This window comes from Peromyscus maniculatus, chromosome 9 (assembly GCF_049852395.1).
Source record: "Peromyscus maniculatus bairdii isolate BWxNUB_F1_BW_parent chromosome 9, HU_Pman_BW_mat_3.1, whole genome shotgun sequence".
NCBI lineage: Eukaryota > Metazoa > Chordata > Mammalia > Rodentia > Cricetidae > Peromyscus > Peromyscus maniculatus.
Window position 1 is genome coordinate 41,235,666 of NC_134860.1, and position 142,967 is coordinate 41,378,632.

The 142,967-nt window shown below is 43.6% G+C and overlaps 4 protein-coding genes and 4 long non-coding RNA genes across 21 annotated transcripts in view; 4 read left to right on the forward strand and 4 right to left on the reverse strand.

The window, feature by feature from the left end:
• Positions 1-8,487: 8,487 nt before the first annotated feature.
• LOC121826405 (DNA-directed RNA polymerase III subunit RPC1-like) lies at positions 8,488-29,494 on the reverse strand. 8 transcript variants are annotated; one of them, XM_076544798.1, is made up of 12 exons: positions 29,321-29,494; positions 24,715-24,953; positions 24,435-24,597; positions 20,884-21,024; positions 17,581-17,650; positions 17,102-17,211; positions 16,766-16,801; positions 16,089-16,206; positions 13,613-13,801; positions 12,359-12,472; positions 10,724-10,810; positions 8,488-9,555 (listed from the first exon to the last, which is right to left on the reverse strand). In XM_076544798.1, the coding sequence occupies exons 4-7, from the start codon at positions 20,941-20,943 to the stop codon at positions 16,796-16,798; spliced, it is 246 nt and encodes an 81-aa protein (XP_076400913.1). In that variant the 5' UTR covers positions 20,944-21,024; positions 24,435-24,597; positions 24,715-24,953; positions 29,321-29,494; the 3' UTR covers positions 8,488-9,555; positions 10,724-10,810; positions 12,359-12,472; positions 13,613-13,801; positions 16,089-16,206; positions 16,766-16,795. The 8 variants fall into 7 exon arrangements, with proteins under 8 accessions (XP_076400913.1, XP_076400912.1, XP_076400908.1 ...); XM_076544797.1 differs by lacking the exons at positions 16,766-16,801; positions 29,321-29,494 and having other exon boundaries at positions 17,102-17,196; positions 24,715-24,982; XM_076544793.1 differs by lacking the exons at positions 16,766-16,801; positions 29,321-29,494 and having other exon boundaries at positions 8,488-9,001; positions 24,715-24,982.
• Positions 29,495-34,473: 4,979 nt separating this feature from the next.
• On the forward strand, positions 34,474-52,643 carry LOC121826541 (disks large homolog 5-like). Of its 2 annotated transcripts, none has more exons than XM_076544773.1 (6): positions 34,474-34,678; positions 35,726-35,885; positions 37,265-37,396; positions 39,609-39,792; positions 40,765-40,880; positions 41,991-43,291. In XM_076544773.1, exons 1-6 carry the CDS (start codon positions 34,546-34,548, stop codon positions 42,148-42,150), a joined length of 885 nt encoding a protein of 294 aa, XP_076400888.1. In that variant the 5' UTR covers positions 34,474-34,545; the 3' UTR covers positions 42,151-43,291. The 2 variants fall into 2 exon arrangements, with proteins under 2 accessions (XP_076400888.1, XP_076400889.1); XM_076544774.1 differs by lacking the exon at positions 41,991-43,291 and adding an exon at positions 52,164-52,643 and having other exon boundaries at positions 34,492-34,678.
• A 2,816-nt stretch (positions 52,644-55,459) lies between these two features.
• LOC143267334 (disks large homolog 5-like) lies at positions 55,460-75,425 on the forward strand. 3 transcript variants are annotated; one of them, XM_076544779.1, is made up of 9 exons: positions 55,460-55,752; positions 61,117-61,233; positions 62,438-62,525; positions 68,034-68,193; positions 70,029-70,172; positions 71,026-71,206; positions 72,100-72,215; positions 74,128-74,225; positions 74,384-75,425. In XM_076544779.1, the coding sequence occupies exons 4-8, from the start codon at positions 68,126-68,128 to the stop codon at positions 74,210-74,212; spliced, it is 594 nt and encodes a 197-aa protein (XP_076400894.1). In that variant the 5' UTR covers positions 55,460-55,752; positions 61,117-61,233; positions 62,438-62,525; positions 68,034-68,125; the 3' UTR covers positions 74,213-74,225; positions 74,384-75,425. The 3 variants fall into 3 exon arrangements, with proteins under 3 accessions (XP_076400894.1, XP_076400893.1, XP_076400892.1); XM_076544778.1 differs by lacking the exon at positions 61,117-61,233; XM_076544777.1 differs by lacking the exons at positions 55,460-55,752; positions 61,117-61,233; positions 62,438-62,525 and adding an exon at positions 67,003-67,190.
• A 7,467-nt stretch (positions 75,426-82,892) lies between these two features.
• Positions 82,893-91,424, reverse strand: LOC143267341 (uncharacterized). The gene is made up of 2 exons (XR_013042343.1): positions 91,308-91,424; positions 82,893-83,219 (listed from the first exon to the last, which is right to left on the reverse strand). It is a non-coding gene; the product is annotated as an uncharacterized LOC143267341 (long non-coding RNA).
• Positions 91,425-91,607: 183 nt separating this feature from the next.
• On the reverse strand, positions 91,608-107,429 carry LOC121832240 (uncharacterized). The gene is made up of 3 exons (XR_006075827.2): positions 101,394-107,429; positions 100,111-100,242; positions 91,608-99,458 (listed from the first exon to the last, which is right to left on the reverse strand). It is a non-coding gene; the product is annotated as an uncharacterized LOC121832240 (long non-coding RNA).
• Positions 107,430-127,970: 20,541 nt separating this feature from the next.
• Positions 127,971-136,895, forward strand: LOC143267342 (uncharacterized). The gene is made up of 3 exons (XR_013042344.1): positions 127,971-129,197; positions 131,490-131,717; positions 136,496-136,895. It is a non-coding gene; the product is annotated as an uncharacterized LOC143267342 (long non-coding RNA).
• LOC143267331 (disks large homolog 5-like) overlaps positions 135,365-142,967 on the reverse strand; it is a 15,640-nt gene continuing 8,037 nt past the window's right edge. For 2 of the 3 annotated variants that reach the window (XM_076544769.1, XM_076544770.1), the window contains 6 exons: positions 141,737-141,896; positions 139,744-139,887; positions 138,710-138,890; positions 137,754-137,869; positions 135,743-135,840; positions 135,365-135,586 (listed from right to left, as the gene is read on the reverse strand). In XM_076544769.1, coding sequence (XP_076400884.1) covers positions 135,756-135,840; positions 137,754-137,869; positions 138,710-138,890; positions 139,744-139,887; positions 141,737-141,896 — 686 coding nt within the window. In that variant the 3' untranslated portion in view covers positions 135,365-135,586; positions 135,743-135,755. Of the gene's footprint in view, positions 135,587-135,742; positions 135,841-137,753; positions 137,870-138,709; positions 138,891-139,743; positions 139,888-141,736; positions 141,897-142,739 lie in introns of all 3 variants that reach the window. The other variant, XM_076544768.1, reaches the window with a different exon arrangement.
• LOC143267343 (uncharacterized) overlaps positions 142,591-142,967 on the forward strand; it is a 7,752-nt gene continuing 7,375 nt past the window's right edge. Inside the window, exon 1 of one of the 2 annotated variants that reach the window (XR_013042346.1) lies at positions 142,591-142,967. This exon is cut by the window's right edge and continues 227 nt beyond it. This is a non-coding gene — a long non-coding RNA (uncharacterized LOC143267343). The other variant, XR_013042345.1, reaches the window with a different exon arrangement.

The following is a 142,967-nucleotide window of genomic DNA, read 5'->3' on the forward strand; positions in this document are numbered from 1 at the left end:
CTTCAGTGATAACCACATAATAGACAGAGTGAATTCAAAGATAAGTTGGGACATTATTTTTTTTTGCTGCTGTTGGCCTAAATGATGCATTAGTACAACTGTTTTTTTTGACGATTTATTTCTTTTATTCATATGTATGTGTGTTTTATGTGCTAAAGGGCTATAATATATCTGATTGCAATTCCACAAGAGGCCAGAAGAGGGCATCAAATTGAACCTGAACTGGAGTTAAAGAGGCTTTTTAGCTGCCCTCTTGGTTCTTTGGGAGAGGAACCATTACTCAAAAGTAAAGGAGCCATCTCTCCAGGCCCTGCACTTGACTTTTGTCCTTCTAGCCATGTGTGGTGTATTAGTTGGAATGAATCAGCCCAAACCAAAGAGAAATTTCAGGAGTTCAGTAGGGACAAATATATGATATAGTCATGGTAATTGTCTTAGAATGCCATGCATCCATGCAAGGTGTTCATGGGTTCAGGATCCTGCTCCAGCACAACTTATTGTCAGGGATGTAGCAGATCTCTCACATCTCATCCAGATTGACAATGTAGATTAGGGCCATCTGATGAACTGCAGATCTGAGAAGACCCTGCTGGTGGTGTAGGTGTAGTTAGGAGTCCCTCTTGATGCTCCAGCTAAGTGTTGGGAGGAAGCTTCAGACCAACCAGAGTGGATGAAGTCTGCATCAAAAGACATGTGCCTGAATGTGATGGAAAGCATGCCCGTGCAAGGCTATGAAGGGAGAGGGATGGTTGATGCTGCTCTTTCCCCACAACAGATCTCACTGTATACTGAGGGAAGTTTCCATCCAGATGAGTGCTTTATACTTATGAAGCTCCCCTGGACTTGTTCTCACTTCTGAGACTGAATCAGAGAGTTAATGTGTGGAGGAAATAATCCTGTGGGGTTCTAAATTGGTGATGTCAAACAAGGGTAGAAAGAATCTACTCTTCATGAATAAAGAGCATATATACACACAGAACACCAACATATATATATATATATATTTAATTCCATGGATGATGGGATCAGCTGGAGAGATGGTTCAGTGGGCAAAGTTACCTGCTGCCAGGACTATACATCTTATTTCCTTCCCTAGGACTCACATGATTGATGGAGACAAAATACCTCTTACAAATTGTCCTCTGATCTTCTTGTAGGTATGGAAGTCATGGTCCAGTCATGGCCCACAAAAGCTAAGACATGGGGATTTGTTTCCATTCCTCACTTACCTAGAATCTCTCCATCCGAGACACTCATTAATTGTATTACTCTGCATTCCATTGGAGAGATGTGGGACTTCTGCTATTTTATTGTCATTACTGAGATGTTATAGAAGCCAAGAAGGCTGACATCAAAGCATTGCCTGAAGAATAGTTAAGGGAAGTTGGCCATTGAGAATTTGTGACACTGATGAGACACAAACTGCTCTAGAATGTCCTCGCTACATGCCTGGTGTATTAGGGTTCTCTAGATTAACAGAAGTTATAAACTGAATCCCCCCATATCTAGAAAAGGGATTTGTTAGAATGACTTCCAGGCTGTGGTCCAGCCTATACAACAATGGCTGGATATGATGCAAAGTCCAAGAATCCAGTAGTTGCTCAGTCCACAAGACTGGATGTGTTGGCCATATGAAGTCTATACTGTAATCATAAAGAAGTATATTCTAATTCCAGTGAAGAAATGGATGTGCTCACAAGGCAAGAGCAAGCATAGAGAGAGTAAATAATCCTTCTTCCTTTTAATTATACAAGCTTCCAGCAAAAGGACTGGTCCAGGTTACATCTGGGTCAAAGAATGAATTAAAGGTGTGACTTCCTACCTCAAAGATCAGGACTAGAAGTAGATCCTCCTACTTCAAATGAAATCTCCCATAGATGTGCTCTATATATTTTGATTTTAGTTAATATCATATGTATTCATATTGACAACCAAGAATAGCCATCACAGTTGTATTCCCCTCTTCACAAATATTCTTGAGTAAATGGTTCCCTTAGAGAGTGAAAAGAAGGAGTAACAATAATCATGTTATATCTTGGTCAGCTATAGATCTCATGGTCATGATGACTTTATTGGCCTCCTTATGGCCATAGATGGATGAAATAGAAGTAAATACCCATCTCTGGTTTCTTGGGAAGGAGGGAATCTGGCAGAAATCCAGTTTCTGTACAATATGAAATTAGACAATGAAATAATTATGATGTTCCCAGTAGTTACTGTGGTGGAAATGGGCCCAGGAGGGAGATATGGGTGTTCTTTAAAGAAAAAGGAAGAAAGGCCCAACACAGAAAACACACTGCAGCAATCAGAAAGGGGGAGTGGTATCAGCCCATGTGTTTTCCACTATAAATCCCCCAAACCCCTTCTCGCTGACTCCATGCATCCTGAAAAGGAAAAACAAATGAAAAACAACACAGAATGGATAAGAAAGCAGGACCCATCTTTCTAATACAAGAAACACACCTCAGATTCAAAGATAGACAGTACCTAAGAATAAAAGGCTGGGAAAAGACTTTCCAATCAAATGGTCTTAAAAAGCAAGCTGGTGTAGCCATCCTAATATCCAGCAAAATAGACTGCAAACTAAAATCAATCAAAAGAGATCAAGAAGGGCATTACATACTCATCACAGGAAAGATTCCAGGAAGATAAAATTTTAATTTTGATCATTTATGCCTCAAACACAAGGGCAACCACATATGTAAAAGAAACATTACTAAAGCTTAAATCATATATAAAACCCCACACATTAATAGTAGGAGACTTCAATACCCCAATTTCACCACTGGACAGATCTCCCAAATCGAAACTTTACAGAGAAATAAAGGACCTAACTGATGTTATGACTCAAATGGACTTAATCGATACCTACAGAACATTCAATCCTAACAAAAAAGAATATACCTTCTTCTCAGCATACCATGGAACCTTCTCTAAAATCAACCACATACTTGGCCACAAAGTATATCTCAACAGATAAAAAACCTCCTTCATTCTATCAGACCACCATGGTTTAAAGTTAGATTTCAACAACAACAAAAACTACAGAAAACCTACAACCTCATGGAAACTGAATAATGCTCAACTGAATCACCATGGGTTAAGGAAGAAATAGAAAGAAATTAGAGACTTCCTAGAGATCAATGAAAATGAATATACCACATACCCAAAATTATGGGACACTATGAAAGCAGTGCTAAAAGGGAAATTCATACCACTAAATGCCCACATTAAGAAGTTGGAGAAATCTCACACTAGTGACTTAACAACACACCTGAAAGCTCTAGAACAAGAAGAAGCAAAGTCACCCAGGAAGAATAGATGCCAGGAAATAATCAAATTGAGAGCTGAAATCAATAAAATAGAAACAAAGAGAACAATATAAAAAATTAATGAAATAAAGAGTTGGTTTTTGAGAAATTCAACAAGATAGACAAGCCCTTATCCAAACTAACCAAAAGACAAAGAGATAGCATTCAAATTAACAAAATCAAAAATGAAAAGGGAGACATAACAACTAACACTGAAGAAATCCAGAAAATCATCATGTCATACTTCAAAAACCTCTACTCCACAAAACTGAAAAATCTAAAAGAAATGGATAATCTTCTGGATAGGTACCACATACCTAAGTTAAATAGAGGCCAGGTAAACTATTTACATAGTCCAATAACACCTAATGAAACAGAATCAGTTATTAAGACTCCCAAACAAAAAAAGCCCAGGAACATATGGTTTCAGCACAGAATTCTACCAGATCTTCAAAGAATAATTAATACAAATACTCTTTAAATTGTTCCACACAATAGAAACACAAGGAACATTACCAAACTCCTTCTATGAGGCTACAATTACCCTGATTACCAAGCCAAATGAAGATGCAACAAAGAAAGAGAACTACAGACCAATCTCCCTCATGAACACTGATGGAAAAATATTCAATAAAATACTGGTAAACAGTCTCCAAGAACACATGAAAACAATTATCTACCATGATCAAGTATGTTTCATCCCAGGGATGCAAGGGTGCTTAAAAATATGAAAGTCTGTCAATGTAATACACCATATAAACAAACTGAAAGAAAAAAAACCCATGATCATGTCACTAGATGTTGAAAAGGCATTTGACAAAATCCAATACCCCTTCATGATAAAGGTCATGGAGAGATTAGGAATACATGGAACATAACTAAATATAATAAAGGCAATTTCCAGCAAGCCAACAGCCAACATCAAATTAAATGGAGTGAAACAGGAACAAGTTAAGGCTGTCTATGCTCCCCATACTTATTCAATATAGTATTTAAAGTTCTAGCTAGAGCAATAAGACAACATAAGGAGATTAAGGGAATACAAATTGGAAAGGAAGAAATCAAACTTTCATTATTTGCAGATGGTATGATAGTATACATAAGTGACCCAAAAAATTCTACCAGGGAACTCCTACAGCTGATAAACTCCTTCAGTAAGGTGGCAGGATACAAAATTAACTGAAAAAATCAGTAGCCCTCCTATATACAAATGAAAATGGAGCTGAGAAGGAAATCAGAGATACATCACCCTTTACAACAGCCACAAATAATATAAAACACTTTGGGGTAACATTAACTAAGTAAGTGAAGGACCTATATGATAAGAACTTTAAGTCCCTGAAGAAAGAAATTGAAGATGTCAGAAAATGGAAAGATCTCCCATGCTCATGGATAGGCAGAATAAACATAGTAAAAATGGCAATCTTACCAAAAGCATCCTACAGATTCAATGCAATCCCCATTAAAATACCAACACAATTCTTCACAGACCTAGCAAGAACAATACTCAACTTCATATGGAAAAACAAAAAACCCAGGATAGCCAAAAGAATCCTGTACAATAAAACAAACTCTGGAGGAATCATGATCCCTGACCTCAACCTCTACCACAGAGCTACAGTAATAAAAACAGCTTAGTACTGGCATAAAAACTAACATGTGGACCAATGGAATGGAAATGCAGACCCAGGCATTAATCTACACATCTATGAACATATAATTTTTGACAAAGAAGCCAAAACTAAACAATGGAAAAAAGAAAGCATCTTCAACAAATGGTGCTGGCATAACTGGATGTCAACATGAAGAAGGCTGCAAATAGATCCATATCTGTCACTGTGCACAAAACTTAAGTCCAAGTGGATCAAAGACCTCAACATAAATCCAGTTATTCTGAACCTGATAGAAGAGAAAGTGGGAAGCAGTCTTGAATGCAATGGCATAGGAGATCACTTCCTAAATATAACACCAGTAGCACAGACACTGAGAGTATCAATCAATGGGACCTCTTGAAACTGAGAAGCTTTTGTAAAGTAAAGGAAATGGTCAAGAAGACAAAGTCACAGCACACAGAATGGGAAAAGGTCTTCACCAACCCCACATCTGACAGAGGGCTGATATCCAGAATATATAAAGAACTCAAAATTAGACATCAAAATGCCCAATACTCCAATTAAGAAATGGGCTATAGAACTAAACAGAGAATTCTCAACAGAGGAGGTCAAATGGCTGAAAGATTTTTAAGGAAGTGCTCAAAATCCCTAATCATCAGGGAAATGCAAATCAAAATGACTCTGAGATACCACCTTACACCTGTCGGAATGGTAAGATCAAAACCACTTATGCTGGAGAGAATAGGGAGCAAGGGGAACTCTCCTCCTCTGTTGGTGGGCATGCAAGCTTGTACAACCACTTTGGAAATCAATATGGTGCTTTCTTAGAAAATTGGGAATCAATCTCCCCCAAGACCCAGCTATACCACTCTTGGGCATATACTCAAGGAATGCTCAATCATATCACAAGGGCACATGCTGAGCTATGTTCATAGCAACATTGTTTGTAATAGCCAGAACCGGGAAACAACCTAGATGCCCTTCAACTGAAGAATGGATAAATAAAATGTGGTACATATACACAATGGAGTACTACTCAGCAGAGAAAAACAATGACATCATGAGGTTTGCAGACAAATGGATGGATCTAGAAAAAAATCATCCTGAGTGAGATAACCCAGACTCAGAAAACAAACATGGTATGTACTCACTCATAGGTGGATACTAGATGTAAAACAAAGGATGAATCTAGACTGCTACTCACAACTCCAGGGAGGCTACCTAGAAAAGAGGTCCCTAAGAAAGACAGAGGGATCACACAATGACAGAGAAATGGATGAGATCTACATGAGCAAACTGGTCGTGGGGGTAGGGCATAGTGAAGGGCAAGGATTGGGGGAAAGAGAGCTTAGGGGAGTGGGAGATCCCAGCTGGATCAAGAACAGAGAGGGAGAACAAGGAATAAAAGACCATGATAAATGAAGACTCCATGGAATAGGAGGAAGCAAAGTGCTAGAGAGGTCCCCAGAAATCCACAAAGATACCTGCACAACAGACTCTGTCAATGGTTGAGACAAAGCCCGAATTGACCTACTCTGGTGATCAGATGGCCAAACACCCTAACTGTCATGGTAGAACTCTCATCCAATGACTGATGGAAGGGGATGCAGAGATCCATGGCCAGGCCCCAGGTGGAGCTCTGGGAGTTCAATAGGTGACACCGAGGAGGGATTGTATGAGTGAGAATTGTTGAGACCATGATTGCAAAAAGAACAGGGACAAATAGCCAAACTAGTAGAAACATATGAACTATGAACCAATAGCTGAGGAGCCAACTGGATCAGGCCCTCTTGATAAGTGAGACAGTTGATTAACTTGAACTGTTTGGGAGGCCCCCAGGCAGTGGGACTGGGACCTGTCCTTAGTGCATGAGCTGGCTGTTTGGAACCTGGGGCCTATGCTGGGACACTTTGCTCAGCCTGGGTAAGTTAGGAGGGGACTGGACCCGCCTCGACTGAATGTACCAGGAGAGCTAAATCCCCAGGGGAGTCCTTGCCCTGGATGAGATGGGAATGGGAGATGGGCTTAGGGGAATGGGAGGGGAGGAAGGAAAGGGGAATCCGGGGCTGATATGTAAAATTAAATTAAATTATTAAAAAAAGAATTGCCTCTTATACTATTGACTTAAAAGACTGTTTCTTCACTATATCTCTACAAGAAAAGAATAGGGAAAAGTGTGCCTCTAAGGTATGAACTTATAATAACTCTCAGCCTGATAAGAGATATCAATAGAAGGTTCTCCCACCGAGAATGTTGAATAGTCCCACCCTGTTCCAACAATTTCTTCAAAAACTGTTGGAAATCATTCATGTACAGTTTCCACAATCTATAATGTGCCATTATATGGACTGCTCTGGGATGTTCTGTATGGCAAATGTGTTGCTCTGGTTGGTTAGTAAAACACTGATTGGCCAGTAGTCAGGCAGGAGGAAGTATAGGTGGGACAAGGAGAAGAATTCTGGGAAGTGGAAGGCTGAGTCAGAGACACTGCCAGCCGCCACTATGACAAACCACATGTGAAGATGCCGGTAAGCAATGAGCCATGTGGCAAGGTATAGATTTATAGAAATGGGTTAATTTAAGATATAAGAACAGTTAGCAAGAAGTCTGCAATGGCCATACAGTTTCTAAGCAATATAACTCTCTATGTTTACTTGGTTGGGTCTGAGAGGCTGTATGACTGGCAGGTGAGAGAGATTTGTCCTGATTTTGGGCCAGGCAGGAAAACTCTAGCTACAATGGACAATAACTTTTCCTTTGAAGAAATGAAAATAAATTTACTGGTTGTATTTTTCCTTCAGTCAGTAAGTCTCATCATCCACAGCAAAAGAGCCAACTTATTTGATATGAAATAACAACAAACAATCATTGCAATAAATTATCTGGATTGATAGATTAACAAACATTTGAAAGTATAAAGCTTTCCTCTGCCTTGCTCATTTCCATATATCATGTTATTCTACAACAACTGCCGATGGACTAAAATTAACTTCATATTATTAACTTTAATTTAATGCTAATGTTTAAATTTAAATAAATGGATTTACTTCTGAAGTTTACCCTTGATAATGGATTAAGACAGTCAATGAAGCTAACCACCTCTTTGAGTTACACTAATTTTGCTTTAAAGAACACTATTTTACATAATAACATGAAATAAGGTTCAACAATAATTTTAAACTTAATCTTATTTCCTTGGTAGTTTCTTTTATATATGACAGCGAAGTGGCACCCACATTTTTCAAAAATCTAGGTGAGAAAATTAACTTTTCCTAGGAACAAATCCCTTGATAGGTTATCCAACCCTAAGTGGTCAGGGCATAAAAGTTATTATCATATACAAATTATACGTGCTGTAAATTCAATTGTAATACAGAAAATGTTTTTCCAGTATAATAATGTAAAACCATGAGAGAAAATTTCTCTGTGATTAATGTGCCTTCTGATCCATGCAGGTTATATATTGAGATTCTCATTTGTATTGTTGCTATGCTGTTTCAAGTAGACAGATAAAGTTAACTAGGACTTCTATTCCTTGTCAGCATGACACACAGACACATCACCTGAATGCCATAACCATTTATTTCTTGTTTCCCAAATTCTTATGTTAATATCATAATATAAAACACAGTGTAAGTTTTTAAAATCCCATAATCTTTAAAAATTATAACACTTCAAAAGTCTAAGATCTCTAAAAAACAAACAAAACAAAAGTCTATTAGTTGGATGTGGTAAATCAAAATTTAAAAAATTAGATATTTTCTTATTCCACAAGAGAAGAGCTGAAGCACAGAAATTTTCAGATGGGAGGAATACCAAAATCCATCCTATTAATTCAAATCCTACAGCTCAATGTCCAACATCTGGTAGTCATATGATCTTCTGGGCTCCAAATGAATGGGACATTCCTCCCTCTCCAGCTATATCCTGTGCAAAACATGCAGTGCAGCTTTTCTCAGGATTAGTCTGGCTCCACTCCACATCTGTGCTTCACCTCAGTAGATGGACCATGATCCTGCCATCTGCAGTATTCTGTGACATTCTTTTCACCTCCTTTTCCACGGGGTTCCCTAAGTCCTGAGGGAAGGAACTTAAGTGTATATGTCCTGTTTAGAGTTGAGTGTTCGCAATCTCTTTCTCTCTGCCTATAATTTACTGAGGGTCTCTGTATTTGTTCCCATTTGCTGCAGGAGGAAGCTGATCTGATGAAGGCTAAGAAAGGCATTATCTATGAGTACAGCAGAATGTTGTTAGGAGTCATTTTATTGCTATGCCCTTTTTGCAGAATAGAAGTATTTGGTTTTCCCTGTGGACCCTGGCCTATCCGTTCTCAGGTCTTGTCCACCCATGCAGTTGTGGTTATGAGTTCCATCTCATGGAGTGGGCCTTAATCAAGTCAGATATTGGTTGGTTTCTCCCACAAGCTTTGTTCCACTACAGCAACAGCATATCTTGGATGCAGTCACCATTGTAGCTGGGTTGGTGCTTACTTTTCTCTTTGATAGTGAGCAGAGTACCTTCCAATGCCAGGAAATCTAGTCCATATATGGTGAGGGATCAAGGGAGACATCAGCTTGACTGATTCATGTTCAATCAGTTATGTTGGTGTCATCTTCAAGAATAGCACCATCCTGTCAGTTTATGGAGAGCAACCATAATACCTTGGGTTGTCTGGGGTCCCACTGGACCCATTTGGCCAACAAATTGACTAAATGTAACCCATTGCCAGTACTGAAAGCTTCATTTGGTGACCTGTGATATCAAGTTCACCTCACTCTGGCCCTCTTCAGCAATACCCTTGCTCCTCTGACCACCACTACCATCTTTTTTTCTGCACAGGAGACAGTATCCCATCAACACAGGGTCTTGGAATAAATCTCAGTATACTACAGAGGCAGGAAGACCTCCAACCACCCTGGATATCCAAAGTGGCTGGTCTACAACCAGAAACAGCTATTTCTCATTTGATGTTATTCTTCTGCAAAACTTTGAGAATAGGCAAATTTTTATCCCGAAAAACAAGATATATCTCTAGTTCTTATAGTCTATAGTCTCTTGAAAATATGATTGCATCACTTGGGGTTTACAGAGAATGGCTACAAACCAAATAAGAGAAAAATCAATCAGGGCTATTCATGTCTAAGTAATGACATCAAAGGGATGAAATGTCTACTCATCTAGTGCGCAAGAATGCTAGCTAGTTTAATATATTCCCTTTCAAGCAACCAGTAGGCTTAAAAAAAATCAGGTGGCTAAGACGTGGTTCAGAGGATGACAGCACAGGCTGCTCAGGAGGTCCTGAGTTCAATTACCAGAACCACAAGGTGACTTGCAACCATCTGCAGTGGTGTCTGTATGTTTCTGTTGCTACTCTGTGCATTTGGTCCTGGGTTTCCACACCAAAATGTGAGTTTTGCAACTCTGGGAAGGGTATCCTGACTACTTGGGAAGTCAGGCTACACCTTGAGCTGCTAAGACAGCTCTCACAGCTGGAGCCGTGATGAGACAGCTCAGCCCTGGAGGGCGAGGTATCCTGGATACCTAGAGCTGCAATGAGACAGTTCAGTATGGAAGGGAAGGTATTCTGACTGCTCTGGAGATTCAGGCCTGGAACTGCTAGGACAGCTCAGCAGGGAAGGGTATCCTGACTGTACATGTCTCCAGAAACTTCTCTATTTGGGTAGGGGGGATATGGTGCAACTGGTACAGCACACGAGAATAGAAGGACAAAGCCAAGTGCACAGTCAAGACTAGCTGCATCTGTGAAACACTGTGTCCCGCCAGTCTGGGAAGGCCTACCTCTGTTGTGCCATTATCGTTGATGCCATATTTATCTCTGGTTTTCTTGATCTTCTCAGACACGCTTTTAATCAATGTTTTCATTTCCTGAAAAGATTATAGAACACACATCAACTGTATGATTCTCAATGATTTGGACAGCATCATTCCACAACCTCCAACAACAATGGACACAGTGTGCCATATCTTAGCAACTGCGAAATACACAGCATCAAGGCAGAAAGGTAGACATTGGTTCTCTTACGCAGTGCTTGTAAGGAGCCTGCCACTCTGGAAAAACTGACACTCTGCTTAAGATGTAGCTAGCTCTCGTTACACAACCTTTACCCATGAGTGATCTTCAACCTTATCTCAGCCACAGGGCTGTGGGAAGGAGGTCAGCATAGCTCTAGGGACTTTATGAGGCTTATGTAGGGGTGGTTGTCTGTGCTTTACCCTGAAGCACCACCCCTAGTGAGGCAGTAGGAAACTGCAAGGTACCTGCCCCTGCCAGGGTGTGGCCCAGATGGGGACCCCTTAAGACCTGGGAGGAGTAAATGCTTGCTCTCTCTTTGATACCTCATGGTCTTGGATGCTGTTGCTGTGGATCAATGCTCTCAGAGCTCTCCTGAGAACCAAACTGGACCATGCCCCACCTCTCCTGGATTCGCAAAATTAGTTATACTCAATTATTCTTGTTGTCAGTTAAACCCTGAATAAATTCCTATGACTTTCAAATAGACTCTGTGGAATTATCCCATTATCTTCCCCGCCTATTCCCATTAGGCACACATTTCCACACTCGAGAGTATGCATGCCTGTGTTGGGAAGGCTTCTTTGGAAGCATTATCAATCACTGTGAACATCACTGTCTCTGTCCTATAGTTACAGGTTCTCAAAGTGCCTTAGCCTAGTCAACTCTTTCCTTTTTTTGTTTTTTTGAGACAGGGTTTCTCTATGTAATAGCTCTGGTTGTCCTGGAACTCACTTTATAAAGCAGGCTGGCCTCAAACTCGCAGAGATCCACCTACCTCTACCACCCACTGCTGGGACTTAAGATGTGCATAACCATGCCTAGCTCAACTCTTTCTTTATAATGAGAAGGTATGAGACATGGAGGGTAACGCTGCAGTTCAGACATCTTTCTAGATAGAAATGATTTCATTTAAGAAAGAGTTTTATTAAAGTAAGAATTAAAGTCTCAGAAAGGGCTGGAGAGATGGCTCAGCAGTTAAGAGCACTGATTACACTTCCAGAGGATCCAGGTTTAATTCCCAGCACCAAAGATTCAAAAACAAAATGTAAACCAAGGTAACCCTCAAGGCACACAATGTTGAAGGCCCTCAAGAGGAATGGGAAGACAACACAAGAGGTTTCTGATTCGTGATGGAAAGATGCTGCAATCTGAGACACATGCAGTCACTAGTGACAGATGTTCAGAATGGCTGCAGAAGGAATATGAGAGTGGACGTGGGCTGGTGACAGGGCTCACACAGTCCAGCTCTCTAGGTTCTTCCTCCTAATAGGAAGACAAGACATTAATTCTTCATGCTGGCTAGTGAAATACTGTCCAGGACACAACAAAAAACACATTTACAAAATGCAGTGGGAGGCACTTGACAGACCACATTCTTACCACCACAGGGCAGAGCCTACCTGCAGGAAGCTGTCTTGGCAGGAGAGAAACTCGTTCTTCTTCATGATGGCCTCAGTGGTCAAGGTGAGCTCGTTCTTACTGAGAGCAGGTTCGCTCTGACATGGAAACACTGCCTGAGTACAGAAAGGACATGGGTTACATATGCCTGGTGAGGGGGAGGGAGAGCACTAGGCAGAGGAATTTACCAGACATAAAACTACTCAGTGAGCTCTTAGCAACCTCTGGTTCTCTTTGCTAACAAACTCTAGACTCCACTTTTCATCTGAATGTGAAAAATGAGATAAGCTGATACTCTGCCTTTTGTTTGTCTGAGACAGTCTTGGGTAGCTCAGGCTAGCCTCAAGCTCACTATGGAGTGAAGCTGGCCTTTAACTCCTGATCCTCTTTCCCTCAAGCCACAGGACTACAGGCATGCACTATCATCCCAGTCAGCAATCCCGACCTTATTTAAAGAGTTCCACTCTAATTCATGAGTATGGGTCTTTTACTTCCCAATTCAACTCCAGCCCAGATTTGTATTAAAAATGAACAATGCTGTAGCCGGGTCTCATGGCCCACTCTGTAATCTCAGCTACTTGAAAGCTTGCCTAGCTGCAGAACATATTCAAAGCCAGTTTGGGCAGCTGAGCAAGACCTTGCATGAAAATAAAAAGTAAAAGAATAACAAAGGATCAAGGTGTTGCTCATAACAGAGCCCTTGTCCAGCATTCCCTAGGTCCAGGCCTCAACTTCTGCATTACAAAAACCATCCAGCCAACTAAACATCTCCAGAGGGGAAGTGTGTCAACACTCCTCAAGCTCATGGGGTTTCCTCAAAGTTTAGTGGTTTCTGACCCATTCTCAACTTCTGGCTTCCAACTACTAGAAACAACTGAAAAACCAACTCAGTGGAACCACCTTCTGCTGCTAGTTCTGGGTCATAAAGCACTAGACTGAAATCCAGAAGAATCTTGTCCAGTTACTATTCAAAAAGATTGGTTCCAAATCACATTCCTGGCTATATGAAATGAGCCTTCTGTCCAATACCCTTTCTTTATAAAGCTTGTCTCTAGTCCACTCCAGCAGAAGAAAGGAGCCAGAGCCTCTTCCATTAGCATCTGATTTGGGCTAACAATAGGCTCAGGAATGAAAACAAACAGAGTAACTAATAGTAGCAAGGTACCAATCTAGTACTGAGGCAGAGATGATTAAGTGGGAAGCATGGTACTACAAACAGTATCTACACCAATGACAGAGCCCCCAGAAGACTGTACCTGTTAACAGAGTGATGTATCTCAGTTTGATGTTGTTCAGAACCCTTTTAAACTCCAGAGGCTCATCTTGACTCCAAGGCAGCAGGATCTCAGACATCTCCGTAGATGATCCGGATGATGTCACAGTGCAGCTCTGCACTGTCAGATCATACTGGAGCAGAGGTCTTCCAGGGATTTGACCAGCCTTCTCTACAGGAAGAGAAGGAGACTCAGCTGCCCAGGGAAGACTGCTTCATAACACACAATTAGACTTGCCATTCAATTTCACAGTTATAGGTCATTTGTTTTCTTGTTTGTTTGTTTTCATGGCGCTAAAGAACCCAGGTCCTTGTGTGTGCTAGGTAAGCACTCTGTCACCAAGCCACATCCCCAGCACGAGGTTACAGGTACTGAAATCACATCAACAGCACTTTATTAGACATCCCTGAAGAGTCCCTCCTTTGCCTGAGAACAGCAGGGCCACCAGTGCCTCAATAGCCTGTGCAGTGAGAGGCAGCTCATGCTCCAACCTCCCGTGTTACCTGTGTCAAGTCTCCCTGCAACAGAAACTGCACCAGCCCCAAGAACTCTGCACTCTGCTTTCCTGGGCTGCTTAGTCTTCCCACCCAGCTCCCTATGGTGCAAACTGGTTTTTATGCAAATGCAAGACAGGGCCCATGCAGACTTCACTGCAGAGAATCAGATGTAAGCCCTCTTTTGGGACAGAGGACAAAGAAGCAGGGCTACAGACTATAGGAATCAAAGGCAGCAACCATTTCTCAACTATGCTTGGGAAAACCTTCCTCCACCAGCCAGCAGTGTGACTCTGGCCTAGAGAATGAGAGAAATCCTAGAAAACAAACTTGCTTTTTCCAGAAGCCACTACTTCTAGGTTATCCTAGTTCTCTTGGAAATTCATACTGTACTTGTGAACATACTAAGTCACAGCTCCTCACACCACGAGTGGAAAAGACAGTCACAGTTCCTTTTGACAAATGTAGCTCATCTCAAAGCCAAAGGGCAATTGCCAGTAGATGTATACAACATCAGGGGATAACAAACAAGTACAGACGGGGCATTGTCTGCACAAGGGACTCCGGCTGCTAACTTACCCACTTCACCTTTATCTGGCTCACTGGCTCATCAAATCCTGGTTTGCAGTCTGCAAGGTCCTCACTTCCACAGAGGGACATACAGGACACAAAGCTGTATCAAGCATGTGACCCAACAATGTGGCCTGTCACTTTTAACTAGTGTCATAAACAGTCAAGAACATGAACAATTTTGTGGGGCTAGCTTATCAGTTAATGCACTGGTCTAGTATTAGGGAGGGCCTGAGTCAATCCCCAGCAACAGAAACACACATGGATTTTCTTTTCTTGCAACACATAGAGCTACTGATGCATCAGGGAATGGAAATGATCATGGGGTCTGGAAAGAAATCCTCTGCTGTGACCTTTAGAGAGACACAGAGGGTCGAGTTTTACAGCCATTTGTAAGTGCAGCAAAGAACCCTCTCACTCAGCCTTGTCACCCTGAAGCTATAATTCCTGGGAGCCATGGAAAGGATGAATGATGAGACCTGACCAGTGGCATGGTAAGAGTCAGAGACCTCTCAGTAACTAGGAGGCAATTATCACCCCACGCACAAGTCATGCTAGGAAACAGCTAAGGGAGGCTGAATGGTAAGTCCAGGCCACAAGATCAGCATCCCCCTCTAGAGGACTTAGCCACTTGGGACTCTGACCTCATCTCTACCTTTCAGAGTACACAGGATAATCTGAGCTCAGTTATTTTTTTTTCTTTAGTTCCAGAACACCAACATGTCTAAATGTTCTCTCAATACCAAAGTGGGAGTAAATCATAGCTCTTGTACAAAACACACACTAGCACAGAGACAAACACACAACCACACAGGCACACACGCATGCAGATAAGCACAGAGCAGCCTAAAAATTCTAAAATCCATCCACAGAAGAAAATGTCCCCTGGAGGCTACACACATACCCAGCCAGTGACCCAAGAACTGGCAGGTACCCTATGCCCTTGCCTACAGGAGAAATAATTTGGACAGGCCATTTTTGCTAGGGTGCCAGAGCAGGTAAGAGTCTCAGAAGAGGAATGTGTGAATCGGAGCTGCTATCCCAGAAGTGTGAAGGACCTCAGATGGCACCCGACCCACTCCCTGGGCACCTACTGTCTTCAAGACATCCATACTGTGGGCCAGCCTGCCCACCTCCAAACCAGATCCACCTGTAGCTAGAGCTACTGAAAATGTAAAACTGACAGTAGTGATGGCGGGCAACTCTGACACCAACAGTCACTGAAGAGGACTTCACATGGTTGAAGACTGACATGAAGTATAATTCAATGCCACAGCCACACATTCTATGTAAACACCCAGTGAAAATAACCAATGGCTTTAGATCCTGATAAGTCTATGTTCCTCAGGGGACATTCTAGACAAACAGACCTTCAAGCTTCCACTGCCATTTACCTTCGAATGCTTCTCAAAGTGAGGCAAAGATCTGTTTTCAAAGCCATAGGAACCCGGGAGCCACTGATGGCTTGCTGTCCCACACAGGCGATCATCTGTGATATGTTAATGAAGGAACCTGGGAAAGGGTCAGAAATGGAAAACTGTACTGGAAACAATAACAGAAGCCAGGCAGACCAGAGGGATAAAATAGAATGTGACACAGCACAACCCTTACTCTCACAGCCTAGGAGTCCAAGGGACTGAAGGGCAGAACTACAGTGACAGTTGGAACCAAGGAAAGGGCTCCGGGGCATGTGCAGGTGTGGGGTGGAGAAAAGGCCACTGGAGTCTTTCTGATGACCGTCAGACTGGACTCTGGACATGGGGTCTGCAGAGAGAGGAGGATGGGAGAAGGAATCTGAATGTGTGTGGAAGAGTGAGGGAGAAGCAAAGGCAGAGCAGGGGAGACCCCAGGTGTGCACAGGAGCAGGAAGTAGAACAATGGGAAAAGGCAGCCAACTTAGAGAGCGGGGATTTTATTTCATAATGAACAAAATGACAGCAACAGAGGCCCCGAGGTTCTGAGTTTGAGCATGGTATTAGGAATCCTAATGCTAGAGGGTCTGAGGAAACAGGAAGTTAAAGAAGTTTGCCACATCTAAGCTAGGGCTATAGCTCAGTGGTAGAGCACTTGCCTGAGATGCATGAGGTCCCGGGTTTGATCCTCAGCACTGCAATAAAAGAAAAAAGATTATTACTTCACTAACTCTATTACTGAAAATTCCCAGCTTACTTCTTTTTAATACCAAAGTTGGTCAAAGCAACTTCAAACTCAGAACTCAGCCAAATTACCCACCAGTTTCTCCAAAAGTCTTAAATGCCCCATCCAAATCAAACCAAAGCTCAGTCTTCCATGATTTAGACTTAATTTAGTTTGAAGACCCTCTATGAAGTTATGACCACCAAAGATCTGTCTAGAGTCAAGCTCCTGGCAGGGCACACAGACAGCCAACCCTGAGGGCTTAGCTTACCTTTGGAGCCACACAGGGCCATGGTGAGGCAGTTGTTGCTCTTGTCCAGCTCTCAGAGGCATGCACTGGGGGTGGTCCTGGATCACTGACAGCACCTTCAGGATCAGGGCCTGGAGGGAAGGGCAGGGAGGGAAAAAAATGTAGTCTGTGAAGAGAAACACCTGCCAAGCCTGTGGAGCTCAGTGAGCACACACAGAATCAAATGAAGAAACAACCAGTAAAAATACCTCCAGCAAGCTCAAGGGTCAATGGCAAACCTAAATACAGGACAGGGCATGGTGGTGCACACCTGTAACCCTGGCACCTGGGAGTGCAGGGCAGGATTCTGAGTGCAAGGCCAGACCAGCTGAGCCACCCAGGGGCACCCTGTGTCAAACTAAGAGTAGGAAGACTCCTAAGTACAGATAAGCAAGCATTCAGGCCATCGTCTGAATCACTGTGCCTGGGAAGCCAAATCCTCCTTTCAAGGTAACACTCACCTGTTAGGAAGTCCTGAATGGCAGCAATAAGTGGCTCCCCGTTTCTCGGGGTCACAAGGTTTGCTTTGGTCTGAAAGAGAAACAAGCACAAGTCAGCCCCTCTGGCTGGACATTGCAGCCTGAAGTTCTGTATCACATGACTGTAGGCATCACATGACTGCTGAGCTGAGAGGTCTCCACCCCAGCATTCTTACTATCTTGCAATTTCTTATTGATCAAGGGAAAAGAAAAGTCCCCAGTAGGGGCTCACTCTGTAGCCCAGGTGGCCTAGAACTCACTATGTAGCCTAGGCTGGCCCAGAACGCAAAGTGATCCTCCTGCCTCAACTTCTTGAGCACTGGTATTAACAAGTGTGTAGACAAGCTAGCTAAAAACATTCCCTTTTCTGAGAGCTGTATCTCTGAAATCAACCAAGTCCATGTTTCTCCACAATGACAGAACTGAGCGACTTCTCTTGTTAAGTTCCAACAACAGTTGAGAGCAAGCAGAAGTTCCTTGTCAGAGCAGAAATCTTCTAATGTTCATGACAGGCTGTGGAGGTGCTTCTGTGGGCCTGTGGGTTTTCTGGGCCTCCTTACCATGTCCAAGGTCCTGTCAGGCAAAGACCTTTTACTTCCCATTTGTGAGCCCTCACAGGGTAATGACCCTACATCTGGAGTGGCCACGACACACTCAGCTAGGTTTAGGGAAGATGGCAGGTGACCTCACATTAGTAGGGACATGGGGTAGGGTTTCATGATTTTGTAAATTTGTGTTCTCTGGGCCCACATCCATGCTGGGCCCTACAGACCTTACTGAGAACTGCTGCGTCAAAATGTCTCCAGTGAAACTCACAAAGATGTGTTCAGATGGAACAAGGGATTCTTCCACCCCAAGTGTTCAAGCCTGTAGTTTATGGTTGTTATTTTAATCAATAAGATCTTATATCAAAATAGCAGTGGTATGGCTCCTGACAGGCAGAGTTTAACTGACTGAATCCAAATGGTGGCTTTTATTCCTGATAACATTTTAATATTATTTCTAATTATAAAGACAGCAAGTGCTTTTGGCTTAAACAAACAAACAAACAAACAAAAAAACAACTACAAATACAGACAATCCAAAAACCCCACAACTAACCCATGGACTAAGGCCTCAGTCAATAAAAGGCTAACATAATACATCCGTGATAGAGGCCGTGGCTAAGCGTGGTGTCTCATGTCTGTTATCCTAGGGCTAGGAGCAAATGCAGGAGGATCATAGTGAGTTCTAGGCTAGCCTAGGCTACAGAGCAAGCCCATCTCAACCAGGAACTGAGAAGGCTGGGAGTATGGTTTAGTTGTCAAGAGTAACTGGATTTTATATACTCATTTACTTTCACTGGGGCTGGGAATGAAGTAAGGGCTTCGGGCATGTCAGGGCGAGTCCACCATAGCGTTACAGCCACACTCTGTCCCTACAAGTGGTTTTTGTGGGTAGCAATAGGGAATACTTACAACCATACATGGGTGAGCTGATAATGTAGTAATGTAGGCCAGAGGGGAAAAATACTCTAGGCAGATATAGTGTAGCGTGTGTATTCTTGACTACTAGGGAGACTGAGGCAGGAGGATCGCTTGAGCTCTTGAGTTCAAGGCCAACATGGGCAACACTCCAAGCTCTCAATTAAAATCCACAAGGCCAAAGCTGTACCTGTCAAAGTCAGGGATTACTAGAAGCTGAGCCCTACACTGTAGAAGTTCTGTATGTCCTGTGGGAGCCCGTTCTTGGGTTCCCCTGGCTTTACCCAGCAGGTCCACATAGAGGATGATTAGGACCACGGGCCTGAGTGCAGGTGTCTGAGATGATCTGCACTTGGCTTGTCCTGGGGGATGGTCTGTTGCTCTGATTGGTCAATAAATAAAACCTGATTGGCCATGGCTAGGCATGAAGTATAGGTGGGACTAACAGAGAGGAGAAATAAAAGAATAGGAAGGCAGAAGGACTCACTGCTGCCAGCTGCCACCTTCACAAGCAGCATGAAAAGATGCCAGTAAGCCACGAGCCTCGTGGCAGGGTATAGATTTGTAGAAATGGATTAATTTAAGCTATAAGAACAGTTAGCAAGAAGCCTGCCACGGCCATACAGTTTCTAAGCAATATAAGTCTCTGTGTTTACTTGGTTGGGTCTGAGCGGCTGTGGGATTGGCAGGTGACAAAGATTTGTCCTGACTGTGGGCAAGGCAGGAAAACTCTAGCTACAGTGTGTATTCTTGACTACTGGAGAGATTGAGGCAGGAGGATCGCTTGAGCTCTTGAATTCAAGGCCAACATGGGCAACACACAAGGTCTCAATTAAAATCCCCAAGTCCAAAGCTGTACTTGTAAACAGTTAGTGATTACTAGAAGCCAAGCCCTACACTGTAGACACCCAACAGTGCCATGTGCAGTAGGATGTAGGGGCAGTGTGGATGGAACAACAGGTAGAGACCAACTCCTAAGAGCAGCAGGAACCCAACTAACACAGACCAACTCCTAAGGGCAGCATGAACTCCCCCAGCATAGAACTTCTGCAGCCACAGCAGTCTCAAAAATAATTAGTCTAGTGCCCTTTAAGAGGCCAAAGTGGCACATAATACACTTTGGGAAAGTTTTCATTTACAATATACTGGGCAATCCACTTAGTAAGGCATCTTCTCCCACAATACCCATACTGGCACTAATGCACAATTTTTTTTTCTTTTTTGAGACAGAATCATGTGGTCCATGATGGCTTTGAAATCATAATGTTCTTGTCTCTGCCTCCAGTGGGCTGGGGCTCACTTTGCAGCTCAGGTTCTTAATTGCTGGGATTACAGGTATGCAATGTACCACCATTCAGGCTATTTAGTTTAGTTTATTATTTTGTTGGGCTGGGTGTTTGTTTGTTTTGAGACAGAGTTTCTCTGTGTAGCCTTGGGTCTCCTGGAATTCATTCTTTAGGCCCGGATGGCCTCAAATACAGCGATCCACCTGCCTCTGCCTCCAGAGTGCTGGGATTAAAGGCATGTGCCATCACCTCCCAGCTAGTTCATAGCTGTTATACATGGATATATTTTCTACCAAGAATCAAAAGTATAGATTAGAAAATGTCATTCCACCCTAAAAAGCACTTGTGACTAACTCACTTTTAGCTACTGTTTTCAAGATTGCTCAAAGGCTCAAAGGGAACCAATGAGAAAATTGGACAGAAGAGCACAAGCCTTGTAGCATGTGTGAGAACAGGAAAGCCCGGCTTCTCTGACATTGGTACCTGCACGGCTCTTCCATTTGGGCCCTTTTCATAGGCAATACCCCAGTACCTACCCCCATGAGAACAAGGGCCTCTGCTTTGGCCTCCTCTGTCTGGGGAAGGTGAAGGTTCATTTCATCCCCATCGAAGTCTGCATTGTAGGGGGTGCAGACACATTCATTAAATCTGAAGGTCCAGAAGGGCTTGACCCTAGCCTGTAGAACACCAAAACAAAATATGAGCATCCAAAAGCTTCCTTGTTTCAAGCCATGAGGAAAAAAACAAACATTGCCTAGAAAACTAGGCACTTTAAGGAAGTAACTTCTATTTCTTCTGTTGTGGTTAACACAAATCACTGGTAGATTTAGTCAAGCAAGCCAAATTTAACACACTATGAGGCCACACTGGGGACAATGTGTACAGTCCACACTCCTCAAGTATTAATAAAGTTTCCTACTGAGTCTATAACAGGGGAAGCCACAAGTCAGGAATCCTAAGCCTATCAAGTAAGGAACTCGGAAGTCAGTGAGTCTCAACTCCCCAGACTGATAATGAAGGGGAAAGAACCAGCCATGTGTACTGTCTTTCCTTTGTAAACTGTTCTTCAAGCTGAGCCACTGCCCTAACAGCAGAGGAAATACTTTCATTAAAAGAAGTATGGATGGGACTGGAGAGATGGTTCAGTGACTAAGAGTACTGATTGCTCTTCCAGAAGACCTGGGTTCAAATCCCAGACCCCACATGGCAGCTCACACCTATCTGTAACTCCAGTTTCAGGGGACCCAACACCCAAGGCAAAACACCAATGCAAGTAAAAAAAATAATTTTTTAACAAAGAAGCCTGGATAATGAGAATAGGAAGAAATTAGAAATTGAGGCTACCTGTCATTAAAATAAAAACACAGTGAGACAATCTTTCCATTCTCTAAGTACTCAGTTGTTCACTGTTTAGATTCTAAGAGGAGAGAGCTACCACAGGGCAGCTGTGGCCTCCAGTCATGACTGAAGTTGCAAGAACAGCAAACTGGCAGACAGGAGCCTGGATCTAAAGAGGCTTGGCTAAGTCTCTTTTGGTCTTTAGTCTCCCCATGTGCACTGTATTATACAGTACTGTGAATGCAATCTGTGGCAACTTCATCTGCCAGTTTTCACCAGGCTCTAAAGCTTGAAAGATATGGCAACAGTACCATGGGCTGTTGTCTGCTCCAACCATGCTCTGTAACTTCATGGTCAATGGTTTAATGGGAAAGAATTAGATCATTCTTCATTCAAATGAGGACACTTGGAACAGATTTATGACAAGCATTGATAATTCAGACTGTCTATAAACCTCAGGCATGCACCTAATCAGCAAGCTTTTATTACCAGGCCCTATGGTGGTCTAAGTCTCCATATGGAGGTAAGGGTGGGGGGCACTGTATCCACCATCTTATATTCAGAGAATGAACTGAATGCAGACTGCTGAAGGCTTTCTCACTGTATCCACCATTTTATACTCAGAGTATAAACTGAACCAGATAGCTGGAAGCTTTCTCATTGTATCCACTAGAGTATGAACTGAATGCAGACATCTGCAGGCTTTCTCACTGTATCTACCATCTTATACTCAGAGTATAAACTGAACCAGATAGCTGGAAGCTTTCTCATTGTATCCACTAGAGTATGCACTGAATGCAGACTTCTGCAGGCTTTCTGGGTGAAGAGAAACAGCTTTCAAATGATCAGACTCTTTGATTCAATCATTTCACAGTTTAAAAACTAACAACCATACCGAGAAAAATAACTAGGAAGAAGAACTGATTATTTTTATTATTTTGACAATTTTGTGATCAGAAGTTTCTGGATGGCTAGACTACTAAATGTACAAACAAATGGAAAGCATTGCCTATTTTTTATACCACTGTTTAAGAAAATGTTTTCACTGAAATACTGTAGAATGTGAGGATTAAACTAACAAAGGTTTTGAAAGTGTTGTCAGTGGGGAAAAAAAGCTGCGGCATAGAAGGTGGAATGGATGCATTCATAAACACCAAGCATGATACAAGAGTCACTCCAAAGACAACACCCCAACTGTCATTCATCTCAAATGCTCCCATCACCAAAATGTGCCAACCAGAATGGCTGGGTGACACTGACTGAACTGATCATGGATTGAGTGGGTCTGGTGTTTGGGGAAAGCCTGAGGTAGACGGACGTGCCCTTTGGTTTTAAAACACTGCTGAATGGGCTTAAGTTGAGGTCAGCTGGCCTCCCAGCTATGATGCCCCAGTTTCTTCTCTAGCACTGGGGAAAAAAGAAAATTAAAATTCATGAAAACAAACAGCTGATTCTTTTGCAGATATAAAAATGCTTTCTTTTTTCATCTGCAGCTGTCTCTAACTGACAGTGAAATGGTAGAGCTGGTGAGATGACTCATTGGTTTGGTAAAAGCACTTGCCAGCAGGTTTGAGGACCTAAGCTCCACCACTGGAACTCACTGTGGGAAGAAGTTACTCCTGAAATCTGTCCTTTGACCTCCATATACACACTTGTGTAAATGTGCACTCACACTGATGCATGTGTGCACTAAAAATAAGAACAGAATACACAGTAACTTAAGTACTTTATCCATCACCCCTTTAAACACTTAAAAAGCTGAGACTGGCACAGTGGCGCACGCCTTTAATCCCAGCATTTGGGAGGCAGAGGCAGGCAGAGCTCTGTCAGTTCAAGGCCACCATGGTCTACATAGTAATTTCCAGGACAGACAGCTACATAGTGAAACCTTCTCTTAAAAAAACAAACTAAAACCAAACCCAAACCCAAACCACTTAAAAATAAACTTGTTATTGAATATAGCTATTTTATAAGAATTGTCAAAAAAATTTGTCTCCTTAGAGTCAGTGAGATCCCATGGTGTGTGGAGCAGGGTGTAGGTCAGTGATCCAGTGTTTACATGCCTGGCACACATGGTCCCAGGCTGGATCTCCACCTCCGGAACAAACAAACAAATGAAAATCCAACAACCACCAGCTATAACTACGACTGCACCAGTGTAGATGTTATAGAGGTTGTGTGTTTAACAAAGTGGAATGAGTTGGAGAGATGGCTCAGCAGTTAAGAGCACTGGCTGATCTTCTGGAGGTCCTGAGTTCAATTCCCAGGAACCACAGTAAGGCTCACAACTGTCTATAATGGGATCCGATGCCCCCGTCTGGCATGCAGATGTATATGCAGACAGAGGACTATTTTTAAAACCATAAAAACAGTGGAATGAGATATTTTCACAAAGCTGTGTGGGTTTCTGGGGACTTGCCTCTATATGTAGCATGAACTATCAAAATGGAAACACTGGATTGGAAACAAAGAACTGGGCAGCTGAATGGTATTTACCTTCTCAGGAAAAGTTAGAAGTTTGGCCACATGAACTGGCACAGCTATTTCATCAATCTGGAGGTTGGGGTTAGGTGAGATGACTGTTTGGTCAGAAAAATCCACCCACTTCCCTGACAGATTACCTCTAAATCAATCTAAATAAATCAAAACCACCAAGGGTTCCATGACATGCCCTGTGCTGTTTCTGGGGATCTGAACAGACATATACTCCCTCAGTAGGTAACAATGGTAGATCTTGTCAGGAACCTACCCTGCTTCCCCTTCAGGCACTGGACAAAGCCTCGAGTCCACTTCTTGGGGGCCATGTTGAGGGGGATGCCAGAGAGCTCACTGTTGATGTAGAGGGCACATTGCAGCTGCAGGAAATCCCAGTCCTCCATGATCATCTGCATCTTGGCTCCTGAGATCCGGTGCTATGAGTTCAGAAAGATCAGAAACAAACCTTCTCTCTGAGTTTTCTTGCATTCTAGTGAGCTAACATCTCTAGATGCATGTGGTACAGAATGTACAAGTTAACGGGAAACACTGACCTTTTTAATAACATCATTTAGGAAAAGGATCTCTGTCAGTTTCATTGTCGGGTCATCTTCATTGGTTCCAGACTTCAAATCACTCATGACAGAGGGTCTGATACACAAGGGAGGCACCAAAAGTCGGGTGAGAATCAAATCAGAGGGCTTTCCAGTTCTGGGTTCATCAGAAGTAAAAGGACATCTTCATCGGGGATGCACTTAAACAAATTCAGAACAACTAAGGGGTTCAAGTTCTCCTATAGGAAGTAGGAAAGAAGGAAGCAGATAGTAGGTTAGTTTCCTCAGGGTTGGTAGTTATCTGTTGTGTCATGTGTTGGCTCCACACTGTCCTTGGAAGAAACAGGTGCACTCTAGGATGAATTTTAGCCTTTGCTGCTGCAGGGGAGTCAGCCTGTGTCGAACTGACTCACCATAGCTTTGCAAAGGGCTTTTTTATGGAGTACAGTTCACATCTCTAACAAGTCAATTTCTGCATAGAAAAACATCTTATCTGAAGCTCCCCAAAGAGACAAATGCCATAGCAATTCCCAGCTACACGACATCTCATATGAGTCCTCCCATAACCAAGCTTCACATAGACTTTGAATCTTTAGGAGACTCTCAGATTAGATTTACATATTTCAAACACAAGTTACTGGACACAAAAGGTAGCAGTCACAAAGGGCAGATCAAAGCCAGGGGCCAACACTTTGGAATCAAACCAGCTGCAGAACTCTGCAGGAACTCTAGATACAGTTATCTATCCTTCCCTATGTTTGCTTTTCTGAAGACAGGATCCCACACAGCCTCAAACTTGCTATGTGCTGGAGACTTTCCTAGGGCGAGCTGACCAGTGAACCCTAGGATTCTTCGAGTCTCCACTTTTCCAGAGTTGGGGTTATAAACATATACCATCATACTGGTTCCTTGACCACATGTGGGTTCCGGATAGTCAACTGAAATCCTTTCACAAGCACCTAACTACTGAGTTTGTTTTCTTTTTATTACAATCAATTTTTCTTAATAAGTTTATGTTACCTTTGAATTAAGTTGATTAGTGTAAGTGTTATGTTGTGGAGGAGGGGAAGGGCTCACAACACTCCACCCTAGCTAAGGAGCCATTGCTAGTTTATGGCTTTTAGGGAGGGGAGAGGCTCCTGGTGGGTTAACTGTGTTCCAGCAGATGACCCCATACCCTGAAGAGAGGGGCAGCATAAATTTGACTTGGTGGGTTATTTAAAGAAAGAGAGAACATGAAGTTGGGAAGGGATAGGCAGTGGATCTGAGGAGATTTAGGGGAAGAGTAAGGTGTGAACATGATGAAAATATATTGTATGTATGTATGAAATTCTTAAAGATTGACAAATATATTATATTATATTTATATATGAATTACTAACTTATTAAGAACTCTGCAAATTACTAGAGATCTAAAAATCCCAAGAATGGAGCTGGGCAAGTGTCACACATCTTTAATTCTGCTTTTCAAGGTGCACGCAGGTCAGCCTGGTCTATATAGTAATCTCCAGGACAGGCAGGACTAAGTAGAGCAATGTTTCTCAACCTTCTTGATGCTGAGACCCTTTAATACAGTTCCTCATGTTGTGGTTGTGAGACCAAAATGAGCCATCTTAGAAATAAGACCAAAATGCTTTCACCCTAAAATTAAGGCCTAAGATTTCTCCTTTTGGGAATAGGCCATTAGTTACTGAAACCAGTCAGTTCAGATTCCAGAAACCAGGAAGTGTAAAAGTACAGAGTCACAAGATAGTCACGAGGTAATGCCTGCCAGACTATGGAATGTCCTCTCCCTGGTTTCCAGGGTAACTGACCACAGAAATGCCCCCACCTGAGGGCAGCCAATGAGAAATGGTGGCGGGCAACCACTCCCTTAGAAGTAATTTCTAGAAGTCCCTAGAAGCGAGCCAATCAGAATTGTATCCATACTAGCACCCCTAAATGATGTAACCTTGTGACTTTTCCCTTTAAAAACTGAGCTTGCAGACAGGTGGGCACTTCCTCCAGCCTCCACTGCGTTAGATGTATTGGACAAAGTCCCTGCCTAGGCTTGTATTGCTTTTGGATATCCAGAATTAAACCTTGCTTTTGCATTCCGGCATGCTTGTCTTTGGTGGTCTCTCTGGATGTCAAGATCTGGGTACAACAGTGGTGACCCCCCAACCATTAAATTATTTTTGTTGTGACTTCATAACTGTAGTTATGCTACTGCTAGGAATTGAAATGTAAATATCTGTGTTTTCTGATGGTCTCAGGTGATGCCTGTGAAAGGTTTGTTCGACCCCTAGAGGTCAAGACTCACAATCTGAGAACCACTGACATAGAAAGACTCGGGCTCAAAAACAAACAAACAAATAAAAAATGGTCATTATGTCTCATAGTTTCTACTTACTAAATTTTCTGGGGATTTTATTCACTGAATCTTAAGTTTCAATAATGAAATGTTATACTTAAGTTGACTTTAACAAACATTTTCTCTGGGGATCTAGGAGAGAAACAAAGTTAGAAAAAAGCATCTGAATAGCTACCGCCCTTAGGACCCTGGAGCATGGAAGGCATCTGTGGTGCAGCAGGGATGACACAAACCAGGGAGAGGGGTAGAGGCCCTCACCAAACACCTTCCTTAGGACCCGCCTTCCTGCCATGAACAGCTCCCTACCATCTGAGAAAATAAGGTAGGAAATCTTAAAGAGCATTGGGAAATGGTAGGAAGAGAACAGAGGCCAGACCGCAGCTGGGGATCTGTCAGAGCTGGACAGGACACTGGCATGCCAGGAAACTGAAAGGCCAAAGGACTGGAAAGTCTAGAAACCACTTACTAGCGAAAGCAGTTCTCCTAGAGTGACACAACAGCCTGCCCAGGGGCACTGGGAACAGGTACAGGCTTTCTCCCTTTCGTTATTTTCTAAAAAAAAAAAACCCAACCAACCAACCAACAGACAAAAACACAATTTACAAGGCCAAATAGATTATCTAGAGATACCATGCCACTTTGCATAAAGGAGTTAACATCCGCACAGTTTAGTGTCTGTGAATGCTGGGGGGTTGGAATCAATGTCCCATGAAGTGATGACTGTTTATAAAAGATGTAGAGAATCAAAATGACATGAAATGGTGTTGTCTGGGGGCACAATGGGGTCTCCTCAGAAAGCTTCTCCACAAAACTGACCTTCCAGCTGAATTCCAAGTAGAAAAGGGGCTCACACATAAGGCAATTAGAAGAATGAACAATGGAAGCAGAAGACAGATCCCTGGGCCCACACACTCTGGGCATTGTCAAGCAACCACATGCAAGCAGCACAATGGGGCACAGACAGCTAGCTAAGGGTACAGGATGGCTCTAGTAAGGCCCGCGGGGTGGGGGGTGGAGGGGCAAGACTTGGGAATCAGGAGAGTATGAAGTGTCAGTGTAATAGAGAGCGACTGGAAGATCCAAGTGACATAGATCTAGTTTTCTTTTGAAATGAAGGGTCTTGCTATGTGGCTCTGGCTAGTCTCAAATTTATGATCCTCCTGCCTTGCTTGGCCTGAGTGCTGGGATAATGGGCCTGTGCCATCACAATTGACCTCATCTGCATTCTAACAGTATCCTGGGGCTGCTGTGAGAGAGTATTTTAAGTGTATAGGGTGGGTGTGAAGTACTGGGAGGAGTGGATACTTAGAACATCTGGAGGTCACCCAGGTCAGACATCTGTTCTAGTAAACGTCAACCACACACATAAAATGTCCATCTCATTTCTCTCTCACCTCCATCTCTACTCTTTTTTGAATTTACACACTAAGCCTCTTTGAATCTTCTTCTCTCCATGTCCCTACACCCATCCTCAGGCCCCCACTCCCAGTTCAGGCCATCATCATTTCCAGTCTGGATTCCTGCCATGGCCTCCCAGAAGGAGGAATCTTACTCAAACTCTGTCATGGTCAAACACTTCAAGAGTCTGACACTCCTTGTAGGTCCCCTGCTTCACTTCTATCAGCCCACCCTGTCCCTCCAATATGCTTTTAGAGAAAGGCCTGGTGTGTGGTGAGCCCGGACTTAATGTGTGCTCCCGTGATCCCCTGTTTGTCGTTGCATTTGCCGCGACCATAGCTGATTTGACTGCTCTCCACTAGACCAAGCAGCAAATGCTGCATTCATGCGGAATCTTTAGTGCTCAACACTGGCCTCAGGACTCTCTCGTGTTCTTTGAAAAATAAACAGATCTACGGGGGAAAAAACCCCTGAAAACTCATGAGGAAGGTCTACCATTTAATAATTAGGCTCTGAAGTAGAAGGCCCAGAACAGCAGCTTGGATCTCAGCCTGCCACCTAGCCGCTGTGAACCCACTTTCTGGCTGGCAACCTCGGGTCAGCACACACTGTCTCCTCGTGCCAGGGAAAAGTTCCCGAGAGGAGTCACCGCAGGGCTTCGGGAGGTGGCATCTTGGCTCAGGACGCCTGTTCTGACACTGCTCGGCCATCCCACTTTCTCTGCCGCAGTTCAGGGACCCGGTAAGATCTGAAATCCCATCCTGGAACTTCTCTCTCCGCTCCCTTCACAACTGTCCCTCACCTGGAACCCTCTGGGACCCGGGACCTCAGCCTCCTCCAATGGCCGCGTCTTACATTTTCTTAGCTACATCTGTCTCCCAGAACCACTCCTTCACCATAGTGCCGGCTTCCGGGTGCCCTCTGGGGCTGCGACTACAGAAACCACTGTCGCTGCAGCTTCCCGGGCGCTTCTGGATTTAGGGCTCAGAGAGCAGCCGCTGTCCCTCGGCCACCATAGAGCGCCGCCCCACGTGCTGCTTCCTCTTCTGCCACGGGTCTGTCCAGAGAGGCGTCTCACATGCGGCTTTGCGCCCTCTCGCTACACCGCCACCTGGCGGCTCCTGTATGAAATGCACCTAGGACCCGCTAATACTAAAAAACAAAATCCTCTTTCTGGTGGGTTTCTCAAAACGAGGGTGGAGTACTGCACTTTCTTTATCTCAAGGCCAAAAATAAAAAATAACAGCAATGAAAAAAATCAATATTTTTTAATAAAGAGCATTGGAAACCAAAATCAACACGCCAAAGAAAAAAGACTGTTACTTCACTAAATCTAGACTGAAAATTCTAAGGTTAAACTTTTAAATGCCAAATTTAATCAAAGCACATTCAAACTCAGGAACTCAGCCAAATTATCCACCAGTTTCTCAAAAAACTTAACTGCCCCCACCCAAATCAAACAAAAGCTCAGTCCTCCACGATTTATAGACAGGCACTTAAAGAAATGAAGAGCTTCTGTGATGTTACAACCAAAGACATGTTCTAGAGCCAAACCCCTGGCAGGGCACACAAACAGCCAACTCTGAGGACTTAGCTCACCTTTGGAGCCACACAGGGCCATGGTGAGGGCGCTGTTGCTCTGGTCCAGCTCTGAGAGGCAGGCACTGCCAGGGAGGATCATGGCCTGGGGGAGGGATAGAGGAGGGGAGAACATGTAGTCCTTGAGGAGCCAGGCTCTGGCTCTGCAGATCACAATCCTTCAATCCTACATTTATAGAAAATTCCAGAACATTTCATCAGGGTGTCTGATTTCCAATCAATGAAGTTTCCTGAGCTAAGACAATCAAAAAGCCCAAGCTGCACAAAGGCCTTTCTTCTCTTATCCTTAGTTCTGAGACTGCAACTCTATCCATTAGTCTCTTTTCTGCTCTCTCTTCAAGGTGACTGTGGGTTGGGGCACAGTCCTCTGAACCACCTTTCCCCTAACCCAAGCAGTACCTAGGTACCCCTGGAGTACACACACTGCTGGTGATAAATGGGCTGAGAATGGCATGAACTAGTTACCAGCCCAGTCTTCAGCCCCATTTATGATGCTTTCAGTAGGGACCTACGGGTTGCAGCATCTTAAGCATTCTGCATTGAATGTAGGTGGTGGCACAGGGCACCCTGGGGGTGTCCAGAGCTGTCATCCATATTGACGAGCAGAGCAGGAAGGAGAATTTCAAGCTTCTGGTAGAAGGTGACAACCTTTGGGCAGTCATGGTCACCAATAGTGTGAAAGGCACTCAGATGACTTCCAATAACACCTATGAGGTACCATTACATCTGGACCCTCAGCCAATACCCAGCAATTTTCTGACCCCGGGATTTGCTTCCCCAAGAATTATAAAACAATCAACTTTGATAATAGAGTAGTGTTTGCTTTGTGCTTGTCAAAAGGGAAGAAGTAGGAGTGAGGTAGCTCCCAGAAGGGATTGCCTCCACTCACTCCGAGCTCTCTAGGTGGAGAATTCTCTGGGCATTGAGGCTGCCCTGACAACCATCATCAACAAGATCCAGTACACGATGGTCAACCATGGCATGAACATCAACAGGAGGCACATGATGCTGCTCTCCGACCTGATGACCTACAATGTGTGAGAAAAGGGAGGCTCCGGGTTGTCAGGGGTCGTGAAATCCTCTGTCTGACAAACAGCTAGAGAGTGTAAACAGCATAGAACGTACACTTCTGTGAGGACTGACCTGGACAGGAAGTAGGTGTCACCAACAAAAGGCCTATGTGTGCTGATGGGATCAGGTGTTTTGTTAAATTCTCAGTGTGAGAATTTCAACACAACCAGTGTTGTGGAGGAGAAAAACTTAAACACGACTTTTGTCCATGTCCTGAGTCTTATCTACAGCCAATCTGGCCATCACCAAAACTAGGATGTCCAAGAGAGAGAGAGAGAGAGAGAGAGAGAGAGAAATGGGAAATCCAGGCCTTGTGATGGATGCCTTTTATCCCAGGACTCAGGAGGCAGAGGTATGCAGAATTCCTGTAAGCTGATGGCCAGCCTCTTCTACATAGCAAGTTCCAGGTCAGACAAGTTTACAACGTGAAACCCTGTCTTCAAAACAACTTCCAGATGAAGTGAGAGAAATGTGAGGAGCATTAGAATGGAGAAGTCCATGCACAAGCCAGAGTGTAGCTGTCACACAAGGACTGAAACCTAGCACCCATCACTGACACCTTTGCAGCCTGGGTACAGCCTCTGTCCACCACCCTACCTGGAAAAGTCTCCTGTCTCTATGTGTGGAGCACTCTAGCCCAGTGGCAGCTCTCACTGTGTGTTGGGGTTAGTTTGGCTCTTTGTCTCTCTGTTCTGAAGTTGTCTTTGTCATTAAACTAGAATGCATCTATCTCCTGCTTCCTTTCTCTCAAAAGAGAGTCCTAGCATAGAGCCCTAGACTCTTGAACTACCTGGGTGGTGGTTGCCCCCACTTTTAATCCCAGAACACTGGAGGCATAGGTGGACACATCTCTGAGTTCCAAAGCAAGTCTGGAAAGAAAGAAAGAAAGAAAGAAAGAAAGAAAGAAAGAAAGAAAGAAAGAAAGAAAGAAAGGAAGGAAGGAAGGAAGGAAGGAAGGAAGGAAGGAAGGAAGGAAGAGAAAGGGAGGGAAGGAGGGAGGAAGGAAGGAAGGAAGGAAGGAAGAAAGAAAGAAAGAAAGAAAGAAAGAAGGAAGGAAGGAAGGAAAGAAGGAAGGAAGAAAAAAGAAAGAAAGAAAGAAAGAAGAAAGGAAGGAAAGAAGGAAGAAAATAAGCAAGGAATTAAAGAATTAAGGAAGGAAATTAAGAAGGAAGGAAATTAGGAAGGAAGGAAAGAAGAAAGGAAGGAATGAAGGGAGGGAGGGAGGGAGGGAGGGAGGGAGGGAGGGAGGGAGGAAGGAAGGAAGGAAGGAAGGAAGGAAGGAAGGAAGGAAGGAAGGAAGGAAGGAAGGAAGGAAAAGAATGACAGACAGATTTGAAGTGGAGGCAGGAGAGGACGAAATCCCCATCCCTTCTGGAAGTGAGTGGCAGCCTGCCTTCCACTGTCTGATAAGGACCATGCTGGCTCTTGTCCTGCACTTCCAGCCCCATTGGCATCTTTTCTTCTGGGCACTAAGCTAAGGAGGCAGGTGGCAAAGTCACCATCTCCTGACCATGTGCAAGGATCCTGCTGCCTAAGCAGCCTCTCAAAGGCTGTCTTTCTCCTGATCTTTATTCCTGTTGCAGAGAACTGGCTTGAGCTGAATTGACTTCTGGTGACCTGCTGGTCTGAGGCAGGCACTGTCATTCCAGAGACAATGCTCCTTGGCCATTCCCCTAGGGTACATACATGGGAAGGAAAATGATGATCCAAGTTCAGCCAGGTGGTACGTGGTGGAGCTGGACCAATTCTGCAAACCTAATTCAGTAATGTTCCCTCCACTCTGTGAATCCAGCTCTGTGACCTCAGTTCAGTTTGGTTCCAGGCATACCAAAGGGCATCATGATGGAAAACCCAATGAATATAGGAACTGGACTCATAAAGCTGTTGCACAATGCTAACACAGACACCAAACCACACAGGAGGCCCCTGATTTTTCACACAGATGAATTATACATAATTTTTTGTCACATAGTTTATGGCAGGAGGTCACCGTTCCTGACCATGGCTCCTTGTCCTGTCAGCTGCTGAATGGAAGAATTTTGTATCCCTTGGACAGATGCCTGCTTGACCTTAAATGGTGCACAGGATCAGACAAAGACCATGGCCTCAGCAGGAGCTCCTTGGAAGATTGACTGGGAGTCTGCTTGTAACCATACCTGCAGGGGCTTAGGATGGTTGTTCAGCCTGGTCAGTGTTCATTCCACCTCACTCTGTCTCTGCTGAGGATGCTAATATGCGCCCAATCCTCCCTCTGTCTAGGCCCACACAGGTCAGAACACAGTCCTGGTTTCCCACTCATCAGGCTTGATTTGCCACTGATGTGCTCATGTAAATACATTACTGTTATTTATTTGTTCTGTCTGAGAGATATTCAGTGTTTGTTGTTATTTTACTTTGAAACCAGAAGCTGTAGAACCAAGAAAACCAGCTTTAATGAATTCCTGGAAAATCACCTAGGATGTGAGGTCCAGGATGACATGGCAGATCCCTGGCTAAGCACTGTCTATTTGAATTTAACTGCCTTAAACACAAAGAAAACAGAAACGTGTAGTGTCCTAGTAATGTGAGTCACTTTTTTTTTTTTTTTGGTTTTTCGAGACAGGGTTTCTCTGTGTAGCTTTGCGCCTTTCCTGGAGCTCACTTGGTAGCCCAGGCTGGCCTCGAACTCACAGAGATCCGCCTGGCTCTGCCTCCCGAGTGCTGGGATTAAAGGCGTGCGCCACCACCGCCCGGCAGTCACTTTTGAAGGGCTCTGTAGCCTGTGGCTCAAGTGAAGACTGTACATCACTAGCAGTCCTGAGGAAGAAGAGGGGTGATTCCTCTAAAGTCTCTTATGGTCAGAGGTCCTGGGCAGGGCCTCTTACTGACAGCAACACATTGCTTGTCTACACCCAGTTCTATAACAAATCTGGGCCTTGGATAGTATACCATGGTACTCATCAGGAATGTAAGTGTCTGAACTCCAGCCTAATTTGAATTCTGAATGAAAGGAGTTGGGGTATCATCTGTGGTGTAATAGTATTTAATTGCTCATATTGATGAACAGAGGGATATTAAAAAGAATGAGATATTCCTGGGCAGTGTTTGGATAGTATGGCTAAGTTCATGACATGGTATGTACTATGGGGCTTCCAATGAAGGGAAGAGAACTCGGGTTTAGAAAGAGGAGGTGCTGAATTGCTTCTATGTTCCTAAAGCGGCTCCACGAAAGTGAACTTGGGCTTCTGTATCAGTTAAGGGAGAACCAGTTAGCAGGGTGGCCAAGGCTGTTCCCCATGACATCAGTAGTCCCTTCTCTGGACATTCTATTGTATCCTGGAGAGCTCATGGCATCCCGTGATGTCACCAGTGTTGTAGCAACATCAACTGCCTCAGGGCATCCTTCAGTGCCTACAGGGTAGAGCATAGACATGCTTCTGGCAAGACTGAGGGGTCTCCTTGGAAGAGAGAATGGAGAACATCCAGAGAACAGAGAGAGACCGAAGGAGGCTGGCCTTGAGTCTCGGAGGAAAACAACCAAAAAGGGTTCCTGGGGAAGGCACAGTGAGTGCTGGGCAGGAGATGGGGACTTCCTGGAGGAGGTGGGCTAGAACTGGGCCCTCCAGTAATGGGGCAGAGAAGCTGGAACCTCTGAGAAGCACATGGACTTCCCTGCTTCTCATATTTCCTGAAAGTCCAGGGTCCAGAACATTAGTGTGTGCCTCCTCTAAGGCAGGATCTGTCAAGGTCAAGGCTATTATGCTGGGTATGCTTATCTTTTACATTTCCTCGGTCTTGGGGGTGTAATGTGGGGACAGAAGGAGACAAGCAGGAGGCAGAGAGAATAATGTGTCCCCAGCTGAGGCCAGGCATCACTGCACTTCAGCTTCGGGAGTTTCCTTTAGATGCAGTGGCTGTCGACACTAGTCACATGGAGAGACAAGTACTTCTGGCCAAGACATCATGACATCAGGCTTTCCAGCAGACTCCTCTGACCACCTTTCCCTGACAGTGGTCCCTTAGGGTCCTGATTCAGCAGCTAAGGATGGCAGGTAGATCTCTAGTGTAGTCAAAAACTGTAGAGATGTGGGACCATGGCAGAGATTGGCTCCTTTGTACAAGCTCTGCATGTCCTGGGCTGGCAGTGGGATGACTTGGTGAGTCTGTTAACTATGTTGTGTCTCTGCATGACATTTCAATCCCAGCCATGGGCCTGGAGTGACCAGGCAGGAGATCTGGACTGTACACAGCACCTGAGTGCTTGTGCAGTTGTATTTTTCTCCTGGCTTCTGAAAGCACAGGCAGACTTCAGGGCTCTGGGTCCATGCATGTTGCATCCTGGGCTGCTGTGAATTGGCCCGAAGAAGCCATCTCTGTGTTCCCTGAAACATGTGTAGGGCGACAGAGGAAACCCCTGGCTGCTTACATAGTCACATCTCTACAGAATGATAGGAAAGCTGAGATCCACAGAGAGTACATCTTCACCTGGCCTCAAATATTTGGGTTGTCACTGAGTTGCAGAGGTTATCTTTCTGTTTGGACCTCAGGGTGGTCTGTCCATCCTCTATGCCTTGTCACTATGCAAGTTCACTTGTGTTCATCTACCCACAGAGGCTGCTATGGAGCCCTCATCCCACCCAACCATCCTCACCAAGAAAGGGGTGAGGAAGGAGATGCAGAGGCTGAAGGTGGAGCTGCAGGTGGTGACAAGGGAGAGAAATGAGCTGCGTGATCAACTATTCTTCATCAGGAAAGGACCTGTGCATAATAGGTATCTCTTGTTTCAACCTTCCTGTTATCAATTTTGCATCTGCAAAGTCACCTTCATCTTCATTTTAATATCTTGGATTCTAGGAGCTTGAACCCTCAGGGTTTCCCTGTGCCCTACTTCATGTCCCTAGATGCCTCTCAATAGAGAGGCAGAATTTGAAACCTGGGCAGAAGGGAGATAAGGATTCTAACTATTCTGCTTCCTTCAATGAAAACCCAAGCCTGGAGTCTGAGTCACACAACTCAGGGACTGGTGCAGTATTGTTTGAATTCCCAGCATGCACTTGAAAACACCATGACATGGCTTGTGTGAGATAACTCGCTGCTGTGAGTTTTTGTGAGTCTTTGAACTTGCCTGGTAGGTAATTGTGTGCTGGAAGATCCTGGTAGCAGCTTGTCAGACCTGATCTGACTTGATTTATTTCAATGAGTGACTTTTCATAATAATAATAAAGAAAGGGGGTTGTCACTGTTTTTCTATTTCTTGTGAGTTATACTCTTGGACAATATTGCTCCACACATTTCTTCAGTATCCCATGTGTGCTCTCTTCTCCTTCACTCTTCCTTGCTCTCTCTCTCTCTCTCTCTCTCTCTCTCTCTCTCTCTCTCTCTCTCTCTCTCTCTCTCTCTCTCTCCCTGTCTGTCTGTCTCCTGTATGCATGGAGTATGTGTGATGGCATGATGGTGTGTGTGTGTGTGTGTCCGTGTGTGTGTCTGTGTCTGTGTGTGTGTGTGTGTGTGTGTGTGTGTGTGTGTGTGTGTGTGTGTGTGTTTACGAGCATTTGCAAGTTTGTGTGTCCCTCCAGACTCTGGGAGCCAGCCGTCTATGTTGGGCCTGATGACATGCCTGTGTCATACAGCTAATTGATGCCAGTGCTGATATGAGATCTGTGATCCTCACTTTAAGTAGCTCTGCTCTTGTCCTATGTGTTCACCTTGATGCCAAATAGGAATCCCTTGGGGAGATTTTTTAGCTGTCCTGATGTGGGTCTCATATGCAGAATTATGTGCTCTGTCCATCTGTATGGTAGTAATGAGCCAGGCTCAAGAATCCTTGTCCTGAAACAAGAGAAACATCATTTCAGGTTTCTTGTGTGCCAAGACCTGTAGCATAGACTCCTGGGAACAGAGAGCTAGACTGTCTCTCCAGGCTTGCTGGGTGGACTCATGCAGCAAGGACACCCTTCATCTGAACACCCAGTCTCTGTTGGCCTGGGCCAGGATTACAAGTTAATTAAGCACCAGGAAGTTTCAGTACATAGTAGCAATACTGAGACCTCCACTGTGTTGTAGTAGATCAGGACAACAGCTTGTGTTCACATGATCCTTGAGGCCTATATTCATAAAGTTCTTTGCTCCTGATGCCATGCCCTCCCACAGGCCAAATACTTGGTATGAAGATCTGAAGATGGAGCATGAGGAGGTCATGACTGACCTACAGAGATTGCAGAATGAGAATAAGGAGGCTTCAGAGAAGGTGGATGAGCTTGCCAACCTGACAGTCTTCTATCGGTAAGTGCCTGTTGGCATGGACCCCAATAGTTGTTGAGTGGCCATCTCTGCCTTTCTTTTATTTATTATTATTTTTAAATTTTATTGTTTAATTTAATTTTACATATCAGCCACAGATTCCCATGTCCTTCCTCCTCCCATCCTCCGCCCCTCCCCTGTCCCCCAATACACCTCCAATTCCCATCTCCTAGAGGGCAAGGATTACCCTGGGGATTCAGCTCAGTGTGGTAGATTCATTCGAGACAGGTCTAGTACCCTCCTCCCTTCACCCAGACTGAGCAAAGTGTCCCAGTATAGGACCCAGGCTGTAAAAAGCCAGCTCATGCACTAGGACAGATCCAGGTCTGACTGCCTGGAGGTCTCCAAAACAGTTCATGCTAATCGACTGTCTCACTTATCCAGAGGGTCTGATCCAGTTGGGGGCTCCTCAGCTGTTGGTTCATAGTTCATGTGTTTCCACTAGTTTGGCTGTTTGTCCCTGTGCTTTTTCCAATCTTGGTCTCAACAGTTCTGGCTCATACAATTCCTCCTCCTTCTCACCTATTGGACTCCCTGAGCTCCACCTGGGGCCTGGTCATGGATCTCTGCATCTGCTTCCATCAGTCATTGGATGAGAATTCTATTAGGACAGTTAGGGTGTTTGGCCATCTGAACACCAGAATACATCAATTCACAATTTCTCTCGACCTCGACCATTGCTAATAGTCTATTGTGGAGATATCTTTGTGGATTTCTGGGGACCTCTCTAGCACTCTGCTTCTTCCTATTCCCATGGGGGTCTTCATTTATCATGGTCTCTTTTTTATTGTTCTCCCTCACTGTTCTTTATCCAGCTGAGATCTTCCGCTCCCCTAAGCTCTCTTTCCCTCAACCATTGCCCTTCATTACTCCTGCCTCACATCCAGTTTGCTCATGTAGATCTCATCCAATTCTCTGTCGTTGTGTGAACCCTGTGTCTTTCTTAGGGTCCTCTTTACTAGGTAGCCTCCCTGGAGTTGTTAGTAGCAGTCTAGTCATCCTCTGTTTTATATCTAGTATCCACCTATGAGTGAGTACATACCATGTTTGTTTTTCTGAGTCTGGGTTACCTCACTCAGGATGATTTTTTCTAGATCCATCCATTTGCCTGCAAACCTCCTGATGTCATTGTTTTTCTCTTCTGAGTAGTACTCCATTGTGTATATGTACCAAATTTTATTTATACATTCTTCAGTTGAAGGGCATCTAGGTTGTTTCCAGGTTCAGGCTATTACAAATAATGCTGCTATGAACATAGCTGAACATGTGCTCTTGTGGTATGATTGAGCATTCCTTGGGAATATACCCAAGAGTGGTATAGCTAGGTCTTGGGGGAGATTGATTCCCAATTTTCTAAGAAAGCACCATATTGATTTCCCAAGTGGCTCACCTCTGCCTTCCTTTGTCTCTAGACTGGAGAGTCCACAGCTCTGGTTCTGTCCTTTTTGCACCTTAGCAAGCATCTCTTTGACTTGTGTCTTTTGCACTTAGTTTTGCTCAGTATGAAAGAGACTATCCACTCCTCCCACCATTGTCTTGGAGCCTCAGGAGCCTCTAGGTAGAAGAGCAAACTGAGCTGTGATGGTGCCATTCCAGTACTCTGGATGCAGAGTAGGCAGATCTCTGTGATCTGAAGGCCAGTCTGGTCTTCAGAGAGTTCCAGGGCAGATAGGACTGTTAAGCAGAGAAACCCTGTGTCAAAAACCAAAGAAACAAAAAGAAAGAAAGAAAGAAAGGAAGAATGAAAAAAGGAAAAGGAAAGTAAAAGAAAGAAAAGAAAAGCAATTTACAACATGAGGGGAATGTCAGGCAGTCCTGGGCATCTGGGAGCTCAGGCCTAGGCTTTACAGATCTGGTTTCTGTGGAAACTGTAGATAGAATAAACTTCCCTTGGGTCTCCTGTCCTCTCTCAGAGGGTATTTGTCCACTACTTGCTGATGTTCAGGACAGTTGAGGGACTCCTCTTTCCTTTGAATGGACATAGATCCCTATTGGTGTTGGGGTTTTCTGAAGTATTTAGATTTTTTAAATTAGCTACTCTCTTATTTGGCCTTTGAGTGTAGCTGTCATGGCTATTTTGGGCTCTTGGCTGCGTCTTCCTGAGAACCTGGGGCTATTTGTTGTGAAGGTTCCTGGAGGCAGGGGTGGCAGAAGGAGACTGGCAGGGCCTTACTATAGAGAGGGTCTTTTCCAGTGGTCTGCACAGCCAGGTCCTCATGGAACATACTCAGCTTAAGGACCAGGTAGCCATGCTGAGGCAGGAGAACAAGAATCGGACAGAGGATTGGGTCCTGCTGAAGATCCACTTGGAGGCATTGAAATTGATGTGTGAGGACCAAGAGAAAGAGACCAGTTACCTCCAAAACCAGCAACAACAGGTAAGGGCAGGTAGGTGTGTCAGGCTAAGGTCTGGCACCATTTGCCCATTGGAGTCTCTGTCTGCCCATCCACTCACCTGTGCTTTCACCCATCACCTTACTCATCCCACCTCATGCCATCTGAGGTGTTCACTTCAGTGTCCATGCACAAGTACTTCTGGGAAGTTTTCCTCTTCTGAGAAACTAAATTATTAGGGCACCATGCCCACTGCTCTACTTGAAACTGCGGTCCAATGAGGGAAATGGGTCAATAACATATCAAACCTTCATGTTATTATGATAGGTAGGATGCTATGCACAGTGCTTTGAATGAGTGAATTGTGGGTCCTGAGGCTCATGTGATTGGCAGGGGTCATGTGAGATCACAGAGGGGAAGCAGCTTACAAGGAGGAGTATCCCATGTAAATGCCAAATGAGTTCTACTCATAGTCATAGATTTGGGTGGCATGTGGCCTTCTTCTTTCTTCATGAATCCCAATGTGTTCTCTTCCCTTTGACTGACTATTGGTTCACACTGACATAAGCCTGAGTCGCAGCTCATGAGCCCTGTTTTCTGTGAGTGCTCCTTGAGAGCTCTATGATTGTGGAGAATACAATCTGGATTTGATTGGCTGAACAGATGGGGGCTTTTGACAAGCTGAGTGCCGGGGTGGGTGCTTTGCTGCTTCTGAAGTAAATTCTCTAGCCATCTCAACAGAGACTGTCCAAACAGAGTACACTCCCCACAGCAGTATTAATCCTCAAGAAATGATGGCAGAGTTGTGAGACTCTTCTGAAAGTGCTGGTGTGCTTCATCTACTCATCTGTTCATCTTGCATGATGTGTTCTGCTCACTTCTTTTTTCCATGAGTGTAGTATAAGCTCTATTGGCTTGCCTCACCTACCAGTAAGCTGTATGTGCTTCATGTGTATGACACTTTGTGCATGCCTGTATACAACACTCCACTAAGAACACAATGTTCTAATGAACAGGAATTTGAAAGATTGGAGGGAAGCTTGCAGGTCCTGCTGAAACAGAAGCAGATGATCACCCAGGAAAAGATCTTGGCAGAAAAGCTGCAGCATCACTTTGAGGTTTCCCAAATGAGGTAGGAACCTAGGCTGGGGCGAACAGGTGGAGCCAAGTGGGTCCCTTGTTGCTGGGATCACTGTCATTTATGGGGTCCTACTGACATGCATGGCTCCCAGCTACAAGCAGGGCAAGAACACTTCAGAGTATTGTTCAGGTTGAAATAACAAACAATTCTGTCCAGGAATCAATATGTTTAATACTCAGAGTGTCTCAGCAATTGTGTCCTTTCTCTCTTCTGAGTGCTCTGGTATGACCTGAGTAGGCTTTCCTTATACTCACAGAGATCTGCCTGCTTCTGCCTCCCCATGATGGAATTCAAAGTTATGCATCACTTAGGAACATCCCCTGTTGAAAAGAGATTCCTAACTTTGAATACTGCTCTGTGCAGCCTTTTCCCATTTCCTGGGACAAGTGTGCTCTGGATTAAATAGGTTAAGGACTTTCCAGAATGAACCCAGGCAAATGCCTTAGCTGCAGGGAAGATCAGAACTTTTTCAGGAGTGTTCTGTAACAGACTGTCAAAGAGTCAGGATGCGGATTCCTAGCTCTAGTTAGGAAATCACAAATTTCTGTTTGATCCCAGAGTCCATCATGGCCAGTGTTCTCAGGCACACATCTCAGGAAATGCTGCTCTAGGATTCCTGACTGATTCTGTCTTGCATGTTGGTCATGTTCAAGGTGCCTCCTGGGCATGAGTTCTCAGCTATCTTCACTACCTTGTTTGAGTGTTCAGAATGCAAGGCTGTAATAAGGCTATCAATAAAATGATGTGGTTGATCATTAACTCATCATGCATAATGAGTGTCACTCCTGTGCTGTTGACTATGTTAGTAATAAGTTGTTGCTTTTACAATATGATGTCCTGAGACTGTGAGAGAAAGACCCTTTCGTTCTAGTAGAACAGAAAAACCATTAATCAGCCAAATTCTGACGGGTGTTTAGGGTTGAGGAAAATTCTAGGCCCAGTTACTCTGTGACTCTTATTCCTTGGGGGTACAAACAATGACTTCAGTCAAAGATCCATGTTGAGCATCCAGCACAGTTGAGGTGGTGGGAGGCAGCAGTTTAACAGCTGACAATGGCAGGTCCCCAGCAGGATTGTGTCCTAACTGCCTTTCCCTCCTAGGTCAGAGAACCTGACACATGATCTGGAACAGGCCACAGCCCAGGATGAGAGCCTGCTTCAGAAGGAGCTGGTAAACCAGGAGCCACCTGCTGAGCCCAATCTCCGGGAAATCCTGGATTATGATGCATTTTCCCCCTATTATTTTATTTCCTATGTGTGACTAGGCCTTGGTTGTGCCTAGCCATTTACCCTGCATGGCTGCTTCTGTGTCTTGACTCCCTTTCCTTATTGACAATACTGATTGAGAAACTGAGGAGGCCAAAGGAAGGCAGACACCTTGAAACATGGCATCATTCACCCTAGGATCAAGGTCTCCTCAGAAATAGAACCCCACCTTTGCTCTGATCTTACCGTGAGGCAAAAACCATCCAACCTCCAGGTCATCCAGACCCAATCTGATCAATGTGTCTGTTGAACAGGAGTTATTATGAAGTAAAATATAGAGAAAAGAATAGACAAAGCATTAAATGCATGAGGATCAGCATACAATTCAGAGCTGAGGAAGTAACCTTATATCCATACATGCATGACTATGTGCAGGATGCCTAAGAAAATAAAAAAGCTGTGGGGTTCAGGAACAAACCACCAGGGAGACTCAGAACCTGTATGGTGCAAAAGTATTGATGTACATTTGGAACATAAACTATCAGAAGATTTATCTCTTTGGGATGGAAAGATTGCAGCTGAGGAAAAGCCTTGGCTCAGGTAGACCTTTAAGGTGTGTTTGCACATGGAGGTGTTTGGGATTCCACTCTTACTAAGGATGAACAGTAGAGGGCTTTGAAGAAGCGCTGAAGCATATCCAGAGCTACTGGGCTCCCAGGAGGAGTCAGGGTATATAAATCAGTGCTCGTCCTGATGGACCATCAAGAATACTTTAGTGAAGATGACTCAAGTGAATTCAACAGTGTTTGAGCCAGAGCCTGTAACGTTTCTATCCTTGAACCCAGTGAAAACTGACTTATAAAGCCCCAAAAGAGGCATGGCTATGCTCTTCTTGAAAAGGCTGTTGCAATCATTGACTCCCTTGCTACCTACCATCTGTCCAAGGCCAGTCACAGGCTCCAGGTCTGTGCTGCTCAATCTGCAGTGAGAGAATTCTGTATTGTTTAATTTTGTGTTTGATTATTGGTTTAAGTTCTTTATCTTAATTGTTTTCGTTATGGATTTGTTATTTTGTTGTTATTTGTTCTTGTTATTGATTTTCAAAATTTGCTAAGGCTACCATTGATTCCCCATTTAAAGCCCCCTTTAAAAAATATATTCTTTATGATTAAAATAAAAAGTAATTTCAAACTCTTCACACGTGGGCCAGTTTGTTTTGTCATGTGTGCTGTCACACTCCTGTAACCCTAGAACTCATAATCAGAGATGGATCTTTGCAAGTTCCAGGAAGCCTGCACTACATAATCACCTCCCACCCAACAGGGTGACACAGAGGATTGGTGTCTTGGGTGTGGACTGCCAGGTTTTCTCCCATAACCACCTCCCACATGACAGAGTGACACAGCAGATTGGTGTCTTCGGTGTGGATTGCCAGGTTTTCTCCCTGGATACACACTTTATGGTGGAATCAGTATCCATTCTGTATCCATGCTGTCATGCACTTAGCTATCCCTAAAATATGTTACTCTATAGACACACTTTCATGAATTGGTCATCAGGACTGACCGATTGAGAAATACACCTTTCCTGCTCTACAGACTCTCAGGAAATAAAACCATTCATTAAGAGAGTCTAAAAGAAATCAGGAAACCAGAGCTATCTGCCTCTGTTTATTTTTGCAATACAGCATCATTGACAACCACACAACAGAGATAAGGACCTTCCAAGTCATATAGGGAAATTGCTTTTTGTAGATTCTGTTGGCCTTGGCCATGCATTTGATGTACTTTTTTTTCTTTTTAGACTTATTTATTTATTTATTTTTACTTTATGTGAATGGTTATTTTTCTTGTTGCACGTCTTTGCTAGAAATGACTGCAGTTCCTGAAGAGGACAGAAGAGGGCAACAGATCCCATTATAGCTGGTTAGACCATGTGAGAGAGCACCAAATGCTCTTAAGCTTTGAGCTCTCTCTCCAGCTCCTGCAGTTGGCTTTTGACCTTCCAGCCTCATGTGCTGTATAGGTTGAACTGGATCACCTCTGATCAAAGAAAGAAGTCTCTGGAGACATGTAGGGATGGGTACATAAGGTAGGCATGCTAATTTTCTCAGGCAGCCTGGACCTATGCAGGCCTCTGGTGTCCCCACTGATCTCTAAGGGTTCAGGATCATGCTCCAGTGTTATTTGTAGTCAGAGTTGGAGAATATCACCTCTCATCTAGGATGACAATGTAGATTTGACACATCTGATGAAATGCAGAGTTGAAATGACCCTCCTTGGGCCTGGGTTCCTGGTAAGGAATTCTTGATAGCAAGAAAAATCTCCAGCTCAGCAGTGTTGGCAGAACACTCCAGAGCAGGCACAGCACATGTAGCCTGCAGCAGAGGACACAGCTTCTGGTGGAGAGCATGTCCATGCAAGCTTGGGACAGGAGAGGGACAGTTGAAGTTGCCCTTGGCCATGGCAGATCTCAGAGTATGTTAAGGAAAGCTTTCTTCATGTGACTGTTTTATAATTATAGCTCCCTGGAGCAGATCTGACTTTTGATTCTGGTTGTGAGTCAGAGAGTTCAAGTGTGGAGGAAATAATCCTGTGGGTCCCCAGACAGGTGCTAACAAACTGGTACTTTTACAATCTCAGCAGTCAGAAAAGCCTGATAGATGATTTGGTGACTATCTGTCCTAGAACACCTTTTTCTGAGCTGAGCCTGAGACAGAAAGTGTCCTCTATAGACACACTTGAAATAAGGTATGACATTGTTTAGGCCAAAATGCCAAGTTACTACTATATTGAATGTGTCTCCTTGTCCATCTTCTAAGTATCTGGAAGCAGCCTGGGACCAGCTATGCCTTACTCAATGTGGGTCCTCAGCAGAATGTTTGGCTGGTTTGATGAATGATACCAGATTTGTAGATTAATGTGGCTTCTTCTATTAGGATTTGTGTAGGCAGATGGTAGTTTCCTGTCAACTCTTTGAAGGCTAAACTGTCCTTAATGCCCAGTGTGGACTATACCCCTCTTTGATCTCCCAGATAGCTAAACATCCCAGATGGATTTTTTTTTAAAAAAAGGTTGATTTATTTATTATGTACACAGAGGAGGGTGCCAGATCTCATTACAGATAGTTGTGAGCTACCATGTGGGTGCTGGGAATTGAACTCAGGACCTCTGGAAGAGCAGTCAGTTCTCTTAACCTCTGAGCCATCTCTCCAGCCCCCTCCCCAGGTGGATTTTTTGTTTGCTTTTGTGTTTTCCATCTTCCTGAGACAGGGTTTTGTGGTGGTATTGTGTTTCCCAAAATATTGTGCATCCTAATAAACTTATCTGGGTTCAGAAATAGAACAGCCACTAGATACAAAGGCTAGAAAATAGTGAAACTCACACCTTTAATCCTAGCATTTCAGAGATAGAAATCCCTCTGGATCTCTGTGAGTTCAAGTCCACATTGGAAACAGCCAGGCATGGTGACACACACCTTTAATTCCAGAAAGCGAGCCTTTAATCCCAGGGAGTGATGGTAGAAAGCAGAAAGATCTACAAGGCATGAGGACCAGAAACTAGAAGCATTTGGCTGGTTAGGCATTTGGCCTGGTTAAGCATTTGGCCTGGTTAAGCTTTTGGATTTTGAGCAGCACAGTTTAGCTGAGAGCCATTCGGATATGAGGACACAGAAGTTTCCAGACTGAAGAAACAAGATCAGCTGAGAAGTTGGCCAGGTGAGGTTAGCTGTGGCTTGTTCTGTCTCTCTGACCATCCAGCATTTCACCCCAATACCTGGCTCCAGGTTTGTTTTATTAAGAAAGACTCAAGATTCATGCTACAGGGTTTCTCTGTCCAACAGTCCTGGCTATCTTGGATGGAACTCCCTTTGTAGACCAGGCTGGCCTCAAATTCAGAGATCCACCTGGCTCTGCCTCCCAAATGCTGAGAGTAAAGCCCTGTGACGCTGTATAGATCTTTCTGCTTTCTGCCATCACTCCCTGGGATTAAAGGCATATGTCACCATGCCTGGCTATTTCCAATGTCCAGCTACATTCCCAGTCTTGAGAGCATTCTGTCAGCCATTCCAGGGACCAGTCTTGGGGTGGACAAATTGAGACTGACTCTCTTCATCCATCCTGCCCTGTAATTGTTGTGAAAGATGAAAGGAGTTCCAGGCCTGTGATGTAACTCAGTGGTCCAGCAGTTATTCAGCATGCACATTGTCCTAGGTTCAATGCTAGTTCTAGTGGCTAAAGGAAAAGAAAAGTTAAGAACACAATGACATCCAGAGTGTAGCTTACAACCAAAGGGAGGCTCCACAGAGGCTTTAAGTCCTCCAGACCCCGTCATCCAACCTCCTACCTCCAACTGAGAAGTCTTTGCAACCTGAAGGCCTCTCTGCCGATGCAGCAAATTAAATCCAAATTAAACCGAATGGGACTGAATTAGAAAAGCCTCGGTTTAATGGGTGATTTTCAAGCCCCTCAGAGAGGAGACTGGGAAGAGACACCAGAAGAACCACATGTCTGTTTTCTGGGATGCAGCTTACATACCCTGTGGGAGTGGTCTTGAGCCTCTGTGGGGAGGAGCTGTGCTTGACAGGCTTTGAAGGGGCAGGTTTGTGGAGACAGACAGGAGAGAGGAGTTGAGGTGGTTCTTCCACCACAACATTCCAGACTCTTTGGGTATATTGATGCCAGGGTGCCAGGGGTTGAGGTGGAGCTTCCACCCAAACACCATCTTCCACAGCTTCCTCCATGGCCATCACTTGTTGAAGAGGGACTTTCACTAAGGCAATCATTCATTTTATGGGCGGTGGATGGAATCTACACTTACTAATAAAGCACAGAGATCTACTCAGAGAACTTAATACTGATGTACACCTTATAAAATTCCTTGATTGAGATGATCGGCTGGTAAGATCGCTCAGCAGGTAAAGGTACTTGCTGCCAAGCCTACACACCTGCGTTTCTAACTGGGACCCACATGATAGAACAAACCTTCCAAATATTGTTGTCTGAGCTTCATGTGTGTGTTCTTATGCATCCTAACACTCACCATAGCTTTTCAAAATCACTCAAAAGACCATGGTGAAAACAATTGTCAGGGAGGATGCAGACCCCTGTCAGTAATGGCTCCATGGGGACATTTTCTGCTCCAATCTCCATGGCCACTCTCCAAGCCATGGTGACACTTAAGTAATTATTTAGAGACCCCTAAATAAATAACCCATAGTGGTCTATGCTAGAAGTATTTTGGTGTTGGGGTTTGGCATGGGGCCTAGGCTTGCAGGCAGGAATAGGGGAGGAAGTGAGGAAGTGTTGTTACTTATTGTCCTGGATCTGGCTCTATGAATCACCCTGTCTGGCCAAATTGTAATGGAGCCTTGTGAAAAAGTTCATGGACAATTGGCTCTGGTTTGTGTAGTCCTTAAAAAGAGGGATTCTTCAGCAAAGTGGCCCCCTGAGCCAGGCTCCAGGTCAGATGAGGGGCAATGTCACACGGAGCAGGAATTCCAGGCAGGTCTTCTGGGCTCTAAGACCCTCACTCCTTCATGCTAAATTCAGAGGAAAATGGAGCTTGAATTCACTTCCTTCCACATATTTAGTGTGTTTTTTTTTAGGTGCTAAGAATGGAAACAGGCCCTTCCCTGTGCTCTATCACAGAGCCCTATCTCCATCATAACTGATGTGACAGTTCTTTGGCTGTCTTTTTTAAAATTTCTTTTCTCTTTTTTATTTTTACAAATTATTATTTTGTATATGAGAACATGTAGAGGTATAAGACTACTTTGTTTGGTCTCATTTTTTATTTTCCTCCACGTTTAAGAAAATTCTGGGGATTGAACTTAGGTCTCCAGGTTTGTACAACTAACCTTTACTTGCTGAGCCTTTTCATAAGCCCCTGACTTGCATATGTATGTTGTTTTAACTTTTTGTTTTTCCCTTTTTAAATAATTATTTTATTTTTTATGTATATGAGTGTTTTCCTGCAGGTATGTTTGAGCACCACATGTGTTCTTGGTCCTGAAAAGGCTGGAAGAGTGTGTTTGAACCTCTTTATGGTTGCTGGGAATTGAACCCTTATTCTCTACAATGAGCAGGTGCTCTTAACTGCTGATCCAACTCTACAACCCAGTTTTTCTTTCTTTCTTTGTTTGTTTTTGGAGATAGTGTCTTACAATGAGGCTCTGGCTGTCTTGGACTCATTCGGTAAACCAAGCCGTCCTCAAACTCATAGACATCTACCTGCCTCTGCCTTCTGAGTGCTGGGATCAAAGGCAAGGGCCACCATGTCCTACTTCTGGCTTGCATGTTTAAAGTGCTTTGTTGCTGGAGTTAACTCCAGTCCTACCCTGGCCCGCAGCCACTCAGATCCAAATACACACACAGATGCTTATATTATTTAACTGTTTGGGCTAATGGCTCAGGCTTCCTTCTATCCAGTTCTCATATCTTAAATTAACCCATTTCTATTGATCTGTAAGTTGCCATGTGGCTTGTGGGTTACCGGTACTTTCACATCATGCTTCCTCTGTCTCTGGCTGTCGACACCTGACTCAGCCTTCCTCTTCCCAGAATTCTCTTTTCTGCTTATCCTGCCTATTCTGTACTTCCTACCTGGCTTCTGGGCAATCAGCATTTTATTTATCAATCAATCAGAGCAACACATTCACAATATCCCCAGAAGTGCTTACTGTCCAACAGGCCCTGTGCTGTCATTGAAAATGAGCACTACATAGCAAATCAAACTTCACATTGCTTACATCTCCCCGGGGAGACATTCAGAGATCAAAATGAAACACACCCAGCTTAGAGGGAGGCTCCAGTGTCAGAAGGGCTAAAGATGGTTAGATCTGCTGCAGCCCACAATGGCACCAGTTCTGTGAGGCCTTGGAATTGTTACAGTCATGGTCAGGGGGCTCAAGACAAATCCTGAAAGAGGGATGAGGTAAGAATTGACCAAGACTTGATAGAGAGTAGTGGCAGCTAGTATGTGTTTTCCTAAAGCTTACATACAGACTTCCAGTTCTGGATGATTCCCAGGGCATGCAGAGTGGTGACTAGAACTTGAGACTTGGTCATTCTGGTCTACATCCATTTCTACTGGGCCACTGGACTGAGTGTCAAACTTGAAAATTCATAAGTCTACCAGGTAGTATTTTAAAGGTGTCTGAATGAGTTGTGAGACAGTGCAGGCTAGATGGGGGATTTTGTTGTTGCAGTTTTTTCAACTGTGGTGTGTGTGTATGTGTGTGTGTGTGTGTGTGTGTGTGTGTGTGTGTGTGCACATGTATGCATATGTGTTTGTGTGAGTGTGAGCATGGGTGTTGTGGTCATTGGGTGGTCTCAGGTGTCTGTGTTTACCTTCTACTTAGTGACAGGGTCTCTTTGGATTGTATTTTTGTCTGTACAGAGAGAGGTGTGTGCATGCCATTGCTTGCATGTGGAGATCAGAGGAAAACTCTGGGGAATCTATCCTCTCCTTCCAACTTTACACGAGTTCCCAGGAACAAACTTGGGTCATCAGGCTTCATGGCAATTTCTTTTTCAGCTGAGCCATACAAGTTGCTCCTCTTTATTGTGTTTGCCACTGTGTGTGCCTGGAAAACCAGCCCTGTGTTACTTTCTTTTTTTCCATTTTTTTTTATTAAGAAAACTTTTTCATTTTACACATCAATCAGAGATTCACCTCTTCCCTCCCCCCACCACCCCAGTCCTCCCCCCAATCCCCCCAAACCCCCTCCCCCATCACTCTCCACAAGAATGCAAGGCCTACCAAAGGGAGGCACATCCAGTAGAGGCAAGTCCAAGCCATGGATCAGCTTTGGACTACAAACTGCATATGGAGTTATCTTTCATAGTGGCAAAAGTTAGCCACTGGGCTACAAAGTACCCTCATATCGACTGCTGAACTTTGCAAGGTGAGATAGTCTTTTAGGTTCCTGCTTCACAGAAGCAACTCCCAGATATTCTACAGGACACAGCGAGAAGCAACTGAGAGACTGTAGGCCTGTTGGCTGAAGAATGGATGCCTTAATGTTACAGAAGAACTTTGGATGACTGCCCAGGCAGCCAGCTGTCTCTGTCATTCTAGATTTTTGGAAGTTGCTTACAATGCACTTCCTGTTTACTTAGATAATATTGTATCCTTCTGAGGTTTTTGATGTAATGGAAGACTAGATACAATTTTCCTTAGTTATGATAAAACATAATTTAGATATGAAACTTTAGACTCATAAATATAGGATAGATAGAATATTTGTTTTATTTTGCCAAATACAAATAGACTAGATAATGTAACTGTAATTCTTGCTAGATAACTGTTTTGTTTTATGTAAAACAACAATCCTTTGCTAGTCTTCTTAGTCATTTCTTTTGTCCATTAGGAAATCAACTGCAGATTTTCCTGTGTCACAGCCTTGACTGAAGTGAACTGTCCTGAGAAAGGATTCTGATGTGATGTCACAATGAGCTTTTATATCTTTGGATAGCAGCAGCTCCTCATGTCCTCTTTTGGTCTTGAATAGGCAAGGAACACAGACACATGTTGCCTTAAAGAATCATCTAGTGGCCAACATAGCATAGGATCAACCTTGGCAAGGGCTTAACATACAAAGCCCCAAAATGTCATTGCTATACTTGTCTTGAAAAGGGTATTACAATCTGTGGCTTCATTCCTACTATATGTCCTAAGCCAGCCACAGAGTGTAGGACAGTGCCACTAAATCATCATGAAGAGAACTCTGCTTTGTGTAAATATTTTTGTTTGTCTTGGGTTTTCTTGCATTGAGATTTTGGTTTTCTTTGTTTTGATTTGATGTTTTGTTTGTCTTTTTATTTTTTTGGTTCTTTCTTTTGTTTTTTCCTTGATTTGATATTTTGCTAAGGCTATATACTATAGATACTGAATGCCCCTTTAAGCCACCATTGAGTCAAATGACTATATTTTCATAATTAAAAAGCAACTTTCAACTGTTTTTTCTTTTTTTATGTTTGTTTGTTTTGTTTATTTGTTGTAGATGTAACCAACAATCTTATTAAATACGAAACACAGAGCCAATGTAAAGATAAAAGCCCAAGAGGTCAGAGCTAAGAGCCTTACCCTTCCTTCTTCAGCAATTCTCTTCAGCCAAGAGAGCAACTGTTCATTCTTAATCCAGCTTTTTAGCTCAGGTGTGGTGTCACACTCCTTTAACTCTAGGACTCAACAGGGAGAGATGGATCTCTGAAAATTCCAGGCAGTTTTGGAAACATTTTGAGTTCCCAGCCTGATAGGGCTACAAAGAGAGATGGTGCCTTTTGTGTGGGCTCAATCAAGTGGAGTCTTAATAAAAACACGGGGTCAAATACTGAGGGTAGAAGCTGAAAGATCATTGAAGCAGACAGAGCAACAGCCACTAGAAACTTCTTACTCCTATGAATCCTCAGACCATATGCAGAGATCCTGTCTCCACATGTCATGTGCTTGTATGGAAGGTGTGAGCCTCCAGTGTGGTGGAATCAAAGGCATGATCTTCCCAAGTGCCAAGATCAAAAGCCTGAGCCTCCCAAATGCTGGGATTCAAGTGTGCCATCACCTCCTGGCCTCTATAATTAACCAGTGGCTAGCTCCACTCTCTGATTTCCAAGCAAGCTTCATTTGTCAAAACACAAACAAAGTATGTTGCAACAGATATCCACTTCATGATTTAAAAAAATGACCCATATTCTACACCTGACATCAAATGTTTAGCTGCTCAAAAAAACCAAACAAAAAAAACACAATCAAACAAAACCCACAGTATAGATACACATATGTTCATGACATGATCATTCACATCATATTTTGAGAATGGCACCTATGTTTTATAATTCATCTCAAGAAGTGAGAACATTCAATACAGGATTATAAAAAAAATAAAAAAAATCCCTTTATCTATTTGCCTCTGTTTTCCTTGAACTACAGCACCAATGATGGCCACAATATAGAGACTGAAACATTCTAAGACATATTGAGACATGGTGTTTTAGGTGCTGTTGCCTTGACTATTGATTTCAAACTAATTTTTTAAAGATTCATTTATTTGTTTTTATGTGTGCAGAAGAGGCCCATCAGATGAAATGAAGAATTGAGAAGATCCTCCTGGAGATGGAGATGGGGTAATAAAACCCTGTTGATGCAGCAGCTAAGCAATGTTAAGAGGAAGCTTCATATTAGCCTGGGTGGATGGTGCCTGCAGCAAAAGCCCCATGCCTCTGAGAGACAGCATGTCTGTGCAAGGCATGAAAGAGAGACGGATGGTTGAAGCTACTCTTTTACCTCAGCAGATGACACTGTGTTTTGAGGAAAGGTTTCTTCCAGATGAGGGCATTATACTTCAGAAGTTCCCCTAGAATGGATCTGACCTGAGACTCACAATGAGTCAGAAATTTAATGTATGAAGAAATTATCCTTGTAAGTTCCAGTCTGGTTCTTTGAAACTATCATTTTAAAGAGCTTTAAGCTTGAGAAGGATTTAAGTGCCTCCCTGGCATTGGTCACCTTTTCATTCTGAACTGACTTTTTACAATAAAGCATACCCGTGCACACACTGGAACTAGCTGAGACTTCATTCATCATACACTACCAATCGCCAGCATGTGGCATGGGTCACACTGCCCATCTATCCATCATGGGGAGGAAGTCTATATGAGGTCATCCCTTATTTCCATGTAAGTCCTCAGCAAAGCACTTGGCTCTTATGATAAATGCTACCAGACAGATTAGCATGGACTTTCCCCCTTGCATTTGTGCAGGTAGATAACACTTTACTATCAGTCTTTCTCAGACTAAACTGTCCAGATTGTGCAATGTGGACTGGGCACTTCTTCTCTCTCATATAAACATCCCTAACTTTGAAAGCTTTCTGTCAGCTACTCACATTGACCAGTCTTGGTTTAGCCAAATAGAAATTCAAGCTTATCTTGATGTATTTCCTGTAGTATTTGTAGCAGATAAAGGGAGTTATAGGTCAGGAATGTAACTCAGAGATAGACTACTTGTCTATAATGTGCAATGTGCTAGGTTCAATCTTAGTACTAGGGTTGAAGGGGATGGAACATTAACCCTGTTATGTCCTGTGAAGTGGCACAGAGAAAACTGGAGGTTTCATAGAAGCTTCTTAAATACTCTAACCTCTGTTTCTTGCCCTCAATTAACTGTGACAAACCTTCATTTAGTGGATGAAAATTTCTAATGAAGGACAGATATACACAGAGATAATGAATATAGATAGTTAGCTTATTAAATTCTGTGGTTGTTGTAGTGGACTGAAAGGTGACTAATCTGGTAAAGTGATGCAGACAAGCTTGTAGACATGCATTTATTTCCATCAGAATTACCTTATTGATGGAAAGGGGAAAAATCACAAATTGTTCTCTGAGCTGCATATAGGTGGTGGGTGTCATGTCCCCACACTATAAAGCTAGGACATATGGTTTCCCATTTTTCACTTACACTAGAATCTCTCCATCTGGTGCCCTCCTATAAATACATTACTATGTGTTCCATTTGCATGATTTGGGACTTTTGTCATCTTACTTTGGCTGCAAGAACTCAAAGAAACATATAAGGCCAACATCAAACCATCACCTGAAAAACATGTTAAGGGAATGTGGGCATCTGGAAATTGTAAATGTGTTAAGACTGTTGTTAGGCACAAACTGAACCAAAATGTCTCCTATAGATGCCTGGGTAACCATTATTTATTGTCTTCCCCTTATTATTTCCAAGAGCACAAAACTTCTGGTGAAAGTCTAGACAGTCTCTATGGCTTATTCCTGCTTCACTGGAGCTAACAGCCTCCTAAATGAGCATGACATGTTCTGGATGATTCAAAATTGGTCCAGGTAACCCACACTGCCTTCTGCTCTCTTGCACATTCCTCTTAGATGTAAGCAGTCTATACCCCAGCCAGAGACAAGGGATTCACAGAATAAGAACTCCTGAATATGACCCTGGGATTAACATGTTGGAAGAAGAGAGTTAATGACTCCATGTTGTCCTTAGATCCACAACCATGCTCTTTCACATTTGTGCCCATACACACAAGTACACAGACAAATAAATGTGATAAAAATTTTGAAAACATAATTCCACACCAGCCAACTCTCAACTCTCTATAGTAAAGTGACAAACACTTTTATAGTCAAATGATGAAAGAAAATCAAATTTCCCTCCAAGTTCTGAACAAAGGGATGAAAGAAGAAGAGACGGCCAAAATGATGCTTGGGAGGGGACATCAAAGACTTTGGAGGTTCAGGAAGGATTATTGCACACAAAGGAAGGAGGGAGACTTGGATCTGTGTATGACAAGAGACCCACCCATCTCTGATGTTTTCTGAATGGACAGAGACCAGAAAGGAGGTAGATTTGACAATGATGGGACAGTAGAGGGGAGACAATGTCTTTCCTCTTCACTTCCTGCCAGCTGTGGCACATTCCACTACCATTTAGCACCTCCTGCATTTTGTTTGGATTACTGTTTGCTGCTAACAGTATGTCTTCACCCGCCCTTAACAGGTCATTTAGCTGCCAATTATGGGAGGTTCCTAAATTGTCACCAGGTATGAAGGGGTGCCACTGAAGGGAACATCCAATGAGATACCATGCTTGGGGTTGTGCTGACATCCCACTGATCCCAGCTCCAGGGAAGTAGTGGCAGAAGGATCACCAGTCTGAAGCAAGCCTGGGCTACCTGAGCCCCTATCTCAGACAATAATATAAATAAAATGAAGAAGAGCCTGTCTTCACAGTGTAGAGAGATTTGACCGAGTAATCTGTGGTAACATGGCCTGACTTAGCGTTGTGTGCTCTCAGGTCTTTGCTCCCAGAGGATGTAGCAGTTGGGGAGCTGAAAGTCTGTTCTGTTTGACAGACAAGCCTGGATTTCCTGCATCAGGCAGAACCCTCCCTTACCACCCATCACAGCCAAGGCCTTTGAGACAATTGCTTGCTGTCTGTATAGGAAAGCCCGAGGTATAAGTAGGGGGATGCTCTCCTAGCTCACATGCAAGCAGTAATAAGCAACTTTGACACTTCATAGAAGGACTTCATTGGGTCCTGGCTCACTGGAGTCTTACTGATAACTTTGACAGTGTGCAAAAGCCGGTTTAATATAGTGGTGAGCATTTGGGTCTAAAGCCAAAGCACAGAAATCTGCATGTAACCAAGACCCTCTAGGGTAGTGTTTGTCAATCTTCCTAATGCTGTGACAGTCTGAGGTAGAAGTCATTCCAGGGAGGGAGAAGCTGCCTGACTGAATTTGAGAAGCTCAGAAGCCAGGTACATACATACAGTTCATCACCCCTGAAGCCTGACAAGCAAGGAGAGTGCTCTTTTCCAAAGCAACTGTTGGCATTTTTGTGTTGGGAAGCACCTGTACACACACATTTCTGTTGTGTGTCTGCTCTGAGCAACCTTACTTCTTACCACAGGACTACACTGACACATGTAGGATTTCCCATAATCCTCACCATCTTGCTCTTCTGGCCAATCAGCAGAGAGGAAAGGCAGGACCAAGTCTGGTTGCTTAGAAACCTCTGGAGAAACCCACCTGTAATAAGAAAAGCTATTTCCTGCCTAGATGCCAGGCTCCATGCTTGAATAACAAAGAAAGGAAGCAGACTCATAGATGCTCAGAGTAAGATTAAGTGAGTTATATGGCTGTTGATCTGAGGTCAGAAGTTTCCAGGGAATTGAGATACCCAACTGTGCCTCGATGCTTATGTTGAGGGTTAGATCTGGCCTGTATTGTGAACAGGGATGTTGTGGGGTTTAAATATGAAAAGGTCACATTACACATGACAGCTGGAGGTTTACCTTAGTGCAGAGTCTAAGAATCAGTCGAGAACACACAAATCTAAAAGTACCCCTGAACACGAGGAGCCCATTTCTAAAGAAAACAGGATGAATGGGAGTTACAACAAGAAGGGGCGCCAGTTCTAAAGGTTCTGGTGATGTTTTCAAGAGCTGCTCTGCCTCATCTGACAAAGTCATTCTAGGCCATTGCTCTCAAAGTTACAATCATAGACCAACAGGTTATTAAAGATAATGAGTGACTAATTCCCATTCAAAATAATGACATACCTATATATTCTTTTGCATTCTTTAAGACAGGGATTACAGAGAAAGTCATTCCCCAAACTATAATCCTATCATGTCATTTCTGGACTTCAGCCAAGCTTTATATTTCAGATTTTAGCCACAATGTCCTCACTGCATTGATTTCCATAGGAGTTCCATTAGGCAGAGTTCGTTATAGGCTGTTCATAACAGATCATTACAGACTGCATTTCTTTGCTTAAGTCTACATATCCCCAACCTCAACCACCATTTTCTCTATTTGGCCTATTTATACTGTAAAGTTTTGATTTTACCACATTCTTTCTAAGGAAACAATAATTTATCTAGTATATTTTCTTGTTTATATCTCTCCAGTTTTCTTAAGGTAAACATAAATTATTCTATGACTACAACTAGAATGAGAAAAAAATTAATCAATTTTTAATTTTTATTATTTCAATTTTATTAGGTTCTTGCCTTCTTGTATGTCTGTGTACCATGTGCATTTGGTATCCACAGAGGTCAAGAGGGTGACAGACTCCCTGCAGCTAGATGTACAGGTATTTTTGAGCTGTTATTTGGAGTCTGGTATTCACACAGGGGTCCTCTGGAAGAACAGCTAGTGCTCTTAACTGCTGAGCCATGTCCAGCAACTTACATGTGCTCACCCACCCAGCTCCAAGTTGAGATAGCTGCTCACCCATGTTCCCATTCACCCCTAATGAGGCAGGAGGACACAGCAGGTACAAGTGGCCAGGACCCCTGCTGCCAGCTCAAGGAGGTTTCAGGGGGCAGTGTCATGGCACTGGTCAACAAGGAGAGAAATTTCTCAACTGCTTGTTCAGCAAGGATACTAATCACATCCAGCACTCCCTCCCCTTCACCTGCAGCAGCAGCAGCTGAGCAATGGCTCCCACATCACCTTCATGCACTACAAGACCAGGCTGTGCCAAGCATTCAAGAAGAGCAGTACATGCAAGTAAGGGGAGAAGTGCCAGTTCGCAGGGGTTCCATGAGCTGTGCAGGCTCACTCGGATTCCATGAATAAGACCCAAGTTGTGGTACACCGTCCACAGATCACCTCCTGCTCTCTGGTCCTGGCTGCCATATCATCCAGACAGCAGAGAAGCTGCAGCCAGAACCATTGTGGGAAGTTGTGGAGTTGGGGCATCTCTACAGACGTGTGAGCTGTGACTGTGTTAGGTAACAAAGTGCATATTTTCTTAAAGCCAGGTGGTCATATCTGCTTTTGAGATTTATGAAACCATGGGTTGTTACTCGAGCAGAAATGAAGCAGAGGTTAAAAAATGTCAGTGGTCTCTAATGATAAAATTGAAATGAATATACAGATATTTGTGGACTAAAATCGAGACAATGGCATTGACAAGTGATAAAGGAATGAAAGTGTAACATTCCCTTTTTATGTAAAATAACACATCTCGAATTTTCCTTAAAGGCTCAAAAAGAGAGTAAGTACTGACTCCAGGAACCGGAGGTCACACTGGAGAACTCTAATCACATAACTGCTTAAACTGTTGGTTCTGCCTCTGCTTCCACTTCCACATCTGTTGCTGTTGCTCCTGCTTCTGCTGTTTCTGCTTCTCATGCTTCTGTTTCCTCTCTAGAGGTTCCAGCTTCTGCTGCAGCTGCTTCTGCTGCATGTGTTAACTGCTCTTGTTACTGCTGCTGTAGCACAAAGAAAACGAACCCACTCTACAAAGACACAGTGGGCATACTCACAGCTAGGATTCTGTTATTAAGGAGACAGGAGAAAAGGATAAGTAAGACCGTGACATATGTTGAAAATAGATAATCATTTTTGACTTACAAAACAAATTCTCTTTTGGGCTGACATTCATGATGAACATATTTTACTGTGATGGGTTTATACTCAAGGCCATAGTCAGGCATTTCTAAGTATCACCAACATTTACATAGTTGGATCCCATTTCCACTTACATGGAAAGCAGTGTTATATAAACACAATCATCACAGCCTACAAATGTGAGGAAAGCCCATTGCCTTGTCCTGTGGTTAGATGAATTCATCCACACAGAAGTCAGACTGCTGTTCCTCACCAAGAACCCACTTGCCTCCAGTTCCACTCACAGTACCTGCCGGTGTCTCCTGACACAGATAGATCTGGCTCCTGTTTCATCTCTGACTTGAACTTGGATTTTTCTGTCCCTGTCCCTGAAGGCAAGTGACACTGAACACTCCAGCATCTACCTGTTCTTGAATATTTTTGTCTGTCTTTTCTTTTCTTTTTTTAAAGTTTTTTTAAAGACTTTTTTTTATTCATTTAACATACCAATCACAGATCCCTGTCTCATCCCTCCTTCTGCTTCTCCCCCAGGTTCTCCCCAGACACACCCTCCCCATTCCCTCCTCCAAAAGTATAAGGGCTCCTCCCATGGGGAGTAAGCAGAGCCTGGTACATTCAGTTGAGGCAGGACAGAGCCCCTCCCCCATGCATCAAGGCTGAACAAGGCTTTTCTTATATTTCCTTCGATTTTGCTGATATCACGTGCTCTCAGCTTCTCCCACTTGGTCCTACTCATTTAAGTTCCTTCCATCTTACCCCTACAGTACAGAAAATTCTCTTTTCATCCTCTAAATACTATATGTCTATATGTGTGCCTGTCTCATTTATTGTTAACTTATGTATACTTCAATTCCAGTAGGTGTTTGTCTGCTTACCGCTGTAAACTCATTGGTTAGGTAGTGTGCTAGCATGCAGTAAGTGGCCACTCACAGTGTATTTATTGAATGGGTCAATGAAGTTTACCATCCCCACCAGGGTCCCTTCTGTCTTTTCTAACTCCTCTTCCTCTTCCAATATTCCTGCCTTTTTAGTCATCTTGGCTATGCCTAGGATCCCAGGGTGTACCTGTTGAGCACCACTGGAATTCTGGAGACCCAGGCCCACAGAATCCAGCCCATGGCTCCTGCTGCCTGGTGGCTATCAGTACCCTCAGAAGTCACCCATTTCAGCCCATAACACTGAGGTCTCTGATAGCCCTGGTGCCATCTCACAGAGCTGGGCAAGGTGAAGCAAGTTGGTCAGACAGTGTAGATCCTCAGCACCAACAACTGCTAGGCATTTGGCCTCAGACCCTGGCCCAGGTCATGACTAGGGTGGAGGCCATGCTTCAAGGTAGTGGGAGCTCTGAACCCAGGCAAGTGGGAGCAGCTTGGTAAGGAGGCTGGGGACACCAAAGAGTAGCTGCTTTTCCAGGTGCACCCTACTAAGAGTCGGGATGAATTGCAGGACCTCCTCACTTCACTGAGGCAGATTCAGGCTCAACTGCTGCCCATTCTTTGCCTGAAGGGCATCTTCAGATTGCCACAGCACACTGAGGGCATGGGTGAGTAGTAGTTTCCTGGGGCACCTCTGAACTTCCAGACACATCTTCTCTCTGCAGCTCACCCAGTGGGTCTAGGATCTGGTAGTGGTCACTACTCTACCGGAATGTCAAGGTTGACAACTTCCTTCGTATCCCACAGGGGAAGGGACCAGTGGCTGGACATGAATTGATACCTACTGCCTCTGTTCTGATTCTCTCAGGGAACAATAACATGATAACAATAGCAAAAGCCTTTCCTTCCCTGTCCTGGTTGTCCTCAGTGGGACACAATGTCCAGTGTCACATGAAGGTGGTAGAACACCTTGGAAAGTTGTGGGTCGTCCTCTTTTCTAAACTCCTCACCATATGTTAGCCCTTGGGACCAGAAGTTGAAATCAGTAAGAAGAGATTCTCTGCTAGAGGTAGAAAGCCTAAGTTTTGATCCTGTCTATCCATTTCAGTATTACAAGTTCCTTTTCTCTCTGTGCTTTTTTCCTTCTTGCTTCCTGAAGTTCAGTATCCTTGCTGGTCCAGATACCTGTGAATTATGCACAATGCCATACATGTTTTGCATTAGGAAGTAATGGCCCAGAAGTTTAGGAAGTTACATGACACCATGTGAAAATCCAGTAATGGTTGGTGAGGCTCAGTTCCCTCCCTGAGGGCTGAGTTCCCACTGGAGGAGAGCTGCTGACTGATTCCTGTGAGTGCTGTCCTTTGGAACCCTGTGTCCTTGATGTGGAAGTCACTGATTTATAAGTGTATATTCAGTGAGGGTTTCTGCTGGGAGTTTTTTCCTGATGATAGGCTTGTCCTCACTGAGCTGAGAGTGGAAGGCATAGAACAGAAGAAAGAAGAGAGCTCCCATTCATGGTGTGTATCCTTGCAGAAACTTTACCTTATCACATTTAAATGCTGTGATTTGCATGTGTTCTGTCTATTATTTATATTCTAACATAATAGAAAACTATGGCTGCTGTGGTTAAAATGCTAAAGAAGGATTTAAGGCCAAGGCTTTCAATTATTGTGTGTTGTTTATTTAATACATGCAACCCTTGAAAGAGCATGCGAGTGACCCTTCTGTGGGTCCTGCCTTTGTTAATTGTGAATTAATCCACATAATAAAATCAATAACCATAAGCTGGTAAAGGAAAGAGAATGAAGGGAGCTGGAAAAAATCCTTTAGCAATTTGTGGGCCATAGTTTAAAAAGACCTGTTTCTGTGGCCATTAAAATTCCCAGTGATGAAGGACATTACTTTACAAGCTGTTCCTGGTTGCAGCACTTATCTCCATGGTCCATTTCCACCCTCCTTTCTCTAGGTGGAAGAAATTCACATACAGAGAGGCTAAACTGCCAACCACATAACAGAGCAATTCCTGAGTGTCCCTGCTGTCTCCTCCTTGGACTTCTGGCTTTTGCCCTCTTTTCTTCAGATTTGCACTCTGTCCCAGTAGCTGTGGTTATTGCAGTTCCTGGGCTGAGACCTTAGTCTTCTTCTATAGCCCTTTGACGTTGTTCAGAAGGGACTGTCACATGTCCTAGGAAAAGAAGGACAAAATCAAAATGACTTTTCCCTTCTAATTGTTCTATTTATCTCTGAAGAAGGAAGTTTGTCAAAGATCCAGAAATCTAGCTGAAGAAGCACAGAATTAGAGGGCAACCAAAAGGTCTTCACAGGGATGTGTGTACATCAACCCTAGGGTTAAACTCTGGCTTAAGGTAACTAGTGGACATTGCCACTCATATCTAACATCCCCCAATACCTGGTAGTTAAGGTGCTTCTCTGGTCTGTCCTTTAAGGAGCTTCTCCTGACCTCCAAAGAAGGACATAGCATAAGGTTGATATTCATCTCTAGGACTGTGATTTCAGATTCATTTTCCCATATCCCCAAATTTTAATACTCAGGAAACCCGTAGAACAGTACATTACATTGAAGTTAATGTTGCTTTATTTTATAGATGAGAAGAATTTAGAACAGCACTTGAGAGGGCAAGACTCTACCCAGAGCCATTTTTTCTGAGACAGGGTTTCTCTGTGTAGCTTTGCACCTTTCTGGAACTCACTTGGTAGCCCAGGCTGGCCTCGAACTCACAGAATTCTGCCTGTCTCTACATCCAAAGTGCTGGGATTAAAGGTGTGCACCACCACCACCTGGCCCCAGAGCCATTTTTAACAAGGTGATGATGTTTGTGTCAATGGGTGTCTTGTGTCTTTTTAAATCTGTGATAGAGAAACACTTGTTGGATTTAGGAAAAAACAGGATCTCCTGCTCTGGGACAGATATGCTGCTGTTGAGCATGTCATGAATTGCTTTCACATCTCACTGACTAATGCAAACTCCTGTGACACATGGTGGTTTATTAGCATCGTCTTTACATTAATTTCCCAAGCACAACAGGGCAAGAATTGATTTTAGCCCACAGGTCCAGGTAATAGTCCATTTTGGGGATATCGAGGCAGGAACTCAGTCACATCATATCCACAGTCAAAAGCAGAGAGATACAAATGCATCCATGCTGCCTGCTTGCCTCTGCATATGTTCTAGCTTCTTCACTGTTACACAGTTCAGGTCCTAGAAATGAAGTGTTTCTGCACACTTTAGGGTGAGATCTCCATCTGATTAACAATCTATAAATCTCTAACTCTAAAGATGTGCTCAAAGACAACTTAATCTAAAGAATTCCTCATTGAGGCTCTCTCTTTCCAGGTGACTCTAGTTTGAGTAAGCATCAGAATAATTAAAAACTAACACTCACACTGCCCCCGCATCATTTTTATGCTTTGTGGCTATAGGTTACATGAAAGAGAAAATTTTAAATGAGCTAGCAACATTGAACAACCTCAGTAGACATTTCAGCCATTTGGTGTCCTTCCTACAAACCCAAATAACTCTGATTTCTGTTTCTCTTGCTTGCTTTGTAGCCATTTTCTGTAAGACCCTAGTGATTCACCCAGCTATTCCAAAGAACTGATACTAGAAGAACTAAAGATACACCACAGTGCTTCACAGGTAAAAATCATTTGAGCTGTTACTAAGTCTTGTGGAAAAAAGACATCCAATGAAAAATCACTGTTCCTGGTTGCAGACCAGCAAGGTAGATATCCAGGGTGTTCAGGATCTTTCTCACTCCTCCAGATTGATCAAATCCTTCCCAAATCCTGTATTGAGGTGATATTGTCCCCTGTGTAGACAAAGATGATAGTGCTGGTCAGAGGAGCAGGGTTATTACTCCAGAGGGTCAAAGCAAGGTAAAATGTGCAAGGAGTCAGTTCCCTGCTGAGCAGAATGTCAGCTAATGTTTTCTCAGGTCCAGACAGGAAGAGGTAGGGCTCCTTATATCAGAAAAAAAAAAATTCTTAAAGTCTTCTCAATGATGGAATGTTCCTCTGGTACCTCCTGAAATGAATTAGCCTCAGTGAGAGCTCTGCAAAATCGTTTGGTATAGGCCTTCCAAAGTGAGGTCTAGTATAGTGTTCATGACCATGAGTAGTAGTCAGATTTAATAAAGTAGTGCACTCTACCAGTCCTGGTCCCTTGCTTGGGTACTAATCATTTCATCCATCTCTTGATTAGTATCTGGTAATTTTTACTGTAATAGTAGTAATTTTACTAATCCTAGATACCATATTTGAGATCTCTCTTTATATTCCAGTAATCATTCCTGGGACTGGGTATAAAAGCTCACAAATGATCCTTAGCATTGCAAAACAACATCATACTGCCTCCAATTATAGGTGTGCCTTTTATCCCACTTATCAAAAACTAGACTTTACATTGAGAAGGTTAGAGTTAACATGTAATACAGTCAGGAAATAAAACAACATCATTCTTGATTCAGTAATATAAGTGACATTGTTTTCACCCCAAAATCTCAGTGATCAGAAAACATCTTGATGTCTCTTGCTCCAAGTTAAAGATAGGGTTACTCTCCATCTCACATTCATGGGTTTGTTGTCTACATTCAGTTGTTTCATTATTAGGTGGTCTCAGGGATGCTATCCTGGTCAGATAGAAAGTCATCTAGGACTTCATGAATTTCATGGAATAATATAAACATATTTCCGCCTCAAGGTTAAATTATCAGGCCCTCTTCATTGTTTAATTTTTATATCTTTTGACTTAATATATTCTTAGGCTGTGTCTACTTTAAGGCAAAATGCTTTAAGAGAAGCAGAAAAGGATTATTCTTTAAATTGGAAAAATTAATGGTTAACTTGGATAAATGTAGTATTTTGTGTAGATTTACCTTGGTTCCTAAATATTGCCCTTTTATTTTTGAAGCTTGCCATTTAATTATTTGATGGTGTTTTACAATAGCTGGATCTTGTGGATGGTAAGGGATTTTATTAACATGATTAATATTCCTCAAAGTATAAAATTCTTGAAGGTGTTGGCTAGTATAAGCAAGACCATTTCCAGTTTTAAGTTGTAATGGGAGTCTGAGAAAGGACACCCATAAAGAGCTATTTGACAAAGTCAAGTTTTAGATAAGACACAACTGTATTTTTGTGGAGGTGCCAGTGGCCCATGCTAAACATGGGTTGTGCTCTGCAGGTGACTGGCTAGAGAGAGGCATCATGCGTGCCTGTAGTGATCCTATTCTGGGCATAGACATCTAGATACTTGATGGCTCAGAAAGAATAAGTTTAGATGAAAACTACCAAACACTCTAACTTCTACTGATTACATTTTTGTTTAACACATTTTGGCCTCCAAGGGAATTATAGCAACATGTGATTATTTTTGTCTTGTTGGACACTATATTTATATTATCTAGTAGAAAACCCTTTTTTAATATTCACTCTTATTTTTAAACCCAGCTAAGCCTGTTTACATTGTTTTAACTTCTTATGATATACAAATATATAAATGTGAAAGAAGTAAGCTTTACTAATCACAAATACAAGGAATGTGAGTGGTGTCCTGGCTTTCAGTTTCTGAAAGACATACAGTTAAAATGTCTCCATTGTTTATGTTAAAGACAAGACCAAATTTCTTTTGCTAGCACTGTACACATTGGATGCATGCATTATTGGGCCAGGCATAAGCAGGGAAAGCTCCTACAGTCTCAGTAACAGACAGCTCATGGCACCAAGCCCTTGATTAAGCCTCCTGCCTGCAGCCTGAGTCAGGACCTCTTCTAGCTTTTCTCCTAGGCAAGATTTTTGTTCTGTGTTCTATGGAGAAAAATGAGTGAACAGTTCACTATTACTGTCATGTTTTAATAGAACTGAATTTATTACTTGTTTATTTACCTAATTACAAAGCAAGTTCCTTGAAATAAAGGAATAGTGAGAAGTTCCACTGAAACACATCATGAGGGTTATTTCTTTCAGTGTAGTCTTTCAGCAAGGTAAACTGTGTAAACAAACTTCATTCATTTTTAATCATTGCTTTTGGTCTAACCTTGAAAATATGAACAGCATTCTAACTGAAGCTTTTCCCTGTAAAATGAAATAGATTTGTAATTAGTATGACTACAAGCATAGTTTTAGAACACTTTAAAGAATTTTATTATTTATATGGTGATCTTCATTAACTTGTATGACCTAATTGTCTTTAACAGTTTACAAAGAGTTGAAAGCTTTTTATAGGATTTTATAATTTTTATCCCTGTTGTGTTTGAGTTTTAAAAATTTGGATTGAAGACTTAACTTACGATCCCTGAGTCTTAAATATAAAACTTAAGTAAATACAGTTCATAGAATTGAATTTTATTTTATATTTTACTCTTTCAGGGTGTACCATTATAGAATATCACAGTTTCTTATATGACTCAGTTTATGCAGAGAGATTAAAGCTGAACAAAGTTGGGAAAGACAAAGATCCTAGGTATAATATCTTCAAGGGCATTTCTGCTAGCCTAAACAGACCTTAGGTATTTAAGAGCTTATTTATCAAATATACCATATTTATCAGTCACATATTTGTTTCTTATTTAAATTTTTCCAGAGTCCTGGTGTTAAAAGTTAGCAATACATAAGTAGTTAGATAACATCTTTTGAGTCAGGTTCATCTATCCTGAGTAGATTTATATTTCCTTAGGGATATCTCATGATATTAAATTCCATCTTTCTCCAAAATATTTTGAGGAACTGTGACTGCCTATTTAGTCTATAAAGGAGATATAATAATAAACAAAGGGAAGAGTAGGAATTATAACTTTCATATTTGCTGCCTATATATAGATTTTTAAAGTGATAACCTTTGATTACAAGTTTAGCTGATTTTTGTTATACATTAAACAAATTGTAACCATGCCTCAGGAATTTACAAATCCAAAGTTAAAGAAATTATATGTCTTGATATACTATTTTTTGAGGTAGGGGGCAAAGAAATTAAGCGATAAAATGTCTTAGAGTACAAAGTAGATAGAGCTTAGAGATTTTCATCTCTTCATTACACTTTTTTTTAAATTTTCACACTTTTGTAACAATTCTTTTCTATCAGGTTAAGCCAGTTTCCATTTTTAGTATAACTCTATCCTTTATGTGCAAATATATACATGAAGTGAGTTAAAAATAACTTATGACTGAGCAATGTCTAATAAAAACTGATGGAATATAGTAAGATTTTACTGTTGAGCTGTACAGTCAGGGGAAAGTACTATCCATTTTGAGGAGTGTGAAGAATTTGTGTATAAAATATATGCTCCTGGTCTTTTGAAGAACTATCTGTAAAATCACTAAGAGCAAACTCTACAGGACTTTTAGATATAATTTTGTGACATACCCATTGAGTATTTTCAAAAACTCTTAAAAGTTGATGTACTGGGTAGTGATTATCTATAGGTCCTGAGTAACATGATAATGCAATCTGCAAGTGGTCATCAAATTATTTGTTTGTTTGTTTGTTTTTCAAGACAGGGTTTCCCTGTGTAGGTTTACATCTTTCTTGGAACTCACTTGGTATCCCAGGCTGGCCTCGAACACACAGAGATCCACCAGCATCTGCCTCCCAAGTGCTGGGATTAAAGGCATGCGCCACCACTGCCTGTTATCAACTTAAAGCAAATAAGCTGCATATTATCTGCTGGCAGTTATTTCTGTAGGTTCCATACCAGGAAGTTGTTTAAAAAGTATCCTTTCGATTATCATTAAGTCTATCATTTCTTGATAATAAGGAGATACAGGTACTTGTGGAGAATCATATCCCACATCAATGTCTATAATACTGTTACCTTCTGGACATATACATTCAGTAGGAGATGAACACTCACTTTCTTTTCCATATGGAAGTACTGAGGCATTTCCAAACAATCAGAAAGCAATCTCTGGCTATGGAATAAAAGGGTGCTGAAAGATTTCTCTTGAGTCCTAGGAGAGATTCCTAGAATGGGAAACCTAACTTCTGGTGAGTTATGAAGACATCTGATTAGCAGGAAGGCAATGTCAGTTCCCCCATGACATCAGGGGGTCTCATGCCTAGACATTCTATTGTATCCTAGAGACCTTAGAATGTTTTCTGATGTCACCTGTGTTGTAGCAACACCAACTGCCTATGGACAGTTGGTCCAGTGCCCTTACAGTTGAGCCATGAACATGTTGGCACGACTCAGGCACCTATTGGGTAGAGAGAATGGAGAGGGAAGAGAGAGCAGAGAGAGGCAGACACAAGCTGGCCTTCAGCCTCCATGTAAAAGATCAAGAAAGAAATGGTCCAGGAGATGGTACAGTAAGTTCTGGACAGGAAATTGGGATCTTCCTACAGGACATGGGCTTGAGCAGAATCTTCCAGTGATGGGACACAGGAGGTAGGAGTCTCTGGGAACCAACTGGACTTCCCTGCTTGTCATGGCTCCTGAAATTCAAAGATTCCAGAAGATTAATTTGTCTGTCCCAGAAGTCAGGAGCAAGTAAGGCCAAAGCTGTTGTGCTGGGAGCTCTTGCCTTTCCATCCTACAGGAGGGCAGGGGTTGAGAGGGTACAAAAGAGCCAGTATTAGGGTAGGAGGTGGTGTGCCCAGAAAAAGGCAGGGTCATCAATGTACTTCAACCTCAGTGGCTTCATTTATTTACTGCCCACCAGCCCTGCATATCCACTGTTAATCCTGTGAAGTCATGTTGAGAATGGTGACCATGTTCTGCCCCTGTGTGGCTTCTCCATTTTTGCCATGTGCCTAGAGTGACCTGTCAGGATAGTTAGGCATCTTTAATGACCTGAGTGCTTGTGGACTGTATCAATTTTATCTTGGCTTTAAAGCCAAGACTAGTGAATGCTGCAGCCAAGTTGAATGCAGAGTTCAGGGCTGTTAATAAGCCTGAGGAAGCTCTCTCCTTAGTTACCTGAAGCATGTACTAAAGGAGCAGAGGAAGTCAGCTGGCTGAGATACCTATCTACTGTCAGAGAGATGGGAGACCTGAGATGCCCAACGGGGGCATCTCAATCCAGGGCAAAATTCTTTGGGGTGTCACTGAATCGCTTGCTTACATCCTTTCTCAAACATCTTCTTAGGTCTCAGGGTGACCTGTTCATGTCTTGTCACAATGCAAGTTCACTTGTGTTCATCTACCCACAGGGGCCTCCAAGGAGCCACCACCCACTTCAACCCACCTCACAAAGAGGCAAGTGAAGCAGAAGGTGGAGAGTCTGACCACTCAGCTCCGGGAGATGACCGCCCAAAGGAATGATCTGAGAGATCGGCTCATCTTAGTAACCGAAGGATCCTTGGACAAGAGGTACTTACTGTTTCAAAGTCCATGGTGACTGTCTTGGTTCTACAATATTACCCTTAGTTTATTTTGTCTAAGAAATGGGCTTCTGGGAGGTTGGGTGCACCTTCACAGTGTCCCTTTGCCCAACACCATTTCTCTAAATGCTTCCCTGAACAAAACCTGACATATGGGCAGGAGTGAGATGGGGATATTAGACTTTTCTGCTTCCTCCAAATGAAAACCAGAGCCTGTGGCCTGAATCACATAACTCAGGGATTGAGGCAGTAATGTGTGAGTTCCCAACATACATTTGGAGAGATCCTGTCAAGTGGTGGCTAGTGTAGGAATGCTGTGATTTTTTTTTACTTGCCTGGCAAGACATTGTGTGCTGGATGCTTCTAGTAGTGTTGTGGCTGCATCGTGACAACCCCCATCAAGACCACCACAGAGCCGATAACTCATGCAAAACACACTGGGGTTTATTGATAACAAAGAAACCCATGCTTAGACTGCGTCCAACTGGTGAAGGAGGACAGACCTGAGATCTCAGGGTGAGGGGTTTGTAAAGAGAAAAACCACAAACAGGGTGGTACAAGCCTTGGTGTCATATGATTAGCTGAAGGTGTGTAACCTTTGAATTTACTGGTTGGGGGTTACAGTTATCATTTGGAGGCATCTTGGACAAGTCCCAGGCTTTGTCCTTGAGCTGCCATGGGGGATGGCTGGCCTTGCTTGTACTGACTGTGGGGCCTGACTCAGTGGCTCAGGCTCTGTCCTTGAGCTGCCATGGAGGCTGGTGGCCCTCACACGTTCACATTGACCCATACACATAGCTCTAAATTGGTGAGAGGTGCCAGACATTAAACAACTGCCTGAACTTTGAGCAGTCTAGTACGTGCAGAAAGGAACTACTGCAAGGACTATGTCTTTTGCTCATGGCCCTACCAGAGACTGCTTGTTCAAGTCTCAGGAAACTGAAACTGAGGCCTGATCTCTGAGAGAAGACTGAGCAGCCTGTTATGGCATCTGCTAGGTCTTTTCAGTAGCAGCTGGAGAGGCCTGGTTCCACATCTTAATATGTGGTAGCAAGGCCTGTTACTGATGTCTGCTGCTCTTGGTCCTCTCTGAGATGACACAATCCTATGTATTAATTTGGCATCTCAATGAGAGCATTCTATCACTTTTCCCTCTCTCAGCTTCTCTCTCTCTCACTTTCTCTCTCTTTATGTCTCCCTGTCTCTCCCTCTCCTCCATCTTTCTGTATCTATGTGTTTGTGTGTTTGTGCATATGTCCCTCTTCACCCTGCAATCAATGGTCTATGGTTGAGCATGAAGTGTTGCTCATCTCAGTATCTAGGTGTTGTCTACATGGTGTACTGGGAGCCCCATTTTGAGCAGCATAGCACTTTGCCAGTGTGTTCACCTTGGTACCAACTAGAATGCCCTGGAGGTATTTAAGAAGCTGTAATAATATTGAGTCCCATCCTAAGAAATATTCATGATATGATTTTAACCTCCATATCAGTATAAGCACCCTGGAATGAGAATCTCTTATTTGGAGACAGCAGAAACATCACAGTTTCTGGTGGACCCAGACCTATGATAGACTCATGGGAACTCCATACCAAGCTGGCTGTGCAGGACTCCTGAGGGAGCTCATTCAGTCCCAGCTGCATCCCTCTTAACATCCTGCCTCTGCTGGCCTGGGACCAGAAGAGCAAGGGTCATAAGCAGCCGGAGGTCCCAGTACATAGGAGCCAGGCTGTAGCATTTCATTAAATTCCGTAATATAGAACACACACTGAATTTATGTGATCCTTGAGGCCTATATTCATGGAATTCTTTGCATCTGGGTCCAGGCCCTACCACAGGCCAAATCCTTTCTATGAAAAGCTCAAGATGCAACATCAGCAGGTCATGTCAGACCTGCAGAATTTCGAGAATGAGAATATGGAGGCCGCACAGAAGCTCAGAGAGCTGACCAAGGAGAAAGTCTTCCTTTGGTAAGTGTTTGTCTTGGTAGGGACCCCAACTGTTGTACAATTGCTAACTCTGAACTCTGAACTTTGTCTCTGGACTGCAGGGTCTGCAGATCTGCTTCTAGTTTTTCTGCTTCTTAGCCAAGATCATTAGTAAACAGCCTTTGGACTTAGGCCTCTTTACTCTGTTTTGCTGAGGGTTAAAGAGACTGTTAGCTCCTCTAGCACCATATTGCCATACTCAGTAGACTCCATATCAGTGGTTATCAACCTTCCTAATGCTGTGACACTTCAATACATTCCTTCATTGTTTTGATGACTCCAAACCATAAAATTATATTGTAGTTATGTCTTTAATTTATTGTGCTACTGTTATGAATTTTAATGTAAATGTCTACATAGGACATCTATTAATGTCCCTTGTGAAAGGCTCCTAGATCCCAAAGGGTTCACACCCCACATTCTGAGAAGCACTGGTTAGGTAGAAGAGCAATTGGCATCATGAGAGGGTTGTCTGGCAGGGGCTGACTGCTATGGGATCCACGCACACTCTGGGTCTCCTACTTCCCCAAGTGTACTTGCACATTACCTGCTGATGTTTTCTCATGACAGTGGACTGATTAGGACAGGTGGGTTATTCCTCTTGTTTATGGAAGTGCATGAATTTCTGTTATTTTGGAGGATTTTGAGAAAGAGTTTGATTCTTGTAGGAAATACCTGTTCTCTACTTTTGGCCTTGAGTGCCACTCTCATTGAGGTTGAAGGTTCTTGTTTACATCTTCCTGTGAACCTGGGGTAGGGCTGGGTTGTTGAGGCATGGAGTCTTGGGTGACCAGAGGCAGCTGGCAAGTTCTTACTATTTGGAGTGTATTTCCAGTGATCTGGAGAGCCGGCTCCTGATGGAGCAGAGTCAGCAGATGAAGAAGTTGGACATGCTGAGGCTAGAGAAGGAGAAATTACTGAAGGAATGGGCCCTGCTCAAGCACCACTTGGGTGAATTGAAAGTGCTCAGTAAGGAGCAAGAAGAGACCAGTGACCTCCAGAACGAGGAACAGCAGGTAGGGACAGGCAGCTGGGTCACAGTTAGGTCCAGAACCATTTACTTATGTAACATTAACCAGTCTACACATCCAGACACCTGTGCTTTTTCTCATCAGTTTCCTCATCCATACACCCATTCATCCACCCACTTCATGACATTAAATTGTTCATTCTGTGTCTGTGCATTAGTATTTCTGGGAAGTGAGCGTCCTCTGAGAATCTAGGTCATTGGCATGCAATTCCTGATGCTCTGCTTGAAGCTGTAGTCAAAAGGGGGAAATATGTCAATCACTCATCACACAGCTACCTGTCATTGTGATGGAAGGATTGCTATACACAGACGTGAGTTCAAGAGTAAAAAATTCTCTAACCACCTCCACACAGACTGACCAAGCAGAGTATGCTCCCCTAGGCCATTTTAGTTCCCAAGGAATGAAAGCTGAGTTTTGGGACTTTTCCTAAAGGCCGCTGTGCTTATTCTAAAGATACCTGCTCCTCTATCACTTGGTTGTTTTTGTCTCACTTCTTTCTCTCTCTGTCTGTCTGTGGTGTGTGTGTGTGTGTGTGTGTGTGTGTGTGTGTGTGTGTGTGTGTGTATGTGTGTGTGTGTGTGTATGTGTGTGTGTGTGTGTGTGTGTGTGTGTGTGTGTGTGTGTAACAGAGGCATGTGGGAGTGCAGTGCATATTTCATGTGGATGACACCTAGAGGAGCCCACTGGGTTTCTCTCTGTCAGTCTCTGTCTTATGAACTTGAAGCAGGCTTTCTTATGTCCCCATGAGCTTGAAATTTGGTGAGACTGACTGACCAGCAAGCTCTTGGGATCCTCTCTGTGTGCTTGCACTTTTGTGAGAATGTATTAACTATACTATACTCAACCCTCCACTAAAGACACAATCTTCTAATGAACAGGAGCAGCAAAGAATGGAGGAGAGACTCCAGAGCTTGCTGAAGCAGAGGGAGCTGGTCTCACAGCAATTGCACTTGGCAATAAAGCTGCAGCATCATTTGACTGTCTCCCAGATGAGGTAGGAACCCAGGCTGAAGTTGGGGTATGGATCCAATTGGGTCCCCTATGCTAGGGCTCTCAATCCGTTGTGGGTTTTTGCTTATCAGCATGACTCCCCACTCCAAGCAAGGGTAGACCAACTCAGAACTCAGAGTATTATGCTGGTCCCGTCAATAAGAACTTTTATCCAGCAAACAGTATGTTTGATACTTCTTGTATCTGTAGACTTGTGCCCCATGCCTCCCTTCTGATATCTCTGGTATGTTCTGAGCAGGCTTTCCTTGAACTCACAGAGCTCTACCTGCTTATGCCTCACAAGTGATGGGATTTAAAGGTGTGTGTCACCATATCTGAAATTACATCTTTATTCAGGAATATCACCTGTAGGAATGAGATTCACACCCTTGTCACTATTTTATGTAACACTTATTGTCTTCATTGTTTGAGGATTTCCCATGTAAAGTGTACTGGGGATATAATAAGTTTAGTCATTGGCAGGATGAACCCAAGCAGATGTCTCTGCTGAGGATTGTTCAGAACCTTCACAGAGTGTTGTGTAACAGCCTCCTCTAGAGTACCAGGATGTAGATTCCCAGGTGTAGGCCTAAGGATAACACAGCTGTTTTTGTTTATTACCAGAGACCATGCAGTGACAATATTCTTAGACACATGACTCAAGAAATGCTGCTCTAGTATGACAGGCTCCATCTTGCATATTATCTGGGTGTAAGGTGCCTTCTAAGCAGGAGGCCTGATCATTTCACATGACCTTATTCAGCTGCCTAGTTTGCAAAGTTGTATTAAGTCTATGTATAAAAATGAGATGGTCTTTTTTAAATTAATTTTTATTCATTTTTCATACTAACCACAGATCCCCCTTTCTTCCCTCCTCCCACTCTCCACCCAACTTCTCCTCCCACCCTTCATCCCCTCATCCAACAAGATAAGTTCTCCCATGGTGGCACAGCTAAGCCTGGTACATTCTGTTGAGGCAGGACCAAGCCCCTCCCCATTTTATCAAGCAAGAGCAAGGTGTTCAACCTTAGGTAATGGGATCCAAAAAGACAGCTCATGCACCAGTATAGATCCTGATCACACTTCCAGGGGCCCCTCAAACAGACCTAGCTATACGACTGTCTCCCATATGTAGAGGGTCTAAACCAGTCCCATGCAGGTTCCACAGCTGTCGATCTAAATTTCCTGAGTTCCTTTGAGCTTCGTTCAGTTGTTTCTGTAGATTTCCCCATCAAGGTCTTTACGATGCTTGCTCATGTAATACCTTTAAAAAGAATAGAAGGAAAACAACTTGAAATTTTAGGTTTTCTATTTCAACCTGTGACAGCATTATACAATATGATGAGAAAAATAAAATATCAATTAAAAATCAGGAATAGTGACAGGTGTGTGTGTGATGGTGAATGTCTTTAATTCAAACTCTTTGGGAGCACGGGCAGGAAATCTGTGGCCTTTCGTAGCTATCCTAGAACATGTATCAAGCAAGCCAGAGATGCATATTATAACTCTGCCTAGAAAGAAATAAACAGAAATTGGAGAAGGAAAAAAATGAGGTGGTTGTTAAGAAACTCATCATGAACAATCTTTGCATCTCCACTGTGCTGTTATGTATGAATTTAATATGGTATTCCTTTTGTTTAAAATGATGTCCTTAGACTGTAGGAAAATGTCCTGTTCTTTCTCTTAGAGCACAGTACATAAAGTACTCAGATCAACATCTGATACTTGTTAAGGGCAATAAATAATTCAAGGCCCAGCTATTGTGTGACACTTATTCCTTAGGGGTACAAACAATGACTGCTGCCAAAGATCATTGTTGACTCTCCAGCACAATTGAGTTCTTCTGATATCACAGACTGACAGGGGACATGGTGGATCCCCACCAGGACTCTGTGCTTACTAACTTCCTCCTCTAGGTCAGAAAAACTACATGATCTGGAACAGTGCACAGCTCAGGATGAGAGCCTCCTGCCCACAGAGCTGCTGCAGCAGGAACACTAAGTGTCATAAGCAAGTGAGCCACCATGACATCCCATCCCCAGCAACATGGCATTTGTGGGGTGGGGTTCTTCCTTGATTCCAGTTTCCTCTGTGTGAATAAGCCCTGAATTTGTCTAACCAGAAAACCAGCAAGGCTGTTGTTGGATCTGATTGCCTTTTCTTCTCTCACAGAACCCTTTATGAGAACTGAGGAGGTTGAAGGAATCCATAGTCAACCGGAACCCCTGACATTCTCCACTCTACGATCAAGGCCTCCTCAGAACAAGACATGTACTACAGTTGTCAAATCACCAGTGAGGCAAATATCATCTGCCCTACATGTGGTCCCTCTATAATCTGATCCATGTGTCTGTTGATTCACTAGTTATGGAGTAAAGAAACCATCAAGAAGATTACTGAGTTTCAAAAAAAAAAAAACACCAAGAATTATGCAGAAAAACTGACATCTACCAGCAAGTGTTCCCTGTGAGAGCCACAACAACATGGAGAGAGAATATGTTTCTGCTCATAGTCACTCTGAAAGTTTATTGCTACAAACTTTTGTGAGCTGACTGAGTCCTCGGCCCTTCATATGTGGAGGGAGATATGTCAATGGAGACTATGTTGATGTCATGCTGCTATCCAGGCAGACCACACAAAGGAAGCATCATATTCTCACTCCAGTCCAGTCCTGAGCTACTCAATGTCGTGCACATATGATGGTGAAGTGAATTGTTCTGAGAAATTATTTAGGAAGGATGCCACCATGACCTTTTATGTCTTGCTCCCATGTTCTTTTTTGTCTTGAATCAGCACACAGACACATGTTAGCTAATAGAATCATATAGTGGCCAACATAGCATAAGATCAACTTTGGGCAATGGCCTAACCTAAGAGCCCAAAAGTGGCATGACTAGACTTGTCTTGAAGAGATTATTTCAATTCAGGTTTGTCTTCCAACTTGTGTCCAAAGCCAGCCAAGGGGTGTAGGACAGTGCACTGCATGATGAGAATGCTTCTTAGTGTAAATAGTTTTGGTTTGTTTTTGGGTTTGCATGAATTTATCTTGTGTTCTTTGTTTTGTTTTGCTGGTTTGTTACTGTTTGCTTCTTTTGTTCTTTCTTGATTTTATATATTGCTAAGGCTATACACTGGATATACTAAGTGCCCTTTTAAGCCCCTATTCAATCAAATCTCTGTAATTTCACAAATAAAAAAGTAACTTCCAACTCTTCATTTTTTTTAAAAAAATTTTTTATTCAATTTACATACCAAGCACAGGTCCACCTCCCATCCCTCCTCCCTCTCCCTCCCACCTTCCCCTCTACCCCTCTATCCCTCCTCCAACAGGGTAAGTTCTTCCATGGGGGACAGCTAACCCTGGTACATTCTCTTCATTCTGAAAGTAGCTTTGTAGTCAGGTGTGGTGTCACACTCCTGTAACCTTAGAACTCAACAGGCAGAGATGGATCTCTGCAAGTTCTAGGAGCCTTAGTCTATATTGTGAGTTCCCAGCCAGTCAGGCTTACAAACCAAGATGGTGTCTTGGGTGTCAATAGCATGGCCCACTTCATGTATATCCACTTCATGATGGAAAAAGATCCATGTTAAACACATGACTTCACATGTCTAGCTACTCCAAAAAGTGGAGAATAGATACACATATGTTCATGACATGATCATTCATATCAGATTTTTCAGAAATACATCTATGTTTTCTAATGCATCTCAGGAAATGAGAACATTTGTTACAGGAGTATAGAAGAAATGAGGATCCCTCGAGACCCGGGAACTGAAAGGCACCCCCACTGAGACAAGGAATTGCTGCAGAGAGAAAACTGGTGCCACATGTTGCCAGCACTTACTTGGAGTGACTGAAACCCTGAGATGTTCAGAGGGATTTGTCTGACAGACCCAAACAGCCTGCATCTTGGCCCAACACTGTGTCCTCTTGAATATGGGCTGATATGCCCAGGGTAGTCCTGAATGGTGTGACAGTGGATTTCCCTTTCCAGCCCTACCAATGTCAACAGGAGTACATGACCAAGGTGCTAGAATGTCTCCAGAAGGAAGTGAATGGCATCCCAGAGAGCCCCACAGGCACTGGGAAGATGCTCTGCCCCCTCTGCACTACATTGGCCTGGACGGAACATCTCCGTGATTCTGTTTTTTCCCTAAAGATTGCTGAGAGAGCTCAAGGTGAACTCTTTGCCAGTCGGTCTTTGTCATCTTGGAATGCTGCTGCTACCAGTGGAGACCTGATAGCTTGCTACACAGACATCCCCAAATCATCTATGCTTCTAGAACACACGCATTGCTAACTCAGGTCATCAGTGAGCTTTGGAATACTTCCTACTGGGCCAAGGTGTGTGTGCTGGGCTCCCAGGAGCAGCTTTGTATTCACCCTGAAGTGAAGCAGGAGAGTAACCACATGCAGATTCATTTATGCCGCAAAAAGGTAGCAAGTCCCTCCTGCCATTTCTACAACAATGAAGAAGAGTAAAGCCTGGAACAGGAGTTGGCTACCCCCATCCTGGACATTGAAGACCTTGTCAAGAATGGAAGCAAACACAAGTGAGACCTCTCCCTATGAGGCCATGGCTGTTCTATCCTTCTTTGATAGGCTCTTATATGGGAAGCACAATATGTTTGCTTTTCTGTTTATGAAACTAATAATGTAAAAAGGATTTAAGCAGTTCTGAGTAATATAAAGTGAAAATTATGAAATCAGTTCCTGTTCCCTGTCTCTTGGCCCACTCCAGGATGACCATTGTGAACAGTGTCTGTGTGTACAAGCACAGTTTTCTTTGTGCTTATTCTCCAAATGCTCTCTGACTTAGTGCACCATGGATGGCCTTCTTTGTGGGTATATGAAGCTTAACTCCCTTCCTTCTGAGGATAGCAAATCTATGGGGTTTTGTTTGTTTTATTTGAGACAGATCTCATATAGTCCATGCTGACTTCCAAGATTTGCTACAGAACTGAGAATGACCCTGAACTGGTCCTCTTGACTCTACCTCTCATGTGTTGGGATAACAGGTGTGCACTGCCAACCCTGCTTATCCATCTATGACTTTTGTAGCTTTGCAGATTGAAGTGGTGATAATAAAAACTTCAATAGCAGAAAGAAAGAAATGAGGAAACCTATAGCTGTCTGCCTTTCTTTTCCTGAAATACACCACTAGTGACAGTGGCAATGCAGGGCCAGTAACCCTCTAAGACTATCGAGATGTGGTCTTTTTCATGTGCTGTTGCCTTGACTATTAATTTTGCATGGAATTCTTGACGTTCATTAACTTGTATTTATGTATATGGATATTTTGCCTGCTTTCTATGCACCACAAGCAATCAGATTGCACTGAAGCCAGAAAGGGCAGTGGATTCCACGTGGAACTGGAGTTACAGAAGACTGTTAGCTACCCTGTGGGTCCTCTGTTGTGAGAGCTACTCTAAAAGGATGAATGATCCCTCCGGCCCCTGCACGTGACTTTTGTCCTTCCGGTCTTCTAGTGTATTAGTTGGACATGATTACACCCAACTAAAGGGAGACATTTCTGTAGAATTGTAGGGACAGGACCATGAGGTAGGTGTGGGATGCCAGGCATTCAAGCAGAGTGCTCCCGGGATAAGCAGTGTTAAGTGGAAACTTCACATTTACCTGGGTGGATGGAACCTGCAGCAAAGCCACATGCCTCTGGTGGAGAGTGTGTCTCTGCAAGGCTTGAAAGGGGAATGGATGGTTGATGCTACTCTTTTACCACAGCAGAAGTCACAGTGCATTGAGGAAAGGTTTCTTTCAGATGAGGCTTTATTCTTCTGAAGTTTTCCTGGAATGGATCTGACCTGTGACTCACAGTTAGTCAGAGAGTTAATGTGTGAAGGAATTATCCTTGTAAGTTTCAGTCTCTTTCTCTCAAACCACAGCTTTTAAGATCTCTAAAGACAGAGAAGCATGTGATTCATTTCAGTTCCTCCCTTTCATGGGTCACTTTCTCATTCTGCACTGACTCCGACACAGAACCTGTAGACACACTGGAACCAGCTGAGACTTCATTCATCCTACTCTACCAATCACCAACTTGTGGCATGTGTCTTCCTGTCCATCTTTCATTATTGGTAAGGAGCCTATGTTCAGCCATGCCTTATTCCATGTGAATCCTCAGCATTGTTCTTGGCTCTTATGATAAATGCTACCAGATAGATTACATGGCTTTTTCTCCTTGCATTTGTTCAGATCAGCCTTTACTATCAGCCTTTCTCAGACTAAACTGCAGAGTGTGTAATGTGGACTGGGGCACTTCTTCTGTCTCAGATAAGCATGTGTACTCTTTTAAAGTTTCTGTCAGCTACTCAAGTGGACCATTCTTATGGGGGCTAAATTGACAGTTAAAGCTCATCTTGATTTCTGCCCTCTAGTAGTTGTAGCAGATGAATGGAGTTATAAGACAGGAATATAACTCAGAGACAGAATACTTGCCTAGCAAATACATGTGCTAAGTTCAATCTTAGTACATTAGGGATGATGGGGATGTAAAATGAACACTGTTACATCCTATGGAGTGTCATACAGCGAACTGGAGGTTTCCTAGAAGCTTCTAAACTCCTCCCACCTCCACTTCCTTCGTTTAGTTAACTGTGGCAAACATCCATTTTGAGGATGAATATTTCCAGTATAGGACATATATACACAGAGACCATAAACATGGATATGTAGCATGTTAAAATCTGTGGTTTGGGTGATGGACTGGAAAATGACCAAGCAGGTAAAGATAATGCAGACAAGCCTAGAGACATGCAATTGCACCCCTGAGACCCACCTTACTGATGGAGAGAATAAAATGTGCACAAATTGTTCTCTGAATGGTATTTAGTTGGGGGTGCCAGGTCTTGGCCTACTGAAGCTGAGACAACTGGCTTCCCATTCCTCATTTGTGCTAGAATCTCTCCAACTGATGCACACATATAAATATATTACTATGTATTTCATTTGAGTGATTTGGGACTTTTTCTTATTTTATCTTGGCTACACAAATCATAGAAATAAAGAAGGTCAATAGCAAAACATCATAAGAGAAACAGATTAAGAGAATGTGGTCATCTCAAGTTTGTAGATTTGCTAAGACCTTTGTTACTCTCCAAATGCCCCAACACATCTTCTATAGATGCTTGGCTAACCATGATTTATTGTGTCCTTATTTTCTCCAAGAGCCCATACATTGTGGCAAATGCAAGACAGTCTCTACACTTGTCCATGCCAAACTGGAGCTGACTGACTCCTCAAATGAGGATAACATGTTCTGAATGATTCAAAATTGGTCCAGGTCCTTCTTTTGTCATCCACATTCCTCTTAGCTGTGAGCAGTCTATACACCACCCAGAGCCAAGGCATCCACAGAATCAGCACTCCTGAGTATGACCCTGGGATGAACATGATGAGAGTAGAGAACCAATGGCTGCAACTTGTCCATTGACCAACATCCATGCTCTGCACATGTGTGCAAACACATATATAAGTATACAGATGAGTAAATGTAATAAAAGTTTTTGAGGACAGAATTCCATACCAGGTAGCTCTCAAACTTGTCTTTTCAAGTGACACAGACATTTATGGCGAAATCATGAAGGAAAACCATGTTTTCCTTGAGATTTTTAAACAAATGTTCGATGAAAGAAGGTGAGGCTGCCAGAATGATGCTAGGGAGGGGACCACAAAGGCTTTGGGGGTTGTAGAAGTTTTGTTTCATACAGAGTAAGAAAGAAGACTTGGATCTGTGCATGACAACAGACACACACACACATCTCTGATGTTCTCTAAATAGACAGAGACTCTCAGTGAGGAAACATTGAGTATGTTCAATGTTGTGACAGTAGAGGGGAGACAATGTCCTTCCTCCTTCATTCCCTGCTGTCTCTGTCGTATTACACGACCATTTAGCACTTATTGCATTCTATTTGTATATTGTTAGCTGTTAACAATCTCTTTTTCTACCCATAATTCGTTCATTGAGCTGACATTTATCAAAGGTTATTAAAATGTCAGCAGGCACAAAGGAGTAACACTGAAGGGAACATCCAATAAATATGAGACACCAGGCATGGTGGTGTGGTGACATGCCACTGACCCCAGCACCAGAGAAGTAGTCACAGAATGATCAGGAGTCTGAGGCAAGCTTGGGCTACAAGAGAGCCTCCCTAAGACAATAATATAAATAAAAATGAAGAACAGCCTGTCTTCACTGTGGAGAGAGAGCTGATGGAGCAGTATGTGGAAACATGGCCTAACTTGGCCCTGTGTGCTCTCTGGTTCTGTCTCCCAGAACAGGTAGCAGTTGGGGAGCTGAAGCCTCTTATTTGATAGACCAGCCTGGATTTCCTGCAGCAGGCAGAACCCTCCCTAGCCACCCAGCAGAGCCAAGGCCTTGGAGACAATTGCTGGGCTTCTGGACATGAAAGCCTTAGGTATAAGTCAGGGATGTTCTCTTAGCTTACATGCAGTCATAAGCATCTTAGATACTTCCTATACGGGATTCATGGGGTCCTGTCTCACTGGAGTCTTACTGATAAATTGAGAAGTGGGCAGAGAGGGCTTATTACACTATTGGCCTGGCCAAAGTGTCTAGGCCAAAGCTCAGGAATCTGCATGTCACGAGGACCATCTTTGGCAGTAGTCAACAACCTTTCTAAGGCTGTGACAGTCTCAGGTACACATCACTCCAGAGACAGAGAAGTTGCCTGCATGAATAAAGGAACCTTAGAGATCAGGTTCAGTTCACAATCCTTGAAACCAGAGAAATCAAATGACATGGGATGATAGCACTCTTTCCCCAAGCAACTGCTATTGGATTGTTGTTGGAAAGTTCTCTCTCTCTCTCTCTCTCTCTCTCTCTCTCTCTCTCTCTCTCTCTCTCTCTCTCTCTCTCTGTGTGTGTGTGTGTGTGTGTGTATGTGTGCCTGCTCTGAGCCCTCTTGCTTCTTCTCATAGGGATAACCCGACACAGTCAGAATTTCTCATAAACAATACAAGCTTGTTTTTCTTTCCAATCAGTAGAGAGGAGTACCAGGACCAAGACTCTTTCCTTGGTGACCTCTGGAGAAGCCCACCTGTAGCATCAAAGGGACAGACAAAGAAATCCACCCTGTCCCTGAAACCAGAGCCTGTGAAAGAAACAGTGGGAGGAGGAAGGGGAGGGGGCTCTGTGATTGGCATGTAAAATGAATAGAAAACTTCTTTAAAAAGCCCACTCATGCATGAGAGATGGATTCTGACCCTACTGTCAGGGGACCCCCCCAAGCAGATCAAGCTACACAACTGTCTCACCATGCAGAGGGCCTAATCCATTCTGATACAGGCTCCACAGCCATTGATCCAACTTTCATGAGTTCCTACTAGTTTGGTTTGATCGTCTCTGCATGTTTCCCCATCATGGTCCTGATGTACTTGCTCCTTTAATTCCTCTTCTCTCTCTTTGACTGGATTTCTGGAGCTCTGCCTGGTGTTTGGCTGTGGATCTCTGCATCTGCTTCCATCAGTCATTGGAGAGAATCTCTGTAATGACAGTTAGGGTATTCACCGGTCTGATCACTGGGGTAAGCCAGTTCAGTTCAGGCACCCTCTCCACTATTTCTAGTAGTCCAAGCTGGGGTCATCCTTGGGGATTCCTGGCAACTTCCCTAGCACCGGGTTTTTCTCTATCCCCATGATATCTCCTCTATCATGGTATCTCTTGTGCATCCTTGAGGCAGGAGTAAGGGCTTGGACTTGCATCTACTGGATGTGCCTCCCCATGGGAGGCCTTGCCTTCTTGTGGGGGCAAGTGAAGGGTGGGTTGGGTGGAGGAAAATGGAGTGGTAGGAGGAGGGAAGAGGGGGGAACTTTGTTGTGTAAAATGAATGAAAAAGTTCCTTATTAGAAAATAAAGAAAATTTCTTTAAAAAAGAAAGTAAAAAGAAACACATCCTGGTCCTGAAACCCAAGCCAGTGAAAGAAACACTTTAACCCTGAAACGAAAACCAAACTAACACTCTCTGACCCTGAAACCAAAGCCAAAGAAGCACATTTTTGCCCTGGAACCAGAGCCAGTAAAAGAAATACACCCTGGCCCTGAAACTAGAGGATAAGGGCAAAAAAAAGGACCAATAAAAAAATACACTTTGGCTCTGAAACCAGAGCCAACTCTGCCCCTGACCAACTAAATCAACCAATCCCTGAGCAGGAAAACCAACCAATCCCTGGGCAGAAAGTCTTCTTCCTAGAAAAACTCAACCCCTAAGAATCCCTACATAAACCTCTCTGCCTGTTCAGTTATCAGTTGTCCTTCTCCACCCTGGCAGAGTCATCCTCTATCCTGATTCCTCCTTCCCAAATAAATGTCTTTCTTTCAAGATTTTGGGTGAAGATCTTCTTTCACAGGTGAGGGGCAGAGTCTCTTCTGGGATGTTCTCTTAGGGGAACTGAGCAGCAGAAGAAATAGATACTTCTGCTAGGAAACCCTTGGGAGAGGAGCTTAAGTAGCAACTTTTTGCCAGGACTTGAGCAGATTGGTACATTTCTGCAGTGGGTTCCCCTTTAGCAGAGTGAAGCAGAAGAATTAACATGTTGGATCTGAGCTGAGAAGAAATGGATATCTCTGCTGGGATTTTCCCTTAGTGGAGGAGAGCAGAAGATGGTAATGGAGTAAATCTCTGAATCTGTAACCAAGCCTACAATTAAATGCTTTCTTTTATTAGAGTTGCCATGTCATGGTGTCTCTTCACAGCAATAGTACAGGGACATAGAGAGGTACTTTTAGCAGAATCTTCTAGCCTAAATTTATTTGCTTGAGTCCTTTGGGAAGAAGAGTGCACCTGCTATCTTGTGCCCCAGGATTTGAAGATCCTAATCCAGCATAATTATTGGTGCTGTGGCAAGCCACCACCTGCCACCACTTTCGGGGATTAGAGAGAGTTTGCAAACCTCCCTCAGTTTGGACCTTCATTGAACAGGACCAGAACTTCATTCTTCAGTGACAGGTTACTTATTCGGAAGTACCTGTGGATTGGGAAAATAAAGGCAATTATAGCTGCAATCATTAGTGCCATTTCTAGTACCTGAATGCTGTGCTGGAGAAGACATAGCCTTGCCTGATGCTCATTCTCTACCTGAAAGGAATCACTGAGCCTCAGTAAACCTCAGAGAGCACAGGTGGGTGGGAGTGCCTAGCAGCTCCTGAAGCCTTCCTGAACCCCATCTCATTTAAGCTCACTGAGGGGGGCGAGGATCTGGTTGAAACCAGTGCTCCATCTGGGTCTAGCTGGTGACACTTTCTCATCCTTCCCCTTGACCATGGAGAAGCTCCTGGAAAGGGCACATTGGCTTCAGGGAGGTGAGAACTGTACCATGTGACATTAGCAGTTCCTCCCTTTGACAATCTCTTGTATCCTGAGAGCTCTGTCATCCTCTGAGATGTCACCAGTGTTATGGGGACACCCATGACCCCTAGGGCATTTGCCCAGTGCCTATATGGCTCAACCAAAGACATATTGTTGAAAAGACTGAGCAGTCTACTAGAGAGAGAGAGAGAATGGAGAGCACAGAGAGACCAGAGACACAAAAAAGGAACCTGGCATTTGGTCTCATGTAAAACTGCAAGAAATAGATGTTCAGGAGAAGGCACAGTGATTACTGGGCAGGAGATGGGGAGCTTCCTGGAGAATTTGGACTTGATCTGGGCCTCCCAGGAGTAAGGCTCAGCAGCTCCTTTGGTAAGCAATGAGCCTATCCTTCTCTGTGTTTTTAAGGGGCAGACCCAGAGTTATGGATTTCTGATGTTTAGTTTGGCAGAGAGTCAGGAGTTGACAGCCTGCTCTGCTGGAGGTATTCTGCTTTCCCTCTGAGTGAGGAAGGAATCAGGGGAACTATTTTAGTGTCACCACTGCTCTTCATCCCCACTCCATTCATTTAGGTTTTGTTGCACTAGAATCAGGGAGAGGAAACTGCCCTGGCAAAGCTTGAGATTCTCATACTTTACATCACAACCACTAGCAAGGTAGGAGTCCCCAGGCATTGCTGTCTGCCAGGGAGTCCTAAGGTTTCTGAGATCCCAGCAGCGTGGGTGGTACAGATCTGTAGTGTAGCCTGAGAGCTTTTAGAGGCAGTGTATTAGAACAGAGACTGTACCCTTCTTGACTTCTCTGGGTGTTCTCAGCTGTAAGTGAGGAAGGGTAGGTGAATCTGATGACCAAGTTTTGTCCTGCATGACTTTTCTATCAATATGAAGGTCTGAAGCAACCAAGAAGTGATTGGGCATCCCAACACTCCCTGATTGCTGTGGATAGTACCAGTTTTCTTCTGGCTCTGACAAAAAGAAGACTGAGCTCTGAAGCCAAGTTCCATCCTGTGCAACTGTGAATAAGCTCAAGGAAGTAGTCTCTTGGGTCACCTTGTGCTGGCAGGCAGAGGAAACCAGTTGACAACTGAGATACCCTCTACCTATAGAGGAATGGGAGAATTGACAGCCACAGAAGGGGAGAATCAAGTCCGGGCTTTCAGTACCTGCTAGGGCAGAGTCTCATTTGGTCGTCTTTTTCTAAGTATCTGTGTGTCACCTTTGACTGAGATGAAGCAGTGTGTAGGGCAGGCACTGATCTTTGGCTTCCAGAATTGGATATTCCTGAGATAGCTGACCTTGGCTAGCATGGACTATCAGTGTGATACAACATATAAAAGGACACAGTTCACCTCATGTCACTCATTTGTTCTGGGTCCACCAAGTATACTTCTGAAGCCACAGTCCAGCATTCTGCAGATTGTGCAATCCAGGCTGAACATGTTACCAGCTCTTCACCTCCTGGGCTGTCGGAATATTTAAAGGGTGAAGAGGGGCTCTGGTACAGCTCTTAGTACCCTTTGACTGACATTCTTAAGATCCAAAGGATGGTTTACACAACACTGGCTGCATCTCCTTTCCTAAGCCATATGCATTGTCACAGGTGGCTCCAGGTCAAGGAATTGGCCTTTTATGTAGATTTAGGTGAAGTACAATAGCAGTGACACACAACATACTCTCTCCATGACTCTGACATGTTTGATTTTCTCACTGAGAATGACTTTACATCACCCTGATCAGCCTCTCACTAGTCAGTCATCTTTCCTCAAACTCAAGTGCATGAATAACATCTCTCTTCATGGGAGTGTTTGTTTTTGGTGCCTGAGGGCTCACCTGGGGATCCCTAGTACCTATCACCAGTCTGACCTGTCAATAGTTGATCCCACCTTTGCTAACATCATGATGACTATAGTGTATTCTGCTGAAGTCTTTGGGGAAATTTTCATCATTACCTATGGGACTTACTTTTGTTCTGACAGAACACCCAGAATTCCCCCACCATCTCCACACATTGTAATAGCCCTGTGGATAGTACTCAGTGTGAATATTCACTACAGGAGACTGGTCTTTCCTCCCCATCATCCTAACCTAATTTCCTAGCAATCTTTATTTCTGATCTTATTGATTAGAGCTCTTAAAGAAGGGAAGTGGCATCCTGGGCTATTTCTGGAAACTGTGTCATCAAATCCCTACAGATAAGTAGTGAAAAGGTTCTGATGAGGCATAGAGAGATCTCTGGGTTTGTAGGGAGGAGGTGCTGAAGGGCATCCCCTGTATCTCTGGGAAGGCTCCTAAAAGGGTAACTACTGTTTAATTGGGGAATAGCTAGTTAGCAGGTAGATGAGTACTGTTGGCGCTGACCCTACGTAACAGTACCTTCCTTGAACATTCTACTGTACCCTGGAGAGCTCTGAGCATCCTCTTTGATGTCACCACTGTTGAGGCAACACCAACTGTCATTTTGGGCATTTGCACAGTGCCTCTGAACTTCACAAAGACATGTTGGTGAGACTGAGAAAGCTACTTGGGAGAGAGAATGGACAGCCCAGAGAAGAGAGAGAGGCAGAAGGAAGCTGGCCATCTCTCTCAGGGTAAAACATCAAGAAATAAATGTTCCAGGTGAAGGTGCAGTGAGTTTTGTGCAGGGGATAGAGGAGGTAGGCTTTGAGCTAGGTCTCCCAGGAATGGGGCTCAGCAGCTGTAGACTTTGGGAAACAATGGGTCTATCCTGCTTCTCTAGGTTCGTAAATAGCAGGTACAGAGTGGAGGATTTCTGAGGGTTAGTTTGGCAGAGATCCAGGAATTATCAATCTGCAACTACTGGGCTGAGAGTGCTCTAATTTTATTATTGCTGGGAGTAGAGTCCGGGAAGCAAGAGGCCCAGGATGACAGATAAAAGACCCATATCAGGATAGGGTGTGGCTGAACTTCACCCTCCGTTGATTATTTTAGTTTCCATGGATATTGATTCTAATAATAGGTAGATTAACTCCCTTGGGTATTCACCAAGGTCTTGACTGTCCTGTAGTCGGGACAAATCTCTCCTACTTATATCCCCCAAGAAAAAACACAAAGAAGTTTATATTAATTAAAACTACTTAGTTATTAGCTCAGGCCTACCACTGACTACCTCTTACGTTTAAACTCAGCCCATTTCTATTAATTTATATGTTGTCACATGTTCCATTGCCTTACCTGTGTCCTGTTACATGCTGCTCCATGGATGGCAAGATGGCCTCTACTGACTCAGCCTTCCTGTTCCCAGAATTCTCCTCTCTGCTTATCACACCTATACTTCCTGTCTGCCTACTGGCCAATTAGCATTTTATTTATCAACCAATCAGAGCAACACATTTACAGCATATAGAATGATATCCCCATCACCAGCTTGAGAATAGCTGACCTGTTCTTTCAGGGCTTCATGGGTTTTAAGCATTCCCTCCTCCGCAGGCCTCTACTTGGGACTTAGTGTAAATATTACAGCTTTGATGGGAATGGCTTCCCCAACAGAAGTGTCATAACTCTGCCCTGTCATGCAAGTTTTCCCCTGTGGAAATGTCACAGTTCTGCTCTGGTAGGGGAAGTTTTTCCAATGCATGTGTTACAACCCTACTCTGGAAGTTATCCTGGCAATCAGGAGACAAGAAATACCACAAAGTCATAACATACAACACACCCTACACAAGATATTTATTGGGAAGGAAAAACCCAAGAAGGTGGCTGCCTCTGCCTGGGAGAGAAGTACCAGGGAACTGAGCAGAAGTCAGTTTATTTGTGGGCTCTTGGGGATGGGGAGCTATCCAGTTTGGCATGGGATTTGTGGGACTTTTGTAGCCTGTTCTTTGGGAAAGCTCAGAAATTGGTGGGATTCTGTGCTCAGAGACAGGTAGGATTTTGTGGCCTGATCTTCAGGCATGCTCAGATATCGGTGATATTTTTTCTTGACCCTGGTTATAGACTTGAGATCAAGTCTTCTTTTTTTGGCCCTGTTCTCAGAGTCAAATCATGGTCAAGGCGTCCTTTCCTTGGCTCTTTTACCCTACACTTAGCATTTCCTCTTCTGGTCCTATGACATTCAACTATGCAAGTTCACTTGAGTTTATCTACCTCCACGGACTACTGGGAAGGCACCATCCCAACTCTACCCTCACTGAGCAGGATGAGAAGATGAACAAGGCAGAGAAACTGACAATTTAGCTACAGAGGATAGCTTGTGAGAGAAATGAACTGCATGGTATCCTGACCCATTATACCAACAATGATTTGAACAGCAGGAAGTTATTATGCCCAGTTCTCTGCTGACTGTCTTGACATCACTGTGTCAGGGAAAGGAAGCTGACCTCCATGGTGTCCTCATCCCCACACTAACTTTCCTGAGTTTTTCTGAGAGGTAGAACTTGAAACCTGGGTAGGAGTGAGATGGGGACTCAGGCTGTTCTGCTTTATCCAAAAATAAAGCAGAGACTGTGGCCTGAACCCCAGTCTGGGGATAGGGCATCATTGATCTTTCATCATGCATTTCAAGATGCCTTGACAGGTCTTGGGTTGTGGGAGTTGCTAGGTGCTGTTAGTTTATGGTGATTCCTTGTAGTTGACCAACAACTGATTGTGTAGTGATGGTTCTTGGTAGAGTGGTCTCATGGTAGAGATGGTGGTTGTTAGGATAAGAAAGGAGGGGAATTATAGGAGAGAATGAAAAGGGAAAAGGAGAAATCAGAGGGTAACATGGTCAACCCCATACTTTGAGAGGAAGAAATTATCCCACTCAGCTGGAAACATAAAGATTCCCATGTACTAATCTAAGATTATGAAACTCATTGGGAGAAGTAAGAGAAGCTGAAACAAAGAATTTTCTAAAACCCCATAGTTAGCATAAACGGTTTCTAAATGTGAGGCAAATTTTTTCAAGGTTTTTATCTTGAAAATCTTGTTCTAGATTAGAGGTCTCATAACCTCAACAGTGTCAATTGTAGGCAAGTTCCTGAAGTATTAGGTGAATAAGCAAGCTGGGGTAGGGGACAAGGAGAGAGCAGGAAATGTTGCTGAGCATGCTCCTTGAGCAAGTTCAGGCAAGTTCTAAAGAGGTAGACAGTTTCCCCAAAAAGGGTTTGGTTGGGACACCAATTTGGTAAACCAGTGCATTTTCTCTAAAGTACCTAAATAAAAGTGTTTCAGCATAGCTCTAAATCTTAAATGATCAAAAGGTAAGAATTGGGGTAGCCTTATTGATGCTCAATGTCTTAGGTAGGTATTTTCAGAAGGAGTTGGGCTTTTCTGTTTTTAAGAGTGATAGCCAGAGTGTGGGGTGTCAACTGTTGATTATTTGGAAGACTAGATGGTTTTGAAAGGAGTAAGTCCAGAGATAAATTCTTCAAAGAGAATTCTTGTGACTTCTGTATCCCTTTATGCTTTCTTTGGGAAGACTTACAGACTTCTAGCCAGCCTGAAAAGGTGCAATGATGGTGCACAGGATTTGTGTTATGTGTACTTAGACATATGGATAATACCATGCAGCATTTCTGTCTAGGTTAAGTGTGTCCCTCAGCTGATGAGTCAGTGCAAAAGAAGTGTCCTGAGATGTCCTTGAAGACTGCCAGGCCTACAACGGGGCACATTTTAGTAAGAATTTGTAATTTAGTTCTCAGGTTTGGGCAGTGGATGAGGGGAGTAAGAAGCTTATGTTAAGGTTTATTGCTTATGTACAAGAATTTTGGTAGTCTGTTGAGGATTCTCTTTGCTTAAATGTCAGGAATGATGAACTCCCTTGGATGAACTCCAGTGTGTGTTGGGTAGCTGCACACTGCTTCTGTAGTTGAGCAGATCTGGATGTTGGCAAATTTCACAATCAAGCAGGGCATGGATTATGTAAGACATAAGGCCCCTTACTTGGCTACTGAACTGCGCATATGAGTCATATAATGGAGGACTGGCCAGGAATCCCAACAAGGCAAACATTGGAATTTAGGGTACTTGATCTGTGAATGGAAATGTTTGGACTTCTTAAGATGATCTGGAACCAGGTGAGTTTTTGGCTGGTAAGGTACTGATGTCACTATTTGAGACAACTATAACTTGGTGGATTGAAAATGTTATGTTTACTCATATTCAGCTTGCTAACTTCATGAGGCAGTCCAGCAGTGGCTGCCATTCACTACACTAAAGCAGTGTTTAAAAGTGTTGTCAGGAAGTTTAAAAAGCTCACACCAACAGGGAAATATTGAGTGTTAATGGGAAGCATTCCAAGGAGAGTGTATGATTTGGAAACAATAGGAATAGAGGAAGAACCATTTCAGAACTGATGGTAGTTCTTGAACTACACACTAAGAGCCACTGAGCTTCTTGGCAGTGAAAATGGGAGTAACGCAACATGAGTTAGTATACCCAAGAACACTGGCCTTTGGGAATTTGAAAATATCGTCTTTGGAATCCTGTGATGGACTTTTCAGGGGATATAAGATTTGCATAGAAATAGAAGAGGTCTTTATATTTGATAGAAATTGGAGGAAAGTGAGAGGCTCTGCCTAGAACAATTGTGTCCCAGAAGGAGGGGTTACCAGAGTGGTTATTGAGACATACTGGAGGGGAGAGAGAACAGAAGGGTTCAGAGTGTGACTACCATTAACAGGCCAAGTCAGGGAACAAATGACTTTGAGATGACTCCAGGTAGAGACATGCCCAGGTTCCAGTTTGAATGAAAGAACTGGATGAAAGGTAAGGATTAGGAAGGAGTGCTGCAGGCCACAAGAATATGAAATAGAGATTCAGCTGTATATGATAAGGCTATACCTAGAAGGATTAAGGAGTTCTTCTGGAGGAGAAGTCAAATATCAAGGAATATTTGATGTTTTTCAGCTTTTAAAATATCAGCAGTTTCCTATTATCAATTTCTTGTGTGCCCATAACTCCTAGGCCATAAGTGCAAAGATGTCTCAGATCTGAACTAAGGTCAGAACAATGCCAGGGGGCATGTGCATGTGTAGATGCTTAGCTTTGTTTCTTGTGCAAATGAAGCTCAGACCCTCCTTCATCTCCTAGGCCAAATGGCATTCCAGAGCAATTGATGCAGAACAAAAGGGATTTTTGCATACCATATGAAGGAAGATTGAGGCAGGTGGAACACCTAGCTGGGAGCAGAGTCTCATGGCTAGAGAAGAAAGAACAAGATAGAGTTTTTGTGGATGGTAGTGTCTGGGTCAGGTCAGGAGAATAGGAAAGGAAGAAATGGACATGGATGGAGGAACTGAGGATGAGGATGAGATCGATAGCAGAAGAGCTTAGTTAGGGCTATGAGAGGATAGGAAGAGAAGGGACAGAGAGGAGCTGAGTGTGAGATCAGAACTAAAGCCATATATAGAGAGAACTCAGGAAGAGAAGGGAAAGAGAGACGCTAAATATAAGACTAGAATTAAAGCTGTGTAGATAGAATTCAATCTCAGAGGAATAAAGTAATCGGACAGAAGAACCCGGTATACTTAGATTCTTTTCCCTCAAATTACTCCACAGGAGCCATAGCATCTTTCCCAGGACTCTGGGAGAAATCTTCTCAGGGCAGGCCCCTGGGAATATTTCGATAAAGGCAGAGCTAACGACTTGATCTCCCCTAGCACAGGATAATGGAGGAGTAACCATAGTTTGAGAGACAATACAATGCACCCCAATTATTAAGATAGCAGAATGATAGTGGGGTCCCACAAGTTCTGGTAGAGCATATTAAGTGACCCCAAGCATCTAATAGAAAAAGCATGTCTTACCTGTCATAGAGTTACTTGGGGCTCATCCAATTGGATAGTATAAGATGGGGACCGCTTCTGATCCTGAGGTGTGTCAGCTGGTCTTCTGAGGAGACTCAAGTGACCTGTCATCAGAAAAGGGTCATCTCTTTTAGCTCTTGGTGGCATATTTTGGTAGCTTTGAGCTTTCTTCATCTGGGGAGAGGATAATCAATTGCTCTTCCCAATCCTCAAAGGACTTATAAAAAAATCACTAAGTATTTGTCACGTTCCATGTGTGAGCTAAGCCACCCTCTGGTCAGTCAGAACAAAGCTGGAGCCTTCATTACTCAATGATTAAGTAAACTCTGGGGGACTCATCATGAAGAAGCCCCCTTCCCCATAGTATTTCATGTCTGTCTTTTTCCCTGTTGTCTTCATCTCTTCCTTGCTATCTCTTTCTCAAAAGCAGTTTCCATCAGCTGTGATTTCTACTGAGGGAGAGTCAAGAGTCACTGATGGGGAGGAAAGCAATTGTGTATGATGAGGTCACAGCACAGCTGGAGTAGAGGGAACTACTCTATCTGGTGCTCTTTAAGAAGTAGGAGAGATCCTGGCCTGGACTTCCCTTCTGGACAAGAGGTGAGTGCCTGGGCTCAGCCTAAATCCCATCCCTGGGCACCAGCCACTCTGGGGAAGACCTGCCCAACTTGGCCCCAGGTTCTGGCCATTGGGCAGGATCCCTTCTACCCCCACCAGGAAGGCTCCCCTTCTCCAAGACCCCCAGCAGACCCTGCAATCTCCAAGCCCTGCCCCCACGCCCATTCACCCGAGACCCCAGCTCCCATCCTGCCCCGGACTTCCCGTCTGGACAAGAGCTCCCATCCTGCCCCAGACTTCCTATCTGGACAAGAGAGCTCTCATCTGGACAAGAGAGAGAGACTTACTGAATCTGTCAGCTCTGTCTGGACCAAGTGCACTGATAAGACTAAGAAAGAACCACAAGGAGATGGGCAGATGTCAAGGCAGCAGTACATACAACAAAATGAAGAGCAATACAGTATCACCAGAATCTAGCCCTCCTCCAACATCTAGAATTGAACATCAAAAATTGGAAGAAGCAGAAGAAAACAGCCTTATGAATAACATCATGAAGAAGGTAGAGGCTTATATAGAGGAAAAGACAAACAAAAAATGGGAGGAACGCTATAAAAAACTAGAGGAAAGGACAAATAAAGCAGAAGAAAACAATAAAACCCTGGAAGAAAACAATAAAGCCCTGAAAGAAAATCATGAAAAAGCAATGAAACAGATGAAGGAAATAGTCCAAGACCTGAAAAGAGAAATAGAAAAAAATGAAGAAGTCACAAACAGAGGGAATGCTAGAAATAGAAAATCTGAGTAAATGAATGGGAACTTCAGATGCAAGTATAACCAACAGAATGCAAGATATGGAAGAGAGAATCTCTGGCGTTGAGGATATGGTAGAAGAAACAGATTCATCAGTCAAAGAAAACACTAAAGCCAACAGAGTCATGACCCAAAATGTCCAAGAAATTTGGGACACCATGAAAAGACCAAACCTACGAATAAGAGGGATAGAGGAAGGAGAAGAATACCAACTCAAAGGCACAAAAAATATATCTAACAAGATCATAGAAGAAAACTTTCCCAACTTAAAGAAGGAAATGCCTATGAAGATACAAGAAGCCTATAGAACACCAAACAGACTAGACCCCCCAAAAAGTCCCCTTGACACATAATAATTAAACAACTAAATGTACAGAATAAAGAAAAAATATTAAGAGCAGCGGAGGAAAAAGGCCAAGTGACTTATAAAGGCAAACCCATCAGAATAACACCTGATTTCTCAATGGAGACTTTGAAATCCAGAAGGACCTGGACAGATGTAATGCAGACCCTAAGAGACCATGGATGCCAGCCTAGACTAATACACCCAGCAAAACTTTCAATCATCATAGATGGAGTGAACACGTAGGAGAAAAAAGTGGTATCAACTTACATTTGTTATATCCTGCATAGTAAATGTCTGTGAAGTTAAACTCAGTTCATAAAGGGTTGAAGTGCACATCAGGGGGAAAGTGGATGTTTAGTACACACAAGCCCTTGGACTCAATCAGCACCAAACCACACAAGCTAGCAAACAAATGGATGAAGTTGGGAGGTTGAGGAAGGTAAAAGAAAAGGAAAGGAGAAAGAAATGTAAGGATGCCTTCAGGACCAAAGTAAGCAATTTGGGGCAATGGTATTCCTTTTTTCTTTCCTTTTTTTGCATTTGTGTGTGTGTGTGTGTGTGTGTGTGTGTGTGTGTGTGTGTGTGTGTTGAGGCCAAAAGAGGGTATCTGGTTCTATGGAGATAGAGTTAGAGGTGGTTGTGAGATACCTGACATGGGTGCTAGGAGCTGAACTGGGGATCCTTTGGAAGAACAGCAAACACTCTTAATGACCATGCCACATCTCTGGCCCCCAAGAAGAAATTATATGTTATGAAAATATTTTTTGCAAAAAGCATGTGAATCTTTCATTGACTTTTTTTTGTCAGTTTGGTTTTTGTGTTTGGTTTAGGCCTCAAGTTAGACCTGTCATTGGTTGGCCACACATGCAAGGTTTAAGCCACCATAACCCCAAAACTTCTTGTGGGTAGAAAAGGATGGGTCAAAGGCTTTGTGGCTAGGTTGGTATCCAAGTCCCACCACCAGGAGACTTGCCTGGTTACAGAGGATGGGTGGTTTATTACCAGGAGTCCTCATTTGGGTCACCCTCATAAGTTTCAGGAAGTTTCCACTACACTAGGTTTCTATGCTAGGCCCTTAAATGAAGTCCTATTCCATACATCTCTCCTTGTACTCTTTCCCTCTGCCCCTCGCTGCTACCAGATCCCTCCTATTCCAATCCACCCACAAAGTAAATCAAATTATCCCTAATGATATTCTCCTATACCCATAGATCAGTGCCTAGCCCAAACATCATCAGAGAGGCTTCCTCCAGCAGCTGACCCACAGCCAGACGTTATTCAGAACAGATGAGGGGGAGGAAGGATTATAGGATCAGGAGGGGTTGAAGACAGCACAAGAACATGGCCCACAGAATCAACTAAGCAGAGCTCATAGGGCCTCACAGAGACTGAAGCGGCAGTCAGGGAGCCTGCATGGGTCTGCACTAGGTCCTCCACATATATGCTATGGTTATTAGATTAGTGGTGTTTGTGGGACTCCTAAGTTGGTGTGGGGGTGTCTCTGACACATTTGCTTGCTCTTAGGATCCTTTTACTCCTACTGGGTTGCCTCATCCAACCTTGATATGAAGGTTTGTGCATAGTCTTATTTCATCTCGTTATTCAGTGTTGGATTGATATTTCTATATAGCGGCAATTAATAGGCAATTCCATGTAGTTCATGTGGTAGTTAAACAAGGTTTATTTCAGAGTAACTTACAACCAATTAAGTGGTTGGTTACAGGATCTGGGGGAGGTGAGGTGCAGTCCAGTGCGGTTCTCTGGAGAACTCTGACTTGGTCTGCAATCTAGCATTTAGGATCACAAAGAGCCAAGAGTGCCAGCACATATGCATCTCAGTTCTAAAGGGCTCCTATCTCAGCCATGCCCCAGGAGCAGGTCATAGGCAGGTGTGGCAGTTACCTGTTACCCCACTAGGGGCAGTGCTTCAAGGTCAAAGCAGGAACAGCTACCCACTACATCCCTGGAAGGCCTGCTTTCTTCAGAAGGGAAAGGAAAGAGCAGTGGATGTGGGGAAGAAGGTAGGGGAGGGTTTGACTGGGAGGAGGAGAGGGGGTTAATGCTGTGGTCAGGATGTGTTATATAAGAGAAGAATAAAGAAATAGAAAAATGTATGTGTGAATAATGAAATCTATTAATCTAAGTGCCAGCTCATGCTAGCAAGGATATAGAAGAGCAAGAGGAACATTCCTCCACTGCTGTTGGGAATGCAAACTTGTCAGCCTCTATGTTGGTTTCTCAGATCGAAACATATTTATGGGCTTCATGATAACATTTATTACAGGTTGGATTGTCACTACAGGAAAACTATACCAAAGCATCAAAAGAAACTAAATCCTCAGAACAGTAATCCTCTTGCACATGGACAAAAACTTACTCAATGTAACACTGTCAAATTGAACCCTGTAACAATGAAACACACCATACATCATGTTCTAGCAGGGTTGTACACAGTTTTACTATAATTCATATGTGTTAATTAATACCTACTGGTATGTACATCATTCCACACATTCAAGAGTCCTTATTTCCATATGTGTATATATGTGTGTGTTGGGGGGTAGAATTATGTATCCTGGAAATAATGTTACCTTGATTGTGGTATTGTATTATGAGTGTTATATGGAAACTTAGTAAGCTGAGTGTATCAAACATGCAGCTTTCTGTGCAGAATCCTAAAAATGTATGTTACTATAACATGTCATAAAAATAAAGTAAGGAAAATAATGATGTGAAAGCCCCATCAGCAAATGAAATAATAGTTTACTAAATGTATCTATGATTAAGAACTGAGCAAGATAAGAAAGAAGATTGTTATCACCTTATGAAGTACATTGAAGGAGTCTTGTCCTCTCTATCCTAGCCAGCATAATTCCATCTTGCAGCAGGCTCCCACTTAGCTATTGTCTGCATATTGAATTGGTATTCTAGATTGTATCATTACAAATCCATCCTTTCATGTCTGACAGATTTGCTGAGGCCAGCAGAATCCCTGATAAGAACAAGATAGAGGGCACACACCCACTTGTGTTTTGTTTGTGCTTTATGCTGAGTGTGTAGTCACCTCTGCTGTTGAACACTGGGTGGTGATGTAAATTAGGTTTGTGTCCACCCTTTACAGATTTAAAGATACATAAAGTAGCAGCCTGATGTGTGCTGTAGGATGATGTCAGCTTCCATTCATGCAGTCACGGGTTACATATTGCTTTAAAAATGACATCCAGTGGAAAAATCACTACTGCTTGCCAAGATGCATTTGTACAAGGCTCTCTTTGGTCTGGTGGCAACATCTCCCTTTGGAGGCAGATGGATTTTTATATCCTCCCAGGAAATTCACACCAAGTCACAAGAAAAGCCTAGAGCAAGCATCATAGGGAGAAATTATTTTACCCCGTAATCTTGGAAATTGAACATAAACATTTTTACTACATTTTCAAACAGGACTCTGCTAAGGAAATCCTGCAAGGAAAAATGAAAAAAAAAAGATATCAGATGAGAGGGAATGAGTCTAGCTTTACTTTAGTATCCAGGACACACTGTATAAGAAAGGAAATATTGCAGACAATATGTAAGAAAAGAAGGTCAGCAATGTTGCAGAATGTGAGAATCCAAACAAATCAAACTTAAAAATGGATCTTAACATACTTTAACTTTAGAGGACAGAATGACATGAGAGACTAGCTGATGAGCATGCCTACAACAGTCTAGAAGATGTCCAGAAAAGAAAGCAAGTGGTCAGCATCCACAAGGCAAATGACATCTCACCGTGTCCAACCACAAGGCCTCAAGAAACCACTTGGCCTTCTGAGGTTGTGAGCACAGCTGGGTTGTGAAAGTTCAGAACTATGATCCAGCTCTCCTTAGTGTTTGGCCATAGAGGCCAGGCAGGTAGGTTTGCTGCAGAGCTGCAATTGACAGGGTTTTGCAGGTGAGCTTGCAAGGTAGACTTTTGTCACTGGCATCTGAGGCAGGCATGCCTGGCATGCTATTGTGAATTCATGAACTTGTGTGCATGTATGCATCCCCATTGATAGGTGACAAAGCAGGATTCTACTCACACTGACAAAGAAAATGTGTTACATATACAAAAGGGAGTATTACTCAGCTGTAAAAAAACAATGACATCATGAAATTTTCAGGCAAATGGATGGAACTAGAAAATATGATCCTGAGTGAAGTAACCCAGACTCAGAAAAACAAACATGGTATGTACTCACTCATAAGTGGATACTAGATGTAAAGCAAAGGATAATCAGCTTACATACCACAGCTCCAGAGAAGCTAGGAAACAAGGAGGACACCAAGAGGGATGTACTGATCACCTTGGAAAAAGAAACAGAGATCCCAGTGAGTAAACTGGGGAAGAGGGAGGGCAATAGATGATAGGGGATGGGGATGAGAGCATGGGGGAATGGGATGGTCAAGCTGAGGGAGGGACAGAGTGGGGGAGCAATGAAAGAGATATCTTGATAGAGGGAGACACTATGAGGTAAGGGAGAAACCCGAGGCTAGGGAAATTCCCAGGAATCCACAAGGATGACACCAGATTAGACTACTAGCAACAATTAGTGAGGGTGCCTGAATTGCCTACCCTGCTAATCCATGAACTTTATATGTCCCAAGACTCACTGATCCCACAGGTTCCACGTTGATCCACCACAATCTTTTCACTAAACTTACCCTAGCTCCTCCAAGAAGACCTGAAAAGCTCAAGTGAAAGAGAGTGGCCATGGTCAACACCCAGGAAGTTGTCAACAGATTACAGTAAATATGATATGAATTCAGCCCAATGTCAGTCAGAAGGAGGCCAGTGACATCACCTGCAGTGCTTTTCAGGAACCCAGCACTCTGCACAACTATGAGAGGGAATCTGTTCTGAGACACAGCCATGCACATGATATAGTCAGCAACACAATGTCAGCAAGGAGATGCACTGTGGGATTCTGTGTTGTGAAGCCAATGAGACAAAACAGACACTTCCTGTGGTGTTAGCTCTGTGTAGTGAAAGAAGTCTAGTTTTTATTTTTAAAATAGCTGTATTGTTTGATTTTTGTTATTTATTAGAAAACACATTAATACTAAAGAAATAAAGGTGTATAAACACAAGAGAAAGCTACTCCATTCTTTCTCTTTCTGAGCAATTGAAACTTGTGACATTTAGCTGAGATAAAACAAGACAGAAGGTCACAGTTGGGGGACAGGAGATCGAGGGAGTGCTGGCCAGCCAGATTAGCCCAAAGAGAAAATTTCAGTTTCAGTGAAAGACCTGGGCTCAAGGGAATAAGGAAGTGATCAACAGATGACAACACAGGATTTTATTATGTAGTCTCTGAACAAAACCTGTCAATGGACACATTTACACACTACTGCATAGATCACACACAGACTGCAGAAATAAAAAATGAGCAGAAAAAAGAAGAGGACATTGTGTTGAGTGAACAATTGAATTTAGATTATGCACATCAGATGTTTCAACAGAGACCTACAACATAGCTATCCATTCCTTGGGGACTAAAAATGCCTAGGGGAGAGCCTAAGCTTAGTCAAACTATGTTGAGGTGATTGGAGAAAATGTTCTCTTGAAGCCTCAGATATGTCACCCCAACGCTCAGGCTGTGAAAGTTTTTGCACATCTAAGGTCATTCAGTCAGCTCCAGACTGGAAGCTCCAGGATGGGAGAAATGTCTAGCACTACCCACAGAAAACAGAGCTGACAAGCTGATACTCAGGCTTCTGTCAGTATGAATGAAGATTTAAGCAAAGGGAGGAGAACACATTGGGATGCAGAAGAGAGGAGAGGACCACATGCCACCCCAAAATAGTAAGAACCACTCAGTTGGCATTGGCCCTGGGCTCTAGCCCTTGCAGGCTGCTTCCTACCTGTGATCTCACATGACCCCTGCAAAGCAAATGAGCCACAGGCCACTGACTCAATCAATGAGAGCTCTGTGGTATTCCCCAAGTAGCTCCCTGAATAGCAGACTCCTAATATAATGACATGTAGGTGTGTGATATCTGACTGACCCATCTCTCTGAATGTATTGGGGCTTCTAGCAGAGCAGGAGGGTTTGCTTGCTAATCATCCAGTATCTTACAAGAGGCCAACTGTACAGAGAAACTTGTGAATGATCACAGAAATGAACAATTGAATGGTATGTAGTTAGGAGGCTGGATGGGTGGGTGCGTGGTTACATGGGTGTCTCTAAGTTTATGGTTGGATATTTAGGCAGCCTGCCCCAACTGCCTCAGCCTACCTGCTGCTGCTCAGAACAGGGATCGCAGATCTCTCATGGGCATCCTTCAAGAGCTTCTTAAGCTCCTCACAGGTCTCTTGCAGTTCAATCTGCTCCTTCTGCAGCAGTCTGTTCTTGAGTCTCAATACATGTACATTCTTCTTCAGCTGAGTACACTCTCATAGGACCCGGCCTTGGAGGTAACTGAACCACCACCAAAAATGGTGAGCTCCAGAGAGCCTGCATTTGCCCTCCCTAACTCCAAGTACCACCAACCCTGAAAAGTCCCAGACCCCCAGACAGCCTAAGAATGGAGCTCTCAGTAGCCAAGCAAGCATCACTCAGAGGCAGGCCAAATCCAGAGAATAACCAAATTTCAGAACGATTCAAAAGACTTCTGCAATCCTGGTACCAAAAGGGATCCTGTGCCTCTGAGAACAGGGTGCAGCCCACACCTGTGCTTAACTGTTCATGGCATTGGGAAAGCCAGCAGGTAGAGGGCAAACACTTTCAGAAAGAGGGCAGAAGTTCCAACAGGAATAAATTCTGTCTGCAGGTCCCACGGAAACCAGCCTTGTGAAGCCCCTGCCAGTGCCCAGAGGCCCTGGGCTGCCAGACATCCCCGTCTTGGTACAAACCATTTTTCTATCTAAGAGCTCCTGAGGCTGGCAGGAAAATGATGGGAGGGCCTCAGTATTTTTCCATACTTAGCAAAACTGAGTCCAAGAGGCACAAGTCCAAGGGCCACAAGGCAGGCTGCTTGCTAAGAGGCAGACAGGCTGGAACCAGAGCCCTCACTTGGGGTCAAGGACAAAGAAGGGCAGAAACAGTCCCTCCCAAGCTATTAGGCACTTACCTAAAGCATTCAGTCTCCTCAATCAGCCCCTTGTACTTGTCCAAGGCATCACTAATCTCCATGGGCAATTTCTGGAGGTCCAACATCACCTTCTTGTGTCCCGTTTCAAGCATCTCAAGCTCAAAATTCAGCCTGCAGTCGGGCATGGCCCCAGGAGAAAAGAACTCCATGAACACAGGCCACAGGGACAATATGAATGAAGCTGTGTCATGGACTACTCCAGTGCAGTGGATGCCACAGCCTGGCATTTAAACAGTGGAACCTCCTGGTGTTTATTAAACATCCTATCTTGTCCTCAGGCCAGAGGACTCCGGAGGTCTAAGGGGAGGGAGCCAGAGCTGCATGAGCACCCTCAGTGGGCTTGGAGCTATAGATAAGCTCTCTAAGAAGTTCCTAGGAGTCTGTGCCACATATCTGGACCCACCAGAAACTTATGATGACATTTCTCCTGTCTCCAGAACAGGGATTTTTATTCCTGGGTGCCTGTTGCTACAGAGAGGATGAGAGCACACAATCAGTATTTCCAGGGAGGAGCCTCAACTTCAGGATGGCATTATAAACTCCACAGGTGATTCCAATGTTCTTCGGAGGTGAGCACAGTGGCCAGGAGGTGTGCTGCTCAAAGTGGGCTTCCCTGGCCACAGCAGTGCCATCTGCTGGAAATTGGGAAAAATCCTCCGACCATGCCACAGAGCCCAAACTCTCAGGAACACGCACACACACACACACACACACACACACACACACACACACACACACACACCCCACATGAAATCAGGATGCCCAAGAAATGTGGGGACGTGGCATTGTCACAGAGTATAAGAAGACCAGAGAGGAACAGTGAAGACCTCTAGGCCTTCCAGCCACACCCTGAGATGGATGAATGGACCAGGGCCTTCCAGTTGCTGCCAGGAGCTTTCAGCACACAATCATCCACTGGTCAAGTACAAAGACTCACCACAAACTCACAGAACCTAGCATCTCCCGCAAGGCAACACCTGTCAAGGTCTCTTGAAATGCATGTTGAGAACTCACACACTACTGTCCCTATCACTAGACTGTGATTCAGGCCACAGGTTCTGCTTTTCATTCGGAGGAAGCAGAACAGCCTGTGTCCCCATCTCATTCCTACCCAAGATACAAGTTCTGTATCTCCACTGCACTCAGAAAAATTAGTTTAGGCAGCAGGACACCCTGGAGTTTCAGACTCCTATTCCTCAGGAAACCTGAGCTTGATACTGTGGTGTCAAGATGGTCAGCAGAGAGCTGGGCAAAATGACTACCTGTTGTTCAAATCCTTGTTGGTGTAAGGATTGACCAGGATTCCACGCAGCTCATTTCTCTCACATGACATATCATGTAAGCGAATGGTGAGTTTCTCTATTTTTTTTCATCTCCTGCTCCTGCTCAGTGCAGTTGGAGAGTTGGGATGGTGACTCCCCAGCTGTCCCTGCAGGTAGATAAAAAGAAATGAACTTGTATTCTTGAATGGCATAGGACCAGGATAGTCCATGCTGAGTCCCAAGAAGAAGCCTGAGGAAGAGAAAATTCTAGGAACCCAGTGAAGCTTCAGAACAGCAGGGCAGCTATCCTCAAACTGGGGCCCCTGAGCTCTGTCCCTATCCTCAACCACTGTGGATAATCTTGTGCCTCACTCCCTAGTGCAGTCCCATGGCCCTGGAAGGCATAAGCTAGCCCAGCCAAGTAGAATTGGAGGACAGTGTCAGCTCATATCTGATGTGATGCAAGTAAGTCCTGTTGTCCCTAGAGCTTAGCAGCACCAAGGGTTGATCACATGTGCCCAGGACCAAAGCATCTGAAGATGTGCTGTGTGTTCCGGGGAGTTTCTTTCCTTCCTATTGGCATCAGATTCCCATGGAAACTGTAGGAATCCACTGGGATGAAGTGCAGCAACACCCTACAGAGTGCAGAGAGGAACAGCTCAGTATTCAATCTGTGCCTCCTGCCCCTCTTTGCCTCTAAGAATGAAATGACAGAATTACCAGAAAAGCAGCTGCAGCCTGGAAAATTCATGGCTGTCCTAAACTAACCATCAGATACTCTTGACTCCAGGTCTACTCTTTAGAAAGCCAGGGAAGCTGGATAGGCCCATTGCTACTTAGAAACTCCCAGCTGCTGAGCTCCATGACTAGAAATCCCAGCTCAAGTTGACCTCCTCCAGGAAGCTTCTCATCCCCTGCTCAGGACTCACTGTGCTTTCCCCAGAACCATATATCTCTCCATGTTTTACACTGAAACCAAAGGCCAGCTTCCTTCTGCTTCTCTCTGGTATTTCCATGTTCTTCATTCTCCCTCCCAAGCAGCCTGCTCAGTCTAGCCAACATGTCTATGGGAACTGAAGGAATAACACACAGGCATTGGTGTTATCATAACACTGGTGACATCATAGAGAATACCAAGGACTCTCCATGATAGGATAGAATCTCCAGAGAAGGGATGATTAGGGTCACCTCCAGCAACCCTCACTTATCTACTAACTAGCTCTTCTATAGTTCACCAAAAGCCATGTTTCCTTTCCCAGGAGCCTTCCCAGATACATAAGGGAAGACCTTCACCACCTCCTCCTTACAAAGCCATTAGAATATTTCATTAGAATATTTTCACTACTTCATGATGAAGTAGTGAAGATGAAGACTCACTTCAAAATACATCTCAGGAAATGACTGGCCCCTTCATGAGATCTCCAGTCAACAACATGAGAAATAAAGGTTTCTAGGCAATTAGGCCTGGATGTGGGGAGGAAAGATGGGGCCCTGGATGTGAACAAGCACATTGTGGAGGATCCACAAGGCTGTTACAGTATGTGGGGTGGTGGGAGGTTGTGGGTGTCCTGTCAGAACAAAGAAAAGTCCCATAGTTAATGAAGAATATTACCCCGAATCATCAGTACAGTACATTCCAGTGATCATGATATTTGCAAATGTGTGATAAACTAGTGACAAGTCAGGCTGGAGATCATAAGAAGTGGGGCTCTCCAGGTGAGCCCTCAGACACAAGAGCAAACACTCCCAGCAATGGTCCATTCCTGCACTAGAGATTGAGGAAAGATGCATGGCTAGTGAGAGGCCAGGCATGGATATGTAAGGGCATTTTTAGAATAGCAAATGTGTCACAGTCTTGGGGACAATATGTAGTGTGTCACTGCTATGTTGTTTCACCTAGAGCTACACAAAGACTAATTCCTTGATCTGGAGCCACCTGTGAAGATGCACATGCCATTAGGCAGGAAAGAGTCACAGCCAGCTTAAAGAATACTCATTGGAGCATGAGAAGGGCAGGCAAAGGACACAGGAGACATTATTAGGGGTCTTTTGCCCTAGACCTTTCCCAGAGCCACACTTCACACTTTTGAATTTCCTGGCAGTCTGGAAATAAAGAGCTAGCACCATATTCAGCCTGGATTGCAAATTCTTCAGAAGTCTGGACTGTGGTTTCAGAAGTTTACTTGGTGGACCGCAGAACAAATGAGTGATGTGGGGTAAACAATGTCCAGTAAGATGTTATATCACACTGACAAATTATGCTAGACAAAGTTAGCTAACTCAGTAATTCCCAATTCTAGAAGTCAAGGGACAGTGCCTGCTCTACACACTGCCTCATCTCAGTCAAATCTGACACACTGAAGCAGTCTCATGAAGTGACTGACAGATGAGACTCTGCCCTAGCAGTTTCTCATAGACCATACTTGAGTCTCCCCCTCTGTGGATGTCAGTTCTCCAATCTCTCTATAGGAAGGTGGATGTCTCAGAAGTCATCAGGTTTCCTCTGTCTCCCTAGACAAGATGACCCAAGGGACATGCTCCTAAGGCTTATTCACAGCTACAGAGAATGCACTGTAGCTTCAGAGCCCTCAGTCAAGTGCTTTGAGAAATCAGGAGAAAATTGCTACTGTCACACTCAGGTAGTGGATGGATACCCACCTCACTTGCTCTATGCTTCAGACTCTCATGATAATGGGGAAGCCATGCAGGGGAGTGCATCATCCCTGATAGTTCAAGACACCCAGAGATGGCAGGATGGGGACAGTATCAGTGCAGGTCCAACGAATCTAACAGCTCTCAGGCTGAACTGCAGACCTGTGTGCAGTTGGTAACTCAGAAACCTCAGGGGCCACTTGGTGGCTCCTGCCCTACTAGTAGTGGCTGTGATGTCAAGTATGAGAACCTCAGGCTTTACCAAGGCACTCTCCTTTCCCTATTATTACTGGCACACAACTGAAGGACTCTGGTGGGGGTGAAACACAGTTATGGTACAGATATCTCATTAATTCCTCTGTGCCTCCTTTCCCACTCAGAGTTAAAGCAGATGAAACCCAGCAAAGTAGCTTCTGCCTTGTCAGTTTCTGAATCCGCCAAACTAACCATCATGGATCCTTGATCCGAGTCGGCTCTTTAGGAAATCCATAGCAGGATAGGCCTATTGCTTCCCAGAAGCTCCAAGTTCCTTAGTCCTAGCCCTAAAAGGCTCAAGCCTACCACATCCAGACAGCTGCCCAGCCCCTTTTCTGAACTCACTGTGTCTTCCCCCAGGACCATTGATTTCTCCATGTTTTCCAGTGAGACCTAGGGCCTGCTTCCTTCTGCCTCACTCTGGTCTCTCCACGCTGTGTATTCTCTCTCTCAACTAGATGCCTCAGTTTTGACAACATCTCTGTAGGTGAACCTTACAGCAGTGAACTAATGTCCTAAGCTCACGTGGTGTTGCTACAACACTAGTGACATCACAGGGGATTCCAAGAGCTCTCAAGGATACAGTAGAATTCCAGAGAAGAGACTGCTGATGTCATGGGGCACAGCCTTGGCTTCCTTGCTAATTCTTTCTGAACTGACCAGAAGCTGAGGTTGCCTTTCCAGGAATCTCTGCTGTGACACAGGTGAGCATTCAGCTCCTCCTCCTTCCAAAGCTAGAGATTTCTCTCTGCTTCATTGGAATATTTCCACTACTTCACCCATGAGGAATTGAAAGCTCATTTATAAACACTGCCAAAATTTGGCCCTTCCCATCCTGTGGGGAGACTACCCACTATCCCCACATTTCCCCAGAATACTCTTGAGTAGGAGCAGCAGAAAATATTAGTTAGAAGTATAGAGGGTGGAGAAACAGACAGAAAATACAGAAATACAGACTCGGGAGGATCTGGATCCTAATCCAACAGGCCCTGACTGTCTCTGCCCTAGGGTATTTAAAGGAATGCCAAGGGGTGGGGCAAAAGACCTCCCCCAGCACAGCCAAGTGCAGACCATCTCAGACACCTGCACTCAGGCCCTTGGTCCAATCATCCTCTCTATGCAGACCTGCTGAGTAAAGCCACTAGAAAACCTGAAAATGGGCTTCAATACGGTCCTTAACATCCATACCCAATAAATAAAAATCATGCCAAGAAATTGGTCATGATGAAGTGCAGGAGGAGAGTTGAGTCCCCTGAAGTAAACAGGCACCTAGGGAATACTAAGGTTAAGGGAAGGTGGCCATTGGGAATTTGTAAGTGGGCTGAGAGTCTTATGAGGCCCAAACTGTTCTAGAATGTACTCTTTACATGCCTGGTATATTAGTCAGGACTCTAGAGTAACAGAAGTTATCAAATGAATCTCTCTAAATATGGAAAAGGGATTTGTTAGAATGACTTATAGGCTGTGCTCTAGCTAATCCAACAATGGCTGGCTACAATGGAAAGTCCAAGAATCCAGTAGTTGCTCACTCCACAAGACTGGACATCTCACCTGTCTGCAGTCTATGCTGGAATCTTAAAGAAGCAGGCTCTAATGCCACTGAAGAAATGGATGTGCTCACAAGGCAAGAGCAAGCAGAAAAAGAGGAAAAGCTTCCTTCTTCCACGTCTTTCTATAGGCTTCTATCAGGTGTTGTTCAGATTTTACCTGGGTTAAAGATCTGAATTAAAGGTGTGACTTCCTATCTCAAAGATCCAGACTAGAAATAAATCTTCCTACTTCAAATGAGGCAGAAATGACCCACAGGTGTGCCCTCGAATTTTGGGTGTTACTTAACCCTAGATGTAGTCACACTGACAACCAAGAACAGCCATCACAGTCGTATTCTCCTCTTCACTGATATTCATGAGCAAATGACTTAGAGAGTGAAAGGAAGGAGTGATCATAATTAAAAATCACATTTGAATCACCTGAAGATCTCATGGTCATAATAATGTTCAGTGGCCTTTTCATGGCCATGGTTGGCTAAAATAGGATGAAATACCAGTCTGTGTTTTCTTGGGTAGGAGGGATCAGCTAGAAACCCAGTTATAAAAGAATCCAGTGTATCTCTATAATTGAAGATTTGAATTTAAAAAAGTGTGTTATGTCTGGTAGGAAATGTGGTGGAAAAGGATCCAAGAGGCAGAAAATGGTTTATCTTCAAAGGATTGGGAAGAAAGCAAATACTCCTTCACTGCTAGTGGGAGTGCAAACTTGTACAGCCACTTTGGAAATCAATATGGTGGTTTCTCAGAAAATTGGGAATCAATCTACCTCAAGACCCAATGATACTACTCTTGGGCATATCCCCAAAAGATGCTTAATCATATCACAAAGACACTTGCTTAGCTATGTACATAGCAATATAATTCATTATAGCCAGCACCTGGAAACAACCCAGGGCATTGCCCCTCAATGGAAGAACGGATAAAGAAAATGTGGTGGCTGGATGGTGGTGGCACACCCTTTTAATCCCAGCACTCAGGAGGCAGAGTCAGGTGGATCTCTGCGAGTTTGAAGCCAGCCTGGTCTACAGAGCAAGATACAGGGCAGGCACCAAAGCTACACATAGTTTTGTCTCAAAAAAAAAAAAAAAACAACAAAAGACAGAAAATGTGATACATATACACAATGGAGTACTACTCAGCTGTAAAAAACAATGATACCATGAAATTTGCAGGCAAATAGATTAACTAGAAAGTATTATCCTGAGTGAGGTAACTCAGACTGAGGAAAACAAACATGTTATGTACTCACTCAAAAGTGGATACTAGATGTAAAGCAAAGGGTAATCAGCTTACAATCCACAGCTCCAGAGAAGCTAGGAAACAAGGAGGACACTAAGAAGGATGTACTGATCCCTTGGGAAGGAAAAACAGAGGAGATCCCAATGAGTAAACAAGGGATTAGGGAAGGCAATAGAGGGGAGGAGATGGGGCATGAGAACATGAGGAAATGTGATGGTCAAGCTGAGGGAGGGATAGAGTGGGGGAACAATGAAAGAGATATCTTGATAAAGGGAGGCATTATGAGGTCAGGGAGATTCCTGAGGCTAGGGAAATTCCCAGGAATCCACAAGGATGACACCAGATTAGACTACAAGCAACATTGAATTGCCTACCTTGGTAATCAAATTGCTAAATACCCTAACTATCATCATAGAGCCTTCATCTAGATGGAAGCAGATGCAGAGATCCACAATTGTGTGCCAGGATGAGTTCCGGGAGTCCAGCCAAAGAGAGAGAAGAAGATGGATTACATGAGCAATGGGGGTCAAAATCATGATGGGGAAATACACATAGAAGACTGAACCAAGCTCAAAGGAACTCACAAAATGTAGATTAACAGTTGTGGAAACCTGCATGGGATTGGACTAGACCCTCTGCATACAGAAGACAGTTTTGTAGCTGGATCTGTTTGAGGGGCCCCTGCCAGTGTGATCAGGATCTATCCCTGATGCATGAGGCAGCTTTCTGGATCCCATCACCTATGGTCAGACACCTTGATCACCCCTGATGAAGCAAGGAGAAGCCTGGTCCTGCCTCAACTGAATGTACCAGGCTTAGCTATGCCCCCATGGGAGAACTTATCCTGTTGGAGGATGGGATGGGGGAGAGGAAACGGGGTGAGAGGAGGGTTGAGAGGGGGATCTGTGGTTGGCATGTGAATGAAAAATAAAAAAAATTAAAAAGAACCAAACATTACTGGCAATAAAATAAAATAAAATGAAGTAGAGTGCTCTTAATGGTCACCATGACTCCATAATGGAATCACGTTAGCTTCTTTCCCTAACAAATGAGGCAGGTAAGGGAAGGACAGGATTAGATTTCTTCTCACCTGAGGAAAGGGCTGCTGGGACTTGAGTCCTCACAATGATTGTGGAAGCCAAGGCTCCTAAGATGCCCAACATTTGACAAGTTCCACTCATGGAGGGACTTCACTAGGACACAGCTCAGAGACTTAGCAAGTAAGTTAGCAGTCATGTGCTCTGCAAGGATGAACATCCTGAGTCCTCTATCAGGGAACATCCTCTGGCCTCTGTGTCTAAGAGAAAGAGGCCCCAGAGGGAGGGTTTGGAAGCTAGAAGAACCCCCACCCAGTGTGAGCAGGACCTCTCTCTTTACCTTGATGAGACCTGTGTGTTCTTTGGCTCTGTGTGGTGGGATAGACTGCTCACATCTCACAGGAGTGTGGGTGACAGCACAAGGCAGTGCAGGTGACCTGGACCAGCTGTGCATCATCCAGGCCATCTAAAATAGGCTCTAAGCTCCAGTGAGGCTTCAACAAGTCACAGGGACTGGCCTGAGTTTGATGCAGGAAACTCTCTCTAAGAGACACTCAGAACTAAACAATAAAAACGCTTATCCAGAGAAAGATATATAAGACCCTTTAGAGGAGATTGGGAGTCACAAAGATCTCAGCTCAGTTATACATTCCAGATGGTCACATTCACTTAACCTGTTTTTCAGGTCATGTTTGAGGCCAGCTTTATTGGTTTCTATAGCTTCTTGGACACAAAAGTAAACTAACAGAAGTCCAAATCACTCCAATGGACAAATACTGATATATTTTCATGAATTCATCAGGTGAAGAAGTATGGAGATGTCATGGCAGCTGATGTACCTATAAAGCAAGGACACCTGGCTAGGGCCTGTTCCAGTCCTGAAGGAATGGTGTTGACACCATTTGTGAAATAACAAACACTCTTCAGGTCCCACAAAGTGCCTTTATATTGAGCTGTGGAGGGGTCAGGAGACAAGGTCAGGAATGGTACACTGAACTATATGGCAAGAAGGTCACTTCAGGAGAATCTGGATAGGTTTGGGTGTCTACACGAACTGGGGACACTATGCCCTTGATTCTGTTGTCAGCAGTGACCACTAGGGATACACTTAACCTAGGAGTGCTTGTGTGCTGTGTGGGTCAGGGAGAAAGGCAACCTGGGGAACTGCAGCCCATTTACAATTTGATGAGAGAACAGAAGAAAACCTAATAGACTGAGCTCCATTGTGAGGGCTGGCACAAAAATGTGGCCAATCATTTAGCAATATGGCCAGGAGTGGTCCTTGCTCTCAATAGTGATACCTAACTCCTGGCTGTCTCTCCAGAAGAGACCTTTTCCTCACCTTTGGAACTGCAGTATGTAATACTTGGAACTCTTGCTGTTCTCCATGGTGATAATGCAAACCACGGTCTCCCTGAGAACTGCCACATTTATAGGTTTCATGATGTAGATAAAGTTGTCCACCCTTTCAGTGTTTACAAAGAAGACACAACAAGACATCACTGACATGTCTGCAGACACATGTTTTCACCAAGGTCTTCTGATTCATTTTCAATATTTTTTGTAGGTGTGGGAGTGCACAAGCACACACACATAAAAATCAGAGGACCGTTTGTGGAAGGTTTGTTGTCTGCTTCTACCATGTGGGTCCCAGGGCAGAAATCAGAACTGTGGGCTTGTCATCAAGTACCTTTACCCACTGAGCCATCTCATCAGCCAGTCTCCTCAACCATGGAATTGAAGAAGCTATGTATCTTATGTATTTTCTCAATATATAAAATCAGTATTTATTAATATAGAGTAGATTCTCTAGTAAAATAATTCAACAAATGCATTCCACAGAGGTAGCTGCGGGGAGACAAGTGTTTAGAGAAATAAAAACTCTGAATGGAGCTTCTTTGTTTGCTGTTGGCCACAACTCTTGAAGTAATTGCATTCTTAATTTTTCTTCCCCTCTAGCCCCTCTTGCTAAATTAAACCTAGGGCATTGAAACTATTCTACCACTGAGTTACTTCCCAGGCCTGAAACTCCATCCATCTTCTACAACAACTACAAGGCAGGCTGGATGAAGAGAGTCAGTTGTCAATTTGTCCATCCCAAGACTGGTCCTTGGCTGACAGAATGCTTTCAAGACTGGGAATGTTTGGTTATCTGGGAGATTGAAGGAAGGTCCACAGTCTACACTGTGGAATAAGGACAGATTAAACTGAGAAAGGCTGAAAGGAAACTATTATCTACCTGCACAGATGCCAGTAAACAAATCCAGGATAATCTACCCATCTGGTGGCATTTAACAAACCCACCAAACACTCTGCTGAGGACACAGGTGTGAAAGGCATAGCTGGCCCCAAGTTCCTTTCAGGTGCTAAAATGGACAAGGAGACCGGATCAATATAGTTGTAACTCGCCATGTGGTCTAAAGAAAGTCTCACCTAGTTTCCAGTGTGTCTACAGATGGCCCTTTCTGTGTCAGGGTAGGCTCAGAAATAGGTGACCTATGGTAGAGAGTAGCCAAATCCTCTGCTCTGTCTCTCTGTCTGCTGAGCTTGTGAAAGCCCAGGTTTGTCAGCATCTGTATAGGCACCTAGAGGATTACTTCCTCCACACTTGAACTCTCTGACTCATCTCCAATCTCATTAGTCGGATTATAAAACTGTCACCAGGAAGAAATCCTTCCTCAATATACTCTGAGATCTGCCATGGTCAAGGGCAGCTTTACCTGTCCCTCTCATGTCCCAGGCTTGCATGGGCATGCTCTCCACCAGAAGCTTGTGTCCTCTGCTGCAGCCTTCATGCGCTGTGCCTGCTCTGGAGCTTCCTCCCAACACTGCTGAGCTGGAATCTTTCTTACTATCAAGGATTTCTTACCCCACACCCAGGCCCAAGGAGGGTCACCTTAAATCTGTATTTCATCAGATGTGCCTAATCTACATTGTTGTCCTAGATGAGAGGTGGCAGATCTGCTCCAACCCTGAAAGTAAATAACATTGGAGCATGATCCTGAACCCACAGAGATCAGTGGGGACACAAAAGCCCTGAATAGGTGCCAGGCTGCCTCAGACAATTAGCCTGCTTACCTCATGTACCCGTCCCTACATGTCTCCAGAGACTTCTTTCTTTGATGGGAGGTGATCCAGTTCAACCTATACAGCACATAGGGCTGCAAGGTCAAAAGCCAACTGCAGGGGCTGGAGAGAGAGCTCAAAGGTTAAGAGCATTTGGTGCTCTCTCACATGGTGTCTAACAACCAGTTATAATGGGATCTGTTGCCCTCTTCTGTCCTCTTCAGGAACTGCAGTCATGTCTAGCACAGATGTACAATAGGAAAAACACCCATTCACATAAAATAAAAATAAATGAATCTAAAAAGAAAAAAAGTACACCAAATGCATATTCAGGGCCAACAGCATCTACAAAAATCTATTTCCAAACTGACTTGGAAGGTCCTTATCTCTATTGAGTGGTTATCACTGATGCTGTATTGCAGGAAAAACAGGCAGATAGCTCTGGGTTTCCTGACTTCTTTTACAGTCTCTTCATGAATGGTTTTATTTCCTGAAAGGCTATAGAGCAATAAAGGTATATTTTTCAATAATTTGGTATGCATGAGCACTTCTATAAGTGTGTCTATAGAGTACCAAATTTTATTTGTAGCTAATATATGACAGTATGGATACTGATTCCATCACGAAGTGTGTATCCATGGAGTGATCAATACTATCCACATCCAATAATCCAATAACCTGTGTAGCTCTGACTGGCTGGGAACTATGTAACCCATGCTGCCTGGAACTTGCAGAGATCCATCCGTGTCTGTGAGTTCTGGGATCACAGCACTGTGACACCACAGCAGACTAAAGAAACTCATCTTAAGGGTAAATAGTTGGAAATCACTTTTTTTATTCATAAAAATTCATTTATCTCAAAAGGGGTTTTAAAATGGCAGTCAATATAAACTGCAAATAACCTTAGCAAATTATGAAAAACAATAGCAAGAAAAATAACATCAACATAACAAAACCAAAACCAAAACAACCAAAATAAAAAAAAAAACCTAAACAAAAAAAAATCAAACGAAAAATTAAGCTATGCAGCATTGTCTCCCTGCAGACTGAGCAGCACAGCCCTGGAGCCTGTGGCTGGCTTTGGACAGGGTGTAGCAAGGCAGTTTCCAATTGCAATAGCCTTTTCAAGATGGGTATAGCCATACCTCTTTGGGGCTTTATATGTTATGTTCTCACCAGGCTGAGGATGAAACATGTTTCAGGCTTTTGCTCAAAGTCTTGGAATTTACTTGAGTTAATTCCACTAAAGTATCCTTGATGGTCCACTGGGACAAGCACTAATTTACACTCCCAGACTCCTCCTGGGTGCTCAGTAGCTCTGTATATGCTTCAGCGCCTCTTCAAAGCCCTCTCCTGTTCATCCTTAGCAAGAGTGGAATCCCAAACACCTCCATGTACAAACACACTTTAAAGGTCTACCTGGGCCAAAGCTTTTCCTCAGCTGCAATCTTTGCATTACAAAGAGATAAATCTTCTGAAAGTTCATCTTTCTAATATGTAACAATACTTTTGTAACACACAGCTTCTAGCAGCCTGAGTCTCCCTGGTGCTTTGTTGATCCCCTCAGCTTTTTTATTTTTCTAAGGCATCCTGCACATAATCATGCATGTCTGGATATAGTGTTACTTCCTCATTTCTGAACTGGCTGCTGAGCCTCGTGCACTTAACACTTGGTCCATTCACAAGTCTCTGCTTTTTTGTTCATAGTAGCTCATGCTTTTTTGTTCACAGTAACTCCTGTTCCATGTATCGGAAACTTACACCTTAAAAGATAATATCAGGTCCTCTCTTTATCACACTTGCTTATTTGCACACCTCCTCCTTTGAAAATTACACCATTTGCAGTCACCTTTGGTGTTAAGATAAGCTTCTTAATTCATTATGATTCTTTCTTCTGGGAATCAGGGCTGCATGGTGAATAATTTGAAGGAACCTGGGGAATCTGTCTTCATTCAATATTCAGAAAGTGGGAACTGTCACAAAAACTCAGATTGTGATAGATAAGGTTATGAAATATATATGTCATCTAGGGTCATGCCTGGATCTCATCAGCTGCAGGCACAACACTGGCAGCACACTCAGGCCATGCTCCCTACAGGTCATGATGTTGTACTGTCTAGTTGGTCTACTGTCACATGATGCACAGGTGATTCCCATACATCTTTCCTTTATACTCTAAACATCTCACCCTAAATCTATGACCACCTCCGTGCAGTGGATATAGGGTGTCATACTGCCTCTGGATAATTTTGGAATGGCACATTCTGTACACATGTCTTTCAGCTGATGTTCATGTGATTCATGAACACCTGAGACAGCTCTTGAGCATCAGAACATTATCTGAATTTTCTTAACCAAATGACTGCTAGGCCCTATCACTGATAAATCATTGGCTTTTCCATCCAGCACTCTTGAAGACACTAAGGGATGATTTCTGATGAATTACAGCTCTCTGCTGGCATAATACACACAGACTTGGCTAGATGATCTGTGAAGAAGAAGATCTACAGCAGACTTTTCCAGTGTGAGGACAGCATGGGAGACATGAGACCCTATCTCAACACACAAAACAGAAACATACTGTACCTCCAAGGTCTTACTTACCAATCCTTTCTAATGAAAAGAACTTACCATTCTCCCTACCAGTCTTTCATCTTAGGGTGATGGAGGGGAGGATGAAGTGACGTTTTATATCTGAGGACCTTGCTCTTGCCTTTCCATAAGTCCACATAGAGACCAAAGGAAAGTGGGCATGACTATATAAACTACTGAGTAATATCCACTGCTGCTAGCATAAAACTGTGCCTATGACAATCTCTGCATTTTCCTGAGTGATGCTGCCCCAGCAGGTAAGTGTCAGGGTCTTAGACATACGAACTGATGCCTTCAAAGGGCTAGACAGTAGCCATCACAGACACTCCACTTCCTTTACCAGAGATTAAATCAAGATGACCCATTTTCCAAACCTGGTAGGCTATTTAACCAGGGATGATAGCCCCACCCCCACTCCCCTCTAACTCAGTACAGTGTGGAGTTCAGGCACCCACAACCCTGATGAACACCTTAGTATACTGTCCAAGGCCCAGATTTGTTATAGGACTGGGTGTAGACAAGCAATGTGTTGCTGTCAGTAAGAGGTCCTGCCCAGGACCTCTGACCCTAAGAGTCTTTAGATGAACCACCCCTCTTCTTCCTCAGGACTGCTAATGATGTACAGTCTTCACTTGGGAGCCACAGGCTACAGAGCCCTTCAAAAGGGACTCACATTACTAGGAAACTACAAGTTTCTATTTCCTTTATTTTTAAGGCAGTTAAATTCAGATAGACAGTGCTTAGCCAGGAATTAGCCATCTCTTCCTGGACCTCACATCCTAGGTGCTTTCCCAGGAATGCTTTGAAGCTGGTTTTCTTGGCTCTACAGCCTCTGGTTTCAAAGTAAAATAACAATAAACACTGTATATCTCTCAGACAGAAAAAAGAAATAACGGTAATGCATTTATATGAGTGCATCAGTGGAAAATCCAGCCTAACTGAGGAGTGGGAAACCAGGACTATGGTGATATTTTATTTGTGCTGAAATATGATTTCACTTGTATGTCAATAAATAAAATTGCCTGGGGATTAGAGCTAAAAGCAAGCCATTTAGCAGAAGTCCGACAGTGGTGGCACATACCCTTAAACCAATCACAGGCAGGCAAAGTGTCTGTGTAGTCAAGGATACAGCCAAGCAGTGACCAGAAAGTTTAATCCACTTAGTTGGTCTCTGGAGACAAAAGATCCATTCTTTACCTAAGACCCAGGCCTGTAGACACTCATGCCGTGGTTGACCATGGTGTACTGGATCTCATCAATAATAGTTGTCTGGGCAGCCTCAATGCCCAGAGTTTTCTCCATTTAGGGAGAGCTAGGAGTGAGTGGAGGCAATCCCTTCTGGGTACCTCCTATTCTTCTAGTGTCTCACAAGCACACAGAAAAGAGAGAGCAAATGCCAGGGTCAGGAAACTGCTGGGTACTGGTTGAGGGTCCAGTTACAATGGTACCTCATAGGTGTTACTGGATGTAATCTGGTTGACTTTTACACCATTGGTGGCCATGACTGCCTGCAGGTTGTCTGTCACCTTTTATTAGACGCTTGAACTTCTCCTTCCTGTTCTGCTCATCTACATGGATCATAGCTGTGGACACCTCTGGGATGCACAGGACACACCAATCACATTCAACACAGAATGCTCAAGATGCTGTAGCCACTCTGTTGCTACTGAGAGCTTCAGTAACAGGGCTGAAGAATGGGCTGGTAACTAGTTCATGCCATTCTCAGCCCCATTATCACCAGCAGTGTGTGTACTCCAGGAGTGCCTAGGTACTCCTTGGGGTTAGGGGAAAAATGGTTCAGAAGCCTGTGCCCCAACCTACAGTCATCCTGAAGAGAGAACAGAAAGAAGACTGACAGAGAGACTTGCAGTCTTAGAACTAAGTGTAAAAGCTAGCTAAGGACACAGTGGATAAAAGAGCCAGCCACCAAAACTAAAACTAACAACCTGAGTTTGATCTTAGGGACCCATAAGGTAGAGAGATGGAGCCAACTCCCACAAGCTCACCATGCAGTCTCACCTCCAAATAAAGTAAAGTACACCAGACTGACCCCATGGGCCTATGGCCATGAAGTACTGGGGCTCTAGTCTTGGTCTCTGTAGTGCCCTGGTTCCCACCACACTCTTGCCTGTCTCTCCATGACAGGACTCTTGGCCTCACCTTGGGTAGATCCTCTTGCAGAAATGGCAGCATGTAATACATGGACCTCTTGCTGTTTTCCCTGGGGGTGATGCACCCCATGACCTCACCATGAACAGGCACATCGCCAGGCTTCACTAGGATCTTGGATAGCCTTAGTTAGATATGTATTGATGTGAAGAGACATCATGACCATGGCAACTCTTATAAAGGAAAATATTTATTTGGGTGTGGCTTACAGTTTAGAGGTTTAGTCTGTTATCATCACAGCAGGAAACATGGCAGCATGCATGCAGACATGGTACTGGAGAAGGAGCTGAGAGTTCTACACGTTGATCTGCAGGCATCAGGGAGAGGACTGACCCACTAGGACTAGCTTGAGCATGAAAGACCCACAGGTGAGTAAGGCAGAGCTGGCCCAGGCTCCTTCCACAGTGTGTCAAGATGGACACAGAGATCAAATACCCTAACATGCTGTGATGATAAATGACAAATGTAGAACACACCCACATCAAGTCAAATAGTTTCCAATGATGGCCATGTCTCCTCTGCATTAGGGTCAACTCAGAAGGACATGAGAGTTAATGGGGTGACCAACAACAAAGACCAGCCAGAATATTTACACTTTCTCTGTACACTTCTTCAATATACTCTGAGATCTGCCATGGCAAAAGAGCAAAGCATTAGGTTCCATCCTCATGTCCACTCCGCCACCCCAGGCATGCACAGACACACTCTCCACCAGGCACATGGTCTCTGCTGCAGCCACATCCACAGCTGCTGTGCTGCTTCCACACATTGCTGACAGGACGTTTGATACTGTTTTCTTGTTATCAAGAGGGATTCCTTACCTCTCCCAGGAGGGTTTTCTCCATTCTGCCTTTCACCAGGCGTGCATAATCTGCATCGTCATCCTTGTCTAGGGGTGCTGTGATAATTGGAGTGATGAAAGAAGGAGGAAGGATCAGCACACAAGGGAGGGACCAGGACTGTGTGATGAGAATGCTATAAAATCTGAGTGCTACTCACAAACCATGAGTACTTTATTAGAACTCACTTTGGGGAGGGCTGTAAGAAACCACAACATAGACCTGTCACTGAAGCTAACTAGTTTCAGGAGACCAAAGGTGCCCATTCTGGCCAAGACAAGATTCAAGAAAATTTCCTAATGGAGGGAGTCCTCCCTTTCAGTTCTTCTTTCTGCTCCCCAGGGAACCAACTTCTTATGCATTTCACCTGCCTCTGTCCTTCCCCAGCAATACCCCTGATGCTCTGACCACCACTCTCATTGTCTGTCTTTACAGGAGACAGTATCCCATCAACACCGTGCCTTGGAACAGATCTCCCTACCCTGCAGGAGCCTAGCAGACCTCCAGTCACCATGGTTATCCACAGTACCTATTCTACAACCAGGAGCAGCTTTTTCTCATTAGATGCTATTCTTCTGCAAAACTTAGAGAATAGGCAAAATGATTTTTACCCCTAAAAACATGATGTATCATTAGTTCTTCTAGATTATGATCTCTTGAAAACCTGATCACATCCCTAGGGGCTTACAGAGAATGGCTACAAACCAATCAGGACAAAAATAAATCAAAACGATTCAGGCATGAAGTAATGCCACCAATGGGATGACATGTTTACTGACCTAGTGCTCAATACTGCTAGCTCATTTAATATTTTCTCTTTCATTTAATAGCAGTCAGAAAAAAAAAACAAACCATAAAGTAGACTACGGATTCCAGTTTTTTCTTGAGCGACTTTCTAAAAACCCAAACACTGGTCAAAACAACAAGCCTGTCCTCTTGTCACCAGACACTGCTTGATTAACAAATGACAGACATTCATGAGCACAAGGACCACTTGTTCTTAAGAACCCAGCCAAGGAAGAGCTCCCTGGTAGCTTTGGAAGTGTTGGTTTCTTTGATCTGAGGCACACTCAGGGTGCTGTTGGAGGCTACACCTGCAGGTCAACAGTGCCTGAGGAACAGGCATTTACAGGCTAGGAACAAGTGCCATTAGGGGAGTGAGATGGTCAAAGGGGCAGATAATGGGACTAAATTCAGTGTGGTCGGTGTATGATATATACAGGGCTGATGTCCGCTGTGTGAAGTAGTTTGAAGTGGTCTGCTCCTGCTCAGTATGAACAGGTCAGAGAGCTGGAATGTGCCACACAGAACATGAGTTTCCTTATGGGCAAAAGATTTTCAGGAAATTCCTTTGTAAGTCCTTTCATATTAATGAGCATCCAGCCAAAATCCCAGCCAACAGACTCTAGATGTGAAACACAAATCTGTCCAATCCTGGCAGTGGTGCTGGGGCAGTGTGCTTGTGAGTTTTTGTTATCAGCCTGACCTGACCTAGAGTCACCTGGGAAAAGGACTCTCAATGAGGAATTATCTAGATCAGGTTGACTGGGTTTGTCTCTTGCTTGCTTCCTGTAGAGGCAGAGTCCTAGCACAGAGCCCATTCTTAGAGCTTTGAAGACTTCAATTGAAACCTGGTGGTGGTGGCCCACACCTTTAGTCATAGCACCTTCTAGGCAGAGGCTCACAAATTTCTGAATTAAAGGCTAACTTGTTCTACACAGGGAGCACCAGGGCTGCTAGGGTTACAAAGAGAAACTGTGTCCCAGAAAAATTTAAAAAAGAAAAAAAGAAGACAAAAGAAGAAAGACTGGACTGAAACCATGTAGGAAATCTGCACCAATCTCTACTGGAAAGCAGTGGAAGCCTTCAGAGTGTACTGATAAGGGCACTGGTTCCCCTGGCCCCATGCTTCCATCCCCAACCCCATTGTTATCTTCTTCTAGGCACTAAAGTAAGGAAGGCGGGGGCAGATGGACCATCTCCTGATCTCCTGCAGGGTTCTTCCTGCCTAAGGAGTTTCTCAAAGGCTGATTTTGTCCCCTACTTTTGACTCCTGTGGTAGAGGACTGACTGAGCTGAATTGTCCTCAAACGATCTGCTGGGCTGAGGCAGGCACTGTCTTTACAGAGACAGTGGTCCTTGGCCACATCCCTAGTATACATGGGAAGGAAAATAATGTACCAAATTCTATAGCTTCGGTAGATCTGGTTCTCAGATCCCTAAGTCTGCAATCCTGACTCAGTAATGTTCCCTCTACTCTGTGAATCCAGCTCTCTGACCTCAGTTCAGGTTGGTTCCAGGCATGTCTAAGGGCATCATCCTGGGAACCAAAGAATATCAGAACTGGGCTCTTCAAGGCCAACAGGGATCCAAAACCAGCCAGGAGGACCTAGATCCTCCACAGAAATGTATTCTACATTATTCTTGTCACATAGCTTATGGCAGGAGGTCACCATTCCTGACCTTGGCTCCTTGTCATGTCAGCTGCTGAATGGAAGAATTTTGTATCCCTTGGACAGATGCCTGCTTGACCTTAAATGGTGCACAGAGTCAGACAAAGACCATGGCCTCAGCAGGAGCTCCTTGGAAGGTTGACTGGGAGTCTGCTTGTAACCATACCTGCAGGGGCTCAGGATGGTTGTTCAGCCTGGTCAGTGTCCATTCCACCTCACTCTGTCTCTGCAGAGGATGCTAACATGCACCCAATCCTCCCTCTGTCTTGGCCCACAGAGGTCACGACCCATTCCTGGTTTCCCACTCCTCAGGCTTGATTTGCCACTAATATGCTGGTATAAATACATTACCGTTATTTATTTGTTGTGTGAGAGATATTCAGTGTTTGCTGTTGTTTTACGTTGAAACCAGAGGCTGTAGAACCAAGAAAACCAGCTCCAATGAATTCCTGGAAAAGCACCTAGGATGTGAGGTCCAGGATGACATGGCTAGTCCCTGGCTAAGCACTGTATATTTGAATTTAACTACCTTAAACACAAAGAAAACAGAAACGTGTAGTTTGCTAGTAATGTGAGTCCCTTTTGAAGGGCTCTGTAGCCTGTGGCTCCGAGTTAAGGCTGTATACTATCACTAGCAGTCTTGAAAATGAGGAAGGGTGGTTCCTCTAAAATATCTTATGGTCAGAGGTCCTGGACATGACCTCTTACTGACAGCAACACATTGCCAGTCTACACCCAGTTCTATAAGAAATCTGGGCTTTTGATAGTATACCACAGTACTCATTAGGAACTCCATCCTAATTAGAACTCTGAAAGAAAGGAGTTGGTGTATCATCTGTGGTGTAATAGTATTTAATTGCTCATATTGATGAACAGAGGGATATAAAAGAAGGAATGGGACATTTCTGGGCAGTGTTTTGATAGTATGGCTAAGTTCTCAACATGGGATGTACTATGGGGCTTCCACTTAAGCTAAGAGAACTCTGGCTTTGGAAGGAGGAGGTGCTGAATAGCTTCCTCTGTTCCAAGAGAGGCTTCAAGAAAGTGAACCTGGGCTTCTGTATCAGTTAAGGGTGAATCAATTAGCAGGGTGGCAAAGGCTGTTCCCCATGACATCAGCAGTCCCTTCTCTGGACATTCTATTGTTTCCTGGAGAGCTCTTGGCATCCCCTATGATGTCACCAGTGTTGTAGCAACATCAACTGCCTCAGGGCATCCTTCAGTGCCTACAGGGTAGAGCATAGTCATGCTGCTGGCAAGACTGAGGGGTCTCTTTGGAAGAGAGAATGGAGAACATCCCAAGAACAGAGACGGAAGGAAGCTGGCCTTGAGTCTTAGAAGAACACCAAAGCTTAAGAGAAAGTAATTCAATCTTACCAAAGAAGCAGCTTGTCAAATAGTTAAACGATGTGAGGTATGTCCAAAATATTTTCCTGTCCCTCACTTAGGGGTAAACCCTCGAGGTCTTCTTCCCAATCATCTATGGCAAATGGATGTTACTCATATTGCAGAATTTGGCAAATTAAAATATGTACATGTGACCATTGACATTTATTCAGAATTAATGGCTAGTGCACAACCTGGGGAAGCTACAAAATGTGTAATTATGCACTGCTTGAAGTGTTTTTCTTATGTGGGTATACCAAAAATTATTAAAACTGATAATGGTTCTGGATATAGTAGTAAGACATTTCAATAATTTTGTACCCAATGTGAAATCGTACATAAAACAGGTATTCCTTATAATCCTCAGAGACAAGGTATTGTAGAAAGGGTTCATAGCAGTCTTAAAATACAACTTCAGAAAATAAAAATAAAAAAGGAAGAAATTTACCCTCAATCTCTACATAATGCATTAAATCATGCTCTTTTTGTTCTGAACTTTTTGAATATGGAAGTCTATGAACAGTCTGCCGCAGATAGATTTTTGGCATAGTGGCACCCAAGCGACTTTTGCTCAAGTGAAATGGAAAGATCCCTGCTCAGGATTATGGAAGGGTCCCGATCCTGTTTTAATATGGGGTCAAGGACATGTTTGTGTTTTTTTCACAAGAGGAGAATGAAGCTTGGTGGTTACTGGAGCATCTGGTAAGGAGCGTGGAACTAAGAAAGGTCAGCTCCAATGACGTTCCTATAAAGGAACCAGAATGAAAGTGGCTCGATTAGTGTTTCTGAGGTTTTGTCACTGGTTAATGCAAACAGTGAGGAAATAGAGTTAGGAGCTATGCTGCTTTTAGCTTTACTAGCTCCTTTAGAAAAATACTTTATATCACATACTAGCTGTGCAGTATTTGGCCAAGAGCTTTACAGCAGCTAAATACGGTAATTTCACGCTCAGTGTGAAGTGAAGTTTTTTTGGTAGAACGAACCAAAAGTACTGCTGTAATAGAAACGTTTGTCTGAATTGAAGCACTTAGGGGAGCTATTATGAATTTGGGTGAAGGGATGGCCTCTATTTAAAAACCATTTACTGCTGACAGTGCATCTCTGCCAGTTCCAGAATGGCGTATCACAATTCTATAATGACAACACTCACTAAATCCCCGTGTTTTATAGCAAAGCTGACTACAAACTTCTAAACTTTAGAAATGATGTACGTACTTCCTGTCTAGTTAAGAGAATCTAATAGAGATAGTGAGGATAATTAAGAGTAAGAAGTAGAAAAAGATGAAAATAAGATATGTGAGTTTGTAGACATTATTCTCTTGTTATATCTCTGTGTTCAGAAATCTTTGGGTGTTTGCTAAATTAGATATATGCTAATGGAACCCTATATAAGTTTGTAAAATAGATCCATAGAGTTCCTTTAAGAATATAAGCTTGTAAGAAGTATCTAAGGTAGTCTTAAGACATGGAGTAATAAGCTTGTAAGAAGTATAGATGTTAGTTTTAAATATAAATTTAAATAGGAAATAAGATGGAATGAATATAAGTATATAAGAAGTAATAAGAAATATATTTGCTAAAGTAGTTCTATAGTTTCTTTAAAGAGTATAAATAAGTAGATGTTAATATGTTATATGTGAGTTTGTAAAAATGTGTAAATGTTGAGTGTGAGTTTATGCTTAAGAGTTTGTGAAAGTGTAAATATTGAGTGTGAATCTATGCTTAATGTATATGGTATAAGAATCTGAGACACAGAAGATAGTGTCCTAACAGACTGCAAAGCAATCAATCTGAATGGTTTCAAAAGCTCCAGAAGCTGCTAAGAATCTAAGAATTGTGGACGCCAGAACCAGCACAAGGCATCCGCAGCTGAGATCTGTGGAAAATCAACGCAACACAGAAAAACCTGAGCTAACATAAAAAACGGTGCAGTTTAGAATACTACTGTATCTAAAAAGGTCTTTGTCTGTGAGAACAAAAGTTGAAGAGATGCTTGTTTGAACTAAAATTGTTAACTGCAAAAAGTTTTGGTTGTAAAACGTCTCTTCATACTTGGAAGTGAAAGCCTGATACCAGAATTTATTTCTTGTTTGAACTTTTTGAACTTAAAATGGGATAAAACTACAAAAAGATGTTGGTTATGGATTTCTTCATATTTGGAAGGCTAGTACCAGAATCTATCATTTGAATTTTGGAACTTAAGAAATGAAATGAACAATAGAGATTTCATTGCAATGGGACAATTTTGAGTTTACTTATAGTAATGACCCAGGAACTGTTTTCTGGAATTGGGTTAAAAATGAAACTGTTTAAATGAAGAAATTTATTGTTTCTACCTTGACTCAAGATGCAGTTTTGTGTATGCATATATGCTGGTGATTCATGTATTCTGTGTTAAAAATGCAATTGTTTTATGGAACTGTTAATGTAAAAATGGAATTACGTTCAGAACTGGTTTTGTGTTACAAATGGAACTGTTTAAATGGAAAAGTTTGGGTTTTCTAACTAGGCTTAATATTCCTTAGTCTAATTTCAAAAATTGTTTGAGTGGATTAATGCCATGTTTTGTTAGTAAGAAATGCAAATGGGATATACTGAGACTACTTTTAAAGTGTAAAGAATTTTATTAAGAAACTGCTTTTGGATGTTTTGCTAAAAGTTTTCAAAGTATTAATGGTTAGATTGAGAATATTGCTTTTCAATATGGGTTTGTAGGAATTGTATGTTTGGGTTTTATATAACTAGGTTTGAGATTTTGTTAAAAAATTTTAAAGAAAAGGAGGAGTTATGAGTGAATTAAGGTTGAATTATGTTTGCAGAAATTATGTTTAACCTATTGGTATTAATGCACCCTGGTTTTATGGAGTTAAGGAAATATTTAAGTTTGATGTGAATACATCAAAGTTTTTCCTATGTTCTGTTAGCAAGAAAATTCAAATGATTAAGAGTTAAAATTGTAAGACTGAGAAAACTGTTGACTATATATAGCACCATATATGCTAATTCAAATGGTTCTGTTAAGAGTTTGCTTTGAGTTGTAAGATTGAGAGAATTGTGACTATGTATAGCAATATTTATGTTAACCTGTTAATGGTAATGATGAAGCTAAGGGATTAAGTTTGCAATTGCATTAAGTTTTTGGTTTAGAAAGGGCTAGATGCAGCTAAAGACTGCTGTAGTCACCTTGGACCTAATTCAAAAGAGAAATGCCATTTATATCATCCTCTACTCCCATACTGGGAGGTGTAACAGCTATGGAAATTACTGTAAGCCATTAATGAGGTATTTTTTTATATATTAAGAAGGGGGGACCTGTGGGAGCTGTTTTCAGGTTCCTCGTGGCTTTACCCAACAGGTCCACAGAGAGAGAGGATGATAAGGACCACGGGCCTGAGTGCAGGTGTCTGAGATAGTCTGCACTTGGCTGTGCTAGAGGGGAGGTCTTTTGCTCCACCCCTTGGGGTCTCTATAAATACCCTGAGGCAGAGACAGTCTGCCTCAGGGCCGGTTGGAAAAGGTTCCAGGCCCTCTTGAGACTATCCTTAATTTTCTATTTATCTCCCCAAGATTCTCCACAATAAATCCTTCTATCTAATATTTCCTGCTGCTCACACTCAAGAAAACTCTGGAGAGCTGAGAGATAATGCTAAGTATAGGGTAAAAGAGCCAAGGAAAGAACTCCTTGACCATGATTTGACACTGAGACCAGGGCCAAGAAATTAAGAGTTGATCTCAAGTCTATGACCAGGGTCAAGAAAAAAAAATATCACCGATATCTGAGCATGCCTCAAGATCAGGCCACAAAATCCTACCTGTCTCTGAGCACAGAATCCCACCAATCTCTGAGCTTTCCCAAAGAACAGGCTACAAAAGTCCCACAAATCCCATGCCAAACTGGATAGCTCCCCATCCCCAAGAGCCCACAAATAGACTGACTTCTGCTCAGTTCCTTGGTACTTCTCTCCCAGGCAGAGGCCGACACCCTCTTGGGTTTTTCCTACCCAATAAATATCTTGTGTAGGGTGTGTTGTATGTTATGACTTTGTGGTATTTCTTGTCTCCTGATTGCCAGGATAACTTTCAGAGTAGAGTTGTAACACGTGCATTGGAAAAACTTCCGCTACCAGAGCAGAACTGTGACATTTCCACAGAGGAAACCTTGCCTGACTGGACAGAGTTATGACACTTCTTTTGGGGAAGCCATTCCCATCAAAGCTGTAATATTTACACTAAGCCCCAAGTAGAGGCCTGAGGAACAAGGAATGCTTGAAACCCATGAAGCCCTGAAAGAACAGGTCAGCTATCCTCAAGCTGGTGCTGTGGATATCGCTCTGTGTGCTGTAAATGTGTTGCTCTGATTGATTAATAAATAAAATGCTAATTGGCCAGTTGCCAGACAGGAAGTATAGACAGGATAAGCAGAGAGGAGAATTCTGGGAAGACAAAGGCTGAATCAGTAGATGCCATCCTGCCATGCAGGGAGCAGCATGTAATGGCACACAGGTAAAGCCACGGAACACGTGACAACATATAGATTAACAGAAATGGGGTGAGTTTAAATGTAAGAGGTAGTCAGTGGTAGGCCTGAGCTAATAACCAAGCAGTTTTAATTAATATAAGCTTCTGTGTGTTTACTTGGTGGATGTGGTAGGCGAGATTAGTCCTGACTACAGGACAGTCAAGACGTTAGTGAATACCCAAGGGAGTTAATCTACCTATCATTGGCATCGATATCCATGGAAACTAAAGTAATTAATGGAGGGTGAAGTTCAGCCACACCCTAACCTGATATGGGTCTTTTATCTGTCATCCTGTGTCTCTTGATTCCCGGAATCTACTCCCAGAAATAATAAAATTAGAGCACTCTCAGCCCAGAGTTACAGATTGATAATTCCTGGATCTCTGCCAAACTAACCCTAGAAATCCTCCACTCTGTGTCTGCTGTTATGAACCTAGAGAAGCAGGCAGACCCATTGTTTCCCAAACTCTCCCAGCTGCTGAGCCCCATTCCTGGAAGGCCCAGCTCAAGACCTACCTCCTCCAGGAAGCTCCCCATCCCCTGCACAAAACTCACTGCACCTTCACCTGGAACATTTATTTCTTGATGTTTTACCCTGAGACAGGTGGCCAGCTTCCTTCTGCCTCTCTCTCTTCTCTGGGCTCTCCATTTGCTCTCCCAAGTAGCTTTCTCAGTCTCACCAACGTGCCTTTGTGAACCCCAGAGGCACAGTACAAATGCCCCAAATGGCAGTTGGTGTTCCTCAACAGTGGTAACATCAAAGAGGATGCTAAGGGCTCTCCACTGAACAATAGAATGTTCAGGGAAGATACTGTTAGGGTCACTGCCAACAGCACTCATCTACCTGCTAACTTGCTATTCCCCAATTAAACAGTAGTTACCCTTTTATGAGCCTTCCCAGAGACACAGGGTATGTCCTTCAGCACCTCCTCCCTACAAACCCAGAGATCTCTCTATGCCTCATTAGAACCTTTTCTCTACTTATCTGTAGGGAGTTGAAGACACATTTTCCAGAAATAGCCCAAGAAATGCCATTTTCCTTCCTTAAGAGCTCTAATCAATAAGATGAGAAATAAAGATTGCTAAGAAATTAGTTTAGGATGATGGGGAGGAAAGACCAGTCTCCTGTAGTAAATAATCACACTGAGTACTATCCACAGGGCTATTACAATGTGTGGGGGTGATGGGGGCATTCTGGGTGTCCTGTCAGAACAATAATAAGTCCCGTAGGTAATGATGAAAATTTCCCCAAAAGCTTCAGCAGAATATACTACATTCATCATGATGTTAGCAAAGATGTGATCAACTATTGACAGGTCAGACTGGTGATAAGTACTGGGACTCCCTAGGTGAGCCCTCGGGTACCAAAAACAAACACTCCCGTGAAGAGAGATGTTATTCATGTACTTGAGTTTGAGGAAAGATGACTGACTGGCTAGTGAGAGGCTAATCAGTGTGATGTAAAGACATTCTCAGAGAGAAAATCAAACATGTCAGAGTCATGGAGAGAGTATGCTGTGTGTCACTGATATTGTACTTCACCTAAAGCTACATAAAAGGCCAATTCCTTGATCTGGAGCCACCTGTGACAATGCATATGGCTTAGGAAAGGAGATGCAGCCAGTGTTGTGTAAACCATCCTTTGGATCTTAAGAATGTCAGTCAAAGGGTACTAAGAGCTGTACCAGAGCCCCTCTTCACCCTTTAAATTTACTGACAGCCCAGGAGGCAAAGAGCTGGTAACATGTTCAGCCTGGACTGCACAATCTGCAGAATGCTGGACTGTGGCTTCAGAAGTATACTTGGTGGACCCAGAACAAATGAGTGACACGAGGTGAACTGTGTCCTTTTATATGTTGTATCACACTGATAGTCCATGCTAGCCAAGGTCAGCTATCTCAGGAATATCCAATTTTGGAAGCCAAGGGACTGTACCTGCCCTCCACACTACTTCATCTCAGTCAAAGGCAACACACAGCTTCTCAGAAAAAGACTACCAAATGAGACTCTGCCCTAGCAGGTACTGAAAGTCCTGACTTCATTCTCCCCTTCTGTGGCTGTCAATTCTCCCATTCCTCTATAGGTAGAGGGTGTCTCAGAAGTCAGCTGGTTTCTTTGCCTCCCTGCACAAGGTGACCCAAGAGACTACTACTTCCTTGAGCTTATTCACAGTTGCACAGGATGCAACTTGGTTTCAGGGCCTTCAGTCTTCTTTTGTCAGAGCCAGAAGAAATCTGGTACTATCCACAAGCACTCAGGGAGTGCGGGGGTGCCAATCACTTCCTGGATGCTTCAGACCTTCATATTGATGGAAAATTCATGCAGGACAAAACTTGGTCATCAGATCCACCTATCCTTCCTCACTTACAGTTGAGGACACCCAGGGAAGTCAGGAAGTGGACAGTCTCTGTCCTAATGCACTACCTCTAAAAGCTCTCAGGCTACACTGGAGATCTGTGTGCCACTCATACAGCAGGGATCTCAGTAACCTTAGGACTCACTGGCAGACAGCAATGCCTGGGGACTCCTACCTTGCTAGTGGTTGTGATGTGAAGTGTGAGAACCTCAAGCTTTGCCAGGGCAGTTTCCTCTCCCTATTTTTAGTGCAACAATTCCTAAAGAAATGGAGTGGGGATGAAGAGCAGTGGTGACACTCTAAAATAGTTCCCCTGATTCCTTCCTCACTCAGAGGGAAAGCAGAAGACCTCCAGCAGAGCAGGCTGTCAACTCCTGACTCTCTGCCAAACTAAACATCAGAAATCCCTAACTCTGGGTCTGCCCTTTAGGGACTCAGAGAAGGATAGGCTCATTACTTCCCAGAAGGGAGGCTCAGGTCAAGTCCAACTCCTCCAAAAAGCTCCCTATCTCCTGCCCCGTAATCACTATGCATTCCCCTGCAACATCTATTTCTTGCTGTTTTACATGAGACCAAATGCCAGCTTCCTTGTGTGTCTCTGGTCTCCCTGTGCTCTCCATTCTATCTCTCTAGTAGCCTGCTCAGTCTTTTCAATAACATGTCTTTGGTTGAGTCTTATAGGCACTGGAGAAATGCCCTAAGGGTCATGGGTGTCTCCACAACACTGGTGACATCTCATCACCAGATGATGACAGAGCTCTCCAGGATACAAGAGATTGTCCAAGGAAGGAATTGCTAATGTCACATGGTACAGTCCTCACCTCCCTGATGCCAATGTGCCTTTTCCAAGAGCTTCTCCATGGTCAAGTGGAAGGATGAGAAAGTGTCCCCAGCTAGACACAGATGGAGCACTGGGTTCAACCAGATCCTGGTCCCCCTCAGTGAGCTGAAATGAGATGGGATGAAGGAAGGCTTCTGGGGCTGCTAGGCACTCCCATCCACTGTTCTCTCTGAGGTTTACTGAGGCTCAGTGATTCCTTTCAGGTAGAGAATGAGCATCAGACAAGGCTGTGTCTTCTCCAGCACAGCATTAAGTTACTAAAAATGGTACTAAGGAGCACAGCTATAATCCCAATCCCCCGGCACCTCCCCATAAGTAACAGGTCACTGAAGAATGAACTACTGGTCCAGTTCAATGAAGGTCCAACTTTAGGGTGGTTTGCAAACTCTCTCTGATCCCCTGAAAGTGGTGGCAGGTGGGGGCTTGCCACAACACCAATAATTATGCTGGATTAGGAACTTCCACATCTGAGGTACAAGATAGCAGCTGCATTCCTCTTCCCTATGGACTCAAGCAAAGAAATTTTGGCTAGAAGATTTTGTAAAGGTGCCTCTTAAGTCCCTATATTCTGCTGTGAAGAGACATCATGACCAAGTCAACCCCAATAAAAGAAAGGATTTAATTGTGGGCTTGCTTACGGATTCAGAGATTTCCTCCATTGCCGTCATGGTGGCACCAATGCTGTTGCAGCAGTAGCTGAGAGCTACGTCCTGATCTGCCAAGAGAGAACTGGACTACCCCTGGCTTCTGAAACCTCAAAGCCCATCCCCTAGTGACACACTTCCTCCAACAGGGCCACACATGATAATCCTTCTCAAGTGATGCCTCTCCCTGATGACTAAGCATTCAGGTATATGAGCTTATGGGGAATCTGTTGCTGGATCCTAAGTGCTCCCTTGAAGGAGGGGGTGAGAAGCTGTGTCAATGATACAGACACTGGGAGTCAATGGAAGGGAGACATCAGACTCCTTTAATAAAAAAGAGAGAAGGCCTTATGTGCCCTCCTCCCAGCAACCAGTCTGTGTCCCAATCTAGTGGCATTACATGGTTGTCCCTCCATGGCTGAAAATTTTCAGGAACTCTGACAGTGCCTGTTGCTAGGGCCTGGGTCAGACTCCATATGATCAGGAACTCTGACAGTGACCAGGAACTCTGAAATCACCAGTTGCTAGGCCCTCAGGCAGACTCCAGGATGGCTCATAAGGAAGTACATTATGTGCATGTCTTGGCAACTGCTTTGAGCCAATTTCCTAGTCCCTATGGGCCTGTCCTACTATCCTTCTTATTTGAACCACATCAATATCCCTGTCTAAAATGCAAGCTTCTATGTATATCTGGATGGCTCAGTTGTCTTATCTATAAAATAGAATGATAATGTTGAACTTAATTATTGTAGGAGAAAAAAGCATTTGCTTTTTTTGGAACCACCTAATACTCTTCCCTCCCCACCCCCCACTCCTGTACCCTCTAATCTCAGTTCAGTGGCCATATAACATCTTTCCTCTTACTTTGAGCACTCAGGAGGTCTGGTTACTTTCCTTTTTATTTCTGCATGGACCCTGGCCTCCAGGCAGGTAACATGTTTGCTGTTGAAGGTGGTGCAAGTGTTACAGCTCCAGAGGGAAAAGTAACCTTACTTTTTGGGAAGTCAGACCATACCTGAAGCAGTGAAGGGAGGTATCCTGGATACCTACAGCACTGGAGGGAAAGGTATTCTGATTTGTTGGGAAGTCAGGCTATACCTGAAGCTGGGGTCTGGTGGGGGATGGTCTCCCTGCAGGATGTAGCAATCCTTCTCTTCTCTGAGAGAGAGCCATTACAGCTGAGCCCTGTTCTACCCCCTTTAGGGAACTGCCCAGCAGAGGTATCCATTCCTTCTGCTCTCCCCCATTAAGAGAAAGTCCCAGCAGAGGTATCCATTTCTTCTGCTCTCCTCTGCTAAGGGAAAGTCCCAGCAGAGATATCCATTTCTTCTGCTCTCCCCCACTAAGGGAAAGTCCCAGCAGAGATATCCATTTCTTCTGCTCTCCTCCACTAAGGGAATGTCTCAGCAGAGATACCCATTTCTTCTCAGCTCAGACCCAAGATGTTACTTCTGCTTCACTCTGCAAAGGAGAAACCACTGCAGAAATGTAGCAAGCTGCTCAGGAGCTGGCAAAAAATTGCTACTTATGCTCCTTCCTTGAAGGGACTTCCTAGCAGAAGTATCTATTTCTTCTGCTGCTCAGTTCCCCTAAGGGAATATCCCAGAAGAGACTCTGCCCCTCACCTGTGAAAGAAGATCTTCACCCAAAATCTTGAAAAGAAGAGATTTATTTGGGAAGGAGGAATCAGGATAGAGGCTGACTCTGCCAGGGTGGAGAAGGACAACTGATAACTGAACAGGCAGAGAGGCTTATGTAGGGTATCTTAGGGGTAGAGTTTTTCTAGGAAGAAGAATTTCTGCCCAGGGATTGGTAGGTTTTCTTGATCAGGGCTTGGTTAATTTAGTTGGTCAGGGGCAGAGTTGGCTCTGGTTTTAGGGCCAAAGTGCATTTCTTTTATTAGTCCTCTTTTTTTTTTTTAAGTTCTTTGCCTGTAGTTTCAGGGTCAGGGTGTATTTCATTTACTGCCTCTGATTCCAGGGCCAAAGTGTGATTCTTTGGCTGTGGTTTCAGGGTCAGAGTGTGTTTCTTTGGTTTTTGTTTCAGGGTTAAGGTGTTTCTCTCACTGGTTTGGGTTTCAGGACCAGGATGTGTTTCTTTTTACTTTCTTTTTTAAAGAAATTTTCTTTATTTTATTAAAATCTTTTCATTCATTTTACACACCAATCAAAGATTCCCTCTCTTTCCTCCTCCTGACACTCCATTTTCCTCCACCCAACCCACACTTCACTCGCCCCCACAAGAAGGCAAGGCCTCCCATATGGAGGCGCATCCAGTAGATGCAAGTCCAAGCCCTTACTCCTGCCTCAAGGATGCACAAGAGATACCATGATAGAGTAGATATCATGGAGATAGAGAAAAACCCGGTGCTAGGGAAGTTGCCAGGAATCCCCAAGGATGACCCCAGCTTGGACTACTAGAAATAGTGGAGAGGGTGCCTGAACTGAACTGGCTTACCCCAGTGATCAGACCGGTGAACACCCTAACTGTCATTACAGAGATTCTCTCCAATGACTGATGGAAGCAGATGCAGAGATCCACAGCCAAACACCAGGCAGAGCTCCAGAAATCCAGTCAAAGAGAGAGAAGAGGAATTATAGGAGCAAGTGCATCAGGACCATGATGGGGAAACATGCAGAGACGATCAAACCAAACTAGTAGGAACTCATGAAAGTTGGATCAATGGCTGTGGAGCCTGTATCAGAATGGACTAGGCCCTCTGCATGGTGAGACAGTTGTGTAGCTTGATCTGCTTGGGGGGTCCCCTGACATTAGGGTCCAAATCCATCTCTCATGCATGAGTGGGCTTTTTAAAGAAGTTTTCTATTCATTTTACATGCCAATCACAGAGCCCCCTCCCCTTCCTCCTCCCACTGTTTCTTTCACAGGCTCTGGTTTCAGGGACAGGGTGGATTTCTTTGTCTGTCCCTTTGATGCTACAGGTGGGCTTCTCCAGAGGTCACCAAGGAAAGAGTCTTGGTCCTGGTACTCCTCTCTACTGATTGGAAAGAAAAACAAGCTGGTATTGTTTATGAGAAATTCTGACTGTCTCGGGTTATCCCTATGAGGAGAAGCAAGAGGGCTCAGAGCAGGCAGAGAGAGAGAGAGAGAGAGAGAGAGAGAGAGAGAGAGAGAGAGAGAGAGAGAGAGAGAACTTTCCAACAACCATCTAATAGCAGTTGCTTGGGAAAAGAGTGCTATCATCCCATGTCATTTGATTTCTCTGGTTTCAAGGACTGTGAACTGAACCTGATCTCTAAGCTTCCTTTATTCATGCAGGCAACTTCTCTCTCTCTGGAGTGATGTGTACCTGAGACTGTCACAGCATTAGCAAGCTTGATAACCACTGCCAAAGTTGGTCTTGGTGACATGCAGATACCTGGGCTTTAGCCTAGACACTTTGGCCAGGCCAATAGTATAATAAGCCTTCTCTGCACACTGTTCAATTTATCAGTAAGACTCCAGTGAGACAGGACCCCATGAATCCCCTCTAGGAAGTATCTAAGATGCTTATGACTGCATGTAAGCTAGGAGAACATCCCTGACTTATACCTAAGGCTTTCATGTCCAGAAGCCCAGCAATTGTCTCCAAGGCCTTGGCTCTGCTGGGTGGCTAGGGAGGGTTCTGCCTTCTGCATGAAATCCAGGCTGGTCTATCAAATAAGAGGCTTCAGCTCCCCAACTGCTACCTGTTCTGGGAGACAGAACCAGAGAGCACACGGGGCCAAGTCAGGCCATGTTTCCACATACTGCTTCATCAGCTCTCTCTCCACAGTGAAGACAGGCTGTTCTTCATTTTTATTTATATTATTGTCTTAGGGAGGCTCTCTTGTAGCCCAAGCTTGCCTCAGACTCCTGATCATTCTGTGACTACTTCTCTGGTGCTGGAATCAGTGGCATGTCACCACACCACCATGCCTGGTAGCTCATATTTATTGGATGTTCCCTTTGGTGTTACTCCTTTGTGCCTGCTGACATTTTAATAACCTTTGATAAATGTCAGCTCAATGAACGAATTATGGGTAGAAAAAGAGATTGTTAACAGCTAACAATATATAAATAGAATGCAGTAAATACTAAATGGTCGTGGAATACAACAGAGACAGCAGGGAATGAAGGGGGAAGGACATTGTCTCCCCTCTACTGTCACAACATTGAACATTCTCAGTGTTTCCTCACTGAGGGTCTCTGTCCATTTAGAAAAAATTAGAGATGTATGTGTGTGTCTGTTGTCATGCACAGATCCAAGTCTTCTTCTGTATGAAACAAAACTTCTACAACCCCCAAAGCCTTTGTGGTCCCCTCCCTAGCATCATTCTGGCAGCCTCACCTTCTTTCATCGAACATTTGTTTAAAAATCTCAAGGAAAACATGGTTTTCCTTCATGATTTCGCCATAAATGTCTGTGTCACTTGAAAAGACAAGTTTGAGAGCTACCTGGTATGGAATTCTGTCCTCAAAAACTTTTATTACATTTACTCATCTGTATACTTATATATGTGTTTGCACACATGTGCAGAGCATGGATGTTGGTCAATGGACAAGTTGCAGCCATTGGTTCTCTACTCTCATCATGTTCATCCCAGGGTCATACTCAGGAGTGCTGATTCTGTGGATGCCTTGGCTCTGGGTGGTGTATAGACTGCTCACAGCTAAGAGGAATGTGGATGACAAAAGAAGGACCTGGACCAATTTTGAATCATTCAGAACATGTTATCCTCATTTGAGGAGTCAGTCAGCTCCAGTTTGGCATGGACAAGTGTAGAGACTGCCTTGCATTTGCCACAATGTATGGGTTCTTGGAGAAAATAAGGACACAATAAATCATGGTTAGCCAAGCATCTATAGAAGATGTGTTGGGGGCATTTGGAGAGTAACAAAGGTCTTAGCAAATCTACAAACTTGAGATGACCACATTCTCTTAATCTGTTTCTCTCATGATGTTTTGCTATTGGCCTTCTTTATTTCTATGATTTGTGTAGCCAAGATAAAATAAGAAAAAGTCCCAAATCACTCAAATGAAACACATAATAATATATTTATTTGTGTGCATCATTTGGAGAGATTCTAGCACAAATGAGGAATGGGAAGCCAGTTGTCTCAGCTTCAGTAGGCCAAGACCTGGCACCCCCAACTACATACCATTCAGAGAACAATTTGTGGCACATTTTATTCTCTCCATCAGTAAGGTGGGTATCAGGGGTACAATTGCATGTCTCTAGGCTTGTCTGCATTATGTTTACCTGCTTGGTCATTTTCCAGTCCATCATCCAAACCACAGATTTTAACATGCTACATATCCATGTTTATGGTCTCTGTGTATTCTGTCCTTCATTGCAACACCTGTGACACCACACCTGACTACAAAGCTACTTTCAGAATGAAGAGAATGTACCAGGGTCAGCTGTCCCCCATGGAAGAACTTACCCTGTTGGAGGAGGGATGGAAGGGTAGCAGGGAAGGTGGGAGGGAGAGGGAGGAGGGATGGGATGTGGACCTGTGCTTGGTATGTAAATTGAATAAAAATTTTTTTTTAAAAAAATGAAGAGTTGGAAGTTACTTTTTTATTCCTGAAATTACAGAGATTTGATTGAATAGGGGCTTAAAAGGGCACTTAGTATATCCAGTGTATAGCCTTAGCAATATATAAAATCAAGAAAGAAAAGAAGCAAACAGTAACAAACCAGCAAAACAAAACAAAGAACACAAGATAAATTCATGCAAACCCAAAAACAAACCAAAACTATTTACACTAAGAAGCACTCTCATCATGCAGTGCACTGTCCTACACCCCTTGGCTGGCTTTGAACACAAGTTGGAAGACAACCCTGAATTGATATAATCTCTTCAAGACAAGTCTAGTCATGCCACTTTTGGGCTCTTAGGTTAGGCCATTGCCAAAGTTGATCTTATGCTATGTTGGCCACTATATGATTCTGTCAGCTAACATGTGTCTGTGTGCTGATTCAAGACAAAAAAGAACATGGGAGTATCTGCTCTTCAAGACATAAAAGGTCATGGTGGCATCCTTCCTAAATCATTTCTCAGAACAATTCACTTCAACAACACATGTGCACGACATTGAATAGCTCAGGACTGGACTGGAGTGAGAATATGATGCATCCTTTGTGTGGTCTGTCTGGATAGCAGCATGACATCAACACAGTCTCTGTTGACATATCTCCCTCCACATATGAAGGGCTTAGGACTCAGTCAGCTCACAAAAGTTTGTAGCAATAAAATTTCAGAGTAATTACGAGCAGAAACATATTCTTTCTCCATGTTGTTGTGGCTCTCACAGGGAACACTTGCTGGTAGATGTCAGTTTTTTCTGCATAATTCTTGGTTTTTTTTTTTTTTCGAAACTCAGTAATCTTCTTGATGGTTTCTTTACTCCATAACTAGTGAATCAACAGACACATGGATCAGATTATAGAGGGACCACATGTAGGGCAGATGACATTTGCCTCACTGGTGATTTGAAAACCTGTAGTACATGTCTTGTTCTGAGGAGGCCTTGATCCTACAGTGGAGAATGTCAGGGGTTCCGGTTGACTATGGATTCCTTCAGCCTCCTCAGTTCTCATAAAGGGTGCTGTGAGAGAAGAAAAGGCAATCAGATCCAACAACAGCCTTGCTGGTTTTCTGGTTAGACAAATTCAGGGCTTATTCACAGAGGAAACTGGAATCAAGGAAGAACTCCACCCCACAAATGCCATGTTGCTGGGGATGGGATGTCATGGTGGCTCACTTGCTTATGACACTTAGTGCTCCTGCTGCAGCAGCTCTGTTGGCAGGAGGCTCTCATCCTGAGCTGTGGACTGTTCCAGATCATGTAGGTTTTCTGACCTAGAGGAGGAAGTTAGTAAGCACAGAGTCCTGGTGGGGATCCACCATGTCACCTGTCAGTCTGTGATATCAGAAGAACTCAATTGTGCTGGAGAGTCAACAATGATCTTTGGCAGCAGTCATTGTTTGTACCCCTAAGGAATAAGTGTCACACAATAGCTGGGCCTTGAATTATTTATTGCCCTTAACAAGTACCAGATGTTGATCTGAGTACTTTATGTACTGTGCTCTATGAGAAAGAACAGGACATTTTCCTACAGTCTAAGGACATCATTTTAAACAAAAGGAATACCATATTAAATTCATACATAACAGCACAGTGGAGATGCACAGATTGTTCATGATGAGTTTCTTAACAACCACCTCATTTTTTTCCTTCTCCAATTTCTGTTTATTTCTTTCTAGGCAGAGTTATAATATGCATCTCTGGCTTGCTTGATACATGTTCTAGGATAGCTACAAAAGGCCACAGATTTCCTGCCTGTGCTCCCAAAGGGCTTGAATTAAAGACATTCACCATCACACACACACCTGTCACTATTCCTGATTTTTAATTGATATTTTATTTTTCTCACCATATTGTACAAGGCTGTCACAGGTTGAAATAGAAAACCTAAAATTTCAAGTTGTTTTCTTTCTATTCTTTTATTTAAAGGGATTACATGAGCAAGCATCGTAAAGACCTTGATGGGGAAATCTACAGAAACAACTGAACCAAGCTCAAAGGAACTTGGGAAATTTAGATCGACAGCTGTGGAACCTGCATGGGACTGGTTTAGACCCTCTACATATGGGAGACAGTCGTATAGCTAGGTCTGTTTGAGGGGCCCCTGGAAGTGTGATCAGGAACCATACTGGTGCATGAGCTGTCTTTTTGGATCCCATTACCTAAGGTTGAACACCTTGCTCTTGCTTAATAAAATGGGGAGGGGCTTGGTCCTGCCTCAACAGAATGTACCAGGCTTAGCTGTCCCACCATGGGAGAACTTACCTTGTTGGACGAGGGGATGAAAGATGGGAAGAGAAGTTGGGTGGAGAGTGGGAGGAGGGAAGAAAGGGGGATCTATGTTTAGTATGAAAAATGAATAAAAATTAATTTAAAAAAGACCATCTCATTTTTATACATAGACTTAATACAACTTTGCAAACTAGACAGCTGAATAAGGTCATGTGAAATGATCAGGCCTCCTGCTTAGAAGGCACCTTACACCCAGATAATATGCAAGATGGAGCCTGTCATACTAGAGCAGCATTTCTTGAGTCTTGTGTCTGTGAATATTGTCACTACATGGTCTCTGGCAATAAACAAAAACAGCTGTGTTATCCTTAGGCCTACACCTGGGAATCTACATCCTGGTACTCTAGAGGAGGCTGTTACACAACACTCTGTAGGTTCTGAACAATCCTCAGCAGAGACATCTGCTTGGGTTCATCCTGCCAAAGACTAAACTTATTATATCCCCAGTACACTTTACATGGGAAATCCTCAAACAATGAAGACAATAAGTGTTACATAAAATAGTGACAAGGGTGTGAATCTCATCCCTACAGGTGATATTCCTGAATAAAGATGTAATTTCAGATATGGTGACACACACCTTTAAATCCCATCACTTGTGAGGCATAAGCAGGTAGAGCTCTGTGAGTTCAAGGAAAGCCTGCTCAGAACATACCAGAGATATCCGAAGGGAGGCATGGGGCATAAGTCTACAGATACAAGAAGTATCAAACATATTGTTTGCTGGATAAAAGTTCTTATTGACGGGACCAGCATAATACTCTGAGTTCTGAGTTGGTCTACCCTTGCTTGGAGTGGGGAGTCTTGCTGATAAGCAAAAGCCCACAAAGGATTGAGAGCCCTAGCATAGGGGACCCAATTGGATCCATACCCCAACTTCAGCCTGGGTTCCTACCTCATCTCGGAGACAGTCAAATGATGCTGCAGCTTTATTGCCAAGTGCAATTGCTGTGAGACCAGCTCCCTCTGCTTCAGCAAGCTCTGGAGTCTCTCCTCCATTCTTTGCTGCTCCTGTTCATTACAAGATTGTGTCTTTAGTGGATGGTTGAGTATAGCATAGTTAATACATTTTCACAAAAGTGCAAGCATGCACATAGGATCCCAAGAGCCTGCTGGTCAGTCAGTCTCACCAAATTTCAAGCTCATGGGGACATGAGAAAGCCTGCTTCAAGTTCATAAGACAGAGACTGACAAAGAGAGAAACCCAGTGGGCTCCTCTAGCTGTCATCCACCTGAAATATGCACTGCACTCCTACATGCCTCTGTTACACACACACACACACACACACACACACACACACACACACACACACACACACACCCACCACAGACAGACAGAGAGAGAAAGAAGTGAGACAAAAACAACCAAGTGATAGAGGAGCAGTTATCTTTAGAATAAGCACACCAACTTTTGAGAAAAGTCCCAAAAATCAGCTTTCATTCCTTGGGAACTAAAATGGCCTAGGGGAGCATACTCTACTTGGTCAGTCTGTGTGGAGGTGGTTAGAGAATTTTTTACTCTTGAACTCAAGTCTGTGTATAGCAATTTTTCCATCACAATGACAGGTAGCTGTGTGATGAGTGATTGACATATTTCCCCCTTTTGACTACAGCTTCAAGCAGAGCATCAGGAATTGCAATGACCTAGATTCTCAGAGGATGCTCACTTCCCAGAAATACGAATGCACAGACACAGAATGAACAATTTAATGTCATAAAGTGGGTGGATGAATGGGTGTATGGATGAGGAAAGTGATGAGAAAAAGCACAGGTATCTGGATGGGTAGACTGGTTAAGGTTACATAAGTAAATGGTGCTGGACCTAACTGTGACCCAGCTGCCTGTCCCTACCTGCTGTTCCTCGTTCTGGAGGTCACTGGTCTCTTCTTGGTCCTTACTGGGCACTTTCAATTCACCCAAGTGGTGCTTGAGCAGGGCCCATTCCTCCAGTAATTTCTCCTTCTCTAGCCTCAGCATGTCCAACTTCTTCATCTGCTGACTCTGCTCCATCAGGAGCCGGCTCTCCAGATCACTGGAAATACACTCCAAATAGTAAGAACTTGCCAGCTGCCTCTGGTCACCCAAGACTCCATGCCTCAACAACCCAGCCCTACCCCAGGTTCACAGGAAGATGTAAACAAGAACCTTCAACCTCAATGAGAGTGGCACTCAAGGCCAAAAGTAGAGAACAGGTATTTCCCCCAAGAATCAAACTCTTTCTCAAAATCCTCCAAAATAACAGAAATTCATGCACTTCCATAAACAAGAGGAATAACCCACCTGTCCTAATCAGTCCACTGTCATGAGAAAACATCAGCAGGTAATGTGCAAGTACACGTGGGGAAGTAGGAGACCCAGAGTGTGCGTGGATCCCATAGCAGTCAGCCCCTGCCAGACAACCCTCTCATGATGCCAATTGCTCTTCTACCTAACCAGTGCTTCTCAGAATGTGGGGTGTGAACCCTTTGGGATCTAGGAGCCTTTCACAAGGGACATTAATAGATGTCCTATGTAGACATTTACATTAAAATTTATAACAGTAGCACAATAAATTTAAGACATAACTACAATATAATTTTATGGTTTGGAGTCATCAAAACAATGAAGGAATGTATTGAAGTGTCACAGCATTAGGAAGGTTGATAACCACTGATATGGAGTCTACTGAGTATGGCAATATGGTGCTAGAGGAGCTAACAGTCTCTTTAACCCTCAGCAAAACAGAGTAAAGAGGCCTAAGTCCAAAGGCTGTTTACTAATGATCTTGGCTAAGAAGCAGAAAAACTAGAAGCAGATCTGCGGACCCTGCAGTCCAGAGACAAAGTTCAGAGTTCAGAGTTAGCAATTGTACAACAGTTGGGGTCCCTACCAAGACAAACACTTACCAAAGGAAGACTTTCTCCTTGGTCAGCTCTCTGAGCTTCTGTGCGGCCTCCATATTCTCATTCTCGAAATTCTGCAGGTCTGACATGACCTGCTGATGTTGCATCTTGAGTTTTTCATAGAAAGGATTTGGCCTGTGGTAGGGCCTGGACCCAGATGCAAAGAATTCCATGAATATAGGCCTCAAGGATCACATGAATTCAGTGTGTGTTCTATATTACTGGAATTAATGAAATGCCACAGCCTGGCTCCTATGTACTGCGACCTCAGGCTGCTTATGACACTTGCTCTTCTGGTCCCAGGCCAGCAGAGGCAGGATGTTAAGAGGGATGCAGCTGGGACTGAATGAGCTCCCTCAGGAGTCCTGCACAGCCAGCTTGGTATGGAGTTCCCACGAGTCTATCATAGGTCTGGGCCCACCAGAAACTGTGATGTTTCTGCTGTCTCCAAATAAGAGATTCTCATTCCAGGGTGCTTATACTGATATGGAGGTTAAAATCATATCATGAATATTTCTTAGGATGGGACTCAATATTATTACAGCTTCTTAAATACCTCCAGGGCATTCTAGTTGGCACCAAGGTGAACACACTGGCAAAGTGCTATACTGCTCAAAATGGGGCTCCCAGTACACCATGTAGACAACACCTAGATACTGAGACAAGCAACACTTCATGCTCAATCATAGAGCATTGATTGCAGGGTGAAGAGGGACACATATGCACAAACACACAAACACATAGATACAGAAAGATGGAGGAGAGGGAGAGACAGGGAGACATAAAGAGAGAGAGAGAGAGTGAGAGAGAGAAGCTGAGAGAGGGAAAAGTGATAGAATGCTCTCATTGAGATGCCAAATTAATACATGCGATTGTGTCATCTCAGAGAGGACCAAGAGCAGCAGACATCAGTAACAGGCCTTGCTGCCATATATTAAGATGTGGAACCAGGCCCCTCCAGCTGCTACTGAAAAGACCTAGCAGATGCCATAACAGGCTGCTCAGTCTTCTCTCAGAGATCAGGCCTCAGTTTCAGTTTCCTGAGACTTGAACAAGCAGTCTCTGGCAGGGCCATGAACAAAAGACATAGTCCTTGCAGTAGCTCGCTTTCTGCACGTACTCTGACTGCTAAAGTTCAGCCAGTTGTTTAATGTCTGTCACCTCTCACCAACTTAGAGCTATGTGTATGGGTCAGTGTGAACGTGTGAGGCCCACCAGCCTCCATGGCAGCTCAAGGACAGAGCCTGGGCCACTGAGCCCGCCCCCACTGTCAGTACATGCAAGGCCAGCCATCCCCCATGGCAGCTCAAGGACAACACCTGGGACTTGTCCAAGATGCCTCCAAATGATAACTGTAACCTCCAACCAGTAAATTCAAAGGTTACACACCTTCAGCTAATCATATGACACCAAGGCTTGTACCACCCTGTTTGTGGTTTTTCTCTTTAAAAACCCCTCACCCTGAGATCTCAGGTCTGTCCTCCTTCACCAGTTGGACGCAGTCTAAGCATGGGTTTCTTTGTTATCAATAAACCCCAGTGTGTTTTGCATCAGTTATCGGCTCTGTGGTGGTATTGATGGGGGGGGGGGGTGTCACGATGCAGCCACAACACTACTAGAAGCATCCAGCACACAATGTCTTGCCAGGCAAGTAAAAAAAATGACAGCATTCTTACACTAGCCACCACCACTTGACAGGATCTCTCCAAATGTATGTTGGGAACTCACACATTACTGCCTCAATCCCTGAGTTATGTGATTCAGGCCACAGGCTCAGGTTTTCATTTGGAGGAAGCAGAACAGTCTAATATCCCCATCTCACTCCTGCCCATATGTCAGGTTTTGCTTCAGGGAAGCATTTAGAGAAATGGTGTTGGGCAAAGGGACACCGTGAAGGTGCACCCAACCTCCCAGAAGCCCATTTCTTAGAAAAAATAAACTAAGGGTGATATTGTAGAACCAAGACAGTCACCATGGACTTTGAAACAGTAAGTACCTCTTGTCCAAGGATCCTTCGGTTACTAAGATGAGCCGATCTCTCAGATCATTCCTTTGGGCGGTCATCTCCCGGAGCTGAATGGTCAGACTCTCCACCTTCTGCTTCACTTGCCTCTTTGTGAGGTGGGTTGGAGTGGGTGGTGGTTCCTTGGAGGCCCCTGTGGGTAGATGAACACAAGTGAACTTGCATTGTGACAGGACATGAACAGGTCACCCTGAGACCTAAGAAGATGTTTGAGAAAGGATGTAAGCAAGCGATTCAGTGACACCACAAAGAAGTTTGCCCTGGATTGAGATGCCGTCGCTGGGCATCTCAGGTCTTTCATCTCTCTGACAGGAGATAGGTGTCTCAGCCAGCTAACTTCATCTGCTCCTTTAGTACATGCTTCAGGTAACTAAGGAGAGAGCTTCCTCAGGCTTATTAACAGCCCTGGACTCTGCATTCAACTTGGCTGCAGTTCACTAGTCTTGGCTTTAAAGCCAAGATAAAATTGACACAGTCCACAAGCACTCAGGTCATTAAAGATGCATAACTATCCTGACAGGTCACTCTAGGCACATGGCAAAAATGGAGAAGCCCCACAGGGGCAGAACATGGTCACCATCCTCAACAAGATTCCACAGTGATAACAGCAGATACACAGGGCTGGTGGGCAGTAAACAAATGAAGCCACAGAGGTTGAAGTACATTGATGACATGCCTTTTGCAGGGAACACCACCTCCTACCCTAATACTGGCTCTTTTGTACCCTCTCAACCCCTGACCTCCTGTAGGATGGAAAGGCAAGGGCTCCCAGCACAATAGCTTTGGCCTTACTTGCTCCTGACTTCTGGGACAGACAAATTAATCTTCTTGAATCTTTGAATTTCAGGAGCCATGACAAGCAGGGAAGTCCAGTTGGTTCCCAGAAACTCCTATCTCCTGTATCCCATCACTGGAAGATTCTGCTCAAGCCTATGTCCTGCAGGAAGAAGATCCCAATTTCCTGCCCAGAACTTACTGTACCATCTTCTGGACCATTTCTTTCTTGATCTTTTACATGGAGGCTGAAGGCCAGCTTGTGCCTGCCTCTCTCTGCTCTCTCTTCCCTCTCCATTCTCTCTACCCAATAGGCGCCTGAGTCGTGCCAACATGTTCATGGCTGAACTGTAAGGGCACTGAACCAACTGTCCAAAGGCAGTTGGTGTTGCTACAACACAGGTGACATCAGAAAACATTCTAAGGTCTC

What these genes read in the sequence shown, in the direction of transcription:
- LOC121826405 (XM_076544794.1), bottom strand. Translation starts at nt 20,943, where the DNA reads ATGAACCTTCACCTTCCCCAGACAGAGGAGGCCAAAGCAGAGGCCCTT. An exon ending in AGGCCCTTGTTCTCATGGGG is followed by an intron (nt 17,651 to 20,883) that starts GTAGGTACTGGG and finishes TTTCTCTTTCAG; the next exon opens with ACCAAAGCAAACCTTGTGAC. An exon ending in GGCCCTGTGTGGCTCCAAAG is followed by an intron (nt 16,207 to 17,101) that starts GTAAGCTAAGCC and finishes ACCCTTTCCCAG; the next exon opens with GTTCCTTCATTAACATATCA.
- LOC121826541 (XM_076544773.1), top strand. Translation starts at nt 34,546, where the DNA reads ATGCTTCTGGCAAGACTGAGGGGTCTCCTTGGAAGAGAGAATGGAGAA. An exon ending in AACCTGACAGTCTTCTATCG is followed by an intron (nt 37,397 to 39,608) that starts GTAAGTGCCTGT and finishes GGTCTTTTCCAG; the next exon opens with TGGTCTGCACAGCCAGGTCC. An exon ending in TTTGAGGTTTCCCAAATGAG is followed by an intron (nt 40,881 to 41,990) that starts GTAGGAACCTAG and finishes TTTCCCTCCTAG; the next exon opens with GTCAGAGAACCTGACACATG.
- LOC143267334 (XM_076544777.1), top strand. Translation starts at nt 67,052, where the DNA reads ATGAACATGTTGGCACGACTCAGGCACCTATTGGGTAGAGAGAATGGA. An exon ending in AAGGAGAAAGTCTTCCTTTG is followed by an intron (nt 70,173 to 71,025) that starts GTAAGTGTTTGT and finishes GTGTATTTCCAG; the next exon opens with TGATCTGGAGAGCCGGCTCC. An exon ending in TCCAGAACGAGGAACAGCAG is followed by an intron (nt 71,207 to 72,099) that starts GTAGGGACAGGC and finishes TCTAATGAACAG; the next exon opens with GAGCAGCAAAGAATGGAGGA.